We start from the raw sequence: 144,179 nt of genomic DNA, 5'->3' as shown, positions 1-144,179 counted from the left end.
CCTGACCTCAGATGCAACCTGATTAAGTAAAAAGTAAACCTGCAGCTCAGATAAAGAAGATAAATGTGTTTCAGATTACTAATAATTGAAATCCCCCGCCACCCTTCTATTTTGGTGCCATAATTGGCTGAGTTTTCACTCTTGTTCAGCACGCATTTCCATAACTGATTTCCTAGAAGTGGAAGGGGCTTTGTCCGGCTCGTATTCCTAAATGAGAAGCATACGGTGCTGCGATTTCACAGCTGTAACGCGGCATCAAATTAGCCCCTTCAGATCAGCGTCTAATCTAACCCCAGCCTGGAAAAAGGATCTGAGCCATCCAGTCTCAGAAAGAAGGCTGCCAAATCCCACATGCTGCTCAGCGCTGGTGCCGTGACAACACTTTAGTAAGCTGTAAGCTCTTCTCCTGATTTAAGACAACCTGAAATATAACACTAATTCCCTTGATGAAAGGAATGGTATTTCTATAAATGTGACACACGTAACACAAGCTGCAGGAGAGAAGAGGATTGTGTGTGTGGAGGGGAGTGGAGATGGGGATTTGCTTTCCATCTAATGCACATATTTGCTGAAGTGGCTGCAGAGATGTCTTTTGAGCCGACCTCACTTTTCAGAAAATGGAAAAAAAAAAAAAAAGATTTAAATTTGATATCCCCTCCCAGTTTTTCTCAATATGTTTGAACTTGGGGCTCATAAGAGGGTATTGGACTTCACAAAAGCGAACTGTTGATACCCCAGGGATCAATACACCCTGGCCGCTCAATTCATTAGAGCCGTACAGTGATTAATTAAGTTGTCCTAACCGTCAGAAGCTGAAAAACGGCAAGGGAAGCTGAAAGGGTGCAAGAGGAAGAGGGGCAGAGAAATCGCCTGTGTTTCAACACTGATGGCGTGGTTTCTGAAATGTGAAGCGTTTGAGCTTTTCAAACATTTGCCCCCCTGTCGGTGCCATCCTCGGAGCTGGAGCTGTTCATTAGAGAATGAGGAGGAAGCTGGATACCACAGTGTGAAATAGGGAGCGATGCTAATCCTGACAGGTTAGTCATTAGGAAGCCCTGAGAGAGGCGAGGAGGGAAGAGACCGAACGAAGGGGAGGAAGATGAGAGAGGATGTTATGTGGTTGGATTCAAGGTCAAGCTGAGTAACATTTGACCCAGACAACTTGTTTCCTTCCCTTTCACACCGAGGCTGCTTTTCTTTATTTGATCCACGTTGTGCCGATTTCAAAAAGCCCTAAATGTGGGAGACAGAGTATTGACACAGACGGATAAAAATCTCCAGATGCTGCCATTGCTTCTGCACCCAGTAATTGGTCATCTATACAGAAAGGCATGCACAGATGACCAAATAACAGAGGTTGTAAAGGATTTGTGTTATCATTTGTGTGTCTATCATACATGCCCAATCCCTTTTTATCTGTCAGGCTCTTTTCACTTCCAACCTGTTGACTTTCAGGCTTGTCCAAATGAGCTCTGGTGTTCCCTTTGTAGGTTCAGTCCATCTGCTCATAAGGATCAGAAAACTTTCTGATTGGACCACAACCAGCTGCTGCTATGACCCGGTTCAAACAGCAAGATTTTAAAACAATCAAAAGAGCTCCATAATGCCAGAGACAAACTGGACAGGTGTAAAGGCACACAGGTTGGATGTGAAAAGGAGCTTACATTAGAGACCTTACAAGTGTCGATAAAAAACTGAATATAGCAGTTTAAGTTGTGTGTGGTGTGTAGCCGCACACCAAAGACAACAAACCATATACACAATCAGAAATATTCCCAGATCAAATGAGAAATCTTGCAAAACCTCTCAAGGCCAAACACAGCTTCATAGCAAAAAACAACAAAAAACAACTCTGACAAGGAGGATGTGGATTCCTCTTGTAATGTACGGAGGGTTTCTGTCACCTTGCTTCTGATTGGCTAGACGTCACATCCAACAGGCTGCTTGCTTGTTTGTCCCTGGGGCACACCACACATGCTGCAATACCAGGCTAAGACAACCCAACATGTTGAATATTTCAGATTTGTGATCGGAGGGTCCCTACGTCCTTTGAAGATCTGAACACTCGTAACATGGCATGCTTGGCAGGATTGTTTGATACGATTATCTTTAGAGTTCTTATGAAAATCATAGGCGTCCTTAAGATGGTCTGAAGGGGAGAATCAGAGAAAACCAGGCCTACACCAACACCACCTGACAATGACAAGGCTCACAAATATTTTAAATTTTCCCAGTGAATTTTAGTAAAATTTGAACTGGGACTTCACGTAGACCCATATGGGAACACTATAGGTTGATAACTCCAGCTGGTGCTTTCTGCAACTTTCTGTGCTTGTTTTGGAGGACGTATTTCACATTACTGTCCCCGGTACCTTGAGATTTTAGAAAATAACTTCAAATAAAGTGCATTATTATTATTATTATTATTATTATTATTATTATTATTATTATTATTATCATCATCATTATTATTAACTAAATTGATTATCTTTGTTGAATGTAGCAAAATTCATATCTAAACATATGGCTTTGCCTCATCTGAGCTTTCTGAAAGCTTTGATTCCTGGCTGAGGCCATTCTGCTTTGAGTTTACCTTTGGTGTCCCATCACTTCTGTGATTTATTGCCTCCAGAACTAAATTAATCAAAGCAGTGAACCACCTCAGTATTTCAGAGTCTTCATACAGCATATTAAAGTACAGCATTCCAGAAAAAAACTCCACTCTTATATATTGGTGGGATTTTGTTTTGATGCTGTATATTCCATGTTTTGGTCCAGAGTGAAGCACATGGACCAGGCTGAAAGTCATCCTGAGAATATCGTGTCAATTAGATAAATGTGTAATTTATTTTTACTGCACTTCTGTGTTTTTTGTACTCACTTACTTCAAGTCATGACTTTGACCAGAAATAACAGCCGGTTAAGTATCTTTCTGAGGATCAAATGAACTGAATTACAGGTCAAAGCACCTTAAATTCTCCCTGTCATCAGATCTACTTTGCTTTAATTTTACAAGAAAATCTCCGAAATACTCCTCACCGCACATCTTCCAGAACATGTGCTCCTTTCATGTTAGCACAAAGATGCAACAGTCAGTGCTAACACATTACAGTGAAGCTGAAGGGATTCAAATTATAGGCCCTTTGAAGTCTTCCAGTGTAAATTGGACAAAATTACAACTAGCGCGGGTGGCTGTCACAGACGCTGATGTCTACATAATTACAGTGTGCTGCCCTCGTTGGCAGGGAAAAGAAAGCTCTGATGAATCCATCTTGATTGCCACTATTTAGCACCATCGTCCTGAATGGGTGCATGCGATGGTGAAGGGTTTGTACTCGTAAAGTGTATATTACTTTCTTTTTGCATGAGTCATTACTTCATATTCATCCCACCCTCCATAGAGGCTCATGTCTTTGTCAGAGTGTCAGCTGAGTGTCGCCCCTTTGCAGCGGCTGCTGAAACGTTTGTACTTGTTCAGTTAGTCCAGTTTCATTACGTCAGTGTGAGTCAATGAAACTTAGATGATGGAACAAAACAGTCAAAACAAGACAATAGACTGGAACCCAAAACTGATCACTTCTCTCATTTTGTCAGTTTTATTTTTTATTTATTTTGCAGTCAACACACAAAACTCGCTAATTTGCATAAGAAGAAAAAAAAAGTAGTTTTTTTTTCTAACACAAGACACATAACCCATACTTGGTCTCAAAAGTTAGTTTGATTAGTTTTATTATATATTTCAACTGATGCATTCAAATCCATATTGTCTGGTATTTGGAATTCAAAGCCCATATTTTAATATTTAACAGCGCTTGAATGAAGAAAGGAGTGCTTCTTTGGAAAAAAGTCTAATCCACCAGTGGGATGCGGAAGCCTGTGGAATCCAGTCTTCCCCTCCTCTGAGGCCCTGGGGTCCCATTTTAGATAATCAGTATTTCACAAATGGGACTTTTTTTTTTTTTTTTTTTTTTTTTTTTGCCTCTGTGGAAATAGCTCCTCAGATGATGGCTCCACAATAAGGCAGGATGGAGCTTTCTGTACTGGGAGAATGCTTTAAATAATAAAAGCACACTGGGCTCATGAATAGAGTATTATAGCGATGTGAATGAAAGTTTTTTTCTCTCTCAGCTTTTTGACTTTGCTTCCTATGCTGACTGAAAAGAGAAAAAAAAATAACACTTTGTCCACTGTCCAACTTTTCCACAGAAAATGCAAAAAGACTGCGGGGCAACGCCACATAACTATTGTACAGCTGGTTTATTGAAGTTAACAGCTTATATATGTGCATAAAATATTGAGTCACATTTAACGAAAGGCACTTTTCTAACTTAAAACATCTAAGAGCTATCCGTGTGAACACTTAACTGCTCTTCCTTTTTGTTGTACGCAAACGTGGTTAATTGTGAGTTTGAATAATTTTAAGTGCTGACAATTTTTGTTTTTAAAATGGCAAACATATTTATTTTTGTTGTAAAGTTAGATCCCTTCAAGATGAAGCTGTGTAGAGATGTATAAATATATTCAACCAATATCAAAAGCAAACGAGAGGAAATGAGCTTTTAAATACATGATTAGTACAACTGCCTACATGTTGTAAAATCCATGCTTACATTAGTTTACAATAATCTAACATTCCCCTAAGCATAAACCTTAAACTCAACCAGTCAGTCCTGCCAAGTGTAACCAGGTTCAGATCTAAAAAAAGAAACTTTGCCATAGAAGATCGACAGTGGAGGACATTTTTTAGGCAACTTTGACCTTTTTCTACAGCTCAATCAGTCAAGTATAGCTCAAATATGACAGCAAAAAGAATTATATCATTCAGACTGTCATATCTTGTACAGTGGCTACCAAGCTTTTCAGCTTCCAGCCCATAACGAGTGAATAATTACAAGCTCTAACATGGCTGGACAATTAAAACGTTGCTGAAAAGCTAAATAAACATAATGTCAACCAGGGCTCTCCAACCATGGACCTTGAAATCATCTATCCAACATGGTATAGCTGTTTCCCTGCTCTAATACACCTGATTCAGTGGTAGAATAGAATAGAATAGACTTTATAAATCCACATTAGTGAAATTCACTTGTTACAGCAGCACATACATTAAAGGAAAATAAATTACAAGTAAACAAACAAAGACAGTAAGCAAATATTGTAACCTTCAACTACTAAAAACAATGAATAAAAAGAAAAATTTTGTTTCCAGAACTATGCAGCAAAAGGGACACATATATTCTAATGTACATCCAGAATTGCACAAGTTTTGAACACATCATAAGTAAGCAAATTTTATTTGTAAAGCACTCATCACAGACATAGAATCACAAAGTCCTTCACATAGATCAAAACATCAAGTCATCCTGAATACAGCATTGATGTTATTGTGTAACAGGATTATGCCAGTACCAGTTAAATAGAGTTGTACACTTTTACTGCAGAGGGGATGAATGACCACCGATAGTGTTCTGTTTTACACTTGGATGTCTCATTCTTCCACTGAAGGAGTTGTCTATGGCCTTCACAGTGGAATGCAGTGGGTGGGAGGGATTTTCCAAGATGGAGGTCATCTTCGCCACAAGTATCAATGTGCATCATGTACTGTCTGGTGTTAAAGTAAAAGTTAGAGTCCCATTAGTTGTCATACTGGTGTGTGAAATTTGTTCTCCGCATTTGACCCATCCCTGGGTCAAATGAGTAGTGAGCTGCAGACATAGCCACGCATGGGAACCATTTGGTGGTTTAACCCCCCCAATCAAGCCCCTTAATGCTGAGTGTCAAGCGAGGAGGCATTGGGTCCCATTTTAAAAGTCTTTGGTCTGACCCAGCCATGGTTTTGAACCCATGATCTCCCAGTCTCAGGGCAGATACTCATATCACTTGGCCACTGAGTTGATATACGGAAATAATTCAGTTTTCATTACACCATTCCAAGCTGCAATCATACCCTTTCAAGAGCCTGATTGTTGTGTCTGTTAAGAGAAGCACCTCTGCTTATCAAGCATGTGAGTGTGTATGTGTGAGACGCTGGCCAGAACTCTGACAGATGGACCAGTGTTTAAAGCACGTCCCATAAGCCTGCGGCCATCTCCTGCGACCAGATGAGGAATCCGCGGCGTCACATCTCCATCCCCCTAGTTCACGCATCACCACCTGGCACTCTGACAGCTGCTGCTGCCCATCGCAGCTCATCAAATCCAGTTGCCACGGCCCTTGACACCTTCCCCCATTTCTCCACTCAAAGTGCCAAAAACCTCAACTAGTGAATGTTTGATTTCTATTTATTCATGTGGTGTTTCTGCTCCCCTCCACCCCCATTGGCTCTTGAATACCTTTCAAAATATACAGTATATCTAAAACTCAGAGCAGGCTGCTTGTGTACAAGAGCTGTCAGGAGGCTGTCATGTTAGTCTGCTCTGCCTGGCATAGGCGCCCTCTTATAAATTCATGAGGTTGAAGTGGGAAAACCTCTGTAAATGTGTGTGTTTCTGTCTGTGTGTACATGTTTGCCTTTGATTATGCATTTGCATGTCAGTGGAACCACTTTGATGGCAATCTGCAGAAAAATAACAGCAAAAGAATTATTGGCAATAATGGAGAATCATTTTGCAAGTTTGTATTATTTTTTTGATTATGCACATCTCTCTGGCACTGAAATGTGTGCATAATATAAATGTTTTTGATATTTGATGCATGATATTCACAGACTTCACAGAGTTTTTCTGCTCTTTCAAAATATGTTTTGTTTAATTTAAAAATTCTTGTCTAGTCAGCTCTCAGCCTGGACTGATTTAACACTGGAGCAGATCTGTACCCTTCCTTAATCAAGCTCTCATCATGTTTCCTGCACTCTGAGAATGATTCAATGTCTGTCAGAGACGAGAACATGGACTGCCTCTCAAGGACTTTCTGTCTAGCAGGTTTTTTTTTTACAACTTTCAGCATCTTAAGACAAAATTATTCTGCAGACACAAAAAAAGGACATTAAGATGTCACTAAAAACTCTGCTTTAATAAACCTCCACTGGTGTGGCACTTGGTGTGGTCAATGATGCTTCAGGAGAAGGTCAAAATGTGCACTTGTAAACTTTTAAATTTTAAACATATTTACACACACAACATAGACTGTTTAAGAGCACATTAATACAGCCAGTCTATTTCAGACAAATAATTTATTCACATTTTGTTTCTCTGTAGCATTCTTGTATAGTTTGCACATTCACACAAAGAGGATGATGGGGAAGGATAAAAAGTAGGGATGTGTATTGGTGAAATTCTGGCGATACGATACGTATCACGATATATTGCGATACATTCAGCCAGACGATATTAAAAAAATGGTTTTGAATTTCTTGTAGGAAAATTCAATAAACAGTCCAAAATGATAATTAACATGTTTAACATGAGGTATCTGAACCATAATAGAGGGATTTACATTTCAATGGTGGAAACAAAGCCCATTGCACACTGCTGCCAACTAGTGGTCAGCATTTGAATTGCACCTAAAGAAAAGAAAATACACAAATGTTTCCTTGTAAATTCTTCCAAAATTTCGATACACGATTTTTGAATATCGATATAATGTCGCTGGAAAAAATATCACGATGTATTGCCACATCAATATTTTCTTACATCCCTGGTAAAACAGTAGAACTCTTCAAATAGATTTTTTTCCTGCAGCACAGTTGAAGCAAAGTTACAAACAGTTCACAAAAACTGCATGAAGGTGAATATTTTCTAAATTAGGAATGTCCAATAATGAACCTACCATTAATGTTGGGTGATATTGATACTGAAATTATCAGTATCAGTTTTTAATCTTCTAATGACACCATGCACATGTACATCAAACTCTTCAGCTAATTCTCTCACTTAAAATATCAAACTGTGAGAGATCTGAAGAACAGTTTATGAGATATGCTTGTTTGTTTGTTCTGCATAGCTGGCCTAATTACATTAAAATAGTTGTCATATGTTGCACATATAATGTTCAAAGACCAAGTTCACTCATTTTTTTCAACAAATTTGCATTGGTCTCTAGTATAAATTAACATGTGAGTCGATCTCTGTGGGAGAAAAGCTCAGGCCCTCCTGTTTCAGGAACTAGAAGTGAGTCAGAGGAGAGGTGAGCAGAACATGGCAGAATTTAGTCTTTTATCCGGATATTCAGACATCTCATCCCTAATTGGATAACAGCAATTCAACTCTAGCACTGACTCCATTTGATTTTCAATGTTTTATTTCCACAAATAACTCAAGCCTGAAGGAGTTCTGCTGTGTTGTGGAGTTGCTAATGCTAATGGTTAGCTTTTACTAGACGAGACATACCCTGCTCTCTCCTGGACGCTAAACAAACAACAGCCTTCCATGCTGTGAGCCGAGGTGGGTGAGTCCACGAATGCAAATTTTCAGTATGATGTAGAACTCACTGGCTTCCTAATCTGAGGATTTCAATGTCTACATCCTGTTGGTGGCTAATACAGGAAATAGGGATAAAAAGACTATTTTTCACATTCAACCTTCATGAGGAAGGATTGTCCTTGATAGATTTAAACATTTTGCAAAATAAATAAATAAATAAAACATCAATTAAAATGTAGTTTATTCTCACAACAAAAACTGTGGTAATGCTTTATTTTACAGTCCTCTAATTACTAAGTACTTACATGGTAATTACATAGAAAGTTAAAGTGTATTATTGTTTCTGAGTTCTTAAACCGTTATTACCATGTAACACAGGTTCAATTTAGTTTTTATTTTTTATTAATCATTCCCAGTAAATACTGCTTTACACAATAATTACACTTTACTACATTTATACACTTTAATCACACAATAATACACTTTAACTTACCATGCAATTACCATGTAGCTACTTAGTAATTAGGAGACTGTAAAAGGAAGCGTTACCAAACTGTATTACCAATTTTGTTGAAAAACATTAAACTTTTAAGGAAATGAATGAAAACAAATTGGTTTACAAAACTGTTGAAAACAATTAACCTTATCAGACTTATTAATCCCTTAAAATGTCAGAACTATAAAAAAAACAAACTAAAAATACAGAACAACTGAGAGCGAACAAGTAGTTTATTTTTATCTGAAGTTGTGCATTTGTGTACATCATTTATTTGTTGCTATAGTTACAAATCAGTCCATTTTCATAACTAAATTTCATTGTATTCAAAAAATTATAGTATTGCATATTAATAAACTAAAACATTCAGATCTTTGGTTTTTCACCCATTTCGTTCATCCTCCCTCATTATTCTTTTGTCCTTCTTCTCACCTTTCATCCTGACCCTCTCAGTTCGGCGTTTGCTCAGCTAATAAGCATAGCATTCCAGCTGAAAACATTTTTTCTCTCAATTTACGGCTCACCACGGCAGCTTAACAAATTAGAATGTTTATTTATGGCCATCAATATTTAATTGAGTTTACTCTAATCTCGCATTAGCTGGTTCAGAAGTCTCTGCATGGCTGTTTAAATATTAAAATTAATTGGAGTGGAGATACTGTAAAGAGGCTTGACTTAATTGTTCTGGGAAAACAGGTAGCTTCTAAAGCATTGGCATGTAGAAGGCACTGCGTACACACCCATTCAAATACACACAGCCAGTGCTTTTGGCAGGTAATTTCTTTTAGATTTTCTGTTGAATGCACAAACAATATTCTTAGTTCACGGTTGTGTGAAATGTTTACCAAGTAGCTTCAACAAGCTGTAGCAAAAGTTAACAGGATTAGTGAGATGGGTCTGATAGTCAAACTTAATTCTAATTACTGAGTATTTTAAAGAGCGGGTCAAGTGAGCCTCGGAGTCCTTCTCCACCCACGTATCAATTTTAAAAAATGCAAAATTAGTAGGCGTTGCCTGGAGGACCGAGAGGGCGGAGCCGCGGCAGTGACGTAGACGAAGGCTAACTAGATGAAGCTATCCCTTTACTCTGAGCAGAAGTGGAGGACGTTTCTCCCCCTCCTTACCCAGACACTCGAGAAGAAAGGGACCAAGTCTGTTTGGAGGAGACAAGCGGACCTGAGCCTTATTGTTTTGAGTTGCTTGAAACTCCCAGAACCGACCCAACAGAACCACCTCTGAATGGTAAGTAGCCGTTAGCCATAGCATTGGATTAGCTGCAGTGTTTGGCTCCACGGCCCTAAAAAGCTAGTATTCAGCATGTTTTAGAGGTTTATCTGCTTCAGCACACCTGATTTTAATCAGCAACAAATAGCTGAGCTGCTTAACAGCTAATCTAACCTGTTAAAGCAGGAAAATCCACTGAAACATGTTGGATAGCAGCTCTCCGGTAGCCCTGGGCTCAAGCTACAGTCTGCTGCATATAAAGTTATGAAAATACCCCATGAGAAAATTATTCTGTAATGTGTTCAGCTCACTAAAACTGCCCTGATTTATTTATTTACTGATAACAGCTGCTCTCTTGGTTCTAGGTCCTCCGGTGTCTGCAGCTGGTCTCTGGTGTCGTCAGGATCAGGAGCTTCGGAAGAATGTGCCTTTCAATGACTCTTTCCCCCTTATTTGTTATATTAATTAAATAAATCTCAATTTATATATTTCCTGTTTTTGTTCATGTCCATAAATACTTAAACATGCTTGAAATTAAAACGAGCTTTTAATAGTGAGGTGCTAGTTTAATTCATCACAATAGAGCTAGTTAAGCATGCAACAAAAATGTGATAATCAATGTAATTTATAAATATCCATTAAAATATCAAAACTGGAATCTAAATGAGATATTTGGCAGCACAAAAAACTTGTCAAACACAATATTTATTATAATAATTGTAGGCAGACAGGAGACAGAGCTGATGGAGGTTCTCAGTCATCGAAGGATGGCTGAAGGCTTTCCAGGAACAGGAGATGCGGTGTTGTCTCTTCTCTCTCTATTCTGCCAGATGAGCTGATAGGTTACAGGTGTGTGAGGACATCCTCATGCTGTCATAACCAGATGACAGAGTTATCAGGTGATCAGCCAGGCTAATGATGAGATGAAGAAAGAAAACAAATCCAGGACAGTGTACAATAATATGTGGTGTTGCTCACCTTATGTGCTCTTATAGAATATTAACGTGTGCCTGCCTCATGGTGTAGAGTCCATATTTTGCTGAGTGTCCTGCAATAATGCAGGTTATTAGTTAATTTACTTTTGATAGCAAAAACAAAATATTTAATGTAAAAGTTATTTTCCAGGTGAATCAGCTCACACGTCACCACCAAGTGTCACGGGGGCCAGAATCAGTAGCCTCCGTCATGATGTAATCACATACTTATTTAATTGTTAATATCTTAAAAATTCTGAAATGTTTTAATTTTTTTTTTACCTTGAACAGTTCACTGAGCTTGCACTGTCACTGAGGTGGAAGCTGGAATCAACAGCAGACACCTTACATCTTGGTCTTTTCAGGGGGTGTGGATGCTCTGGGACCTTCTGGAAGATGAATTTTCATCATGGTCCCTGTGTCACCAGACACACTGCGGCTGTGAACTCCATTCTGGCTGGCTATGTAAAAACAAAGAAGCAGCACATTTATAAATGTTTAAAAGAACATAAAATCACGTGTAACAATAATCTGTAAAACAAATTAAAACTAGAAGGTAATAATAAAATGTTTACATAGAAGATTATTAAAAATAATTCACCTTTGCTACAGGTAAGGCCTTACGTCAGCCTGGACAAGTGCATTCTTGCAGCTAAATCAGTCTGACAGCCAATGTCTTGGGTAGATTTAGCCTGAAAAAAATATATAAGCACATTGTTGTTGGGAGTTTATAAAGTCAGATAATATACAAAAGAAACTGTCCTATATAGGCACTTTATAACATTCCTAGTGTGTGATCGTTGTTATAACGTAAAAGTCAGTCACACATGGTGTGGAGAGCCTGAAATGTGACCTCCTGAACATAATTCCTTACAGAACCGGGTCACAAGCTGGATTTCACGCTGTAATGCTGTCTGTCAACTAGTGCTGCGTCAGTTAGAGCCACTGTTGCAGAATTGCCGACTGACTAGCTAAAGGAAGTGAACCACGTCTCTCAGACTTTGCATTTAGGTAGGAAATTGTCTTTAGAAGATGTTAAAACGTTTATTTAGCTTACTCACCTCAGACTGGAGCCCACCGTGGTGGGGGAGCAGAGTCGGTGGGCTGCATCTAAATCGCGGAAGAGCCACGGTGGGCACAGCCTCCCTCTTCAAACGGAGGCGTGCAGAATCGCGGGTAAAATGCCCACAGAGTCACCGCAACCATACTACACTACACCTACTCACCAATACTAAGACGATATGGAGCACTAAACCCGAACTACTTTCCCAATTACACTAACAGCCAAACACTAACTAAACTACAATATCCAACAGCCAAGCTAATGCTAAATAAGTATTTATAACACTAAAAGATATGCTAAAGACTAGGATATGCTAATGCTATATGCTAATGCTGAACTACCGCTGACCTCCTATGCTCGCTTGCAAATCCAACTCCCACTCGCCACAGGGCGTGGCCGAGACGCTCGATGCTTTTATAACTTTGGCACGGAGCTGCTACGTAGTACTCTACTGGTTTACGTAGTATTTTACTCTTTAGCCATTGGCTAAAATTTATTCAAAATGACTCAAATTCTATGTTTTCAGCTGAAGGTGGCGCATTACTGTGGTTTTTAGACAGAATTTTTAATTTTTACAGAAAATGCGCCAAAATGCTAAAATAAAGAATGCACACATTTAAAACACTATTAGACACTCATTTATACAGTTCATCAGCAAAAAAAAGTTAATTTAGACGTTACTTGCTCTTTAAGGTGATGCTGCTGGAGGACAACAGTGCACTACATCAGATCTAATTACAAAATGCATCATTTTTTAAATAAATATGCAGAAATAGGTGAATATATTAAAAAGGCGTTAAAGAGTGTTGTGTCAAGTTTAAACAAATATGTTGTGAGTCGATATCTGTAAGAACAAAAGCTCTGTTTCAGAAACTAGAAGTGAGCCAGAGCAGAGCGAAGCAGAAGATCTCTGGCTAACAGATGCACAACTCTACCAGTGACTCAGTTTGATTTGCAACAGGTTTTTTTTTTTTACCCTAATAGGCATCCGTTGGTAAGGTCTCACTCCAACACAAAATACTGCTTGCTTGCAATGATTTAGGTATCTACTGCCCCCTATCGCCAGGAAAAATACACACTGTCACTTTGAACCAAAAACAGCCTTTCCTGTTGTGATCCAAGATGGATTATTTCAGTTTCATGTTGAGTTGACTTGCTTTTCCAATCCGAGAGTGTCACCATCTATTTCCTATCGGCGGCTAATGCAGGAAATGGGGTAGAGAACTCAGTGAACTTCCTCTTTATGGTTTGTCTCCATTTTTCATAAAATATCTTTTAGCAAAATTATTTTCCTTTTTTATTCTTTTTCAGCATTGAAATCATATTTTTCCTAATTAGCCTATTTAAAGTTTTCTGCTATGAAACTGTAAATTGGTAGAACTCTGGAAAAATATTTATGACACGAGAACTTGATGCAGCACCTGGAAACACTGAGATGCATCTGTTTGCTGCCTTAAAGTCTCTGGATGATGTCATCACACAATTTGCATAATCATCCACATGTATCTAATTGTAATGGATAATGTAGAAGAGTGGACTAACAACATGCAAAAAACAAAAATATTAATACAAAGTGCAACAGAGAACTGCAAACAAATTTTATTCTGTCAATTTTAGTTGAAAGTTGTTTTCTTTTTTCAGTATACCCAGGGAAGTAGAAGTGCATCAACAAATAATATTTGTCTCTGACGAACTTGAATAAAGACTTGTTGAATCGTAGTAGGGTGAAAGCATTCCAAACTGCATCCTATTGTAAGAATACAGGTGAAGCACGGTGGCGGCAGTTTAATGGTTTGAATCATAAACAGTTTGTTGATATTGACATGAAAAGCCAGTGGAATAAACTCTGTTCAAATACGCAACAGTTCATTTTAATATCCCTCAAACAAATCCAGTCTGTTGTTAGTTGGGTGAAAATACAGAATGTAAAGCAAACTTTTACATTTAAATACTGAAAAACTGAAACCTTGAAAACTGAGACCTCTTTTGGGATGTTTCTTCTTTTTGTTTACCTGTTTCAAAATTGCACTCTGCACTGGCTCCAGGTGAATTAGTTTTGATTTTATTCAATATGCTGATAGAATTCAGTGTGACTAAGTTCAGTTTATATTTATTTTGATATGATTAAGTTCGGTTTGGCTGTCTGAAGTATGAAAACAGGTCTTGAAAGCAACAGAGTGCCTGTGTTAAGGCCTCAGGTTATGCTGCTGAGGTGATTTAAATAACACTGTCTCTCATTTCATTAATACTCCCTCCCATCCACCCTTCTCTCTCTCTCTCTCTCTCTCTCTCTCTCTCTCTCTCTCTCTCTCTCTCTCTCTCTCTCTCTCTCTCTCTCTCTCTCTCTCTCTCTCTCTCTCTCTCTCTCTCTCTCTCTCTCTCTCTCTCTCTCTCTCTCTCTCTCTCTCTCTCTCTCTCTCTCTCTCTCTCTCTCTCTCTCTCTCTCTCTCTCTCTCTCTCTCTCTCTCTCTCAGGGCCTCGGGGCATACGGCTACAGGAGCGACTGAATGAAATTCTGTTTTTCAAAATGAGCTGCATACTCAGAAGCGATGGTAATCTCAGATGTAGAAATTGGAAAAGTCAGCACCGCAAATGCATCTCCTGCTTTATTCCTTCAGACAAACACAGAATATTGATTCTCATTTTGAGCTGGTCATATTTTATGCATTTAATTTTAAGATCTGTGTACAACGCTCAGACACCCGTTGGTTATTTTTTGTGGAAAAGACTTTTGGCTGTAAATTAACATTAATAATTATTCGTGAAGATGCACTCATACAGTTGATGGATCTGCAGAAATGAGGGTGTGGCTCTGGTCATTTACTGGTCTGTTTGCATTCCAACCCATCACATATGTTAAGTTGAAACTATCATCCTCCATAGGGTGGCACGACTCCTTTTTAGAGACTACGGGAGGAAGAGCAGCATTGAGGGAAGTTCATGGAAGAGCTGCAGTTCCTCTGCATCAGAAAGAGTAGAATTTCTGCAAGTGACTTACCTCTGGAGGTAGGCACGTCCCACTGGGAGGAGATTCTAGAACTTACCAGATGGAATTGAAGGAGGGAAGGAGAACTGACTCTGGGAGAGTGAGCGATTTTCACAAGTTATTTTTGCCCAGTTGCATGTCTTTAAAGGGCAAGTCTTGGATCTCTTGGGCCAGGTCAAGACTCAAATCTATAAGCTGCATGTCCATTTCAAGTCCCAATTCTTTGAGAGGAAGACCCAAGTCAAGTCTCAAGACATTGAGGAACTGGTCCAAATAAAATCTCAAGGCTGTGAGACTCAATTCCAGCTCATGTCATGAGTCTAACTTCTGTTTGGGATTCAAACTCAGATTCATGTCCTCATCTCTGGGGAGAGGAATGTATGGGTTTCCCTATTGGATCCATTACCTCAGCAACCTGACCATGGACGGATGCATGCTCTGTTTCTATTTTCAATATAAAAGAATCAGGAAGGATGCTTTGTTTTATTTTCCCAGACAACATACAGACTTCATTCTTTTCCACAAACCAACCCTGTCAGCTGAGATGTTTTTTTCCCCTTTTCTTCAAAGGAGCCACATAATCTTCTGACCAAGTAGAACTCACGCAGACGGACAGCACCGGCAGTACAAACCTGCTGCATTGACTGTGTCTCTGATGGAACAAGTGTACACATGAATGACAAATAGACAAAAAAATAAAATAAAATGATAAAAACTGGGAAGAGTGAAGCAAAAGGAAACTCTCTGGCAATGTTTCTATAAAGCCCCATGACTAACAGTCACTCTTCTACAGCTGACAGGGAGATGTCAAATGTTGGAAACATCAAGAAGAGTGACACTTCCTTAAAAGGGCTCTCACTGCTACATAAACAGCAGGAAATTAATCAGAGTGAAAAAGGGATGGATGGATGGATGGATGGATGGATGGATGGGTGGATGGGTGAATGGATAGATGGACAAATGGACAGACGGATGGACGGGCAGGCAGGTGGATGCTTGTATGGACTGATGATAGACAAATAGATGCATGGACGAATGGATGGATGGATGGATTGACCGAGGGTCAGACGAATAGAGGGGTTTGGCAGGTGGATGTATGTATGGATGGATGTATGGATGTATGGATGGATGGATGGATGGATGGATGTATGGATGGACTGATGATGAACAAATGGGTGGATGGAGATATAGATGAACGGGCAGACAGGTAGATAGACCGATGGATGGATGGAAGGGTGGGTGGGCAGGTGGATGCATGGATGAATGGATCATGGGCAGATGGGTGGATGAATGGACAGATGGATGGATGGACTAATGATGGACAAATGGATGGATAGATCATGGACAAATCGATGAATGGATGATGGACAAAAATGGATGGCTGGACTGATGACTGACAAATTGACCGAGGGTCAGATGGATGGATGGATGGATGGATGGATGGATGGATGTGCGTTTGTCCCCTGGAGGACTCAGCCTGGTCCAGAACCATCTGAAGAACTCTATTTTTAGAGTGCCTCCAGCTGTTTCTCATGTATCCTCCATGGCTCGAACATCTGCGGAGCCTCCAAACTGGCACCTCTCTGAGACTTTAAACCATGCTGACACCCTTAATCTGCCACATCTAAATGTTACGCCGTTATTCTCCAGGGCCCTGTGATAAAAACTTCTCCGCTTTGTTCCGCTTTGAAAAAATGTTGACAGCTTCCCTTTGAAAAAAATCATCAGATTTAGTGAAAAAAAATGACGGCACCATTTAATCTCTGAGCTCAGACGATTAAAAACAGAATCAACAGAATGCTCTCCTCATATTTTCACATTTGTAATGATGAAGTTCAGGTGGTGACGAAGATGACTTCTTCTGGAAATGAACCCTTCATTTGAATTCCACACATCAATTCGATGCTGCAGTGAATAGAAACCAATAAAAAGGCCCTCCGGCTGCTGCTGGAGTACGGTAACGACGTGAGACACAAGTATATATCACATTAGCCTCGTAATTTACCTGTTTTCCATTTGCTTTTCAGACGTCACACCCGAATTTTACGTAGAAATTTTTAAATAATGTGCAATTTCAGTGCGGATTACCACCCCTGAACCTGTTTGTGAGCTTTGAGCGTAAACAAAAAAGATATTTGTGTTGATAAATGTTAAAAAGAAAAAAAGAGGAGTCCATTTCATTGCTACAAACAGACAGAATGATTATAGAGCTTCTCAACAAACAGATTTTAGCAGCAAATGATGAGGAAACGGGGATAATCTGAGAGGAATAGAAGATAAGAAGAAAGTATGTTTAGACGAATGGGAAAAGGTGATGAAGGGGCGTGTGTGTGGGATCATTAAGGGGTCTGACGGCCTAAATTAGATAGAACATCGCTGCAAAGGCCGAAGGATTTTAATAAGACTCTTAATGTTTCCTGCCTTAAGACGCAGCGATCAGCATAATCCCTGTTTAAACAAGAGATAATGAATCTTCTCTGTTAGACAGACAGAAGCATGATGCCGGTGGAGGGAGAGAGAATTACACAAATTATTGAATTCAGATTAGGAGAGGCCTGGTTTGAAGAAAAGCTACGACATCAATGAAAAGTTTCCCAACAAGACTGAGTGGGGAGGTGTGAGTCTTTGGAGTTTTCATCACTTTTTCAGGGTTTATCTCTTTTTTTTTGGAATGTAAACGATTCATACATGTGTGGCCTTGGCGTTCAGTCGTCCAGTCGCTATTTGCGCTGAAGTTTGCTTATCTACGCAAGTGTTTCAATGTAGATTTCCCTCTCAAGTTTCTTCAAAGACGGCCGAAGCAGGAGTGTGGAATAACACATTTAATTAAACTCTTTTATGTTGGCTGTTTATCTGCACTGGCAGGACGGCATCTCGTACAGTTTTCAGAGACCTTGGCAACACTTTTGATCATGCGCCGCTCATTAAATGCAAATATTTTGTGCCTTCTTGAAACTGTGCGCCGCTGAGGTCCTTGCAAAGCCAGACTTGTACTTCTGAAAGCTCCACGTCTGTAGGCTTGTGTTATTACTGAGCAGCCTCGTCGCAACGGAAGATAAAGTTCAAGCTGGTATTCCTGTGGGGTGCAGTTAATTTGCTCAGGCAAATATAGGAGGGAATCATGCAGAAACACAAAACATGCCTTAGTTGACATTTTTATGTGCAATTTGCTAATCTAAAGAAGGTTTATGCAATGTAAGCTTTACGTAGAAGAGTTTCTGTGGTAATGCCAAGATGTGATGAGAATCAGCTCCTCTAAATCCGAGCCCATGGTCTTGAGTCAGAAATGGGTAGAAATCCTTCTGCAGATCAGGGATGAGGTCCTGCCTCAAGTGGAGGAGTTAGGTATCTCTGGGTCTTGTTCACGAGTGAGGGACAGAGGGAGCGGGAGATCGACAGGCTGATTGGTGCTGCGTCTGCAGTGATGTGGGCGTTGTACCGATCTGTCGTGGTGAAGAGAGAGCTGAGCCGGAAAGTGAAGATCTTGATCTACGTTCCTACCCTCACCTATGGTCAAGAGCTTTGGGTAGTGACCATGTTGACTGTTTTGATTTGTTGCTTCCATTTGTGTTTTTAATTGAATGACCTGGAATCGGGTTGTGGGCGGAGCTACACACCTGTGAAAAATAAAAGGACTGCTCATTCACAGAAAAAAAATTGCAGGCCAATCGCAAATACGACTGTGTCTATTTGTCCTCCGATGCCGGTTTCCAACTCATATTCAGCATGGCTGCGCCAACAGACCATAATAATGAAATCGCCTGGGCTCTCCAGGAGGGGCTCGGAGTAGATCTGCTGCTTCACCACATAAAGAGGAGCCTGTTGTAGTGGTTCTTGGATCTGTTTAGGATGCCTCCTGGACACCTCTCTGGTGAGGTTTTCTGGCACATCCAACCGGGAGAAGACCCAGGACATGCTGGAGGGACTATGTTTCTCGACTGGCCAGGGAACTCCATAAGATTCCCCCAGAGGAGCTGGCCCACGTGGCTGGGGAGAAAAGGGATGGATGGATTGACTTTCACCATTAGAACTTCTGGGCCATTTTACTGGACCTTCACAGCATGTGCGTGTCTCCATTTCACTGAGTCATTTTGAAAGGACTTCTTTCCAGGCTACTTCAGGGACCCATCGAGTACCTTAACTGGGGTACGTACTCAGAAATGGCCCGGTACAGTCGCTGTGCAGGAATTGTGTTTAAATCATGCTGATTGGTCATAACTCAATGGGAAATGACGTTGGCTGCATTTTTAAAACTTGGAGCTGGCAGTGAAGCGAAATGGAAGGAAAACAAGCAGCACTGATGCTGCTTTAAAATAGCTGTTTTTTAAACTTCCAACACTGGAAAATGCTGATGAATTTGATAAAAATTGATGGATTGACAATTTTTGACTCTTATTGCTAAATCTGTTTTATAACTGTCATGTTTTATTGCTGCACTTTAGTTTATTGTTCAGCACTTTAGTCAACTGTGGTTGTTATTAATTGTGCTATATAGATTAAATTGATCTGATTTGATTTAGAAACCACCGTGGTGTTGCTACAGAATGTTTACACAAGCTCAGATCTACTGCTGACCTATCAAGACTTCTCAAATGTAATCAAGTGAGGTGTTTGTGCAGTGCAAAGAGGATCCGGGTCAAAGTATAACCTGCTAATCAGCTCTGGCATTAAAACACAGAACTACACATAATAGATTTGAGAGTGTCTTCTATTCTTGAGGTGCACCATAGAAGTTAAAAAAAATATGTGAGAGCGAAGAACGAGGGAGCTGCTGCACCGACCAGCATGTTACAGATAGAAAAAAAAATCTGGATTGGCAGATATGAGCAAAGTGTGAGACAGACAGAGATGCAGACTGTGATAAGAGCAGACATGTACAAGCCTCTGTGTGGCCTCGGTCTCCACAGAGAACATGAGCCAGACTTAATGTACCTACAACAGTCAGGAGGCTGGTAGAGGAGCAGGAGCAAATGTCCTGAGTCACTCCAGGCACTCAGGATCATAAAACAGCATCCTGTGGTCGGGGAAAAAAACCTGCACTACTTTAATACATTTGTTCCAAGAATGGAACGGCATCAAAACACTATGTAGTTTTTATTAAGAGCAGAGTGTAGCAGCAACTACTTCAGCCGCCTGTGGAACAAATGTAGCTGTCAGCTTCAATTAGAGACGATCCTCTTGGATCAGAGGTTCTTGGTTGGCCTGGGGAAGGGCTAAAGGATGGAGGAGAAGAGTTGAAACGAATGGCAGCAGCTGAAGGGGGGGGGCAAGAGACCAGAGGGTGATGCGAGAAGGTCAGGTGACTAGATTTGGGTGAGTGAACATTTCAGGAGAAACGGTCGGTTCTTTATTACGAAGCAAAACTGAGAAGCTGAAAGTAGTCATCCTCACATCGTAGACGGGCTTTTGTAAACCCGGATATTGTTACTGTAAAGTGCCTAAGATGACTTCTGATTTGGCGATTATATATATATATATATATATATATATATATATATATATATATATATATATATATATATAGATCACAGAATTGTATTGAATTTTTGTTGCAGGCAGTGACGGCTGTGTATGTCCACAAACTAATGCCGACATTGGAGAATTCACAAATCTCCAGCGTGGTCGAAGGTTTTAGAAAGCCAGACCATAAGAAAACATCTTTAGTCACTGGGATACCCGGCTGTGTGTGTACAGGGCCGTGTACAGGGTTCACAGTTTACACCTTCAGTTGCTTTTGCTTTTTATCAATCAGCATGTCCAACTAAAAGGCTCAGACATGCTGTATGTGCTACAGTGACCAAAACTACCATAATGGCTGCCCTTCAGCTGGTCCTGCTTAAGGAATTAGATTAGGGCTGAAACGAATCATCAAATGATTCGAATGGTTCGATTAATTAAATTCATTAAATTCCCCGATTCATTTTTTTACTGATTCGAAGCTTGGTTAAATGTGCGCTCCACAGTCTGAACACATTTTACTGGAGCACTACGTGGTGATCTAGGTGCTGTGGAGAAAAATAGAGAAACCAGCAAAGACAGAAACCATTATAAAAGGCAGAAACGGTCCAAAGTTTGAGATCAAGAGTTAAACTATGATCAGAATTGCTAATGCTAAGCTAGCGGGTAGCATTCTCACGAGCAAGTGTGTTTAAGAAAAAACGTGATGGTTGTGAACGACTAAACTCCACAAGTGGAATTAAAATCCCGCCATCCTGTTTATTTGTGGATCTCTACAGCGGTGTGGGGCAGAGCCGCTGTTGCTACGAGTCTGGTCCCCCGCAGGGCTGTGGCAAGCCGTTGTAGCATATAATTCACTAACACTTTATATGTCAATACAATTTAGATTAGATTATGTGGATTAGATTATGGAGCAGCGGCTCCACTCCGAGTCCCTCCCAGATGTCTGAGTTCCTTACCCTATCCCTAAGGCTGAACCCGGCCACCCTGCAAAGGAAAATAATTTCGGTCACTTGTATCCATGAACACGTTCTTTCGGTCAGTTAGATTTTCTTGCAGTTGTATTTAAAAAAAATTAATTTCATTTTACCCTCATTTTGGATTTTCAAGTTTGGTCACCAAACCCTGTAAAAAGGTTGTTTGACATGTCGAAGTCAAAAATCCTGTGACATGAGTTCAAGGCCCTGATGGACACACTTCAAATGTTTTTAAAATGCTATTTAATTCTGTGAGCGATGTATGATGATGATGATGATGATGATGGTGGTGGTGGTGGTCTGCATTCAAGCCAGAATGTTTGTGATATTTATTCTAATGCTAATCTGACAGGACAGATTAATCCCAGACAAGAAAAAAAAAATACATTTTTGCACCAGCTGCAACCTCGTATTGATTACAGACACATGCAGGAAGTACAAATCAAGGAACAATGGATTCATTTGTTTCACTGAAGACACACACACACATGCACAAAAAGTAAAATAAGCACCATATCCATGTGACTTACTATAATAAACTGAAAAAGGTAATTGCCGTGTGTGTGTTGATGGTCTCAAGGCAGGAAGTTCGTTAGCACCTCACCCCTCAGTGTATGGTAGCTTGGCATGCTGGGAGCTCAGCCTGGGCGGAAACACACCCAGTACGGAGGCACATCTCCTACATGCAACACAAACACACTCATCAGTCTGAAAACAAATAACCCCAGAACAACTTTCGCCCGCTGTTTCCGCTGCACGTCTACCTACATTATTAACGCTCGCTGTCTCATTAAATGTGGTTCCACACCCGCGTACAACCTGCAGATGATTCAATTCTAACAGCTTCTTTTACATAATTATCAGGAGAGTGAAAGTGATTTCTAAATGATTCAAACCAACACTCCTCGCTGCCACTGTCACAAAAATCTCTGTGGAACTCCTTCAAGCGGAAGTTTTATTTCCTGACTGCTGAAAATGGATTTTTGGTAAATTTAAACTGTCAGAATTTATGTCCACAGCTGAGTCAGAGCGCCACAATAATGCAGTTTCAGAAAGATGTACTCAGTTGGAATTAGGTAGAAACGTGTGTGTGTGTGTGTGTGTGTGTGTGTGTGTGTGTGTGTGTGTGTGTGTGTGTGTGTGTGTGTGTGTGTGTGAGTGTGAGTGTGAGTGTGAGTGTGAGAGAGAGGAGAGAGAGAGAGAGAGAGAGAGAGAGAGAGAGAGAGAGAGAGAGAGAGAGAGAGAGAGAGAGAGAGAGAGAGAGAGAGAGAGAGAGAGAGAGAGGCCAGAGTGCAGCGAGACACAGGTGTGTTAAATCGGGTCAGCGTTTTCATTTCCCAAGGTGAACACACTCGCACACACACACACACAATATGCATGCATGCATGCACATATCAACACACCTTCCTGATAAATAGGCTTAGGAGATATTTTTGCACAAGACAAATATTTCTAATCTGAATCAGAGAGAAGGAGGGGAAGAGGTGGCAGCTCCTTGGCTGTTTGTGTTGATGTACGAGCAATGTTTACACACAGACGCCATGTCCAGGGTTCAAACTGCAGGAGGGCCGAGTCAGAGAAAGGTCAACTCCCATCAAAGAGGCCCGAGCTTCCATCGGAGCGAGCTAACTTTTGGCTATGCGTCTGTTTTCATGGTGACCGCACTTCCTGATGTTTACCTTCGCATGACTGAACTCTATCATGAAAGCAGCTCTGTGACAGCAGCGACAACAATGGAGGAGAGCAGCAGGAATGTACAGTACACTGAAGCTGAACAAAAAGTTACAGGGACAAAGAAATATGCGCTGGAAGAGGTTTTAAAGCAGCGTGGAGCTGACTGTGTGCTGCCAGACAAGCATGAACCTGCTCTTTAAAAGCTGGCACATAAATTAGCTTTGGAGATTATTTTGAATATGAGAAGCAGCACAGACAATGTGATGGAGAATGTACGGCTGCAGCTGATGATGTGCTTACAAAACAGGCACTAATAGGCTGCTAGAAACAAACATGGAGGCAAATTAGCTGAATTTATAATGGTAATCAGTTTTTTTCTTCACTAGATGGTTTCACGTGTGCCGATTGTATCCTTGTTAAACTGTACAGGAATTAAAAGATACTCTTCTGTTTTTCTTTCATATAATTGTAAGAACATTTACCTGAACAGGACTGACTCAGGTGGACAAATCAACCACCCGCCACGTGTTTAAAACCAAACTCCAGTCACCTGTCCGTGAAAGAAAAAGTCTAAAAACACGAAATTTTCTCGCAAGGCCTTCATATGTCAGTGTAAGCAGAAAGCAGGGAGCCGGTTGTACTGAATCAGCACTGTAAAAAAAAAAACACTACATGAGCCCAGAGGTGGACGTAAAATATGTAACACTTTAAAAAAGCAGCCATAGCAGAAACCACATATGTGTAAAAGTCATCACAAAACAAATACTGCAGCCTGTCAGAGCGGGACGGGGAGATTTCTTCCTGGTAAGGATCAGCACTGTGATACCAGGCAGTCACTTTTTGGTACTTCACCCCCTTTCTGATCCTTTTTAGTCAATAACATAAAAATTAAAAACTCATAAGTGTGTTTCTGGCACAATGTTGTAAATCATGACTTCCTGAATCACCCATGTTTGGGTAAATAGCTTGTACATCCCGCAAGTCTGATGAGCTAATGGCTACTCTAAACCAGCCAAGACATAAAGCTCCAAAATTGTCGTTGTACTGTTCTTTCAAAGATGCAACCATTGAATTCAGACAGTTGGTTGTGTAACTGGCTACAGACTTATATAGTGCTTTCTGTAGGCACTCATATGTCTTCCATTATTCACACACTCACACAAATACACACCGCTTGTGATGGCAAGCTAAAACGTAGCTACAGTTGCCCTGGGGCAATCTGACAAGCTAATGTGCAGAACACAGATGTGCCAACCCGAACACTCCTTCCCTATAAATATACTCACTGGCCAATTGATTGGGTAAACCTATCCGACTGCTCGTTAACGCAAATTACCGATCAGCCAATCACAGGGTGGCAACTCAATGCATTTAGGCACGTAGACACGGTCAAGACGATACGCTGCAGTTCAAACCGAGCTTCAGAACGGAGAAGAAAGGTGGTTTAAGTGACTTTGAACGTGGCATGGTTGTTGGTGCCAGATGAGCTGGTCTGAGTATTTCAGAAACCGCTGATCTTCTGGAATTGTCACGCACAACCGTCTCTAGGGTTTTACAGAGAATGGTTTGAAAAATGGAAAACATCCAGAGAGCGGCAGTTCTGTGGGAGAAAACGCCTTGTTGATGCCAGAGGTCCGAGGAGAATGGCCAGACTGGTTTGAGCTGATAGAAAGGCAACAGTATGTCATATAACCACTCGTTAGAACCGGGCTATGCAGAAGAGCATCTCTGAACACACAACACATCAAACCTTGAGGCAGATGGGCTCCAGCAGCTGAAGACCACACTGGGTGCAACGCCTGTTTGTTTAGAACAGGAAACTGAGGCTACAGTTTGCGCAGACTCACCAAAACTGGACAATAGAATATTGGAAAAATGTTGCAGGATGAGTCTCAATTTCTGCTAAAAAAATCCGGATGGTAGGGTCAAAATTTAGCTTCAACAACATGAACGCATGGATCCCTCCTGCCTTGTATCAAGGGTTCAGGCTGCTGGTGGTGGTGTAATGGTGTGGGGGACATGTCTTGGCACACGTTGGGCCCCTTAGTACTAAGTGATCATTGTTGCATCGTCACAGCCTACCTGAGTATTGTTGCAGACTATGTCCATCCCTTTGTGACCACAGTGTACCCATCGTCTGGTGGGTACTTACAGCAGAATAATGCACCATGTCATTAAGCTCTAACCATCTCAGATTGGTTTCTTGAACATAACAGTGAGTTCACTGTACTCAAATGGCCTCCACAGTTAGCAGATCTCAATCCAATAGAGCACCTTTGGGGTGTGACGGAACAAGAGATTCGCATCATGGATCTGCAGCCGGCTAATCTGCAGCAACTGTGTCAATATGGACCAAAATCTCTAATGAATGTTTCCAGTACCTTGTTGAATCGATGCCACAGAGGATTAGGGCAGTTCTGAAGACAAAAAGGGGTCCAACCCGGTACTACCAAGGTGTACCCAATAAAGTGGCAGGACAGTAACAGGCCCTGAACACCAGAACAACAGAGGCCAAGATCTACCACACCAGACAAGACCCAAGGTGCAGGCTATGTATAGAGGCCCCTGAGACAATCCACTACATAACTGAGGGGTGTAAGATGCTGGCAGGAAAAGCAGACATGGAACGCCACAACCAAGTGGCTGGCATCATGTAAAGGAACATCTGTGCAGAATATGGACTGGAAGCCCCAAGGTCAAAGTGGAAAACACCCCCTAAGGTGGTTGAGAACAAGAGAGCCAAGCTCCTGTGGGACTTCTATGGCAACATCAGGAAAAAGGAACACAAGAGAAGTACCAGGGCCTTAAAGAAGAACTTGAGAAAGCCTGGAGAGTGAAAACATCGGTGGTGTCCGTGGTCATCGGGGTACTCGGGGCGGTAACCCCCTAACTGGAGGACTGGCTAAAGCAGATCCCAGGAGAAACATCAAACATCTCAGTCCAGATAAGTGCAGTTCTAGGAATAGCTAAGATACTGCAGAACCCTCAAGCTCCCAGGCCTCTGGTAGAGAACCCGAGCTTGAAAGGATGAGACCGCCCGCAGAGGGTGAGATGGGGATTTATTTATATATATAGGTAAGGAAGGTACCAGCCCGTCCTTTAGGCAATATAAGCAAATGCTAAGGGCGCCATCCATCTAGGGGGCGCCACAAACAGAAGAAAAAAAAGTGACACTCCACTATTTGTATCACAACTTGATATTAATGTGTTTTAATATTAAAAGATTCAGTCCCACATCAATGTACCTTTGTATCAAAGTCTATTAAGTAACACAGTATTATCAATAATAATTGTGATAAATGATACATAACTGTCCTATGTACTGGAAGTCTGAGGTGTACAGGGTGAAAAGGAATGGTGAGAGTACAGTCCCCTGCGGTGCTCCAGTGTTACTGATCACCTGGTTTGATGTGCAGTTCTTCAGCCTCACAAACTGTGGTCTGTTTGTCAGGTAGTCTTTAATCCAGGTGATAGTTGAGGCCCCCACCTGTGTCTTCTGGAGTTTCTGGAAAGTACATCAGGCTGAATTGTGTTAAATGCACTGGAGAAATCAAAGAACATGACCCTCACAGTGCTGTCTGCTTTGTCCAGATGACAGTGGGTTGGTTGAAGCAGCTGGATGATGGCATCTTCAACTCCAACTCCATGGTGATAAACAAACTGCAGCAGGTCCTGATATGTCCTAGTTTGCTTATTCAGGTGGACCAACAGGAGTCTCTCCAAGACCTTCATGATGTGGGATGTCAGGGCAACCGGTCTGTAGTTGTCATTGACTGATGGGCGAGTTTTCTTTGGAACTGGAAAAAGGCAGGATGTCTTCCACAGGACTGGAACCCTCTCCTGGGCCAGGCTGAGGTTGAAGAGGTGCTGCAGAATCCCACAGAGCTGCTCTGCACAGGCCTTCAGTACTCTGGAGCTGGCACCATCTGGACCTGCAGCCTTGTTCCTGTTCAGTCTCTCCAGCTGCCTCTTCACCTGACTTCTAGAGACAGATAGGTGGGAGGGGGAGGTAAATGGGGCAGCAGCATCTCCTGGTTGAAGACAGATTTATAGAACCAGAAGAGTCCATGACTGCGTTAGAGGACAAAAGAGCTGGCGTGTGACAGGAAAATGTTGGATCAGAGTAGGATGGGATGTCTGATTGGCTGGGGACAGGCGAGGAGGATGCTGGGTTTGTTCCTGAACTGAACCTATTGAAGAACTTGTTCAGTTCTACAGGTAAGATAGTGTTTAATTACGACGTTTACATGAACAAGTTTGAGGGTTAGACAAAGATTGTATTAAGGGCCAGTTGTCTTTTTATGAATGAGTTTTAATGTCTAGAATATGCCCTTTGCTCAAACTGTGCAAACAATGAGATTTTATTCCCAAGCATGTAGCTGCTTCTGTTCAGTTGTTTTTACATTAAACACACATCTACTAACGCCTAATTTCAACGTCCGGTGCAGGTATTCCCGTCAACGCAACCTGCTATTTTCTGCCTTAAAACCACGTAAATGTGAATTGACATGGAAGTAGTGTCAGTGTCACAGTTTGTTGTTGTGGAGCACGGAACAGGATGGGGAGGGTTTTGCAGTCATCGGAGACAGAACTGACACAGGAAATCACACACCTGTTAGACATTTTCTGTCAGCATTCAGTGACACAGCAGGCGTGCAGTATTCTCACACCTGTCTGGATCACTCAACACAGAACCAAAGTAGCTGTAAAAAAAAAGCACTGCAGAGGAAGACTCATCACTTTTTAGAGCAGGAACAGCAAGATGAATGGTTTGATTTTGCTGCATCGGTGTGTGTGTGTGTGTGTAGGTGAACTTTCTTCTTTTAGCGGTCATGAAGACATTTGAGCCAAGAGATTATGTGACACATCTGCCACCAAGTCAAAACGTTATTTTATTTCTAGGAGAGACAGATTTTCTTTGGAGGCAAAGAAATCATCTCTAATCTTTGATGATGAATTTCACAACCAGTCAGGAACAACTCAGACTGATTCCTCACAGAGAAAAACTCACTCCTGACACAAAGTAAATAAAAGTGATGCTTCTCTCCATCACTGCTCCCAACTTATGACATCCAGTTGCTTCAATATGTCACTTGGCACCTGTGTCCAAAATACTACGGAGTTCCATTTATCTATCAGCTTGAAACCTGCAACGACCACCTTCTGAAACAATTCGCCACACACACACACACTGCACCAGAAACAGCTGCACTCTGATGAATGCCTCGTATTCTTTTCACAGGAAGAAGGTTCATCTGTCACCACTGCTGCAACCCTTCCATCCTCCAAATTCAAAACACACACGCGCACTAACCCCTCTTCTCTTTCTCCGATTATCCTCCCAGCTGGTCTCTGAGACAAATGCTCCTTTGATGCATCTTTCCCGAGGGCCGGTGCCACCATCAGCACCCTCCTCCCCCGCTCTTCCACTTCTCCCCACTCCCCACTTCCTGCATGACATTAAAGTGACTTCTAGCTGCCGCCACCCCCCCCACACCCCCCCCCCCCCATGAAGCATTTTCCCCACTGACCTATTCAGAGACAGCTCCGTTCTCCAGCGAAAGGATGAGGAGAGATGGGGAGAGGAAGAAACGCTGTTGTTCCTGCAGAGTTGCCAGTCTGAGCTGGAATGATTGGTTGGAAACTCTTTTGTTTTTGCAACTTGATCGAATGAAAGGGAATCTACATGTGAACAGAAGACGTACTGGTTTTACACAACCATTGAAGCTGAGCTCTCTGGCTTTTGTGTAGAAATGCAGGGCCCCAAGCAGATTTATTGGGGGGGGGGGGCATTCCCTCCCCGGTGGCCACTGAGTGTCACCACTGCAGAAACTCATTAAAAGTTGTGCATTGAGACATTTAAAATTCCAGAGCTTTAGAAATGCACCAAATCAAACTAAAGTTTACAGAAGTTGTTTTCTGAAACCTCTGATTCAGAAGGTGTGGGAAAGTTTAGTCGCTTCGGTCCTACTGGTTTAAAGTGGAATTACAACTGGCATAAACAGCCCTTCTGCAGTCTGCAGTAGCACCAACAAGGCAAAGCACACACGTGCCAACTAATGTCATCAAATAAATGGATCCCCAGTTAGACTAAAAAATATTACTTACAAGTCCAGCAGCAACAAAGCCAGGTCACCATCGGTCCGTCATTTTGCACCCCCCCCCCGTATTTGCTCCAATGATTGTAGGCTGTGTGGATTTTCACTCTGGTTTTAGCCATTTGCTTATATTTTAAAGACATTGCTCTCCAATTTTTACTCCAGGCTCCATGAAGCCATAAAAAATACATTAAAAAACATTCTTCTGCTGCTTTTTATTGGTGGTCTGCAAACTGAAAAAGTAGCTGCTAGGCCTTTATATGAGCTACCGGCAGAGTAAACAGCTATTTCCTTAGAGCAGGTGGAGGCCTCCCACTGGTGTTCCTACCCATACCGCAAACCGGTTAAGCGCAGTTTCTGGCCAGCAGAGGGCAACAGAGTGCTCCCCAAAGTGAAGTTGGCCTTCGTTTGCTTCAAGAATCACTGAAACCAGTTTGAAAGTAAGATTCATGTTTTACTATGTAATGATTAGTGTTGATTTAAGGTGTACAGACATACCTTGTCATTCTGATGATGGGCTCCTGGTTTTGCTCGTTTATTTAAATGATACCCGCATTTTCTCTGTTCTTGTGTCAGTTTGTTCCTTTGTTTTTACAAGAATTACAAGCTGCCATCTGCTTTTGACAGGAAGCCGTTTTAGGTAACGAACCGTGATGTTTCGTCACAATTATGGATGTCAAATTGGTGCTTTAACAGGGATTTTACTCCATTGTTTAAAAGCCACCAACCTCAGTGACGTCTGAACAGAAACAACTACCAGGAGAGCAGAAAACGTGAAATATTAAAGAGTGACACGTGTTTTACTACAAACTAGGGAGACATTTGTCATGAATCGCGGCTAAAAAGTCAACTGTTAGTTTTTTACATTTCTCATTCAGTGAGGTGACTCATAGACCCAGTCGTAATATGTCGATGAAATCAATGCAAATCATCGCCTCATGGTCCAAGATCCTGCACTCATTTCCTGTGTTCCAGCAGAGCCATGACATCCCATTTTAATCACCCATTATACGAATCTGTGTTCATGCTTTTAAATCCATTTCTGACTGCTGTTTGCATAATATTTAATGACTGATGTATATGCACGCTCATCGGTGCGCATGTTTAAACAGCATGCGCCTCATCCAGCTTTTAGTGAGCGGCTGACCTTTGTGATGAGCTCCCCGTTTGCAGCAATGAGATGACACATCCAAGTCTCGTCAGGCTTGATCAAAAGAGATCCGAGTGGCATCGCGGGTGGGTTTCAAACAGATGTGTTCATTTTCAACTTAGTGCAACAACTCTAAAGGTTCATGCATCAGTCGCTCCTAAAACTGCCAGAAAAAGCTTGGTCTCACTTGTTTTCTCCATTGATTCCAGTTTTATTTCTTGTAAATGTGGCCCACTTACCTTGAAATTCCCCAAAGTCCCTGAACATCCACAAAAACGACGTTGGCGATAAAGAAACAATTACCAGTCCAGGCAGAGCAGTCAGAAGGAAGCTTGAAAACATGGTTCTTTATTGCACACTTGACATATTTTTTCTTCTTTTTTTTTTGGCGTGAGCAACAACACGTTTAACATATGATTCAAATTCCTACTTCTATAAAAACAAGGCAACACAAAAGAAAAGGCTTCTTCCAATAAAAACAACTCCACAAAAACAAATCTTACACATACTAGTGCAACACTAAATGAATGAAAAACTTACAGTTTATAGTCCATCGTAGTATAGTTTCTGGAAAAACGTAATAGTTTTACCTGGATCTTCATCACAGTCATAAACAACAAAACAATAAAACAAATAAGGGCTAAGGTTTTCTCACTGCGTTTAAACCGTTTAACCACCTGAGCGCTGCATCATCGAGACAAATACGGGTTGGGTTAACCTGCAGCCCGACTCAAAGGAGGAATGTTTGTTAAGCGGAAGGAAAATAAACCGACAGGGTGAAAAGCCAGTTAGTAGCATGAATATTCAGAATGCCCTGTGAAAAATTTGGCAAACACAGAACTCTGCCAGAGATGGCAGCAGTATGCAAACAGCTGTTTTAATGCATACTGTGGTCCAGTTAGAGGTTAAAAAATAAAGGAAAATATCAGTAGATCAAACAAAAATGGTGGAAAATGTTTTCCAGTTTAGAAGAATATGTACATAACCCTGAAATGGCCTTTAGTGTTTATTAGGAATTTTAAAAAGTAAAAAAATAAGTTATTTCCCAATTTCATAGAAAAAAGGCACTTTTAAACATGCAGATGTCATGTTTTAGGCAGTTTTATTGTTTATTGTGCTTTATGAGACAAGTTTGTGCCTCTATAAAAACCCTTTTTGTCCAAAACACAAGAAAGTTAACACAAGAAAGTTTAAAACGTTGACCATTACTGGACGGATTTGAGTAGAACTTGATTATTAGTGTTCAAATGAGCCAACGGGAACACTAAAGGCTCAAAAACAAAAACTTTTTTCCTCTCTGTAATCCAATCTCTCAGCAAAAAGCAGGTGTCGAGGAAACACAAAACACCCGACTTTAGATCAAAGACTGAAACTGAAATGTTAACTGTAGCTAGAAAAGTGATTACATAACTTCAGAGAGAAGAGAGATGTGAGGTTTGAAGTTTTGTTGTTTTTGTGCTTGCTGAGACATTAAAGCAACAGCAACACTTAAGGCCAACTTGTTTTTGCGCTACAGATGTAAAAAATTAACGTGGAAAGAAAAATAAACTCTTGGTAAGTTAGAGTAAAAATAAGGATTAATATAGTTAATCTTTTTGTTGTGTGTCAGTGTCAATATCGCGTATTAGTGGAAAGAGAAGAGAAGCTGAATGAACCCAGGGATGAGTGCACCCACAGGAGAATGAAAAAGCAGCAATGGCTCCGCTTCAGAAAAAAGACAAAAAGTAAATAAAATCCCCAAAAAGAAAAAGTCGCGGCGAACTGAAAGAACACTTACACAAAAAACGCTGTTTTGATCCCAAAGCACTTCACATTGGCGTGGTGCACTGGTGTGTGTCTAAGCGTTATAGATGCTCCCAAATAGTCCAGTGTTCAGTTTCGTCAATAAGATGAATGCTGAGAAATATCTGCCAGGCAGCAGCTGGTGTAAAACTGTTACGCTGCTGTCCCAGTGTAACGGGCAAAAGACGCGATAAAAGGGCAGTGATTAATTTTCCCCGAGTGTCACTTGTAAATAACTCCCTTTTTAAAACAATGTATGCTGATGGGATGTTCTGCTGTACACATTCACAGTAAAAATTAATCCTTTTGAGATGACTAATGGGAAATATTTATGCACAGATTGAGATTAGCGCTGCTCTAATGGCAGGAGACAGCCTGTTTGGGTTTTATGTGTAGGGACCGGGGAGTTCTCGACTTAGAGGTTAACCCATGTGCACACCCACATACACATCGCACTTTTCACCAGGGTGTGTTGTTTTCAAGAAAGAACCGTTGACCCAGAAGTGTAACCAGTGACCTCTAGAAGAGTGCAGCTTACATCCCCTCCCCCACTTGCTGCTGTCTCACAAGGTTCAGTGACACAAAAGGACAAGACAACTATCAGAGTTGTCTCTAGGAGAGGCGACGACACACAGCAGCAGCATTGGCGAACGGGTCGAGTACGAAGAGGGTCAGCACAAAGTGTCAGAGCTGGAGTGAAGGGGGTGGAGGGGACGCTCAACTCGTGCAGTTTCCAGTTAGGCTGTGTGTGCTAGTGTCTCGTTTTCTTAGGCTCGTGTCTTACTGGGTTGCAACTGTTGGCGATAGATTGGAGACAGAATTGGGAGAAAATGTGCACATTTTCAAGTGCAATCACACTTAACACATTTGCGTATTTCTAAACTACAAACCAAGAAGTATCTTGTTTGTTGCACACAGGAAGTCTGATTCTCACAGACTCTTACAAGTTGTCCAACAGTCTCTGACTTACGGAAACTAATCTGAACAATTCCATGATCACTGGCGATCATTCGAGGATCAGAACCAGATGTTCCAACATTCAAGGCCTTGCAACTCACAACACATTAAGAACCCTTGCAAACATTCTTGGGAATCTCGTGAATGGGGTTCTTAATTTGTCTTCAACAACCTAGTGAGATACAAGTTTGACGCATGTATACATTCATGCAAGTAAAGCCTGCATCGACTTTAAAATGCCTTGAAATATTTAAGAAGAATCTTGGTTCTCTTGAGTGCAACTGCAGGGTTGTGTTTGATGCATTTATGACAAATTTCGAATTCTCTGAGGGTCTCAAACTGTTTTTCAATTTAGTTTCTGCAATTAAGAAAGTGCAAAATATACGAGGTTAATTTAGCAAGGGTTGGGAATCTATAAAGCTGATTTGTGTCTGGAGACCAAATTAAGTAAATCGAGCATTCTGGATGCAACTAAATTAAAGCATCTGTAGTTTCAACTCAAGTAAATGTGTCTAAATACCATAGTGTGATTCCAACCATTTGTCTGTGCATTTTCTTGCAATTTAGTGTCTCCAACTAGTCTCTTTAAGTTGGAGCCCAGCGAGATACTGGTAAATGTGCTCGTCAGTCAGTGGAAGTTGTGGCCATACACTGGTTTTAATTGTGTTAGTCCGTGAACCAGACCAAGGTAATACATTCATGAAACTGGTTAAAAACACAAGACAAAATATCAGCAAGTTAGTAAAATTCTTACTAAGAATGTTTTATTAAAATAAATGCCAAGGGGTTAATAAGAAAAATAACAGCATACACCATGAAAACTAAACGCAAGCATGTAAAAATACTTATGACAAGAAAACTAATAAAGTAGCTAATGAGTTAAACAAGCTGGGAATCGGCAAGAAAACAAAATATAACAGGGAAAAAGGCGACACTCCCCACAAGAGACAGTTTGAGATGTAAGAGGCAAGGGGGGAGGGGGAAAGGGCTGTTCAGAGGGGGAGTTGCAGTAGGTTTAAAAATAAACAATAAAAGAAAGATAAAACTCAGAAACATGATTAATATACATATAAAATGAGATTAGAAAAATACATTATAAACCTGTAACAATGGCTGTTAATTACATTATCATACATGTAGTAGGCAGGCCAGAGAGAATACGGTAGGTATAGATTCCACCTTTCACCTGATGGACTAATCCAGCCTTTCACAATGACACAGCATGTTGTAACATTGCAGAGGGAATTTTTCTTAATACTGTCAAATGCTGAATTGCCATCTCTTGCTCCACTTTAATATTGCATTACAATTTAAAATAACACTGAAAAAAAATCATTGACCTTTTGGTGTAACAGCTTGATGAAAGAGCTATGAATAGAAAAATCAACTGCCGTGGGTTCTATTGGATTTGGGAATTTGCCGATTCATTCTAGTTTCACCTTCGAGCAGCAACCTGTCAGCTGTTTCAATAACTGAAAACTATTAGCCTGAAACAGACCTACTTCATAATCCAAGGCTTCATTTGTCCATTAGACATATCATCACTGAACTGATCGTTTGTTGTCTAGTCGACATGGAGACATAGGGATGTTTTCAGTTTGCAGTTGTTGAAACAAACCACCAAATGGGGTAGAACGCCCCCCCCCCCCGACTTTTTCTATCCAATCTCCTAAATATGTATTTTTCTCAGCTCATGATCAAAAACATGTTCTGGCACAATACTTGGTTGCTAATGGCAGTTCAATTTGTTCGAAGGGATTTAGGTACAGTCACCAAAAATCAAGACAATATTTCATTTCATCATTAAAACCTAAATTATTATAATAATAAAAAAAGAAACAACAAAACCTGCTAATTCAGCAGAGTAAAGGGTTATCAGGTAAAAGAAAACAAAAGAATTAAAATCATTTCAGGAAGACAAAACCATGGCACATATTTTAGCTGGTCGAAACGACTGCTATTCTTTTTGCATAGAATAACTTGGGTAACGCTACGCGGCGGCGCCAGCTACCCAGCTCGATTCATCAGAGCGTGTAACACTAGCCATTCCTCTCTGCGCCATCTCGGTGGGTGCTGGATATTTTTTAAACACAACTGGAAAACTACTAGAAAACAGAAGTTGATAAGGCACTTGGACTTGATCCTTTTAGGCATCTGTCTCGCTCTGATCTCACCAGCTTTCCAAGGGTTATGAGTCTTTTGGTCTTCCTTTCCAAATCTTTTGAAGGTAACAGCACTTTTCCCCACCCACTCCGTTTGCCTGTTTTCTCCTACACTGTCGGAAACTTTTTTCTTTAATTTTTCTTATTTTTTTTTATTTTATAACTGCAAGTATCAAAAGCTAAAATAGCCAAAAATAGATTTTTGATTTATGTTTTAATCTCCAGCACCCTGTAAAATTATCTTACTTTTTTGTTCTGTATTTTCATATGCAATGACAGATATCTACATTTTTATATATTTATATTTATAAGACGTATGTATAAAGCAATTTGAACAGGCAGGCATGGCTTTCACATCCTATATTTTCTTGAGAGTTGAACAAAGGACTGTGGGCTCAGAAGCTAGACTACAATCAGAGGGAGGTGTGACACATTGTGGATGCACTTTTTGAATTTTTGTTTGGCATGTATTAGATTCTATTAGTAAAATAAGAAAAATTGCCTATGCAGGAAGGCTCGGATTATGCCAACCTCAAACCAAGAAATACATTAAAAGAAAGTTCTTCCAAAATTTGTAAATGAATTAAAAAAATGCAATAAAATAAAATCTTGGCTGATGAAAAAACTCAATAAACAAAATTTTTAATTTGCAGAACTTTAGTGTCCTTTCCCAGCAATGTAAGAATGAAGCTGGAATTAAGAAGCATGAAAATTTAGTGTTAATATCCTGTGTTAACCTCATGGAAGAAAATAATGTAGCAATAAGGGGTCAACGAAAATCTAGCTGACTGGGCGTCTGTTCCAGCTGAAGGCAGGCACCAAAAGTTCACACCCTTCCCAAGTCTAAAATCACAAAGAGAGCCCTCTGCGAGACAGATGCATAATTGCAGATATATATACCTCACTGGAAAACCCTTTGGCTAAAAACGCACGCAATACTTTTATTTTTAATCTTTGTGATCACAGCTCGGCTAACTCATTGAGATGTTCTTCTAAATACATCAGGCACTGGATAGTAGATGTAGTGTGGACGGGGGCGTAGCAATGGCCAGTCGCTAATAAGCACTACCGCTGTGTCCCCGAAGCCTCAGCACACCCTACTTTCATTGTAGTATTTTTTGAAACACACACACACACACACACACACACACACACACACACACACACACACACACACACACACACACACACACACACACACACACACACACACACACACACACACACACGCACGCACGCACGCACGGACCCATCAGCCCAAAACAATGACCCTCCCATCTTGTTTCCTGTACTTTTTCATCTCTGCCTTTAACACTAGACGATGTTCTGACTTTTAGAGATAACCACCTGCTTTTTTTAGCCCCTTAAGATAATTTGTTACACATGAACAAAAAAGTGAAAAAAACAAAAAACAAAAACAAAACTAAAAAGCAAAACATAAAAATCGAGACAGAAGGGAAAAAAAACAGCAACATATAAATCATAAAAAGCTCCTTCTGCTATCATTTCAGCCATGCTTTTCGTAAAACAGACAGAAAGCCGTTTAGAGGGGCACACCCAGAATGTGTCAGCTCATAATTACATATGTAGAGCTCAACTCAAATACATGTGAAAAATGACAGAAATCAAACAAGTTAATGTAAGTGGACGTTCCCTTCCCTTCCCGTTCTTTTTCTCTCACATGGGTGGGTGTTTGAGGAGGGCGGGAGCAGCCGGGTGCTCCTACAGGTCATGTTTACGTTTGGGGGTGGCGGGTGGTTGAGGATGATTAATCTTATGGTTACCACGCTGAAAACCAAATGGTTTGCGTCGCGTTGTTGAACGTCGACCAAAGCAAGTGATGTCACCAATCAGAGCAGTCAAACGAACACGGGTGGGCGGGGCTTTATTGCTATATAATTCAGTGCAGATTTCTGAGTAACACAAACACATCCACCCAGTATATGATTCATGAAGAAAAAGAAAGAGAAAGAATGGGAACTGAACTAATGAACAGAGGAAAAAAATGAATAATACACAACTTAAGTTATTTTTGTTGACGTTGTGTTTCAGTGAAGATTCTGCGTTGGTTTGTTTTTTTTATCTTTTTGTCAGAACGTGTTAGGGTAACTGTACGGGCAGGCGCCTCTCTCTGTCACTTGCGTCCGAGAGGCTAGCAAAAGGCAATTACCAGTTAACTGATCAGCAGGCAGGCTTGGGGCGGCTCGTCATTGGGTGAAGAGTTCAGAGGTCAGAAGGTCATGTGTTAGTTGCCGGTGGCGGCTAGGTGGTTAGAAACAAAAACAAAACAAACAGAAAAAAAAGATAGAAAGGATATTAGTGTCAGCAGGAAGAGACTGGAATGACATCATTTTAACAATAAAATGAACATGATACCCCCCCCCCCCTACTCTCAGCAAAATCATGACGTAATGATGTCATGATCCAAAATGCTAAGCCACACCCTAATCTGGCTTTGTTAAAGCACCCACTGCCCCCCCCCCCCCCCCCCCCCCAAAAAAGCAGAATGAGGTGAACAAGTCTAGTTTTAGTGTTTTTACGTTCCAGTGTGATTAGTGGTAAAGTCCAGTAACTAGTTGTGTGTCTAGTGTTCATCGTGGAATGAACAGATGAATCAATGCCTTCTGATTCTCTCTTTATTTAACAGTATAGTTTTATAGAATATAAATATACACAAAACCATAAATACATTTGATATAAAATGTTGAAATATAAAATGACAGTACCTCATGTACAACTGAAATATCCAAAAATGTTTTTAGCTTTATTTCAATAAATTTGCATAACACTGCTAACGTCTATGCGCGTCTACTTTCTCTACAAAAATAAAATTCCCACATAAGTCTGAATTTCCTCATTGAAATGATGTCTAGTAGCGGCGAAGCTACTCGTCTCCTATGGCGCGGCTAAGCTTTGTCTTTGCTCCTTAAGACCCGAGGAAATAAATCATGTATGGGAACCGGTTTGCTCCACTTTAGGCTCTAATTTCACATCAGAGGAATGTCGTCCTACACCTTCACCTGTCCTGGTTTCACAGCTGCATGAACCAAAACCTTTTGTCTTTTTTTTTTGCCTGAGCTGGAGTAACACAAGTCTGCACAAACTGAACATGTAAACAAAATGTGCACACCAGACTCAACCATTTAGCTGGTGAGTTGGTGTTTAGGGGTGGAAAGGTGGTGGAGGGGAAAGGAAAACAAAAGAATTACACGATACACATAATATACAAATCCCCGACTAAGGCAGTGAGGCACAGTAATGTCAGAAATGCATCAGTCAACAGGAGAGTGTAGCTAAGAGACTAAACTGACCTCTGTCAGCGGTCACAATCCTTTGGTAAGGATGGACCCGCGTGTCATGCCGTCTCACTTTAGTAGCCATTGCACCTAGATCGTAACAGGTCCACAAGGTTAGAAACCGTTCACTTTGAGGAAAGGAAAAACAGTCATTTCTTCTTCTTTTTACAGAAATATCATTCACATTTGAACCATTATGACTGGTAATGCTTAGATTATACAATACACAGAACTTATTACAGAATATTATACATATACACAACACATATGTCTGTTTTTACATGTACAAAAGCTTAGTAGAAAAAAAATAATACATCCCTTTGAGGATTTGCTTTAAAAAGCAGAACTTAGGTACTAAAACTCCACAGTGCTTAAACGGGGACTCTGAAAAGAGGGCAGCTAAAGGTACGGACTCTTGTGTCGGTCTAGAAAAATAATGTGAATCTTCCTGTGGGATCCCAAAAGGAGCAGAGAGAAATGTGTCTCTTTATTTTGAAAGATGGGGAAATCCAATATAGCTCTGATGGTAATTGAATAGTGGCAGACACCACCTGCCTCTCCCTCTTCATTTTCTCGTTGCCACTTCCAGCGTTTCTCTCCAGGTCAATCTGCTGGCCGACGGCGCGGGCTGTCATTCCCCGCCTATATTTGTCACAACTGATTTGTTCCTGCTGCAGCTGTTGACACGGCCTCATAAACCTGACACGACTCGGGTGTCACCGAGCGCTCAAGTATTAAGGAAAAGTTCAAGATTAGGAAAACCAAGTTAAGTCCTCCAAGAGAAACCGGGCTAGATAAATGCAGCAGATTTAGTTTTTGCTTTATTAAGAGCAAGTTTGGAGTAATGTCTGTCCTCGCAGGCAGGCAGGAGGGAACCCGCATACAGCAGCGCGTGCAGCCGGGCCAAATCTACGGGAGTGCGTGAGCGCGTTTCACAGGGCTGTGTGTTCTGCTGAAGGCACCGATCGATAGTGTGAGTAAATAACATGCACTAAGCTGGTGTAACCCTGCAAGTTAAAGAGAGAAAAGCCGGTCAGCTGTCCCGGCTGTTCCACACGTCTCCCAGAGGCGCCTCAGACACACAGGTCAGCTAAAATCACACCGGTGTCTGCCGCTGCCACGACAACACGTTAAAGACGACGCGTCAAACACAAAGCCCGACAGCAGCGGCTAAAGCCTCCCTTTGTCTCCGAGCAGCTTTATTTTGTTAGCTACATATGCTGCACACGTCAGAATGCTTAACACATGTATCTTTGGTAGCAGATGCATTGAGCTTTAAGCACCATTGAGGAAAAAAATATATCTAAGAGTTAACCTGACGCAGAAACGAGACGTAACACTGGGGACGCCTAACAAAGAGCTCAAGTTCAACAGGGGTGAAGCTACGACGACGGAGAGAAAGGACAACGGAGAAAATGAGGGGAAAATTGGAGGAATTTAATGAACATCCCATGTGGGAGTGAGGAGAGGGTTGATCTGCAGGCATCAAGACCTGCCTGCAGAGAACGGCAGAGAAATAATTTCAAAAGCTGCAGAAATCCGAGGGGATCTGCCTCCAGACTGAATATGCCTCCAGGCCAGTGCATGAAAAGGTTAGAGAGCAGGCTGCATGTATGAAAGAGTGTTTCTGCCAGTGTGCCACGGTTCACACCGAGGCAAATTCTCCTATAAATCCTGCAGAGAAGAGGCGATGTAAACCTGAGCATGTTTGTTTGGCTGGAGTAACTAAAACAGAGCAGTAACCTCGGCTGAGAGTACAGTTCCCCAGCCAAAACCCTCATCAGATATTTTTGTCCCCTTTGCCTGTTTTCTATCTCGTCCATATGAGCCACACCGCTGGTAACCCCATCACAAAGAGCTTCACCAGCACATCCACCCCGTCAATTTGTCTGATTTATCTTCAGGTGGACACAATATATTTACCTTTCAACATGTCCTGACTGTGGCTCAAGGAAGCTGCATCCAGCACCCCAGCTCCGGGGTAAAACAAGCTGCCCTCCTGTCCAGGTTGGCTAAAGGTGGCCGCTGTACCTGCTGCACCCAAGCTCCCCCAGGCTCTCTTACCTAGAACCCCACTGTGCTCGATGGGGTACTCCAGCAGCGAGGTGGGTGCCAAGGCATAGGGGTAGTCATAAGGGGTGGTGTAGATGAGCCCGGCGTCTGGTGTGGAAGGCACCAATGTGGGAGTGCCATTGGGCAGCATGGCAGCCATCTGAGTAGGCCGGATGATGTTCATGATGGGAGCTCCGGCTGGCGTTGGAGGCCGGAGAGCTTGGGGAGGCAACACCTGACCTGCGGGGGCCGCTATGAGGCGCGGACCCTGCGCAGCCGCTGCTGCCGCTGCAAGAGAGAACGCAAGGGGGGCTGCCATAAGCAAGAGCAAAGGACAGGTGTAGAGAGAAAGAGAGATGGCCAGAAAAGTGTAGTGTAGTTTATCGTTATCACAGTTGAACGTTGGAGGGTGGAAATACAAAACAGGAGAAAGGAAAGGGGGTGAACAGGAGGATAAGGGAGGACAAGAGAAGAGAGGAGAGGAGCAAAAGGGAGAATTAGTCCATGCAATGATCACAATGGTGAACCACAAAAGCGACAGTTGGCTGCAAAAGTCAAAATCAATACAACAGAACAAAATCATAACCCCTTACACCCAAAAACACAAAATCAAACAAATATAGCGCCATCCCAATGCATCTGAAGCACACCGATCACCACAGCAGCAACACGTTTGTCTAAAGGAAAAGGCACAACACAGTAAACAACAAACACCCCAACAGAAACACAGCTGCTGACTGTGTGTGTGTGTGTGTGTGTGTGCATGTGGAGGAAGTTCTCACAAATCCAAACAACCAAAGTTTGACCCCTTTTGGATGAAGTAAAACACGAGTAACTTCAGGTTAATAATTTATATCAACGCTGATCCTTCACACAGTCAGCAGCCGGGTCACGTTGGACGTGAAAACAAACATTTTCCAGGACATTGTGCATCAGCAGCAGCTATGAGCTGTGTCACAACAGCAGAAAGCGGGTAGGCTAGCTCATAAACACAACCGCTCGTCTAAACGATCAAACAAACACAGAAACTGATCATTTAAATCTTTCATTCTGTGTATTTGAACCCAAGCACACAGAATGATTCATATTTCAGGCTCATATTTGAATATGTTTTCATTTGAATCAGACAGAGCATGCACAGGTCAAGCGTAGAGTGTGTGATCTGGTGTCTGACATGCAGGGTGAGGCGGGTGAGAGGCAGCAATGTGCTTAAAGATTAGAACGAGGTGGTGTTGATGGGCGGCAGAGGGAGTGATGGATGGATGTGGAGGAGAGAAGCTCAGAATGGAAAAGAAGTGGTCCTCCGTAACTGAACCTGAGCTGTTGAGTGTCCCCTGGTGGTCACAGTTAACATGATGTCAAACCTAACTGTAAACCTAATGAGGTTAAACTGTTAGTTCACGAGAAACAGATACTCCTTCTGCTATGTTTAATGTGCGCAGTGAAGAGATTAGTCATGTAAAACAAAAGCTGTGTGTGTATGTGTGTGTGTGTTGCAGTCAACCTACGGGCTTTGATGTTGTTGTCTCTATACGTCCCGTTGAGAATAGCTAGCTCCATTAGCTGCATCTTCTTCAAGTTGTCTTCTCCTTCCGCCTGAAAGGAAAAAGATCAAACATGTCATCACACATGTTAAGCAGGTTAAAGTCACCTTCTCATGTCGGTGAGATCGCCTAGCCACACCTCAGGGGGTGAAAACGCCACGCTGGGACGGCTATGTCGCTCCTAGAAGACAACTGCATCTCCACTAGACGGGTTGGATTGGATTCAGGGAAATAAAGATGAGCTAAAGTGCTGTTGTCATTCCAGAGTGCCTTGTTGTTACTAAAATGCTGACGAAGACATTAAGTGTGAGAATGCATATTCATAATCCATACCAGAATGATAATTACTGTAATTTTCTTTGCTCCCTTGTGCGCAATCAAATTGGCAATAACCGCCCTGGCTAATGTCAGTCCTGTCAATTAATGTTTGGATAAATAAATACAAAAGCAGCAGCCACCGTCATTATCGCCAAATTAGGGGACTGAAATTATTCACGGAAAGCAATTAAGATAGCGCCCCTCCTCCTGCTCGTACCCATCCATTCCTCCCCCCTTCCCTTTCAGCTTCCTACTTCCACCTCCAAACTCCATTTCCCCTTGAGCCACCCAACACTCAATAACCATGACAACAAAAAGGCCCTGTGATATTCCCAGGTAGCACATCATATTTAAGCCGGGTTGTTTGTGAATTATTTCCAGAGTGAAGGGTGGGAAGACGAGTGCATGAAGTCTTGCTGATCTCAGGTCAACCTTAAGTGAACTATTGATTTTACGCCTTTTGCTGCAATAAGTTAAAGCTCTTGTGCGTTTTTTTGTGTGTGTGTGTGTTTTTTGTGCTGAGTATTTCTGCTCACAAATCCAAAGGTTATGCACTCGGTTCCAAACATGTTGTGTTTATATGAACAAGACAGAAGCGGGAACAGAAATCGGCCTTTCTCACCAACCCAACCGTCTGTGTCTCCATTCAGAGGACGATCCGGAAATAATGGATGCAGAGGTGGGGGAGAAAAGAAAGAGAAAATGAGGGCTCAAAGCTAAGCTGTCCCTTGAGATTCCTCTTCCAGAAAGAGAGAGAGAGCGAGAGAGAGAGAGTCACCCTTGACTAAATATAAAGCTATGTCTTCAGATTAGTCACTTTTTTCAGGTGTGTGTGTGAGTGAGAGAGAGAGAGAGAGAAAGAGAGGAGAGAGAGAGAGAGAGATTAATTCAGCTAGTAACATGTATTTTCTACCAGGACTTTGCTTCATGTGAACTAATTGAGACTAAACTTGGCAAAAATCTAAAAGATCAAAGGTGTGTTTTGCAAACAATACAACAACAAACATGACTTCTGGTATTTTAATAAAATCAGAACGATAAAGTTTATCTACAACTTAAGATCCATCCCTGATCTATAAATGAGTTTATTGGCGTTCCACTTATCTGTAATAATAACGTTCTAGAACACATTAGGAAGTGTTCATTAACGTTTCTGCATAATTGTGAATTGTTTTCACACCAGCCTTCATAGATTGATTTAAAACTCTGCTTCGACTTACTAATGACTTTTAAAGTCTGAATACTCTCGTATTTGTTCTGCAGGTTATCGCTCTAAAAATGGTGCCAGTGCTGCTTCAAAAGTGGGCCAGGCCAACCGAGAATTTATAGTTTCCAAATTCTGAACAAGACTGTATTTTTTTTTTTTTACTTCCATAGGTAATACGTCCCCCCCCCCCCCCAATTAAAGTTCATCTGGCATATTAATCTTTGTCATTTTCACTGCATGAGACACTGAAGAAATAATTCAGTTGGTTCTAAAGTGTTTGGCTGGAAGAATTCATGAATGTTTTTATCGAACGATAATCAGAAAATGTGTCTCTTAAAGGGACTCTAAGGAAGTTCGAAGTTTTTCTGCTCGCGATCGCCACTCAGGCCTAACGTGTAACTGCAGCTTCAAAAGTAAGCTTGTGCATGAGGTGCGCATGCTGTACGTGCACACTCCTCAACAAAAATAACAGCTGAGACGGCCCCGTGTGGGTGTGTGGGTGTGTGTGTGTGTGGGGGGGGGGGGGACAGAAGAACACAGCAAATTAATAAAAATAATGTGCCTCTGTCTCTGCAGCTGCACTTTCTCGTCGGCCAGCCGAACGTGCAGTGTGTGTCCGTCCCGGAGGACAGAGTACAGGAGAACGTGCAGCTAATTAATTAAATAATTTGGTTCTGTACCTTTCTCTTCAGCACAGCCGACAAAGGTTTATGATGGGTCAGTCCTCCTGCATGCTCAATCATTCCCTTCCCTTGCTTGAAAAATTGTTCCAAAATGAAAGTTGAACCCACATCTTTTTTATCTGTGAATTTAACCCTTTGATGCATAATGGTCACTACAGTGGACAGGTACTCAAAATTGTTATGTATTTGTTTTTGTTATTAAGCACATGCTGTTGAAGACTTTATTGCATTTGAGCCCCTCCATTTGGACTTCAGTAAGCCAAGCCAACATATTTCATGTTCTGAATGCACGCTGTCCACTGAGGTGGACATGTAATAAATTATTTGTAAATTATAAAATTTTACAAAAAATATTTGTTGAAATTTGTTTCATTCACACCTAAAGATGAATGAAAAAAATTGTTAAAAAAATCATGGTTGAAGATTTAATAATTCATGCATCAAAGGGTTAATGCCGTTCGGCGAGTCTCAAATAATAATTTGGGCATCTTATTACTGTAAAAAAAATATCATTAATGTAAAAAATAAACTCCAAATAACAAATTATGTTCACACCAGGAATCAAACCCAGGTCTTCTGCATGAAAGTCAGACATCTTACTAGGTGAGCTAAAGCGCCAGTGACACTGAATCTATCTGTAACTTTTATATCCTTGATGACAGCTCAAACAACATCAATCCAAAGAATGGTTAAGAGCGAAAATGGCTATTTTGTTGCTGATTTGCAAGAAATATCTAAAAGAAAGTTCTACAGAAAGTAGCTAAGGGTCCTCAGAAATGTAGCTAGGTTCATCACTAGGCGTTAAGAACAGCGACAAAGTCACTGAGTTGGCACTACCTCTCTCTCTGCTGCTAAAGCTACGGATAGCAAACGCTACGGGCTATGCCTGAGCGTGAACGAGCATGAAGCAGCCTGCTCGACCCGAGCAGCTCTCTTTTTCTGTGATTTTACAGAAAAACAGGCAATCACAGTAAAAATGCCAGGGCTCATTCTACAGGACCAGGGCATTGCAGGAGAATGTATGAAGAAGAAATGTATTAATTCTATACAAGTTTTGGCTGTCAAACTTCCTTAGAGTCCCTTTAAAGTAACACCAAACAATTTTTTTAAACATTAAACTAGAACTTTGACACTGATCTCCGTGATTGTTGGGTTAGAAACTTGACCAGTTTTATTTTTGACACCACTTTGCAGCCCACTGCTAACCAAAATCCACACTTGACAATTTTGTGAAGCAGGTAGGAATTCTAGGGGGCGCTCGTTGCCTCCTTTATGGCTCTTAGCTGTTTCCAGTTTGCCGATTGTCAATATAAAGTACAAGAAGAAGAAAATAAGAAGTTTGTGTTTTCTGTTGGCATCACAGCAAAGCCTGGAAGTAAAAGTAAGAGATAAATGCCTTTAGAGGCAAAGCAAAGAGCTAAAACCAGAGGGAACATCTGCGCGGTCTACGCTGGTTTCAGGGAGCTAAAGGAGGTTACAAAAATCACGGACTAATGGTGACCTGGCTTTGTTGCTACAGTGCTTGTAAGTAAAAATATTTTGTGGATCTTCTTAATTTGTGGTTTATTTTAGTTTTACTCGGCTTACGCTGTTAGTTTTAGCTTGATGTTAACGCTAGCTACAGCAGGGTTGTTTACTACAATTGTAATTCCACTTACAAACAGTAGGGGAGAGGAGTAAGAAACTGCTCACTGTTACTTTAAACAGACCGCCAGGTTTGTGAGTGTCGGGTAATCTGACAATATAGCAAAATCGTTTAAAGATTTAAACATTTAGAGGTTGGTTTGAAAAGAGGGTTTGGCCCTGAGGTTGACAGCAGACCCGTCCAGCAGCCTCACGGCACTGAACAGGACAAAGCAGGAAGAGAAAACAAATAGATGTACAGACTTCAGGAGTTGCTAAGCCGCAGGTTGCAGATCAGGACAAATGATGCTGGATGAATGTTAGAGCTGCTTGTGTGTGTTTAAGCGAGTGGTATTACAACAGATCTGTGGGGTTGTGGGGGTTTAATAGGCACAAGGGAAAAGGGTACCACTATTCATCCCACTCTGCATAGGCGGCTTGCTGCCTGTTGAGAGTGGACAGGCACAAAATAGAGGGCAGAGATATGCTGCTGCTAAGATGGTGTGCAGAGTGTGTGTGTGTGTGTGTGTGTGTGTGCGTGCATGCATGCGTGTGTGTGTGTGTATCCTCAGGTGGGCGACAGTGGCACAGGAGTTAAGCGCTCGCCCCGTAATCGGAAGGTTGCAGGTTCAATCCCCGCTCAGTCTGTCGCGGTCGTTGTGTCCTTGGGCAAGACACTTAACCCACCTTGCCTGCTGGTGGTGGTCGGAGGGACCGTTGGCGCCAGTGCTCGGCAGCCTCGCCTCTGTCAGTGCGCCCCAGGGCAGCTGTGGCTACATTGTAGCTCATCCCTACCAGTGTGTGAATGTGTGTGTGAATGGGCGAATGACTGATTGTGTTGTAAAGCACCTTGGGGGGTTCCAGGACTCTAGAAGGCGCTATATCAAATACAGGCCATTTGCCATTTCTCAGTGGAGGACAGATGATGTAGCTCCATCTTCTCACTAACACAGTTAGTTACCTAAAGCCACTAAACCCCAACAGATCTGTTGGTTGACAACGAAAACAAAATAATTCCAAGATGAAATTACACCTTTTTTTACATTTCCATCTCTAGAAAACAGTTTTAGCTAACAACATTAGCACCATAATTTTGGCTACACAACATAGATGAATGTAAACAGAAGTTTGAGATCAGAGGAAACTAAAATGATGGTGCTGATAACGCCGTAGAGACACAAGCTGCTCCTAGCTTAAATAGATGAGGAACAGCGCCAGAGAGCAGTTAAATGTTTAATGTTGCCTTGCTCAGAGTCGTCACAATTAACAGAGTCCTCAGTCAGCATGAACATCCCATAGTAAAATATTCACTCAGGGGAGAATGTCACTAAGACTGTGAGGATGCTGCAAGTGTGTTTATAATGATCCAACTACTGGAACACCCCAGAGACGGGAAGCTGCTGGATTAGAGAGAGAGGGAAGTTTTCTCTTATCCCCCAACATTCACACACACACGCGCGTGTGTGTGTGTGTGTGTGTGTGTGTGTGTGTGTGTGTGTGTGTGTGTGTGTGTGTGTGTGTGTGTGTGTGTGTGTGTGTGTGTGTGTGTGTGTGTGTGTGAGAGAGAGAGACAAACATCCACACACACGCTGCTGTCCATCAGTGAAAAAGTCACTCAATAAAGCTGCTCTATCCACCAGAATCTGATTCAATCAATGAGGCCTATTTGTGAAATCAGCAGAGCAGTAAAAGCTATCAGCAACAAGCAAGACACAGGGACGAGGGGTGAGGGAGGAAACCAGGGGAGATGAGTGTGATGAGCTAAAGCAGGTGAGCCATGTCCCACTGGCTACCTGACAAGCCTGTGATGATGTCACCTGATGCATGTGAAATCAGCCATGCTTCCTTCTTTAGTGCCTCTTCTGACCCAGACTTGTGACCACGCTCTCCCTCTTAATTGGACATCTATGCAGCTCAGCTCGGCTCACAAGGATGAAGTAAAGAAATACATAAAAAGTGGGAAATAAATAAACTAATTCAGAAGAAGAGGCCAGGCAAATACAAAAGGAAGTGTGACGAAAGAATAAAGGGAAAGCTGGAGAGTATCAGACGAGAAAAGACAGACAGAGTAGTGAAAGCCAATTTGTTTGTTCCCCAGTGGGCTGACACTGGCTAAGGCCCGCTTTCCTCACCTCACTGCCAGTCATCACACACACACACACGCACGCACGCACGCACATCTTAGGCCTTAGCATGGCCAGGGTCGGTCTCTCCAAACTACTCCAATTACCTCAGCAGTAAACACAGCCTGCCCTGGCTGCCACCTGGGATCCAGTGAGGCTGCTTGTGTGGAGCTGAGAATGAGGCAGAAGGGGAGAGATTCAGCAGAGTAGTGTGGAGGAGGTGAGGCTAGGCGCCTGAGGGAGGGAGGAGTAGATGACTTCATGTAAAAGAGGTGGAACTGGTGGTGCAATTGCTCCCCTCCCCATCGTTCACTCCCTTTTGGCTCTTTCCCAAAATTCAACATCTGGAGGGAAATGATTACTCTTGCCAAGCTGCCGAGATGACTCAACGGATGCCCAGTCCAGAAACGGAGGGTTTACAAAAAAGGAAGGAATGAGTGCTTGTTGCAAACTCCTAAACATGTCCACATGAAATAAATAATGTACAAGTTTAATCAATCCAAGCAACTAAAGCAAACTTGGAACCTCGATTCCAGAAGAAATAAAAACACATGTGAACTAACTTGATTCAGACGAGGCCCTAAATCAAACAAGAATTTGGAAATCAAATGGGTACAAGTGGCTAAGCACACACCCGTTTCTTTTTTTTTAAACATTACACAGGAACTAAAACAAACAAACACTGAAAAACACGTGGAGATGCAACAAATGTTATACAAACGTGTCAGTAATCCTGCTCCTTTTCATAAATAGTACATCCAAACCCTTTAAGTCCTCTCTCAAAAACACTTCTGCTTTCAAAAACAACTTTCTCCTGCGATGCTCTTGAACGCATTAGCAGAGAAAATCAGGCCTCAACTAGATTTTTGCCAACGACTAACAATACAGTCTCCTAAAACTCACCTCCCTCATCATCTTCTGCAAAGCCCATTTACTCTTCCTTTGCCTCCCTTACTTCCAGACAGCTGTGTTAGCTGTGTGCCATTAGTCATGCAAAACCTACAACACACTAGCTCACTGGCATAAACGTGAACCTGACTCCAGTCAGATTATTACAAACGTATCATGGCTGCTCCGCCCCATTACTGCCAGTCATCCAGCTTATGGAGGTACAGTAGAGCAGCAGATTAGGAGTAAGGAGAGACGTGTTCTCTTAATACTTTCATTTCTGCCCCATAGCCAAACTCACAGGTGTTAAGGCCTCAGATGGAAAGTGGTGGCTCTTCAGTTTGGAACAGCACTCAGTTGTTTAGTATGGAAGGCAAAACACTGCAGAAAAATATTAATTTAATTGGTAGAGCACTGTTCTCTCCCACAACCTCCCTGGGGTCATTAAATATGGGTAATGTATGGGTGACAGACACCGCCTTTGCTCCGAAACTGGCAATATATCCTAAATCTATGGGGTTTCTGCAGCATTTTATTGTGCTGGAGAAGAGAGAAGTGGGCAGCCTTGGTGCTGTGTGCTAGCTCCATCAATATCTGCTGACAGACTTCAGACTCAGTACCACTGCTGAGGACAAAAAATAAATAAAAATGTGTTTTTGTATCAGCTGCCTGAACTCTTTAAAATTCAAAGAATGGAAAAGCCGTTCCTCTTTTCCACAAAAACTCAGAAAAGGAACAGGTTATCTTACATTCATCCAACTAAGCTGCTATTCCAATAGAGTATTAAAAGCAGATTAAAATCTATGAATAACCTAGAAATCTTGGGTAAATTATGATCAGATTACGTTACTCATGCCCTCTTCTTTCAAAAGCACCATTTTCCAATCTAAAAATTAAATTCCCCATCTTTATTTAAGTCCCTTCAACATTTCTAATTTCCACTCAACTTCTACTATTTCAATCTTTTTATTCCTTTTCTTTTACCGCGCTGCTCTCTCTCCCTCCCTCCCCCAACCTTTTCTTTATTCCTCATTCCGCCACACTGGCAGACGCTGTATTGTTCTGTTGCTGCGATCCTTTAATGCCATCCAATCGAGCAGGGAATATCTTAAAGGGATTTGGCCAGGGATGATTTGGGAGGTTTAAACGCTGCTGGGGGATTTGCATCAGATTCAGAGATCCTGACTCAGAGCTGATGACTGAAGCCTTCTTTTAAAACAGAGATTTGAGAATCTCCTATGAGGTGTGAATTCAAACCTTTTTAGTGCATTGTGCATGTGTGGAAACCGGGATCTATTTCTGAAACGGTGTACGTTCTGAGCTTTAATGGCTCCATTCAACCTGACAAAGTGAAAATTGTCAAAATAACCATCACATTTTCTAAATGTTTCCTTATTTAAAACCTCACATTAGGGGTCCGCTCTGGGAGTTTAGGTCTTCCTCTAACGGGAGAACTTCACAACTATTGCTAATGTCTAGATGGCTGACGAGTAGAGATGTGAAGCAGCTAATAAGACAAAGTCGTGTTTCTCCTCTATTTAGAAAGCAGGTAATATGGATCCCTTTTGTACATAACCAATGAATAAAGGCTGAAGCTGGACATCAATGCCATCAAACACTATGTGAATGAGAAATCAGGAAGAAAATGTGAATAAAAATTTAAATAGAGGCAAGCTTACACACTCGACACACCATAAATAAGGCAAAGAAATCCATCAGTCCAGAGCCGGCTGGTGAGACTAAGAGTTTGAAACAACTTGAGCGATGGTTGACAAAATGAGGCATCACAGGCTGCAGACGCTGTGTTTGATGGGCAGCCTTTGGGCGCTGTGAATGCTGAGCTCCACACAATCCTATTTTACTGCCTAAACACTGGGACACACTGTCGCTGCAGAAGGAAAGATGAAAGAACTGTGTGAGTGTGTGTGTGTGTTCCCACGTTACAGATGTTGAAGCTTAGCCACAGAATGGACCCTCTGGAAGTTCAGAGGGGTCTGCATACGCGAGACAAAGGAACAAAAATAGCAGAGAGATGAGGAGTCCAAGGTTCGGTCAGCTCTGAGACTTTAGAAATCTATAGTTGTAACTGAGTCTCCGGTAATCAACCCACAGGAGTACGCACACTTCTGCATTTCCTTGCTTCTCTCAGTAAAGGGATTAAGGGAACCTTCAAAGAGAAGGAAAGATTGGCCAGGGGCCTGCAGGGTCCCTCTCCTCACCACTGGAGGACAAGGGCAGATTAAAACTGTCCTGGCCGCTAAGTCTGCCTTGTTACCGGTCCTCTTTCCCTGTATAGTGCATTAGGGCACGGCAATCTCCCCCGAAGGAGCAAAACACAAGCAGGTGGATTAAGAAGTGGCTATTTTACAATTATGTGAGGAGATCTGAGTGGTTAGGGACTGGGGCGTGTGTGTCTGGACTGAAATTAAAAAGGATAGCACCTGAAGGCAAGGCAATTTTGCGCATGGTGCAGAGGGCCTGTGTACATAGACTGCACCTTCACTGGGGATTGCAGCCAAGTTAAAACTGGAATGAATGACACTGACATAGCAGCAGCAACTGCCCTATTGTGATGTGAATTAATAGAAAAGATTAGCAACAGGATTAGTGCAAAAAGTACACAAGAGAATATGTTAGAGAGAACTTCTAACTGTAGCACAATGGGGTTGAGGATGGGCTTTTAAACAAGCATGTAACACATTAATAATATTTCACTCGTGTTTACATGGAATTTCTTAGTAAAATCTATAATTTGCATGATGGTACATGTACATGCTGCTAAGCTGGATTTTTATTTTTTACACTGCACTCTCTTTCCCAGTGGGTCCTGATGAAAAAAACTAAGGTTGTTGAAGGTGGCTTTATCCTTACCACACAGGTGGGGAAGGAGATCAAACATGCTGTTCGACTCTAATGTTACTGCAATCTGAATCTTCCCCCTGCCTTGATTTTTCACAATTTCCTGTGACCGGCTTTGTGAGGGGATAGACAATGGGGGGCACGGCGGATTTCAAAGTCACACAACTTCATTTTTTGTTCTCAAGTCACCGTGAGCAGGCTAACAGCTTCCTGTAAGAATGCCCTGAGGTAGATGAGCACATAAAAGAATGTCCATATCATCCATCTACAGTTGTTTTTAAAACACTGACCTGTTTCTTTTGTTTGGTCTTCTAGAAGTGTGTTAAACACATGTACAAACAACCGATCTACAGTGGTTTGAAAATGTCTGATCTCAACCTGTCAGAGAGAAAACCAGCTATTTTCTGGTAGCCGATTAGGATTCTTCACACCAAATTCAAAGCCTGGTTCATTTGCAAAGAATATAGCACTTTATGTATGTCATGGTCTGAGGTGAGCTCATCCTCTAATCTGCGTCGGCATTCATTCCAGGTGAGCGGTGTCTGAATGGGACCAGCTGCAGCAGATCCATCATCAGCCACTGCTGGCTTAAAAGGAGGAGGAAGACCACTAAGCAACGCCGGTTGATTACTTCACACGGCTATATCCAGTTGGAAACTCTACTGCCACTCAGTCGCTAGTAAAACTCTAGTCTAGTTATATTAATTTAGATTTTTCTACTTGACGCGGCCCCTTGTTTTTCCCAGATCCAGCTCGACCACACCCCTTCAGCCAAGCTCCTGGACCTCTCTTCAGCCTGCATCTTCCTTCCCTCAGTCCCGTTCATCTAGGGTTGTCACGATACTAAAATTTCAAACTCGATTCGATACTTGAAAAAAAACTCGGTGCTAGATTTTGATACTATTTAAAAACACCCATTTATCGAACAAGTTTATTCAAAAAATAACATTCCTCAATTTATATTACAAAAATTAAATGTTAAGAATTAAGTGTATTAAGTGCTTAAACCTTTCAAGTATCAGCATTTTTTTAAATGTGCATACAAAAACTGGTGAAAGTTAACACTTTAAATCATGAATTGTCTCACTATATATACACTATTTGCAGAGTGATGTTTTGCTGCTTAAACTCTGTTTAAGGTGCATTTTTGTCATAAGATGTAATGCCATATGTTTTGTTCTGTACTTTTGAACAACTCTGTTGGTCAATAAAGGGAGAAAACGAATTTCTCCACAGTAGGACAAAGGTACATCTACCGGTAATCTTAATAAAAACAGACTGGCGCACGGCAGTGACGTCATTAAAAGCGCCGGTTAGATTAGCCGCAGCTAGTCTGTTTACGCCTAGAAATCCCAGACCAGACCCGCTCCAAACGAACAGGGGAATCACGTTAATGATTCCTAACAAAACCTTTCGACATGAAGATGTTTTGGTGCAGATAATGTCTTATTTCGAGGCTGCACATGGGTGCCCGTCCGCACCCGTTATATGGATATACGCTGACGGCGATTCGGCGATGGATCTACGGTAAATACCCCGGGGAATCCAAGTAGCACCAAAGTTGTCAGCGTGAGTAAACAAACGTACTGCATGCTAGAAATTAAGTCCGGGTTGCAATAAACAGGAGTTTCCTTTAAGCACATAAGCGTGAATATACAACTACGTGTCGGACTTGGTATGCTAATTAAGTTGGGCTGTGAAGCGCCTCCCAAATTCGCTGTTTATGTTTTTGTTTATTTATTTGGCAGACAAAACTTGGATCGGAGACAACTCGCGTGGGAAATTGCTATGTAGCCATGCGGCGTCTTCTTCTGTTTGTCTGGGAGGCGGAAGCTGCTTTACGGCATCTGGCTGTCGTGCGTGTCGGTGTACTTGAAGAAGGCTGTGTATAATAGTCCATAATATCGATACCACAGGGATGGAATATCTCATTTAGATACCACTTTTAGTATCGATTTATATCTGGGTATCGATTTTTTTGACAACACTACGTTCATCGCCGCTCATCCACGCCCCTCTGGAACCCTTACCTCGACCCCACTGGACACTTGGATCCTGCCTCCTCAGATCCAACAGACCTCCTTATGAACCATCTACCCAGCAGCACAGTAAGACCTCCACTCCTCCTCCACCTTCAAACCACCAGACCTTCTACTAATCCAACTCTACTTGCAGGTCCAGTTCTCCCCCACATAGAGCTATGTGGTTTAAACCCATACCCTTAACAATGGAAAGCAAACTATTACAAAGATCAATCTGAGTGGAACTAAAATGTTTTATACATCTAAGGACATCCTGTCCTTTGTTCTCCAAGGATATCAGAGATACAGGGTTCATGCTGTTCCACATGAGCCCAGTTATAGGATGACAATGTTCTTGGGCTGATCACTACAAGGGTTGTCAGGTGCATATGGGGAAAACTCTACTCCAGTGTGGAGTGTAAAATCTGCTAAGAAACAGCAAAGTACCTCAATGTAATGTCTTCAGAGTAGTCAATAAATCTGACTATTATTGAGAAAATGTAGTGAACAGGCGAAAAGTGAACTACATCTCAAATATTTTAGTATTTTTACTCAAATACTCTCCATACTTACCTCATCCAAAGCAAAGGTGAACAATTGGCATTGATGAAATGCCATGGAGAAAAGCAATCCACACTGAGATGAACTCAAATAATTAAATATTTTATTTAAATTGTCTGTGAGTCTCTTAACTGTGTGCTGCTATAGATCATCATTATTGTGATAAATACCTAAACACAACCATGTCCATACTTAAACACTAGTGCTATGGGTTTGGTTTCTATGTGAATTCTGAGTGGTAGTGATTTAAGAGGTGGCCATGATCGGGCAGGTTGTTCCCTATGGGATTATTGTTTTTTTTAGGGTCAGAACCACCTGTCTGCCCCTCAGGAGAGCCACAAAGCTCAAGATGAGAAGGAAATGGCCAGATGGAGATGAAGAGGGGAGGAACGGCAGGGGAGGAAGCCTTTGGGGCGAGAGCAGAGCAGGCCGGGTCTCTAGGCACACGAGACAGAAGCTCACTTGTAATTGAACGTCATACAGGAATAAAAGCGCAGATGGAAAAAAGGATTTAGATGAGTTCCTGCCACACCAGATACTCAAGTGAAATACAGATATCTTTTATAAAGTATCTATATTTTGTATTTTCTTTTGGCTGAGACTGGTTTAGTAGAAGCAGACATCTCAAGTCACTTGAAAGGTTTTTAACGTGTGTGGTGAACAGGATGAGGTCACCTTAAGGCCACTACAGATGGAGTAAATACAATAGAGTGGCGAATGCCTCATCCCTTCATTCACCCACACAGGGAATGAACAGGGAACTGTGGGAGAGAGAAACACATACGAAATGTAACAACAACAAAAGCAGACAAGAATGAAATATGGAGAAAGTTGAGTAGTGAGAAAACAATGGAGAAGTGAGAAAAAGAATGAAATGCCTTTACTTGGCCTCTTTCTGAGTTACTAACGGAATGGAAAAAGAAAAACTTCATTTGTACTTTTTAGTGAATAAGAGAAAAATGTTGTGTTGAGGGCCGATACCTAATTTGTTAGATTCTGATTTAATTCAAAGTGGTTTGAATGAAGACAACTGGACTTCTTTGGTTTTCACTTCTTCTCCAGAGCTTCGTCAATTCCAACTGGAATATGGGATGGTCAAGCTTATAAACTGTCTAATGGGACTTACAAGCAGAAACTACTTATGAATACCCCTCCTCCCTACCTTCTGAGGAGCCATTTGAGTTGTTAGGCTCTATTGTGGGAATCGTTCTGCTCATTAAGCAACAATAGACAGCGACATGTCATAAGCCTGACCCTCCCATATTCCAGTCAGAATTGACAAAGCTCCTTGGATGAGACACGGAACGTCTTCGAAGAAACCAAAGTACTCCAGCTGCCTTCATTGGAACCCCTTTGGATTACCATGACCTGGGTGACTGAGAACCTTCATCAGCATTCTGATTTAACTCAAAAGTTTTGTTATTTTAGTTCTTTTTATTCCTTGATTTATTCCAATATTCACAAATCAAATGGTAACCAGCTGTGAAGTCAAATCTCTCTCTCACCTGCTATCCTGCTTACAAAGCATCAGCATGAGCTTGTTAGGTAGTTATCTTCTGTATCATAAATGAGTCAGGATTGAAAATGAATGAGTATCCATGAAAGGAAAGGACAAGAGCAACAACAGCGACAATGCAAGAAACTAGCCCAGTAATGTAGTCTTCCTGTATCAAGTAGAGGTCACCAAGTCAGGAAAGTCAATTAAAAAGATGATTAACATTCATGTGGGAGATGTGATGTCTGTGCGCAGGTGGGGCGGGCTTCACATTGTCTATCACTCTTAAGCACACGCACGCACGCACGCGCGCGCGCACGCACACACACACACGCACACGCACACGCACACGCACACGCACACACACACGCACACACACACACACACACACACACACACACACACACACACACACACATATATATCTAATAGGAGCAGTGAATGGTACAGTCCAGCCTGTTGTAACTGGTGTCCTGGGAGGTGGAGATCAGGATGTTAATATGATCCAGCCCAGCTCCTTCATTAGCCTGATGAAGGTAGTAAGAGTCTACAGGGACGGAGAGGCTGTCAGGCTGACTAAACCAACAACCTACAATCTGCCTCAAGGTCCTTGAGCATACATAAGCTAGCCAGTATCCTAGGAGGACCGCTCTGTCATTCATTACACAAACACAAAGATAAACATTAAATTCAACAAGCAGATATTATTTCATATTAAGTGTTTGTCATTACTTTTACAGTACGTGCTTACAGCAATCATTGCAGCTTGCTGCAAGCCTGGTGCAGTGGTTTGTTTTTATTACACCTTTTTTTGTAAATCAAAGACGCACAGTCTGCAGTGTGATGTGACCATAAACTTCAGACTTTACAAGTATTCCTACAACCGTTTTAACACACAAATCACTCATCTCTTGAGCCAATCAGTACGACTCGGTGACAAATGTACGCTCCTGATCGTGACGCCGGATACCGTGCATGACTGAGAACGCAAGGAGGGGAGGTAGATTAAGAGTAAATCAGATGAGAATGGTGGTGATAGGTAGGCCTAATAGACAATAAACATCATTAATTGGAGAGGCACACATGGATGGGTACAGCCAGATGGTGTTTTGTACTCATTTGTCATACGCTGCTGACGGAGAGAGAAAGGAGGGAACAAGAGCTAGAAAGAGAAGAACAAAAACGAAGTGTTTACTGATTGCAAAGTCAGTACACTGCAGCCTAGAACAGACTTCCACTGTTTAAATCAATTCTGCATCATCTTCCCCCCCTGTCTCCCCAGACGGAGTGATTCTGATGCTGCTGCCATTGTGCACTCTGCCAAGCCGGAAGCATGCTAGTGAGTACAGACACAACACCCCATAGATAGCCAAGCTTGGCATCTATTAAGGTCCATCTGTCTGCCTTTGACAAAAACACTATCCACTTCATCTTGTCTCTCAAAGGTGGTCCAAGGCAGAGAGGAGGAACAATAAAAAGAAGATGGGAGGAGGAGACTCAGGGGAACAAGAAAGAGGAGAAGACAAACTAGTGATCCAAACGGTGGAGTGCTCTACCGTACGTCAAATCAACACTTTATTTGTACTAAATAATAAAGGTAAAAAGTGAACTCGAAAAGAAGTATTGAAAAAGATGGAAGTAGATTATGTTGGGGGCACCAGACTCATAGGGCAGGACTGGGCTTTCCACAAATAGAGATGATTGCTCCAGGCCACTGTCTGCCTGAGCTGCTAGCATGCTCACTTTGATCTCAGCAATGACAGGTTCATTCAGGAAGGGGGGGGTGCACTTGGCGCCCCATGACCAAAGTGCCCCTGCTCTTTCTGTGAGTGTTCTCCTTTCTAAACCTTTCCAGCTTTTAGACGCTCTATGTGGGAGTCGGCATGAGTGAAAGTGTTGAGAGCAAAAGCTGTCAACTACTCCTGGTAATACAGTTTGGGCGCCTTAAAGCAAACACATCAGTGCTCTGTAATAAATCACAAGCTGAGCTGTTAAACATAACCACCATTATCTACCTGACATCCCAACAAGAGCCATTAAGTCTTTATTGAAGATTTCAGCCACAGCTCTAAATCCAAACGCCAGCTTTCCTCTTTATAAGCCACTTGGATCCGCGGCAACCCTTTCTTGTTGACAGACTAATATTTATCATACAGCAAAATTTATGTTTGCTAAACATTTAGACAAAACTTAGCAGAAGATCATTAAAGAACACACAGAGGACTTGATGTGTGTGTGTGTGTTTACACAACTCAGCCGCAGCCAGTTCCAATAGAATTCTGGTAGATGAGGATTTCTGTGGTGAAGGTCTTCCATCAATCACAGGACAATCTCTGTCCAAAGGCCAATTATTATTTTGCTCTCCAGCACTTGAAGGGACAAGGGAGAAGAAGTGGAATGGGGTATTGAGGATTTATGCATACGCTGCTGCACTCTAAGTGGAGGTTACCTAAAGTGCAGTGAAGCTCTGCTGCTAGCTCGTTTTGAGGGCCTTAACGAAGGACTCAGGGGAAGAGTGGAACATTTTAGTAGAGTGTGTGTGTGTGCGTGTGTGTGTGTGTGTGTGTGTGTGTGTGTGTGTAGAGTTAAATTTTTTTTGGGGGGGGGGGGGGGGGGTGTATTTTTATGTGTGCGTCTGTGTTAGTATGTGTGTACTGGGGCAGGATCAGCTGAATAAATCCACACTTGAAAGAGCAGCTCAATCAAGCTCTCCCACCCATCTCCCTCTTCCTCCCGCTCTCTCACCTCAAAATGTTTCACAGATCCCAGTTCACGTAGAGTTGAAGAGTTCACACAACCAGTGAGCAAAAGAGCAACACCGGGGATGAAAGGGAATGAGTTTGTTTACACATCTTTTTAATCAAAATGCCAAACTGAAGATGTTTTAACCCACAGTTTGAGTTTTAGTTTAAAAAAAAAAAGATGAGTCTTGGTTTTCAGATATATTTTCAGAAACAACAACAAAAAAACTCCAATTTTGCTTCATCTCTGCAGTTAGGTCCTCTTACAAGAAAAAAAAAACACCTTTTATATGGAAATGCATTAAGAAGGCACACACACACACACACACCCAATTTGGTTCCTGTGCAGTTTAATAAAGGCAATTTTTGCTGTCAAACATGAATAAAATTACCTTCATTAGAATAAAGTGTACCCAGCTATTCCATACTTTAATATAAATTGGGTTTAGCACGATAAAAGTCATCACTGGCAGATAATAAAACATACGCATATGACATGTATGGATGCACGTTCACGTAACGACAGGAAAAATGTTAATGTGAAGTTAATTCACCAACAAAACGCTGAGGAGTTTTGTCATGCTGACATTAATCATCACTTCCCCTGATATTTCTACTCAGCGTGGTTAAGGTGAGTGAGAGGCAACAGCACGGAGCGCCGAGTCAAAGTAGGCTTTTTTATTCTTATTAACAGATAATATGCACCGAAATATAAATAACCAGTATAAACTGACAATTTGTCTTTGCAGGATAACACTGGGTCATTTAAAAAGAAAAATTTAGTTAAGTCATTATAATTCTTCACAAATAAACAGTCAATTAACTAATATTAGAAGTTACACGTGCAATAAGTTACAACTAAACTGTGTTTTTTTTAGCTAATGTCTGAACCAAGCTGTAGACACCAGGTCAGGAATTAGAGTACGTCCCATGTTCTTGACATCTTCTCAGAATTGGAGGTGAGAAAAACTTTTGTTTTTAAATTTATTTAAGTAGAAGTAAACTTGAGAGAGATGTCTCAAGTGTCTGTCTAACTGCTTTTATGGCTTGAAAAAATAACAGAGCTTCGTTTTTACCCCATCCAGGCGTTCAGGTAATGAACCGGTGCAACGTCTTTGATGTTCTTGTAGGACGCAACATGCACAGAGACTTCTAGAAAAGAGAAGATGCTATTTTTGTGTCACTTTCCTCAGATGAGATTTAGCTGTAAGGAGAGCCGTCACCGACTTGAAAGGGATTTTTCTGTGCGTGTTGGCATGTGTGCGAACAGTGACTCATTCTAAATGACTGTTCAAAACGCAGTTGTGCTTCTAGACATCCCAACGTCCCGAGTTATCGTGTGTTTGTGTTCATGCGCATCATCGATCTCTTTAAGTGCCGAGGATATTTTAAATATTCCTGCAGTGAGAAACCAAAGTGCTTGAAGAAAAAAACAAGTAATATTAAACTAAACAAACATTATTCTGAATGTTGTCCACATTATTGAACTCATTTAGGGACATAGTGAGACAGGTCCGAGCGTTTGAACGGCTTTAGGACCATGGTCGTATCATCTGTTGGACACGGGGTAGCAGCTTTAACCTTGCCTGCTTGGCCTGGTTCCATGTCTATGTACCACTAAAGCCCGGCAGATCATCACCTGATGCCAAACCAGAGGCTTCAGCTGCTCGTTCCACCTGCTCCCTACTGTTAAAGCACGGATACCAACTCCATGCCAACAAAACAATCAGCAGCTCTCACCAGTGACACAGCGTATAAGGAAGTGTGACCAGAGGGGTAGCGGAGATGAAATGTGGCGGTCACAGGAGGTGTGTGAAGCTAGCTCCAGCTTTCCACTCAACTGGAGGTACAGCCAACCTGTTCCCTTCATCTATAAATGGAAGTAAGCAGGATGCTAACAGAGGGGTGAAGGTGGAGTGCCATATGTGGCTCCATTTGAATATAACGATAAAGCAGCTTCATCTTGTCCGTTTTTTGCAACACTGCTGCTGCCACTGTGTGTGTGTGTGTTATGTGACGTTTACATGAGTGAGTGTGTGTGTGTTTTGTGTACTCACGGCTGGTACAAGGAGCTTCCTGACTTCCTCCACCGCTCTCCTCATCTTGATCTCAGCTCTGTTCTGTGTGTCTTCCACAGTGATTAGGACGTGTAAGTCTTCATTTAGGTGTTCCCAGTTAGGTTTCCCTCTGTTCTGCTCCTCCTGGACAGAAATAGGAAAGAGTGAAAAAGACTGTGAGTGAATGTGACAGCACGGGTGTGCCAGAGCACTAGTGCAGTAACACCGCGTATCAGAGAGCGGATGCAGGAGACGAGCATACACAGAGGATGAAGAGGTGCCTTGAAAAGAAGCAGGAGAACAGGACCGACCCATTAGTCGGCTATTTAGCTTTAACTTTGAAAGGACACCCTTCTTTAATAGATCCCTTGCTTCATGAAGACAAAGATGACAGCTAGCCCTGCAGCAATTAATATCAGAGAAAGATGAATGGATGCAGGGATCAGAGAGACAGACGTTTTAACCCACACTGATGTAACTAGTTGGACTGAAATCATAACGCATGTATGTTTTCTGACATAAAGAAGCTGCTGATCAGACACATTTATGTGAACAGTACCTGCAATAGGGTTGTCACTAGGGCTGCAACTAACAATTATTTTCATAATCGATTAATCTGTCGATTATTTTTTCGATTAATCAGTTTGTTATTGTTTAGCTATTTAACCTATACAAGTGATGAATACATTTCAGTTAAGAAAAAGAAAAACATAAGAGAATTGTGCAGTTGACTGCAATCTATTTTATTGCACATGAACACAGTCAGCAGTGTAAAATGAGCTAAACAGTGCAAAATATCAGTCCAGAATAATTTTTTAGCATCAAAATATAAGAGGTAAATTCCATAAAAAATTATGTAGAATCTGAATAGAGTTTGTAAGTGGTATGCATTGCTGGGGGGTGAGTGTCTTGTTCCCCATGTAGTTGTCCATCGTTGCAAAGATGAAATATTGTAACTTCACAGGAAAGAAACTGCTGTGAGCCGACTCTGAAGCTTTTGAGGTTGTATTAGGGCTGCACAATACATCGCAAATGTCTCATCATTGCAATATCGCCATGGACAATACGCATTTAGCAAAGAACAGGAAAAAAATGCAATGAGTGGTCAGCTCAAATGTTTGCTACACACATTTTATCAATCATTATCCATTTGGCCAATCAGGTGGGTTCTTATAGGTTAGATGCCCGGCCCTTCAGCGAACGGCACTAAGTTTGGGTCACTAGCGTCGTTCTGCTCTTTCTGCTGATTCTGCCTTTCCCAGGATTCACTGATTGCCTTTTCTTGTTCATTTTCTTTTTCCATTTATTCACACCTTTGGATTTCAATTTTTGCTTTCCCATTTTTCATGACGATTTTTTGTAACTTTTAAATATCTTGTTCTTAAGTTAAGTATTTGTTTATTTATTGCAAGTCCTATCGTCATCATACTATTAATCACTGTTATTGCGCATTGCAGGTATTCCTAAAATCGTGCAGCCCTAGGTTGTATCACCTCTCACTATTCAACTACAAAACCCTGCAAGTTGAAAGGAGACGGTTTCCAGCTGAACTGAGGTCTAAGCCGAGTCATCCAATGTGGGAAACCATATAGATGCTCAAACAGCAATTATAAATATCAGAGGGGCAAAAAAAGCAAACTTTATTAAACTTCATTCCTTTGGTGTGAGAAGATGTCAGATCGTCTTGGTGTTTATATATAAAATTTAGAAACCGCAGATGAAAAAAAAAAATAAAATAAAACTGCTTATTTGAGGTTGGTGAGCGCCTGTGAAGATTAATTACCAACAATACATTGTGGTGCTCTGCAGGGGTCCTCCTGACATGATTTCACTTCAGCCTACAAGAACTGCAAAGTGAAGGGAGTGCACACACAGACACAGTTATGAGTCTGTGCCTGGTGCCACCCACCAGCTTTATACTCCACAGAGAGCTGTTGCCATGGCGCTGCTCTTTACCACACACAGACGTAAGTTCAAAATTCTACTCTCGTTTTCCCCTTTTCTGCATGTGGGTGGGGCGGTGGGGGATGGTGGTTGGGGCTAGTTTAGGCTGTGAGGCCATTATTTCACCATGGCTGTTTGCTCATGGCCCATCAGGGACACTTGGTGACTGGAAGGTGAATCAGAGAGAGAACTGACAGACACGTAGACGCTGTATACAAGAGCATGGTTTTATTTGTAAATGGAAACATGCCTGGTGCACACATGTGCATGACTACTGTCTAACTTTAAAGTCAGTTGAATGTTTGTAGGTTCAAGGACACTGACTCATTGTGGATTTAGTGAAGTAAAGCCAGGAATGCAATTCAGTCACAAATACGCCGATGCAGATCCACACACCTCACCACCACGACTGCTTGTGCACAAGGTCAGTGTGTGCCCTCGGAAAGAAAGTGACAGCATGACAAACAGGATGAAGGCCTGAGAGAGGGGGAGGTTAGAAGGGGTAAGAAGGGAAACAGGGGGGAGTACGGGGAAGGCCTTTGATGGAAATGTCTACAACGGCCCAAAACAAATGCCATGACTAAGCACTTTGCGGAGAGGAATGGATTTGTGCAACAAGAAAAAAAACTGGTTATGAGTTATGCGGTCGGACACCTTTTGAATGAAACACACCTGTCAGCTGAGAGTTCTGCTCCCTCAGCTTAAGCTAAACTAACTCTGAGCTCTCACTTTTTACAAGCCAACTAAAACAGGACAAGAGTTCTGAATTAAAACTGCACAGAGTTACATTTGAGCATCGGCATCGTAATGTGTGTTTGTGTGTCCAAGATAGTCACGCTGGGGGAAGGAAACGGACTATGATGGGGTGGGTTTTATCACAATACCCTAGGGATAGGGATGGGTACCGAATTCGGTACTTTTTAAGGTACCAACCGAATTCCATAGTACCGACCGAGCACCGATTCACGTCATTTCAAACGGTGCCTCGTTTCGGTACCCGTCCATCCTAACGAGAACTTGCCAAGACAGCAGCGCATGCGCAGGAGCGTTTTGTCGTCGCTTGCTGTGAACCAGTTGTAAACAGAGCAGCATGATAGAAAGGACGCACGCTAAAGCTTGGGTCCACTTCACTAAATGTGATGGGTAACTGCGTGATGAAACCAGCGACAACTATCTAAGTGAGACATCCTCATCTTAATCTGCTCCGGTAGGTAAATATAATTAGCTTGATATATTAGCTTCCGTTTTGCTAATGGTGCGTTCGCTTTCTCCTCGGAACTCCGAATTTCCGACTAGAACAACATGAACGCGCTCTAAAGTTTGGCTTCACTTTACTAAATGTGACGGGTGAAGACGAAACCAGTGACGATCTAAGTGTGAGTCATCGTTTTAATCTGCTCCAGCAGCTAAATAAACTGTTTAAGATATCGTTAGCTTGATATGTTAGCTTCCATTGCCACCATTGTTATCAGCTAATGGTGCGTTCGCTTTCTCCTCGGAAATTCTAACTTCCCAATAGGAAAAATCAAATGAAAAAGGACGGCAAAAGGAATGAAGATACACAGTAAGTTTAGTTCACAGTAAAGATGTTTGCTTCAGTTTAATTATCAGCTTATAAAACTACAAGGGTGATGTTAAAATACAAACAGTTGTATGTTATTTATCGTGATATTTATCAAATATGGTTATATATTGAGAAAAATATATATTTAATTATAAAAGAGAATTAAAATAATAAACACTAAAAAGTATCGAAAATTGGTACCGTTAAGTACCGGTATCGATTCGTAGGTACCGGGAATTAGTACCGGATCGATTCAAATGTCAAAGGTACCCATCCCTACCTAGGGGTGTACATAGTTAACAGGTTAACTGCTGTTAATGTTGTAACCGGGTAAAATAGTTTTGCCCGGTTAACTGACAGCTGAGCCCACATACTTCTGCTGTGCATGGGTGTAATTATTTTTTTTGCCACCAGAGGGCATGAGAACGCCACTACCAAAACCACAGAAGAAGAGCCCATCGCATGATCAAATATATTTACTTAAAAATTAAGCAGTTAGAAAAATGCACAGCGTGGGAGCATTTTATATTTGGTTTACGGTTACCCGAGTATTAACCATTTAATAGCTTTAATAACCGGTTAAACAAATTTTGTAAAACGTGCAACCCTACAATACGTAATCCAAAATGGTGGTACTCCAGCAAAGAGGGTAACCCTTCAGTTAAGATGTAGAACAAAATCTTACAAATCAAGGTTGGTGTGTTAGTAGTTTGAAGCTAATATAAGCATGCCAATGTAAGTTTTGGTAAAAACTTTGTAAGAATGAGACGAATGAGGGAAATTTTGATTGTTGTCATTGGTATATTATGTTGGATTTTCAGCTTAAGACTTGTTGCAATCCAACTATTTTACTGGAGGACATTAATCGGACCCTCTTGGATGCTTCTGATTTAATCTTCGGGGACTGCTTTCCTGCACATTTTAGATGTTTCCAGGCTTCCACACACTTGACTTAAATTTAAAGACAATTCTGGAGCACTTGACATCCTGAGGATTAGAGATGGATGATTTACCCAAAAATTTACTTATACCAAAATTATGTTGCCCAATGGTTGATCAAGGATTTCTGTGGTAACAGGCTTCTCCTCTACCAAATACACCACCGCCATTGCTCCCTCTGCCAGCCACTGTACAGGTAGTTATCATCCATTTATTATTATCGAGGTGAATGGCTCAATAAATTATGATTTGAGGTCATAACCCCCAGCACTATTCAACTATTTAAATAAAGTATGCTGAAGTAATTTTACACTCACAGCTTCAATTATTTGCATGTAGCTTCAACAAGATTATATCCTATGAAGTGCTAATGTAAACGCTGTTGTTAACCGTGCTGCCTTGTCTCTTTGCTCCTGCAATTGGAAAACACTGCCAAATAATGTTAATATAGACGTGGCTCAAGACCAGCAAACCTAACTGCAGAGCTGAATGGATGTGAAAAGTAAAAAAAATGACTAGGAAAGTGGTAGAAAACAGAGAAATAAAATCACTTAAATTAAATAACTCTTATTAGTACTCTCATTATTCCATGAGTCTATTCTTTAAATAATAATAATAATAATAATAATAATAATAATAATAAAACTGCTTAAGAAGGTATATATTATAATCTCTATGGTCTAAAAGGCCAAAGAGGACAGAAAGCTGTGATGAACAGTTCACAAGTGTCACGACTTTTAGCTCCGACTGGAAAAATGATACGGCAGCTCATCTCAACAGAAGATATTATACAGGAAAATTCCAATAATCCTGACTCCAGTGGTGGCTAGACCTTCAGCCATATGTCACCCATGTGTCCTGAATCATCACATTCAATTTTTGTCATCTGCAGACAGTAACCTGAAATGTACCTGAGAATAAAACCTGGGCTGAGTTTTCAGAACCAAGCGTTTGGTGGAAATAGGTCAAGAGACGACAAATAAAAAATGTCAGCTTAAAATTCTAAATAAAATGAATTGGTCTGCAGCATTGCCAAGAGGCTAATAAAATGTAGCATTCTGACTGCAAATGTCACATATTCCTTTCTAGGCAGTGAAATGTAGCTGTGCTGTGACAACATGTATTGAATGGCCAATTCTGTTCTGTCAGTGGCTGTGCTGATACAACAGCTTTAGCTATTATGTGTTGGAACAATCAGCAGAAAACCAAAAGCAAATGAAAGTTCATTTGATAGAGTGTTTCTTAACAGCGGGCCTGAAAGCACTTTCAAAGTGGCTCTAAATAAAGCAGATGTCTTTGGTGCTAACTGTAATCTCACTGTGAAGGAGACTAAATAGAATTAGGGAATTGTTTTTTTTTTTTTTTTGCGTAGGGGGAATGGGAATCCCCCACTCTACATGTGCAGTGGTCGATAAAATTTGCAGTAATTTAATTCTGGTTGTTCTCGATGTTGTTTCGCATTAATCGACGGACTTAACAAAAAAAGAGCCTAAAGCTAACACTACACATGAAAACACAACGATTTGACAGAAAACCACCCCTAAGGATCCCTTTGAGAGTTGAAAAATAATGATTACAAGAATTCAAAATCTTTTTAAAAGCCCTTAAATAATGAAGCCTACCTGACCAATGGTCTTGTTAAGTGTTCATATGAGCGGATTAGTCAAAACAAATCACAAAAACAGGTAGGTAGTGGAAAAAATACCTCCAAGAATTTCAGCAGTGAGTGTGGTTTTAATTTTTACTTTTTCCGTTGCTTCTACCCTCCTCTCCCTTCACCATTCTTTCTTTTTTATTGTTTTTTTTTAATTTTACCCTGCTTCTCTGTCTACCTCCCTCTCTCCCACTGCATAGCTCCAGTGAGCCGGCTCCCTGTCAGGCGGCGCGGCCCAAGGGAGAGTAACCAGCTGAATTATTGAGAGCATAAAAATGCTGCCGCTAATGGATCCTGAATAAACACACAGGCTTAGCTGCTGCCGTGGCATCCTCTGCCGCCACAGGGCATCACGCTGAAAATACTGAGGTTGAGGATGCAGTGACTGGAAGCTACTGCTGCAGCTTTCTTTGTGGCTGAGCCACAACCATAACACACGTGGTCTATTCAGAAGCTGCAACATCAACAGTAGCTTTACCTTTACAAATCCACACTCGGTTACCTTATGGCCCTGGTTTTATTTCATCCCAAAACACCAAAGAGGGAAACCTCCCCGTACCTTTGTGTAATAATTTCAGTGTGGTCCGTGTTTGCCAGATTAGTAAATGGACAAAATATCTGGCAAATCCCATTGCAGCCCTAGTATTAGAAATAAAACATGAACACTTCAGGATAGTGATAGATTATGGGTATTATCAAGAATGTATGTGATAAACTGAAGACAAGATCAGAAATGTGTGTAGGAGTAGGACTTTACTACTTTTGGATCAATCTGTCTTTTTAGAGGAAACCAAAATATCTTCAAATTATTTTGCAGTAATAAACACTTGAATGGCACTGAGAGGAGAAATAAATTAAATTACTCATAAAGGAAACAAGAAAGTGCTGTCTGTCCACATTGATTTTATTTATTTCGACACCGTTTTAATTTAGTGTTTCAGTCTGGTTTTCATGATGCATCATAAACCCTGTTGGAAAGAGTGTGTCTGTCATTCCAGAGCTACTCTGACTCATTTAAATGCTTTGTTCTTTAGCACCCCTGTCTGGCAAACTGGAGCAACTAGAAGTCAAAAGGAAGACGAGAAGACTGAGGAGGAAATGGAAGTTTCTAAATGACCAGTTTAAAAGAAAGCTGGCATAAACACCACACATTTTAAAATTGTAAAGCTGCACCTTTTAAGGAGATTATTAACATTGTTACAAGATAAACGCAGGGTTCTTAAATTTTTCTTTTCCCACTGACAAATTCAAGCACTTTTCAAGGTAATTTTTTTTTACTTTTCAAGCATCATATCAGGTGCCATAAGAGGTAGAGTACCAAAATTTTGCACCAAAAAGGATTTTTCTTGCTGTTTTTTTTCTGTACCCTGCTCTACTACAGTCTTGATTTCATAACTAATTATCACAAAAGGACCCGCTGGATCCCAGACCCAAAGCAGGGCTCTTACACACACGACTAGCATAAAAGCTACATAGTTAAAGTAGGTCTGCTCCATAGCGAAGACAGAGGACACTGCCGGTTCAGCAGTTGGTTTCTATATTGGGAGGAGTCTAATGCTCACGCACCGGTGTTACGGAAAGGAGCTGCCCCACTGAGAGAAGCAGCAACCGCGTTTATTAAAGTTACTGAAATTCAAGCATTTTCAAGCACCCGTATGAACTTTGTAGAATGAATAGCAGTTCAATAGAAAGTAATCAAACTGGATTTTAATATATTGTGAATCTGTTTTTAATGACATGGACTTCCTGAAGTCAAACCACTACATTCTTGTTAAATTTGTCCTGCAAAATTCAAACTGCATGTGTACTGAGTTTATTATTTTAACTGTGTATACATATTAAAAATAAAATTATCCAACCCAACTTCGGAAGCATGAGAAATAGTTCTGCACTTCCAGTGTTTACCTAGGAGAACCATTAGATGTCAAAATGCAGCTACTTGGCTTCAGCTAAGTGTTTCTGGAGACTCAGAGGAATGTTTCAGCATGACCATGCTACATTTCACATCATTGTGACATTCACACCGACATTTAAATATTGAGAGAATGGGGTCCAGCTTGATTTTCTGGTAAAAATCAACATTCGGTCCAAAACTCCAGGCTGACGAGCTTACCTTCTTCTTGTCTCTCATGGAGCTCTTGCCTCGCACCATGATTTTGCATCCTGTCTCTGCTTCCAACTGTTTGGCGGTGAGTCCCCGGGGACCGAGAATTCTTCCCACAAAGTTATACTGCAGACACAGACAGGAAAATAAGCCAATGACTATATTGGAAAATACAAAGCCTGACAGACTTTTTCCTTTGCACTGAGACTGGACCAAAGTCGACAAAGACCCAATAAAATGTGTTTTTATTCATCCTAAACATACACACACAGAAACGTCACAATGATACGGTTTGAACTGAGCTAGCCATAAACTTTGTCTGGTTTTAGACAAATCTTTTGATTTCAGCTAATTTCTGTGTTTCTAAGATGATCCTATCCTGATTTTACCAGTTTGAGTAAAGGTTACAACCGTCTCGAATCAAATGTAGAATTTAAAATTGGAAGGAATGATTTTAAGGCATTTTTAATTATAATCTAAACATCTTTCACCACCCCAGCTTTTTAATGGTAGGAAAAGACGTTCACCAACATTATTTTCTTCATACAAAAACAAGTTTTTGATTGAACAGTGAATGTGTGAAAGTAATCCAGCGCTGTTTACAACTAAAACTGAAACAGAGGAGCACGAGTACAAAAAAAGACAGATGTGTTATTACCGTGTCTACTGAGTCTAGTGGATGTAAAACCATGAAATACACAAAACTATACAAAAAATAAAAATCCTAAACTGACATGTAAGCATTTGTATTTACAGGTTTTATTTATTCCAAAGCACAACCATTAGTCTTTAAGGTAATTACTAAAAGTGGTGACACCACTGCATCAAATTCTGTTGCTCTCTAATTCCATGGCAGCAAAATCCAAAAGGCCACCAGAGAAGTCACATTTAGTTAGAGAACGATTACACGTTGGTGTACTCCCCTGAAACAATTTAAACAAACAAGAGAGAACAATCAGACCTCAGGGCGGTTTTATTTTTGCCCGTGTCAGCGGGGCTGCTTGCATCCCCAGCTCATCTCTACTAAGAAAGACTCCCCATGTGGCTGGAAGGACGCTGGCGTCCCTACAGATGATCATAACAAGCAGCTACACAGGCTTGAAGCGTGTTTCTGTCACAAGGCAACTGTCCGTTCGATTAACTCCAATCAGAAGAACTAGTGCGGGGGGTAGGTTCTCGCCAACAGAAGGATGTTAGGTCACCCGTCTTCGGAGGTCAGCCACCAGGGATGGACCTGCTGCTGGCTCGTAGGTAAACACACATAAGCACCACCTCGGGGTGCGCAGAGCTGAGAGCTGTCTGGCTACATCATCGTACCCAAGCAAACCAGGGTGAACCCCTTTGCTGTGAGCTTTCCAATGGTTACACAACTCACACACATCTGCTAACCTGTAAAGCTGAAGCGACAAAAGGAGTTATGGAGCCTATGTTGGTAGCAATTTTTACTACAATAATTTTGCATTTAATATGATTAGGATTTCTACAAGCTTGATAAGTGACAATGTCATCCATACAGATTGGGTTATATGTATTTAACAACCTAGAGGGGATTAAATAACTGTTGATGTCCACTCTGAGGAAACAACTGAACGAAAATCCCCAAAACGTTGCAAAAACCATTCCGTTGTTTTCCTCTTTTATGATTACTGATGATTTTAATTGTATAAATAAGGAAAAAAATTGGTGATAAATTAATTGTAAATGAGTAGGTGACACAATGGGGGAGAGGTAGAAGGACAAAATAGCAAAAGGAAACATCAGGAAACTCGTCATTAAGAACATCTATAAGTAAAAAGTGCCAACACATTTTCCCTGAGTGGTTTTGAATCACTACAGAAATCTACTCAACTCTCAAACTTATGGAAAGTCGATTCTGCATGGAGACAGCGGCTGAGAGGACTGAGCCTTGACTTCAGGTCACAGGGGGTAGGGCCTTAAAAGTGCTTACTTCAACCTACCAACATTTCAAACAATGTTGATTGTCACATATTATTTTATTTACTTTTAGTTTTTAACGTTATAAATAAATAAATAAATAAACAAACAAACAAAACTAAAATAAAATAGACTTTTTCCCCTCCCAGAACTCTTATAGTGGAAACACAGCTACTGTACAAACGAGGGCCAGGTTTATCAGAGGGCCACGGGGCCTGCCAGGTACTTCCCTTAGTAGACGAATAGGAATAGGATAGATGTCTTTCTGCCTGCTGTGGCCGCAGCAAGATTCATATTTATTATAATTATAAGTCAGCATAAAAAATGTCTCGGAATTTGTAGTTTAAAAGTTCTGGCAGTCTTTGTGTTTTTGCATTGCACATTTATTTCTTCTGTTCGCTGGCAGCCGAGGCTTCAAGTGTCTGGGACCTTTGGTGGCAAAATGTTCTTCACTCTTCCATTTCAGTCTCATTTCATCTGTTTTCCCAAAGTTTTTCACACAAGAATACAGTGTTTTCAAACATAATTTATGTGCCAACTCAAAATGTTACACACACACACACACACACACACACACACACACACACACACACACACACACACACACACACACACACAAGCATGCAAACAAAGACCCCTTCAGGACAAAGGCTTGCACTGACATTAAAGGGTCTTTGTTTAACCACAGTTATCGCTACTCCACAGGCGGGTTGTGAGCATCTATGTCTCTGCTACTGTGTGTTTGTGAGGGTATGTGTATATTAAACACAAAGTATGGACTGAACCCTTGTAGACACCCGTGGCACCCGAAGCAGATTCTTGTGAGTTTGAGAGCACGGAAATCTGTTTTGTGTGTGTGAACGGCAGAGACGACAACAGTTCCACCAATAATGCTCACAGAAGCAGAACAATTGTGCCTTTGACAACCTTTGTTTGTGGTGGTGGGGAGACAGGAAATGAGATCATGCTGAGGGCTCTGGCTGTGTGCGCCCAAGGATTATCAAAGAGCGGGCCAAGATTGGGAGGAGAATACCAATCACGTATTAGCTGTCTGGGCTTATGAAAATAAGACATTTTTCATTCAGTACGATGCATCAAAGACTTTTGGAACCTGGCTATACCCGTTACCATCATCTTGCTCCCAGTCACCACTTCTCCCAGTCTTCCCAGGTAAATTGGAAGATACTAACCCTTTAGAACAGAACACCTTTTCCTAAACGAATGTGAATTTTCATTTGACTAATAGCTTAAAAAAGTTAGCATTCATTAAAGTGTAATTCTACACTCTTTCCACACGTTCTCATTTCTGTATTCGTTCATTACTCCTAGATACTGAGCCGACTTTCCTTTTCTCAATGGCTGGCTCTTGTCTTGGAATGGATGTCATGGGGCTTGTGTGATGAGGGAAGGAACATTAGGATTCCAGAAGTGACATTTCTACATCAAAGCCTTGTGGACTTTAAAACTCTCTATTCAGCATATCCAACATTTAGTGCCTAATCCATAGCTCCATTTGTCAATTCAGTTTGAGTTCATTTTAAGGTTGTAGGGAGAGAGAAAATGCGGAAGAGAGAGAATGCAGCAACAGAGTGTAAAGACTGATGTTGGCTGTGAGTATGGAAGATGTAATAAAACTATGAGGAGATAAAAACTTTTACACACACACAATAAAAAAGGAAAACAAAAGTTTCAGGTTTTTAAACAACATTGGGTCTCAAATTCTCCCAAAAACCAAGTAGGATAGATCTTAGCAGAAAATGAATGTTTTTAATTATTCCAAATAATCAATAGAGTATCTTCCTTTATCATCTGATAACTATACCCCCCATGTGGGGTCTGTTAGTTTCCTTATAGCTCGGTTCCACTGAGGGGTCCAGGACGAGTCGTGGTTTGGTCTGTCCTGATTGTAAAACCGGTCCATACAACCAACCTGGACGGCATCCTTCATGGTACTTTTATGGGTCCCTTGTGTTGACATTGAAACAGTACCACTAGGGCAGAGCGGTAGCGGCTCAACTGAACGGTCCACCGATTAGGAGACAGAAATACGTCACTACTTGCGAAAAGCCAAACAAGAGTTGTGTTGTTTGTATTATCATTAGTTGTACACTGATGTGAGAAAACGCCAGCAAGTAGCTTCAAACCTCCAAACATTCCTCGCCATCGTTGGCAATAGCCACACTCAGGACGAGCCAGACGGATCGATAAGGAATGAAAACCTTTTTAAAGACGTTTCTCAGCACATGGCAGCTGAAGGATTCGAATGGACGTCGGAACAGTTTTGGGCCAAGCTGAAGAAATTAAAAACATGGGTGCGATGCTAAGATACACATTTAGGTTTTACCTTGCCTGCCAAGTTAAGAGTTCAAACTGCGATTGAAACGCTCTCCTGAAAGTGCAGACCCACACTGGTCCATAACGGCCAACGATGACCCGCCCCTACCTGTGCCAAACCCCCGCAATGAAACTGATGAGTTTATAATTCTGCTATCTGTCATGCAACCAGACTACTAATTGTTGTCTTATTATGTGAATTATAACTGTAAATGCCTTTAAATATAATATTCAACTAGAATATCTTCAGTTCATGAAATTACTGTCAGCAGCTATTGCTGACTAATGTTATCAAAATCCTCTGGTCCATCACTTTAAAGAGAGGTGTGGCGGCACGAGGCCAGGGCTGGTAATGACTTTAGGGGGTCAGGAGGATATCAGGAGCTGGCATGAGAAGTGATGACACCATCATGGGAAAATGTTAATGACTTTCTCTGTGCAAGGAACTGGCTGCTTTTCCTGGACAAATTCACTGCAGGGAAAAAGAGGAGGGCCAGGATACTCTGTCTATGCAAACCACACGAGGCTTTTTGTCTCCAAAAAATCAAGTCTTGCATTAGTCAACATGTCGCAATTCTGCTAAACTTTCTGTTCATTACAGAACCAAATAAAGCCAACCTTTCACACACACACGCATTACTGTTATTTTATCGTAGTCTAAAGCCTAAAACAAGTAAGTTACAAAATATGAATGTAAAATCTAGTACGCCAACAACACATTTTAATGGCGCTAATGCCACTTTCATTCCTTTCTACAACACATGAGCTAAAACAGGGTTCCTACAGGTATCACCAGTTAAATTCAAGACCTTTTCAAGAGCACTCGTACAAAATTAATAACTTTTACACAGCCCTAACGGCAAAATAAATAAATACCTTGAACGGTTCATTTAATTATCTTTATTATAATTTGCCAACACAGCAGCAGAGTGGTTTGAGCCTTCACAGAAAGGGTACCTAAGTAACACAAAACACATGTTTAAAATATAACAGCGTCAGTAGAGCTAAGTACCAAATATTTCTTGATACTATTACTTTAACGATACCTGGTTTTTGATAGCGGTACCTTAACAATGTTTTTGTTGAAATCTATTTTTGTTAATTTTAAGAGAGGATAACAAGCTACTTAAAGGTTTTGCTCTTATTGTTTATATTATTTTATTATACGTCCTTTATATCGTTTTCTAAGCGTGTGTGTGTGTGTGTGTGTGTGTGTGTGTGTCTGTCTGTCTGTCTGTCTTTGTCTACATGATCTGTCTTCTCGATCCCCAGTGAGTCGTGGAGGATGGCTGCTTATACTGAGCCAGGATTCTCTGGAGGTTTCTTCCTGTTAAAAGGGAGTTTTCCTCTCCACTGTCGCTGCATGCTTGCTTAGTATGAGGATTGCTGTATAGTCACTGACACTAGTCAGTGACTTGATGCAATTTGCTGGGTTCCTTATATAGGAAACATTATTTCTGATTGGCTTAATGAACTGTGAATTGGAATGTTTATTATGTGAAGAGCCTTGAGACGACTCTTGTCGTGATTTGGCGCTATATAAATAAACTTGAATTGAATTGAAAAACAGAGCAAAGCTATAGTAAAGGCACAAAATTGAAATATTTGTATAAAAATAGCCTTCATTAATGCTTCACTTCATGTCAGTAATAGCAGAAATAACCCTGCTGAACCACTCATATTCTAAATAATGTATTTTTGTGTACATTTTTATTTAGAACAAGTTTCTGTCATGTTTCTCTAAATATTTGTTCTAACCTGCAATATGCTGTTTAAGGACCTTGGAAGAAGCCTAATAACTCAAAATATATACTTCCAAGAGAATAAAACTTTAATTTGAGACTTCTGAATTTACAGATAACAATAGTTCTAGGAAGGAAAGTTTTTTGTTTTCGAGCTGGTGAGAAGAGCTTACACAACCCTGTCGACCTGTTTATCAACTGACCTGCTCACAACTCAACTGAGCATTGGACTTCTGTCAAAGGTAATAGTGCAGGACATGCCACGTGTCCTATCAGATGGCTGAAGGTCAACAGAAATGACATGCTGTGCTGCCCGTCAGCTGCCCATCGAAGTGCATGTGTATGCACTTGTTTGGAAAGGAGCAAAGCTATAGATGCTGTTTAATTGAAAGCTGAAGTTATCTGATATCCTGGGACTCGGCTGTCAGTCATGACCGAGTCACCACGGTGACGCTTCGTGGCATCCAGCACCACTGACAACTTCAGGAAATGGCTGACTCTTATGAGGGATACGATGGGTTGACAGACAGAGCGGTACAGCTGCCACCAAGCTCATAAACACATTAGCAGAGTGATGTGAGGCACATAAACCAGAGGAGGGACACAATTAAGGAAATTTCAGTAGAGGTGTGTTGGCAAGGCACGTTTTGGTAGAATCAACAGACTGAATTCTGGCATCAGGATAATCTCATTTTCTTAAGGAGATAGCTGGAAAGAGCACATGTAGCTGATCATACAGGAAAAGGCCCAGGTGAGTAGGTGTGCCTTTGGTTTATCAATATGTTGGCAAAGGAAATATAGAAGGAAGGCAAATATCTGTAGTACAAACAAACGTATGAAGCTGTAAAGACATCACAACTCTGGCTAAACAGTATTCATCTGCATCAGTAATAAAACCATACAGGTACTGCTGCTCAGGTGCTTTATTGTGGCGTTGTTTTGTCACTTTAGATCACACATGCAGCTGCTTGTGTCTCCTGTTTTGTGGCCTTTTGTTGCCTTGTGTCGCCACAATTATTACTGCAATGACATTTTTCATGCAACAAATAGTCATATCAGCAACTTTTGAACATTTCAGAATAAATGTTTTTGGGAAATCAGCTGGACTTTCTGTAGCAGTAGCCAAAACGCATTTTCCTCGCTCTCTTCCTTTATCTGCTTATTCTTCTCTCTGTTCTCTCTGATCCTACATCATCTCCTTCACATGTAACTGGGTAGACCTTTTTCCTGTATACATAAACTGGAGATAAACACAAGTGTTTCTCTGCTCAGGCTCCTCTTAAATCACAGAGCATAAGTTCAATACTTAAGGAAGTGAGCCAAACACAGCAATTTTATCATCTGCTGTCTGCTATTTACATCAATGAAACCTCAAGTTTCACTCACACCGCACTTGAAATAACTAAGAGCAGGCATACGAGCCAGGTAAAACAAAGCATTTCCATTTAGAAGTCATCCAGGTTGCGTTACACAATTCTGATCAATTGATGTTTGCTTCCCTCAAATGAACTTTTCAGGCACACAAACTCAGTTTCAGGAGAAGAACTCATTTCATTTTGTCCCGATGCAGACGTCTCCTTCTACTTGGCATTTACTATTTTCTCTGCTGACTTAATGATCCTACTTTATGAATGCGGGTACTAGAAAAAAAAAAGGCAACAATAACAAAACCGTGCATCTCTAAGGTCATCCAACTGTCAGTTTACCTAACGTAGTACCCTTATGACATGCTGTCAACATAATAGCACTGCTGCTTTGTACAAAGCAGCAAAGCACAGCAAGAAAAGGAACCACAAGGCCATTTGGGGTTGTCACACTTTACGCCGGACATGTGAGAATGTTTACATTGAAAAGAATTCTTTTTTTTAAAGATGAGGGGGAAAAGGGTAAGACCAACGGTTTATTCCAACAAGGACGAGAGCACAATTGAATGACTTGGTAACAAAGTTGAAACAAAACCAATAAAAACAGAAGACATTTAAAAAAGGTTTCATTACTTGTCACATTAAAGCATGTGTAACTCATCTACTTACGTCTGGGTACTCTTTGATAGGCACAAACAGTTTCTCCTGCAGATGAACGATGGGTCCGATGGGTTCGGGCAGCTCCAGCGGGTGTCTGTCCACAAGGCCATTCACTGTGTCGCTGTACATATCTTTACGAACTCTGTTGATCTCTGAAACACAAACAGATATAAAACATTAACAAGGAAAGAGACACTTGTCATTGCATTTAATGGAGGATAGATCACTCTAGTACTGATTCTGATTTATGAGCAACAACAACTTAATGTAGCATATAAACTTTTAGAACCAGCTACATTTGATGTAAATCTGTTGTTCCACTACAGATTAGTAAAAAAAACACCAACACCGAGTGTCTTTGGAGCCCATGAGAGTAGCGATACGTGAACACAACTATTTGCCTTTAAAACACAGAATCCGTGTTTGTGTGCCAGTCACTTTAGGTGCTACTGGTTATTTTTAAGCTGCTGCTTTTATGACCACAGTTTTTTCTCTTCAGTGGCTGTTTTCTGGCACAGCTAGTACGGGTTGCTCAAAATAAAAGCAGACACCAAGAATTGCCCAAAATAATATAAATATAACCTTCAGCTCCAAATCACGATGTGGATGAAAATAAAACACCCTGGTCACTGACAAACACCCCAACAGCAACCGCAAAGTATTTTATATGCATGACCACCTGTACATTTTACTTATAACCACTTGTGAAGCCCTCGCAGTTTCACAATAGAAAAATGTTCTGCAGCTGCAACCAAAAACAGCAACAACTCATGCTAGCAAATAGGGATGTGAATCTCACAGCAACTCTCGATTTGATTGGATTCCGATTCTCGGGGTGTCGATTCGATTCAGAATCGATTCTCGATTTAAATCGATTCACAAATAATATTACAAAGAGTGTCAGTTCCAGGATTAACTACTTTGTTGTGCAATTTAATTAAAGCTATGGGAATTTTTATATTTTACTTTTAACTGGTCATGATATAAAAAAAAAGCTAATTTACAAGGTAAAATAAAGTGATTCTAAAACTGTAAACAGAAAATCTTTTGACTAAAAGGCACCATTTATTTTTGCTTACCTTGTAAAATTTAATAAATCTTTGGTTATCTAACAGTAGCTTTGAAAGTAATACAGTCAAATACTTTCTAAGTATCTGTGGAAACAAGTTTAACATTTGAGTCCTCAACCTGTTTAAAAAAAGTGCCTCAGATTTCTTACAAAAGAAAATGTTTTCTCATTTATCAATAACTTCAAATAAACACGAGTAATCCTGAGTACTCACTAATCAACTTAGAAAATAAATATGAGAATATCTCAAATTTCTGAGTATGGAAAAAAATTACATTCTAGTCCCCACTTATCAGCAGATTCAAAAATAAATTATCCCGATTTATAGGACCACAAAAGTAAACGGAGTACAAACTCTCCTAACAAAGCCCAAAATAAACACACAAAAGTGCATCTCAAACCTGTAACAGGCCAAACATTTGAGTTCCTGGAATCGATTCTGAACCTTTGTGAACTGATTCTGAATCTTTATAAATAAGAATCCCGATTCAGACTTGAATCGATTTTTTTCAGCACCTCTACTAGCAAACCTGTTGGAAAAAGACTGCAGTTGTTACGTTTAATTCAGGTTATACTAGGGATGCAATGGTATGCGGTAAAATACCGGATCGTTCGGTACGCCCTGCACAGGACAATCCGCCCTCCTATCCCGCGGGACTTCAGTACTCCCATTGATTTTGCGCTGCTCTTTTATTTCATGCTTGGCACCATGTGCGTTTGCTGGTCCAGGTAGATGAAGGCCCACCCCCAAGATAATGTCCAATCACAATTGTGCATCCGTGTCCTCACTCACAAACTCTTACTACCGTTAGGCAGCTGGTTGCGAACAAAGAGACATGAGGAAATGGCGAGCAGCAGTGGAGTTGAAAGGAAAGAGTTTGAAGAGGCACCAGGCTCTTTTAAATCATCAGTTTGGAATTATTTAAGATTTGGGGTTGAGTACAACGATGAAGGAGTAAAAACAATCAACAGAAGTTACACAGTCTGTAAACAATGTCTGGCACATGTTTCATACTCCAGTGGAAACACGAGCAACATGTTAAAACATATCCAGCGAAGGCATCCAGACATAAAGCTTCCTGAACACAGGTCAGTCGAGCAACCCGCCGCACAGGCACCAGCAGTAAAACAGCGGTCTATCGAGAATGCTTTTGCTCAAACCTACCGGGCTTTTTCAGAGAAACATAAAAAATTTACTGATGCACTGGGAGTGTTTATCGCGAAAGATCTGCGACCTTTTTCTGTAGTCGAGGATGTGGGTTTTCAACATTTAATGAAGACGCTCGACTGCCGTTATTCTGTGCCCAGTCGCACACATTTTAGTCAGGTCGTCATCCCTGGTCTTTACGACAAAACACGCAGTGCCATCAAGAGTGATTTGGCTAAGGCAGAAAGCCTCGCACTGACCACTGATAGTTGGACTTCTCGGGCAACACAGAGCTACATGACTGTGACGGCTCAATACATGCTGGACTAGGAGATGAAAAGCGCCGTGCTGCAGACTCGCCCCCTCTATGAAAGCCACACAAGTGCGCATTTAGCAGAAGAGTTAAAAAAATGCAGTCACCGAGTGGAAGCTGGAGCGGCCAAACAAAACTATACTCGTCGCCACAGATAATGCTCCAAACATTGTTAATGCAGTTAATGAAACTGTTGAGCTGGGACCCCAGATTAGCTGTTTTGCTCACACTGTGAATCTCGCTGCAAAGAGGGCTGTGTCAATCAACGGTGTGTCCCCGCCTCCTTGGGAAAGTGAGGAAAGTTGTCACCTTTTTTCACCGCAACACCATAGCCAACCAAGCACTTGCTGTGAAACAGCAAATGCTAAACTTACCAAAGCACAAGTTAATTCATGATGTGATAACCCGGTGGAACACATCACATGGCAAGTTGTCACGATATGTTGAACAGCAGCCTGCTATCTACTCTGCATTAACAATGGACAGCAATCTGAAGAGCCACGTCAAGGGCATTGCAATGTTAACTGATGATGAGCAAAAAATGGCAGAACAACTAATTGAAGTTCTCAAACCTCTAAAAACTGTGACAACACTCATGAGCAGTGAAACAACCCCTACAATTTCAATGATCCCCCCACTGAAAGAAATGATTCTCAAGTGCATGGCCCCTGGAGGTGAAGACAGTGCAGGTATCAAAGAGGCAAAAGAGGCCATCGCATAGGACCTGGATAAAAGGTACACTGACCCTGACCTTCAGAAGTACCTCCAAAAAGCCACAGCCCTGGATCCCAGGTTTAAATCCCTGCCCTCACATGATGAAGCCTCCCTTGACAGACTACAGAAATCTTGCCACAGAAATTCTGGAGTATGATGTTGATCATATTTCCTGTGAATCCATGGCTGAATTTATATTTTATTTTTTGTTAAAAATTTATATAGAGGTTTTAACATTTCATACTTGTACAGATCTGTCTATGATCAAACAGCAATTTAGCTTTTCTCTGTTGTGGCAATTACACTGAGTTCACAGGAGCAAAATATAAACATTAACAGCTGTTATTCTATATATTAAAAAATTGTCATTGTTTTTTCAGAGACAACTGGAGCCGGAGACGATGCCGCCCACAGAGAGACAAGAGTCAGCCTCTCCCCCTCGAAAGGAGGCCGCAATGGCAGAGCTATTTGGGGAGGTTTTTTAAAAAACAAGATCAGGTCAAAACTCTTGCCCAAGTATTCGAGGATGAAGTTGCTTCATACAGGTTGGCAGACTCCATTGGCGTTGATGACGATACTTTCAGGTGGTGGAAGACCAATGAGCATAAGTTCCCTCATGTAGCAAAAGTGGCAAAACGGCTCCTCTGTGTCCCAGGGACTTCAGTTCCTAGTGAGAGAATCTTCTCCACTGCTGGGGACATTGTTAGTGCAAACCGGTCTCGCCTTGCACCAGACAGTGTTAATAGACTCATCTTCTTGCACAAAAATCTCTCAATAGTGGATGAGTAAATATTGCACTTTTTATGCTGAATGCAGGGTTATTTACTAAATTATTTAGCTCTGCTTTTTTATTCTAAGCACAAGCTAATTTATTTTTGTTAAAGGTAAACCAAACTTTTTCGTTCACATTGTTGTCGAGGATGGGAATTGTTTATTTAGTGTGTTTGTTTTACATTGCGTATATTTTAAAATTTCAATTCACTACTGATACTTGAAGAAGAGGTTGTATTATTTTGTGTTCAGTACAGACTAACGAGGGTTCATTTATTCCATACTGTGACGTTACAGCACAAGCTAACTCCTGTTTGTTAAAACGCAAAATGCACTTTTATTTTTGCATTGCTTACCTCATGTATCACGTATCATGGTTGGGAACCATTTGAATATTTTCAAGTGTCTTTGTTAACATTTTGTAATTTTTTTTTTAAATATATTTTGTATTGCATACAAGTGATAATTGAAAGAGGGTGTTAGTGTTCAATGCAGAGAATGTTAACTTATTTCATATACTGATGTTCTTCCAATTGTGACATTCGGTTTTCGCTCTGAAGAAAAATAAAATGCATGTTTTGGAATAAAATCAGTCTCTTTCTGCACAAACATGTACCGAACCGTCCCGTGGATCGTGGCCTAAGTACCGAGGTACGGACCGTACCGTGGGCTACCTGTACCGTTGCACCCCTAGGTTATACATATGCTATTAAAGCTGACATTACTGAAGCAGAAAGGGTAAAAAAAATAAATAAAAAAAACGAGACATCACTGATTATAGAACAGATAGATGAAAATGGAGGGTCTTTAGAGGCCTCGGGGATCTGGGTGAAGTGGGGGCAGGTGTTAGCTACTATTTCTAATGTTCCTGACACTTATCCCATGAAGGAAGTTCTAAATTAAGCCGTAGCCAACTATAGCGCAGAGTAAAACATGCATGACCTTTAAAAGACCACTGTAAAACCTGAAGGAAGGTCAAACTCAAAGGTTTTAAGTTTATTTTCTAGTACATGACCATTACTAGGCTATTATGAATTTTGTTGAGGAGTCAAATTGTTGAACTAGCTAATTTTATCACTGAGGGGTAGGTCATGGATAAATGTCTATAAATGGCTTTGTGGGCAAACACCTGTTTTACGCTGCATCAAGTCTCTTCACTTGTTTGTACAGTGCCAGAGCATTTCTTCATGAGCGAAGGGCTACGAGGGAAAAAGATACTCCCATTCGGACTAAAAGATGAATTCCACCTTGTTCTATCTAACCCAGATTGCATCAGCTGTAAACCACATCGTAACCGGACAACATGTCGGTGGGACAATGAAAAGACAGTTAGGGGAGGGTGTGTGTTAACACAATCTACAGAATCCATCAGAACAATCTGAATTAAAGAATATAACAGAGTTGGAGAATCTAAAAGTGTAACAACAAAAAAGTTCATATACTGCAGCTCAAATCCTAAAAGTTAATTAGTAAAACGTAGTGTGTTATTTGCCATGACCAGTGCATACCAGAGTATTTCCAGTTCAGATAAAAGGAGAAAACAAAGACTTATTCACATTTAACAATGCAAACCAACAAGCAAAAGCAGCATTTTCCTGCCATCTAATTTTTATTTCGTCTCGCTGAAATGCCACATTAACATAAGGGGGCAGAGCTGGGCCTTCAGTGAAGATGTACGGCATTTGACAACCTCTAATTTCAGCGTGGAAACTCTTTTCAGAACCTCTGCGCTTACCTAAAAATTACCCCCTGCCTTACATGGCCAAGAAAATCATTTATCTATCTGTCCACCCCAGTAGAAAGGCTGATGAGAGCGAGTGTGTGAGTGTGTGAGTGAGCTACTAATAAGAATGGGTATAGAAGAGTGTTACTATCACAGACATAAATGAAAGGGGAAAAAGATGAACAACAAGAGTAATAGGAGGGAAGGTCATCAAATGAGGGCTTCTCTTAAACAATGCCATTAGATGACAAAAAAAACTACAAACTCTGTCTCTAGGCGTAGTGCCAGTGCGTAATCTTTAACCTTTCTTCTACAGAAAACCATGTCTGTCAGAGGTATTTGTACAGCTTACACACACATACACTCACATGGAAAGAGATCTCTCTAAGAAAAGGAAAAAAATAAGAAAATTAACCCTCAGATGTATTACGGGTTGAGAGGGAGGTTGGTTGAATGAGATGAAAAAAAGAGAAGTGCATAAAGAGCAAATGTACACCTCTTGACTCACACTGCTCTTTTCTGTCTCAATCCAAGTCTCATTTTGCCATTACTGTTTCTCACCGTTTCTCCTCTTCTCAAAATGTGTGGAGAAAAAGAAAATGTTCAGGCAGATCCTGCATAAGTTTCTGCCCCATGTCGTAGCCAACTAAAGAAGTTTGAGGTCAGATGGATAGATAATAAAGCTGGGGTACCTAGCTTATACAGTCAATAAGTTTTCATAGCTTATATTTCCTTTAAGTCCCTCCCCCTAACCTCTACAACTAAACAAATCCTTGACGGGAGCCAAGAGCGTTGACCAATACAGCTGTATATCGACAAGAGGGAGCTGTCAATCAAAAAGAATATGCCCTAGTTCCCAGCATGCACAGTGGAGTAATGCACAATCAGCTTAGCACAACAACCTAGCATGAATGCTAACTGACTTGCATTGATCAGCTAACAGTGGGAGGATGGAATGGAACAAAAAGGGATTCATCTTTTATACATTGGAGCTAAGTGATTAGCATAGCGTTCAACCTTATTGGACTATTGTTTTAGCCTGTTGTAGCGTTAGCAGGAGTGTGCTAGCATCATGAGTGACAGATCCCTGCCAGTTTTATGTTTTTTTTTAATCGAACTCAGCAGATTTGATTAAAACGAGTGATTAGCAGCTCCTACAGTCCGATGAGGGTGGGAGATTATTTAGAAGTTAGAATCAAGTTTCTAAGCAGGAACATACCAAAAACATGCAGCCACAGCATCCGTTTGTCAGAGCTACCATGCTATTTGTGTGTAGTATGAACTGTGACTTTCAGCAACTTCCAGAAGGCAAGGGTGTAGGCATTAAAATTCTATATCTTTCCCTTCTCCCTTTGATGACGACATGCTACGGTGCATGGTGGCGCAGTTGTTAGCACTGTTGCCTCGCAGCAAGAAGGTTACAGTTTCGAAACTCGGCTGTGGCCTTTCTGTGTGGAGTTGCATGTTCTCCGGGTACTCCGGTTTCCCCTACAGATCACAACATGCCCTACCAAGTTAAAAATTGTACGTCGCTTTGGATAAAAGCGTCTGCCAAAAAAATAAACATAAATAAACACAAATAAAAGCTACGGACCACAGCTTTTACTTTAAGTTCCATCTTCAAAAAAATCATCGTGGAGACCAAAGAAAAACAGAACTCAGGAGTTAAATTTAAAACAATGAACGAGCCCATATGGAGAAAGCGTCATCAGGTTCAAGACAGGTGAACATCATTCAATGAGACCTGCTCTATAACAAAATGGGAACAAGTCCGTTAAGAGGCCTAAAATAGACTGGCTCCATAAATGCTTTGCCCTCACTATCTGGCTCACAGTCAAACCTCTGACCACGCAATGCACCTCAGAGAGAGAGAGAAAGAGTGGAAAAAACAAAAGTGCAGAGCAAAAGAAGTGTAATGACCAAGTAATCGATGTGATCAGCTTTGCCAGAGAAAAGCAGCTTTGGATGGCATTATGATGCCGGGTATTAAGCTGATAAAATCTGGCACCTTAAACAGATGGAGACTAACACCAATTAATCTCAAACACAAAACGATCAAATGTTCTTGTCTGCAGAGTCTGAAGGCTTCTTTCTAGTGTTTGGGGTGGTTTAAGATACAAAAAGAAAACATGTAAATCGATCCATCTTTTTTTACCCAAACATGATGCATGCAAGCTAAATTCATAATTTAAATAGGTCAGATGGTCTACAAAGTTGGGATAAAGATAGAAGTAATGTGACGAAAGCTGAAAACCTACAGCAATAATATATGCACCTAAATGTGCCAGTGCTCAATGAAACAAGGCTTGGGGGAGAAACAAGCCTTTTCACTTTAAAGCTGTGCACTTTAGCAATCACAAAGAAGGGTAACTCTTTGCAAGTGAAAGGATTTAGGTGTTTAATGCATTTCTGGCCTTTATTCACAGCACAGACAATTTCATCCAAGATGACACTCCACCTCAACAGTTTAGGGGTTTGACAGGAAGAGCATGTGAAAAACAGAGAGTTATTTTAAAGCATAAAGCAAAAGTATAGTGTGCATGGGTAGGGAGGTGGAGGGAGGAGACTGAAGCAAGAAAATGACTGCATTTCTGGGTTTTATCAACAACTCGCAGCTTGTCTTCCCCCTCCCTATCTTTGTGAGTTTCATTTTTTTTATAAAAGTTTCTTTGTGATTACATCGTATTTCTACTTCCAGATCTTTGATGTAAAAGTAAGCAGCAGCTGCACAATCCTTTGATATTCCTGCATCACCCATTGCCGTGCCTTTAATGTTGTGCTGTACCATCAGCACAGTGAAGAACAGTTTGTCCTTCTCTCTTAAACTCTAAATATCTCGCCTGAACCCTGGGTTCCGGGCTCGGCCGGCTTGGGGGTGGGAGGCTGCGGGCGGGCCTGCGGGCTTGCTGCTAAAATCTCCCAGGACTCTGCCGGCTGCTGGTTGTGACCCCCCGGGGCAATGCTCTGTGCCTCTCGAGAGGGGGCTGGGGCTTTTCTGGTTAGTTTCCCTGGGGTCCCTGTGCTCAAGGGCAACTCCTGGATCTCTGGGACTTGGAGCCTCCTCCATCTCCAACACATCTTTGGGGGGGTAGATCTGTGGTCCCTCACACTCTCTATTGGACGCTCCTATAGAGAAACCTTACATAAGCAAGCCCGTGTACGCACACAGGTGCTCACATAAGTATGGACTTGGGCATTTTCAACACACGTCTTAAGGCTGTGGTTGGCACTAAATGCACTGATTTATTAGCGTGATTGTTCAGTAAAACAATGTTGATTTTATATTTCCTCATCAGGTTGACGCAGTGATAGGTTGCTCTAGTTGTATTGCTGTGTGTCCCCCTTTTTTCTGAGTTTGTTTTTCTCTTTCTGCAGGTCTAGAAGCAGACTCGTTCATCATTGTTTATTTTTGTGGAAATTACAACTGAATATCACAATTTCTACATGGAGAAAGCATTAATGACATGTCAAAATAAAGAAAGTATTTTTGGCTTTTCTTCCAAATGATTTACAATTTACTCTCAGATATTAGGCACTTGACCACATTATCAAAGCTTAATGGCAACAGGATCAAGATACAGTCAGACAAACAGCAAAAAAATGGTAAAGAGCTGTTTTTAGTGAACAAACTTTGTTTTGTTCAACAAAGTAACAAATATGCTGCTGTGTCACATTTTTACTATGCAGAAACATGGCAGCTGCGGTAGAGTACTGGGGCCTAGCATGCAAAAGGGTCCAAATGAACCTTTCCGCAATAGCCACAATTAAAATATATAGCAATAGAGAAAACCACCAAACTACTCCCAAGGTTTTGAGCAGGTAAATTCACCATATTTCATAGCTATAAAATTTGACACAATTTCCATGATTTATTCATTTAATTTTTTTCACAGCAGTACAAACACCAGAAAATAACTTTGTAGTACCTCAATAATTTCTACTTAGCTCAGTTTACAATTAATGTGACCAACAAAGAAACGGGTGAGGTTCTGGCAAAAAACTTAGAATGTGGATGTTGTCACTCATCCTCTGAGAATAGTTGTGGGATGAACAAAACACACGTCCAAAAGCAAAACTACTTGTGATTGGTCCCAGGACAGATTTAGCAATGCAACTGACTTATGACTGCGTGTATTAAAAAAAGCCATAAATTGTGTTGATTTTCTAATTTTGGGACTTTAAGTGCAGTGAAGAGCACATGTAGGTGTAAAGGTAAATGGTCATGGTAGTTAAAAATGAGTTAATGAGGTTAACAATAAACCTATAATTATGGACATTAACTATAACAGTAAGGAATGTGGAATGAGCAGCAGGAACATGATCCAAGCCATATGGACGAACCTCAAACAGAAACAGGCCGTCACTTTGTAAGCCAAAACCAAATGACAGCCAAGCTGAATTATTGATACAAAGTCTGTTATTTTTATTTAAAAATCAAATTAATATAATTTTAATAATAAATGTTTGTTTGCTTTTAAAAAGGTGAATTGCAGTGAGACTGAAACTACTACCCCAAAACTTTATTTTTGTTTATTTCATGGTACTGTGATTAGTGCAAGTGTGTTTGTGATTAAAGCATACTGAAAAAACATTTATAACATTAACAAAATCCTTCCACATTCTTTCTTAATGTTTTCTGTACAATTTAAAATACATTTTACTCTTCAGGGAACACCAGATCAATGTGTGAACAGGCTGTCTGAAGCTGAGGGGTTGTAAAATGAGACGACGGCACCGTTTTTTGAGCTAAAATGAGACATTTTGTTTCACAGATGGTCTACACCAGTCTGGAGCATCAGGTCTACGAGTACAAAGGCCACAATCCACAATGTTTTTGAACTTTAATTGTGCCTGAGCCAGGTCAGAAAAATAAGTAATGAAATACTAGGGCTGGGGGTAAACGATTATTTTTAAAACAATTATTCTGACAATTATTTTATCGAATAGTCGACTATTCTAATGACTATTTAGACAATTAATCTAATGATTATTTTCTATGGCACAGTTAATAAAAACCAAAAAAAAATCTCTAATAAATTCCTCAAAACATTTGATAAACTGGTACTGTAAGAGAATAAACACTACAGGCCTTCCATTTTGTATAACACTGCTTTTATTGTTTTGCGGTTGGTTATGTTCTGGTGACATGTAGAACTTGGGAGTGCAGGCTGCTGCCTGAGAGGTGGTTGGAGACGGAGTGTCTCCATGCTGCTTTGCTTTGTTTGGTCACTTATGTGCGTGAGGCGAGTGGTGTTACGACTCTTCCTGGGGAGTTTGGCTCGTGTGCAAAAAGGAAGGGATAATAACATGGGATTTAAAAGTTAAAATGATGATCAGGTTTATTTACAACTACAAAAAACATAAATCTTTCCATCCACAGGTTGGGAATAATAAAACTAATTCTGCCTGTGGGGAATTAAAACAAAAGTACAACAGAAGTATTATTTGACTAATCAAATGTAGCCCTCCTGATATGCGGCCAATCAGATGGGTCCGTTCACGTAATACGCCAGCCCCCTACGTAGAACCAGGATGGGTGGAACGCAACACCCGAACTGAGTTAGCGGCGCCGTTCCCTTGTTCGTCATGCTAGCTCAGAGCAACGAACGCACTTTGTGCTGAGGTTTCTGGAATCAGCACTAGGGTTGTCACGGTAACCGGTGTAGCGGTAAACCCCGGTAAAAAAGTTGACAATAATAATAACCGTTTTGCTTTTTAAAAACTATATTATCTCGGTGGGTTTACCGTGGCTGCGGTGTAGGCGCGGTGACCCTTACCAGCCACCGTATCATCTGCTGAAGTTGCCGGCGGCACATGCGCACTTTGTTGTTTACAACCAAAACTTTCTTGAAGCTAAAGCTGAAATAATGGCCAAAGGAGGAGACGGCAGCACTCAAGAGGACATTTTTTATCCCTCAAAGAAGACAAAGTGGAAAGTACGGGCATTTTTTGGATATTTGAAGAATGCTGAGGGACAGTTAATAGAAGACGGCTATCCTGTTTGCAGCACGTGCAGAAAAAGTGTCTGTGAAAGGCAGCAACGCTTCAAATATCATGACACATCTGCGTGACCATCATCCACAACTCTACAGTCAACGCAAGGCAAGCCAACGTTAGCGTTTTAGCTAAAATGCGTGATCCGAGGATTTGGGTTGAGGGAGAATGCAACGAGTCGCTATATAAAGCAGCCGCAGCGCCGCTACCTGCATATAAACCGTGTCGCGACACCCCCATGTTGAAATGACGCTATGCATTACGGGGCTCCCAGGGGCAGATAAGAGTTGGTCTCTCTCCGAGAATAATTATGAATTTAACAATGATTACTGCCTAGTGACATTTTCCCACATCTGCAAAGCTCACTGGAAGGACACAAACCGAGGACAATATTTTCCTGATATAGGGTTTATTACTCAAGTAAGGGTAAAAAAGTATCTGATTAGAAGGCTAGAGTACTGAGTATCATCTGATCCAATATTTTTAAAATGATGACAGCAAACAGACAAAAAATAAGAAGTTATGGGCAAGTATTGGTATTTTAAAGACTAAAGGGAAAAATGTAAACAAATAAACAACATAATTACAAAATAACACATTTTAGGCAAAATTTAGACACAAATTGAGGACAATATTTCCTGACATACATGGTTTATTTAATTGTGTGAAAATGTAGCGCGCTTAAAAAAAAATACAGCGATAATACCGAAAACCGTGGAAATTTTTGTCACAATAACTGTGAGGTTAGATGTTCACACCGTGACAACCCTAATCAGCGCTGCTTTCAAACGTGAATGTGAGTCTGCTCGGTGTAGTTAAGCAGCTGATATTAACCGGGCTGACTCCGACACGTGCCGGTGAACCAACCCACCTACCTCCATGTCACTAGTGTTCCACCGGGTGGTGATGTTAGCCCCAGGCTCCGGTTAGCTTCTAGCTACAAGGCTACAGCACTCTTCTCCCAGTCCCACCCTGCTAAAGACGGCCTGGAAAAGTTCCCCCTCACATCAAAGTGATTTTTCATTCATGAGCTTTTATAACCTTGTTAATCAGGATAGTTGATTTGCTGCTGCACATAAACCGTCAGTCAGAAGCTCTGCTAGCCGGTTGTCTTAGAGGAGCTAGTTCAATTTGTTAGCTTGTTATCAGAATCATAGTTGCAGTTTCATCATCTGAGCTGCTTTTTAAGATGTAGGTAAACTTGTTCAATTTGGGGTTAAAAACAAACGTTTTCACATATTTTCCATGTAGTTTTTTTTGCCAGTTCCTCTTCTGAAAGGTAGACAATTGTTTGTCTCTTTCCCTCAGAAAATCTTAATATTCTCCAAGTTTGGCCCAGCACAGTTTACTTCCCAATTACAGCAACAGCCTTATATCATAACCACATAAGTGGGGAAAATGTTCAGAAGCAATGAGAGAATTTGCTGTTGCATTTAAGTGATGTTAACTATTATTTAACATTTAAACTTATTTTGATTTTTTTTTATTCAAAAAACCCTGGTAAGGGATGTTTTTCTGTATTTGGAGCATCAGAAAAAGTTTTATGGTGGAGGTGATGTTTTAAAGTCACTGAGAAACTGCATGCATGCAGTTTGTTGTTTTGCTGCAAATACAGGAGCAGGTGCAGCTGCAGATTTTTTCAATAAAAATGTTATGTTGTAATGGAATTCATGCATTACTTTTTGTTTGCTTTGAACCCAGAGCAGACGTCAAATCATGCCAGACGACATCAACACTGCATACTTTAGTATTTGTTCATTTATCGTGAGTAATATCGATATCGCAATATTAAGCACTGTTATCGAATATCGCAGGTTTTGCTAATATCGTGCAGCCCTAGTAGAAAGTTTGGTTAATGTGTGCATTTATACTCCCAGACCGCTACCTTTACAAAATCAGACCATTCTGCTCTCTAATCATCAATAATGAGCCGCAGCTGGCTGACGACACAACCACAGATAGGCTACCTTCAGCTTTGTGTCACAAACATGTGTGTGTATATATATATATATATATATATATATATATATATATACACACATACATACATATAGAACCAAACACCGAACTGCTAACCAAACATTAAAACACCCACACACACCAGCTAATGAGCCAGTGTGCGTTTGTAGTCAAGTCTCCCCTGAGAGAGTGAACCCACAGAAATAACACTGCACATGCAAGGAAGAGGAAAAGTGCCTCCGAGAAAAATCTGCTAAACAAATAGAGCAGGAAAACAAGAAGGAAACAGTGCTACACCGCTAGCTAGCCTTACTGGCCGCAGGTTCAGATTAGGTTTACTGACAAAAGAAAGAGACTCAAATATTATTATTCATATGCCAGTAAATGTTTTAATCAGGTCTTTTATCCCAAAACAATAAAGACAGCACCATCCTTCTCAAGCAGTAATATGTTAGAAGTTAAGAGTACAGTGCCTCTTCTTTTTTGGTTGAAGTCCTGAAACCATGTATGCTAAAATGGGAACATGTAGGTGTGGTGAAGGCAGAGAACAGCAATCAGTTAAGCCATTTATCATAATCGGTAACAAATGCAATGTTTTCTGGGGCTGCCAGCGTGACTGCTAGCAGGAAGAGGAAAAAGGTGCCAGGCTGAATGTGGCTCTCTGTGGCTGCTGGCAGTAATGGGGACAATGTGCTATAAAAAAAAGTGTTCGAGCATCTTAGTTTGGCAATTAAAAAAAGCAAACAGAGGATGCAGAGAAGGAGAAAAGGAAAGAATTGTAGACTCTGGATGTGTTTAGATTCATCACTCATGTAATGCAAACATGAATGCAGCTGATTAGAGCCAAATTAATTCTGCTGAATGACCACAATCAGGCATGTTCAGTCATAACAGAACACCATCAGTGACAGGAAAAAGATGTTTTACACCCTCATGAAAGAACATCTTGTAGAACTGAAACAAACAGATGTCAATAACAACTTAACTAAAGTCGTTTCCTCCTGCAAGCTGCACTTTGTATGAGATTAGGAAATTGCCTTTATATACTTCCTGGACCACTTCATTCTTAGTTAAGTGTGGTGGGCTCCAAACAGGAAACTCCATCTGATTCTGCGTAAAACATTTCAGGTTCTTGAGCTAAAATATATTTTGAAAAATTTAATTCCAAACTCTGGTAGAAGATCGGAGTTTGGGATTAGCATGCACTCAGGCCCAGAGATTAATAATTAACCTTTCAGGATTTAACTTTTTACCCCCACACCAAAATGTAGCTTATAATGTTAGTTCTTTAAAACTTTATCTATTCAACTAGAATGAGACAACCAGGAGTTGTGACTCATCTGCCACATGTGAATCTAAAGCTTTTAAATCAACCATTAAACTAAAAGTAGAGTAATTTTTCTTAACAAATACTTTAAAATCCTATCGCATTCTCAAAAGCTTCCCAACCCCTGACAAAAAAGTTAAATAAGTGCTCCAGTTGGTATCTGGAGAGCTATTAGGACCTCAGTCTAAAATTAGAATAAGGGATCATCTCTCTGTCTTTGATGGTGTGGAACTGCGTTATGGGCTGTCATTTGGTCCTGGTGGGGGGTGGGGGCAAGCTGGCATCTCAATGAGCCATGAAAGTACCAGTTTTGTGCACTCTGGAGTCTGCTACAGTGACGTGACACTGACTCATCCTTAATGGTTGACTTTTAATGGTGGCCCTGAAAGGCCAAAGTTTATTACTTTCTGCGTTGGGGGGATTTTGAGGGGTGCTTCTGAACTTGTGCATGTACGTTCACCAGTTCGCACATGAGGAAGGCATCCCAAGGTGAGTCAGCAAGATGAAAGCTAGTTCTTTCACACGCAGGCAGGCAGTTTGCTTTTAAGAAGCACAAAGAAGTGTAGTCATCAACAGAGGGCCAAGAGCTCTTTCTCTGAGAATTTTCATAATGTTGCTAATTATGCTGCATCTGAGGAAAAAAGTAGATTCTCCTCCTATTTTTGCTTCAGTTTGTAAAGTAACTCAATTTGCTACCTCAGCTGAAACATTCAACCTAATGCACACGACGGCAGACTCCTAAAATACCACACAAAGGCAGGCTATTTTACTGCCGGTTTTACCGTCTAAGAGGGAGCCATATGTAGCGTTAAATTGGAAGCCAAAGCAATTGTCATTTAACAGCCTGGCTTTAACAGAGAAACCTCATGAGCTGAAAACTGCTTTGAGAGGGTATAGGTTTTAAAAATAATAAAGAAAGGAAACAGCCTGTCAATTAAGCTTTAGAGTCCACAATATCAAACCGGTATTTGAAAGGCTCAACGTATACAGCAAGTGATGCTCTGCTACAACAGGAACTGGTAAACCTGGGCGGCCAATGAGCCAAAACAACAGAAATCATGAAGTAAGCATATATCAGCCAGTAAGTCAGGCACAACCCACCTAGTACACACACACACACACACACACACACACCTGGGGTTCCAAGTTAAAAAAAAAAGGTGCAGGATGCGTGCTTTGAGCTCAATGAGATCTGAGACTATAAGATAAGAAATGTTAAGAATAACAGGATGTATAAGTCAGGAAGCTGTTATGTCTGACTACGAGTTGTGGATCTAAGCAGTCCTTGACCCCATTTTTTCATAGTTTCCTGGGAACTTTTGTCACCGTAAAGACATACCCCTTTTCCTCTGAAGAAATAATATTTTGAACCAGTATTAGAGGGAAGCTGAGTCTCAATCATGGAGTAAAAAAAAAAAAAAAAACTAAAAGTGCTTACATTGTTCTTTGCTGCTCTTTTCAAGTATGTGTACACAAGTATTTTCTTGGTCATGCAACAATGGCAGGAAAGGTCCAGCTGTCCGAAGAGGAAACAAAACAGCAGAAGAGGATGGAAAGAAAGGCTCTGTGAGTCAATGTGAGTAGAGGAGATAACATGTAGTCTTCCTGTATCCACTCCTGTCACTAAGGAGACCCGCGTCCACACAAACACTAGAAAACCATTCCTCATACTCCCTACATCAGTTTGAACTTTCTGTCTCCAAGTCATCTGCACTTTGTGATCCAGCTTCTAGATTTGCCAAAAACTCTACATGCTCCTAAAAATAACCTGAATAAAGAGGGGGGAAAAACGACGGTTATTAAAAATAGGTGTAGAGTTGGACAAGGTTACACTGGACTAGGGCCCGACCGATATATCGGCCGGCCGATATTATCGGCTGATATAGGGGTCATTAACACTACCGGCTATCGGCCAAAAAGACGGCCGACATGGCCGATATTGTGCTACCTATCCAGCAGATGGTGCCAGCTTTATGAACTCATGTTGTATGGCTCCACTCCTCGGGGGGTGGAGCCACCGTCACAGCACACATGTAGCAGAGCAGCAGAATCAATTCAGTCAAGCAGAGACGACGGTGATGAGGATGTAGGAGGTAAGTCTTCAGTTTTAAGCATATTTGTTGTGTCAGTGGTAAGTTGAACGGTAAAATAAGCAATGACAAAAGTATGTTTCCCCTCAACATGTTTCCTAAGTTTATAGTGTGCCTCGTGGCCTCGTATTGAAAAGTTAACCTGAAAAAATAAGAAAACTGCCGCAGCATTATGGGCTCGACACACGGGAGGCGACAAACGACTGCGATCAGCGAAATTTGTCGCCGTCGCTTTTATTACCTGACACACGGGAGCGACCCGCGACAGCAGCAAAGCCGTCTACACGTTCTGTTCCATGGCAAAATCGAAACTTCCGTTGTTTTGTTTGGCTGTGTCAGGTTGGAGGGAATTAAGGTTATTTAAGCGGTTCAGAGTTAAAAAAAAAAAAAAAAGCGATAGATATGATGTTTCACAAGGTGCTGCTAGAGTTATGTGAAATCTTACTTGTGATTTTACTATATAAAACATAATGATAATCAACTTCTCCTTCATGTTTGCTCGGTGTGCGGAGCATCCTGTCCGCTCATTGGTCAGTGAATGAAACCTCCGTTCATTGGTCCTCGTCCGAGCAACAGCGATGAAAAGTTGAAAACGTTTCAACTTTCTGGGATCGCGTCGCTGGGTCGCCTGTGCACGACACGTGCACAAAATTTCACATGCACATTTTTCGCGTTTCGCTTGGTAGGAGGGAGACCAGCGATTATCGCTTTGTCACGCATGTCTCATTGAAAATGAATGGAGGAGAGGCGATGTCGCTCCCGTGTGTCGAGCCCATTACGCTCTATGCAGAGCTCACGCTGCTTCCCCTTTAGTCATGCAGGGCAGTAAGTAAGTAACATTGGCCTTTTTCTGGTAGACATTCTGGAATATTCTCAGACAATTTCCTCCGCTCTTCAGCAGTCTTTTCAAACTCACGCGGTTCACCCACGGCTCGCGAAAAAAATAGTGCAGACGCCGAAACGATCGCTGCACGGCACGGGCTGGAGCGACAGCGCGCAGCGCTTCAGTGGCCCATGGGGCCTATAGAATAGGATAACAAGGGCGATGAATAATGGCGGCCCCCGTTTCGCGGCGCTTCGGCGGCACACAACTGTTGTCGCAGCTGAGGACGGGCCGGGGGGGGTGGCAACAAAGCAATGATACGCTGTGCAGGGAGTCCCCCCCCTCCTCTCCCTAGCTGGGAGAGGAGTAGGGGTGGTAATACGAGAAAATAAGCATCCCTCTACACAATAGAATAAATCTATTGTATTTTTTCAGCCTTATATTTTACATAAGGCTTATATATTGCCACATACTAGTCATTTAACGTATCTTATTTTTATTTTCCTAATACTGTCGGCTTTGGGAAGGATCAAAACACAAAAGTGTAAAACTCAAAAGTATGTTAATGCCAAAAATCAGGTAGCTAGGACCCTGAAACCAGCAGAGTACGACTTAAAGTGAACCGTATGCACTGAGGAGTGAGAGATGACAGAGGACTAGTTATGAGGAGGAGCTGTGAGTGGGAGCAGAGGACAGCAGGGGAACATAGGAGGAACTATAAATGAAAATATTTTTAAAGAAGAAAGAATCCTAAAAGGGAAAGAAGAATAACTAGAAAAAAAAAACTAAAAAAAAAACTTGAATACTAAATGAGCAATAAACCTTAACAGCTGGGGAACCAAACAAAAACGGAGCCATTGGTTTTGAGCCACAATGTCTGATATTTATTTACATGATAATTTTTAAACTTTTAAATATAAACATGCCATATTTAATGTATTTTACTTTGTCTTGGTATCAACAGATATATAACTGTACTTTTATGCTGATTATTTTATTACAGATGGAAAAAGAGGGTCGTAGTAAGGTGTAGGCCTACTTCACTAAAGATCCATCTGGTGATGTCATCTGCAGCATCTGCTCATCTCCAGTAGTAGTTTGTGTGTTCTGTTGTTTTTGAGATTGCAAAATAAATCTTATTTGCATTACATGGAAACCCTAGTGAGTTACTGAGACAGTTCTTTGGTGTATAATATAGAAATAAGTTAGCCTCAAAAAGGCAGAGAATGAAGGGTTTAATCTTAAGAACATTTGTATTTATTTCTTTTTTCGTGAGGGAGATTTATCGGCCATTATATCGGCTATCGGCCTTTGTTAAAAGTTTCATATCGGTATCGTCCCAAAAAAAGCATATCGGTCGGGCCCTACACTGGACTATTGTTTCCATCAACTGAAAGCTACCAAAAAGCAACAGAATCAGAATAATGAGGAACACCATCTCCATGTAAACCTGTAGTAAACCCTTACATCATCTGTGAAGGCTGATTTTAGCGGGAAACAGATGGTAGCAGCAGAAGCTACAGTAAAGACACTTTCAGCCAGATTAAGCAGGAGCACATTATTTACTGTATATTTGGAAGGTATAAGAAAGGCAGAAAGAGGCTCAACCACATTATTTTCCCTCAGTCATAAAACCAGGAAGAGGACGCCAGTGTCACAAAGAATGTTTGTTGTTCTTTGTTTTTTACATCAGGTCTCTTGATCTGTCTACAGATTTAAAATAATAGCTCAACAACGACCGAAGGCAACACAAGTAAATAAGATATTATGGCTTAAAAAACAAAAGGTTGAAAACACCAAGTTCAGAAGTGCATTAAAATCTAATAAAGCAGCAAGACAAAACGTGAAGCTTCAGCAGAGTCTGTATCATAAGAACATATGGTTGCATATCTCTTCTTTTCAATATTTATCTTCCTCGTAGCTCTCGTTGAGTCAGTGTTTTTAATTATAAAAATTAGAGGACATCTTTACCAGCCAGCTGTTGTATACGTTATTTAGCCAGAAAAACAAAGGAAGTCTTGTTCGTGTATTTCTGAATGTGGGTAAACTTTGTACTTGTGCTTTATCCTCACAGAAGACTACAGGAGTAAGGGTTAGGAAGGCAGCAGACAAACAGGTTACACCACAGAGTGTGTGTGCATGTCTACTTGTCAGACTGCTTCATTCCTCATCATGGGGCCTGCTGGGGCTTGTAGCTACCATCTTAAGTTCCCATCCAACATCCAGCCGCTGTTGTCCCCGGGTGTGACAACGTGCGCACACACGCGCACACACACACACACACACACACACACACACCACAGCTGTTGTGTCTTTGCCAGCTAGTCATTGTCCCACAATCCACAACACAAGAGGCCATTTGTGTCTGGTACAAATTGAACATTTAAGAAATATGTTAAATATGTAAACACAATCTCTACCAGAACATTAGTTCTGGGCCGAGAATCAAAACTGTGCAAAAGTTCGGCAGTCACCAGTCACACAAACCTTTTCTGTGAAGAAAAAAACAAGTATGGTACATTTGAAAGATATTGAGAAACTAGCAGCATCTGATGCACTTCCTGATGCTAAGATTGCTCATTGTGAGGGCATGAAGTGAATAAAAGGAAGTGAAGAGTGCCCGGATGTCCTTCCTCCCATCTGCAGAACAAAGACCCGTTTATCGACCCCACTTGTTTAGTCTGCTTGTCTGGACTTTACCTGACTGCCAGGTCAGGTTAAATTTATCTAAAGTTAAATAAAACATTTTGAAAGTGGGAAACAACAACAAAGTTAAAATGTTATACTAGAAAAAAGGAGGAGATTAAAGGATCATTTAAGGGACTAAAAGGCAAGAAGTATTTTTGCTGAATCAGCTGTCATTAGCCAACCTTTCACTCTGCTTAAACATTGATCTGTGTCAAAGCACATGGGTGTGGGGGCTAAACAAATCTTCAAGTGCATATGCATGTATACAATTACTACCAGCATGAGCAGACATGTTGTCCCGACCATCCGATGTTAAAGTCTGGCAGTGAGTGAGTAGAGCCACGCAGATGTTATGATCGTGAGCTCCGTTAGTGAGAGCTGGGCTGATGCAAACCGACAGACCACGTTGCACAGCTTTAATGTCACCACTGGTCCTCACATGAAAGGGGCAATGTAGCCCCAAGGCTGGGTTTTTGCTGCACACTTGCAATCATGCAGAAGGACACTGCAAAGGAGAGAACAATTGGAACCGGACAGCTTGTAAAAAAAATAAATAAATAAACAATAGGGGGCAGGAGATGAAAGGAGAACAGCATAACAGATGAGACAAGAGGGTAATGTTGGCTGAAGTGACACGGTGCTAAAATAAATACTGTAGGTGAAAAGACAAAGCCAGGAAGAATGAGTCCATCCCAAGGGAGACGCTGCACTTTCTCTCTGCTGGGAAAAAAACAACAATGGAGGATTTCTCATATTGATCAAGGGATTATCAATTCTGAAGGCAAAACACAGATGAGCAGGATGCACCTGCGTGTTTAAGATATAACGGGAGGGAAAACAAAGGAAAGTGTCTGTCCAGGATACAGAGCGTAGGATTTTAGTTGGTGATGAGAGAGGAGCAGCAGCAAAAAAACCATTGAAAGTGTCAGCTACTCAATAAAAATAAGTCTGAAGAAAAAACTCCTACAACAGACTAAACTTGGACCAGACACTGTTGGAAAGCCAAGGAAGGACAAGAGGAAAGGGAGGCTAAGACAAAGATTACAGAGGACAGTCTGAGACAAGTCTATTTCCTAGCAGACTATTCTTCACCTGAAGGTGTCAACATCAGCTGGCAACTTGGTCATGCCCACACCTGTCTACCTCTTGCTGTCCACCTCTAATTACAATCTTCTTTTTCCCTAAGGGTCACTCATATTCAAACATTACTATTACATTTGGAAGCATTGGGTAATGTGTACGTACGTAAAAAAAATCATTTAAAGTCGACGTCAATTGCTTTGTCACCAAAGTTTTTGAGAAAAATGAATCAGCACAGAATAATCATTAAAATCTCATAAGAAAATAAATCCACGAAAAGGCAACAGTTCAACGGGTAGAAGCTATTTATTAAATCATTAGCCATGGTGCTTTGTTTACCTTTACTCTAAAGTCATTTTTTCACCTTTAGATGAAATAGAAGCTTCCTTCTTATCTATAGCTGCAACACTCATTTCTAGATAAACCAGGTGGGTTGGATTGTTTTACCTAAACGTTACCTTCACTGTGAAACTAAGGCTGCTGTTTTGTGTAATATTCAAGGCTATGTCTGTGCTAGGTATGAAACTTTCCTCCTTCTGAGTTCCTGCATAACTATTTTTAATAACTTTTACATAAAAAGGAACTAAAGATAATATAAGGCTACATTTTTGCCCTTTTTGAACTCATGCTAATTGTTTTCTGCTCAGTCAACCCTCCCTGAGGCCTCTGCTCACCCAGGAAAACCTCCTTGACCAGCATGTTGCTAAATGTGTGCTACAAACTACATATTAGTCATTGCTACAATTCAAAGCTCAAATCCAGAAATCACATTCACGACGACATCGACAAATAAAATAGTTGACTAATAATTCAATAGTCGATGTGTCGTTTCATTTATAAACATTTTTTTAATCTCGCCTGCTGAGACCCATTCGGCGGTTGCTTCCTGCCTTTTTGCTTAGCCGCCACTTTAGCTCCGAGGCGCATGCGCAGTAGTGGCCATCCAGATCAGCACGTCATGGCGAAGAACTAAGGGTTGCCTCTGTAAGTTTATCTCTTGTTAGCTGCTAACATCAACAGAGAGCTACTTGTATGTACAGCTGTAGCAAAACCAGCAGTGGCTATTTTAATACCTTTATAACACGTTTGTATGTCACATATTTTTGCTCTAATTCAGCGTTTCCCTTACACAGGCGTAGTTTTATTGGGTTTTTTTTTTCTCCGCCGTTTCCCGAAGAAGCTGCGGGAACTACTCTGTTGTTGCTTGTGATCACAGCCGGCAGGCAGCAAGGAGGAGGAGGCAGGGCAGGGTGGTTACAGCTAGGGATGAGCCAGATACTCATTTCAGACTAGTATTCGGTACGGATTAAGCATTTTTGACAAATATGAGCATGAAACGAGTACAACTTGTAAATATCTGTAATCGTGCTGAAGGAAAATCCTCATTGGGTAACTTGACGGTCTTCACGCTCTGTGATTGGCCAGTCACATAGAGCGCCCGCCCCTCCCTATACACAAAACTGCAGCTGGGAGCTCAGTCTGTCGGGCCCATCCACGCACACACACAGTAACGGATCTCTCTGTGACTGCTTCACTGTTGCTCACGTTTCTTCAGTACTCCCTAGGTTTTCTTCAGCCGCCTCTTTTTCGGTCTAATATTTAAAGTTACTTTTTCGTAACGTACGTGGTGCATTTGACAAGACAGAGCTGAAAACGGCTTGTGCATGTGTCGGTCACTGCCTCTGCTCCGGTCGGTTTTTTTTTTTTTTCTTTTTTTTAACTCTCTCTCCCTCTCTCTCTCTCTCACACACACACACCTCAATCAACATTGTTTTGTTTAACTGTGGGTGGGAAAAATGCCAACAACGTTAGGAAAAAATCAGTTTAATCAAATTAAAATAAAATGGCTCTAGTATTTCATATTTCCTAGTTCCTACTGCATGAGTTCAGATGCATTAATTCATGCACTTAAATATTAATGTTCTAATTTTACTGAAAAACTTGTTCTGTAATAGTTCCTTTACTACTGTGTTAAAAAATATTTAATCTCAGTTCTGACGCCGCTCTGTAAATAGTTTTCAAATAAACAATACACATAGAAACTTCTGATCAGTCCATATCAATTTCAGATTTAAAATAATGTATTGATGTAAACCACACCCACTAATTTCCAAATAATAAATAAGAGGTGCAGTCATCTGTGTATCTCCTTTGATCCACATTAGTGATATTTTCAGCACCAGTACAATGAAGCAAAGAAACAGATTCCTGAGTTTGTTAGTAATTTTATTTATTAGGTTCATCTGACCTGTTCTATTTTTCTCTGAAATGAGATCAAATCAGTGCTTCTATGGGTTGTCTCCGCTCTGCACTAGAAAAATTTTCTTTATTATAATGTTCACTGTAATGAATCTTGATGTTCTTAACAAATAAATTAAATCAAAGATATTGGTCAACAATGCCAAATATGTAAATTTGTGTTTCAGTCATTTTTATACTGGCTTAAAAATACTTCATTAAGTCTACTAAGCAGGGGTGTAGAACGTTTTTAATAGGTCCAGCCCAGTAATGATCATGGACCAAAATAAAGGGGGGCAGAAGGAGATGTTTTTCCAGATGCCAAGAAAAATTAAATGCCAAATCCCCCTGCAAAGTGTGTCACTGAGTTTAAAACAAAAAGTGCTACGTTTAAAAATAGACAGACACGCACAGACTGTTTTTTTTTCTCGTCGCACTGTACAGTCCTGCTCTGATATGGAAGAGCGTGGGGGAAAATCAGGACGTCAATAGCACCAACCACAGATATGTACCAACTAGCGAGAAAAGCAACTTTTGATCTTTGTCTGCAGCGGTTTTAGTGCTTTTCGGTGGACTGATCTGATACAGCGCCTGTGTAGTGGCGCAACGCTGCAACTGCAGTTAAAATAACATCCATATAGCTGGGGGCAGCACAAAATTAGCTGGAGGCGGCCGCCACGCAAATTTGAATGCAGGAAAAACCCTGAATTACAAACGCTAATGATTTATTTGATCCCGCCACATTGCGGTGTTACTACAAGTGCTCCTTTTCAATGAACGAGTTTGTTATGTGCACACCTTAGCAAGCCAACATCCTGACCGAGGCCATGGTGAACATGTTGGTCACGAGACTCTTGTCCATGGTCAGCGATCAAGGTTTCAAAGAGATGATCACGCTGCTCAACCCAGGATACCACGACAACGACCTACCAGGCCCCATTTCACCACCACAACATGAAATAACCTTTAGTGTGTGTGTGTGTGTGTGTGTGTGTGTTTCACCACCACAACATGAAATAACATTTTGTGTGTGTGTGTGTGTGTGTGTGTGTGTGTGTGTGTGTGTGTGTGCGTGCGTGTGTGTTCTTGTACATACTACATACTGTGGACCATTTTCCCTGCAATGTGAGGACATTTTTCAAAGTGATGACTTTTTTTTTTTGGTCCTCACTTGTTTTAGAAGCTTACCAGAAGTTTACTATACCAGTTGGAGGTAGCCCTAGACAAGATCCAAATTTTGTGCCTCGATGTCGTCAACATCTGGAAGGAAAATGGTACCTGAACACAACACAAACATGAAACTCCCAAAAAGGACTTCACTTGTATAGGAGAACTTTGCTGTGCAAAATGTGTGTGGCTAAAATGGCATAAAAATAATTGTGCTCAGAATTTAACAGGCATTAGTTTAATAAGATGAACAGTTTAGTGAACATCTGTTAAGTATTTGAACTAGACTTAAAAATACAGACTTCACTAAGACTGAAAGCTCAGATGCAGATTTAATTGTGATTTAAACACGCTGAATTAGTTAAAACACAGACGTGGGCTCATCTCAGCAGATGGAAGGACCACTGAGTTGTATTGAGATGAATAGGAGCCTGATTAACGTATTTATGATCGACTGATCCTTATCATTTTAAAGAGTGTAAGCATCACAAGGTTAAGTATCTCATGACAATGCACTGAATGCATTCATGACTAAATTCCACAACAAAAGCTGTAATTCAACTAAACAGAAAAGTGCAGGCACACCAGTTTTCCTATTCCATACATTATCCCACCACATTTCAGGAAGTACATGAGTACTTAAAGATAGAAAATAAAACTTCTTGTACTTAAAGATAGAAAATAAAACTTCTTGTCTACTAGTGATCCAACCAAAGTAATTACCTGAGTGTTAAATACAACATACAGAAAAGAAATGCAAAGTCGTGGTCAGCTTATTTACGTTTCTGTGAGCTTGCAGGCTCGACATGGTGAGTGCTCCATTAAGGCACAAAAAGCCATTGTGTAACATTTGCTGTGGGGACACAGAGGGTTAGACTGTAGAGCTGAGGAGGGGTCAGTGACCTCATTCATAACTAACCAGGTGACCTCATTCACAGCACACAGGAATTCTATGCTCTGTGTCACATGGACCAGTCTTGGGCTGCATGTTTTTAGCTTGCAGTCAGCGCAATCAATCAACAGAGCAGGGACGAGGGTCATGCTTGCCAGCCTTTTAGTCAACACATTCTTTCCTGCTGGTTATCTGTCCATTTCGATGTCAGTTCTTCGGGTTTAACGGCATGAAACAGAGACTCTTTGTCTCGCAATCAAAGCCTAATCACTCTAAACTATCTATTGTTTCCCAACCACAGAACAGATAAGGACAGATGTACGAAGAATCAAAAATGATCCGTCTTGAGTAAAAACAGAAACAGTCCTGGAGCCAAGCAGGTTTGTCGTGCTGCGCAGAAATCTGATTCCTTTCATGTGATGCTACAGCTGGATTTGTTTCACGTGTGCATGAAGTATGCTAAGGAAGCCGTGTTTTACATTAGAGCACAAGACTACAGGGCAAAGAGCCAGAGTACAATACAACTGTGCAGCACATGGAACTGGTGCCAAGCTACACAAGCCACCATTGTCTGATCGCAACGATTGTAAAAACACGAGAGAACGTTTAAATAAAGATGAACATAAATTCTTCACTTTTGGATTTTAATGCAAATATAAAAAGTCTAATATAAAAACAGATAGCACATCAACTTAAAATACCTGGCAGGGGTCTATTTTGCCTCGCCCCCCAAAATGCTTAGATACGTCCCTGGGCATGGGACGGAGTTTTGAAGATGATCTGAATTGTATCAAATATATAAATACTACATGCTGATAAATTATTGCTTTATACAGGCACAAACGTGTAGTGGGTTAAATCTACCTACATTTTATTTTTTAAGAACTTTGTCTTGTTTTCTTGGTTTTTATTTTCCTATCTTCCTGTCCTGTCTGTCTCTGATCTTCCTGCATCTCCCAGTCCTCCAGAAAAACTCCTGCCTGCTTCTTTCTTTTTCACCTCACAAGTAACTTTTTAACTAGCAGATCAAATTGATCTATTGACCGCAAAAAAAGCAAAGTGTGCGCTGCTCGGCTGCGCCAGTGACGAGCGCAGCAGCGCGAGCGCGTCCACACATCATGCTCAAATACAGACAGAACTTACCAGAGAGAAAATGAACGGACACGAACGACTGTGTGTTAATTATATATTTTTTGGTGACGCCACTTAGAAACAGAAAATTTTACTGTTGCAGTGTGCAGAATGCAGCTCATGAATAATCAGCGGTCTTTCTGCCGCTCTCTGCATCTCTGCTTAAAATAATCCCCACTACTCTGAGTCCATATAAATAATATAATATAGGTAAAAACTGGATCTCTTTAGTGCTCCTTCTGGGTGTGTAAGTTAAGGGCATCAGGGGAGCTGGACAACCTTTAAAGGGAATTTACGGAGTTTTGAATTTTTATGACCGCGATTGCCCCCTCAGGCCAAAAGTGTAACGGCAGCTTCAATAGTAGGCTCGTGCACGAGGCGCGCATGCTGTACGTGCACCCTCCTTAACGAAAATAACAGCTGAGACAGTCCTGTGTGTGTGTGTGTGTGTGCATGTGGCCCGCAGGACAGAGGACAGGAGAACGCGCAGCTAATTAATTAATTTGGTTCTGTACCTTTCTCTTCAGCACAGCCGACAAAGGTTTATGATGGGTCAGTCCTCCTGCATGCTCAGATCATGCCCATCCCTTGCTTGAAAAATTGTTCCAAAATGAAAGTTGAACCCACATCTTTTTTATCTGTGAATTGAATGCCGTTTGGCGAGTCTCAAATAAAAATTTGGGCATCTTACTACTAAGCTACGGATAGCAAATGCTACGGGCTATGCCTGAGCGTGAACGCGCATGAAGCAGCCTGCTCGACCCGAGCATTTCTTTTTCTGTGATTTTACAGAAAAACAGGCAATCACAGTAAAAATGCCAGGGCTTATTCTACAGAACCAGGGCATTGCAGGAGAATGTATGAAGAAGAAATTTATTATTTCTATACATGTTTTGGCTGTCAAACTTCCATAATGCCCCTTTAAGGAGAACCAAGTTGCTCTCCTGTAATTAGAACCCAGTATCCAGTCCGGATCGGGAAGTAAAGCCCGAGTCCCCATCAGTCTGAAGCCACGTGATCGGGGCAGATTTCCATTCATGTGATCGGATCGGGACATCCCCAAAACGAAGCCTCGGGGCAGAAAATTTCACTCGAGGCCTTTACATAAAAAGACAGATTACATCTACCTCCATCCGAGATCAAAAGACCAAATTAATCTGGTAAAACATCAAGAGGTGTGTTTGCTGGTTTCAATGAGGCATGAATATAATTACTTCAGATTCTACTTTTCTCAGAGAAACACAAACACATCTGTTACAAGAAGAGAAAAACAACAGAAATCCTTGTCTTAAATTGTGCCAACCTTTTTGAAAAAAAAAAAAAAAAATGGAACATTTTAGCAAACTGATTCTAAACAGTTAGCCATCATATTTAATCATGAAACAGAAAAGGCATCTTAAGTTGTTTAGTTTCAAATAGAAAACTGTTTCACAGTAATGTAGCTACTTGGGAATATGAATGTAGCATTAGTAAACTTTTAGTTTTGTTATAATCAAGATTTAAAAATTAAGTGGCTTAAAAAAGAAAAATACCTGGAAACAACATATCTTTTTATATATTTGGGATTTTTAAGGCTAGAACTCTTCACTGTGTGACTCTTCAGTTAAGCAGAGCTAAAGCGCACCGTGAGTGTATGTGTGGAAAACAAACACCAGGCTGGAGGTTAAGTGCTCTGACTGTGCTCCTGGTAAAATTCCTGAGCTGGCTGCCTCCTAAAGAAGAGGGGGCGAGCTGGAGCAGAAGAGAGACCATTCAACGTTATTTCAGCCTCTGTGGCATAAAAACAGAGAAACGATGATAAATACCGAGTAGTATTCTTCAGAAAGTTCACTGGTGGACACTGAAGCCGTTCAGAAGTAAAACAGGGACATGATGAGAAATCCGACTGGGAGAACTATTCCGAACATTTAAAGAATGTAAAAGGGTGCGCCCTAACTTCTGACTGGAACACATTGTGTATGTGATCCTTACGCACAGAACTGTGTTAATGGAGATATGTGTTGAATGATGATTTATGATGTAATCCGAGTAACTCAAAGAGATTTTCAGAGACAGAACAGTATCTGTAAAAAATAAGAAAGCAAGCTTCTCGTGTCACCACAGCAGGAAAACAGCTCCCCTCCCTCTCCATGTCTGTCAGAGGGAAAAACAAACCACCGACTCGCCTTCTCCTTGGTGCTTTCCCGTCTGAAAAAGGCAAAACTTCCAGTAGATGTTTCTTTTTTTGTGGTTTCAGACAAAGTGTGAATAAAAGACTAAAACTCTGACAACTGGAGCTCCAGTAAAAAATAAAACTTCATTTAAAGAAAAGTCTGAGTCAAGAAGCTTTTGTAATAAATTGCAACATCCTCTTTTGCTTCTTCCTCTTGTGCCACGACTCAGTTTACCACAAAACAACTGTAAATACTTTCAGAAATAATCCCATTTTTGTTCATTACAAGGTAATTTCTGTGTTTCTAATGCTGGAGGGGGGGGGGGAGATAAAACAAACCCCTGCAATGTGCTGTCTTACAGGCAGCAGTATATACGGGAAGACACTCCGTCTTGGCGACAGTCAGATAGCCAGGCAGGCCGTTAGAGCAGGGCGTAAAGACAGGAGGCCAGGCAGAGGCGGCGGTGATAAGGGGCCCCAGCACTCGTGGGATTGAAGCCTTAGATAAGCTCCAGGAGCTGTCGGTGGATGACTTTATCGTGCATCCTAGATAGGAGTGGCATTGCTTGGGTTAGAGCCAGGCAAGAGAAGGAAATGGTGTCCAAAGTTGGAGTCAGAACAGACTAGAACTCCTGCAGATGCTGTGGTGGAGCTACAGGCTAGAAACAACATGAAGAACAGCCATGACAGGAAGAAAGCCAAGGCAAGGCAATCCTGCGTCCCGTGGAAAGCTTCCCACCTCCTCATGTCAGGCTCGCACCTCCACCTAATGTATTATCAACGAGGAGAGTCTGTAAGAGGAACCACATGAGCGCATGGTGGTGGCAGACAACGAAAGACAACACAAAGTCTCCAGTTGTGTCTCCTCACTGGTGACTGAAGCTCAGTAAACCAGCTTATTGAATGGCTCTTAGTTAATTAAATCTCAGCTTATAAGTGCTGCTTTGGGAGAGGGTGTGAGGAGAAATGAAAAGGGGTAAGGGCAGAACAGGTTTCTTCTTGCAACAGTCCTGGCCTAACACCTCCAATCCTCCTTTTCTGTCCGTCTTCATCCGTGTTCTCTTTAGGCTTTAAGTGGTATCTTTCTCTGTGCTTGATCTCGTTAGCTGTTAAATGAATGGAAAGTCAAAGGTTGCTGGAGGTCTTAATCCATACAGAGGGGTTCAAAAGGTCAGAAAGGAAAAGAGGTGCCATGGCAATCTGATGTCAGGTGCGTGTAAAGATATAAAAGGGGAAAACTTAACAATGATTGACAGAAAAAAGGGGCAGCAGGTAGAAAACAGACTTCCAATGTTCTGCAGTTCATCACAACCTGTTCTCTAAACAGCTGTTCCCAAAGGACCAGTTCTCTACAAAGCCACCACGATGCACAGGAGACAGTTTGTCCTCCTAATGCAGACAGCTCTATCAGGAACATCCTGTCGAAATCATGACAGAGAGACACGCAGGCAGGATGCAAATGTGTGCAATGATGTAGCTGAGGAACATTACAGTGGACATAGGGTTTAGTCCTACAGGGCTGTGTGAAACAACAGCCCACTAAACTGAACTCAAAATCAGGCTTGCTGGTAAAACTTGGTACATTAAGGTTTCTCCTTAAAATCACAAAGTTTCAGAAATGTCCTTTTGTCTGGTGCAATGTATGAAAGCTGGACCACCAGATAGAGGTTTTTGTTTCGGAAGCTACCATCTGAACCTGATTGCTTTTCCACCCACAGGTGTTGGACATCTGTGCTGAGCAACTACCATCCTGCTTCAAACATCACCAGATTCTGCACAGCGTGTGGGTCTGCACTCAGTGTTTCTAAACTAAAGTATCAGAATTAAGTTAGCAATAAAGTCACTACTCCAACATTTAGTCTTAACACACTCATAACAAGCGGAAAAGAAAAGGGAAACTTTGAAGAGCAATCTGAATAATGTAAACCCCAAATACAAGTGTAGTCTCTCTCTGGAACACCCCAGAACACTGTTCTACACTTGATGTTATATGGTTTGTCTCCATCTGCCAAGTAAAAAAATCCATTTGAAGCAGCTTGTTGGCAGGCAGATCGTAAAAAGAAATAAATTTTAAAAACTGCAGAGCAGGTGTCAGCTAACAGACGAACAACTGCAACGCACGGGGATTTCAGAAGAGGCCTGCCAGTCGCTCAGCTTGACCTTGAGGGACACTGTAACTTATCGAGAAAGTAAGATGGACGGTTGTGAACACATGCTAGCGGAGCAGGGTGGGAGCACTGGACGCACACAAGGGTGGTATCAATTTTCTTCCGCTGTGGAAACAGCTGTGTAGACATGTGAAAAATGTTGGGTGTGTGAGGGAGATGTGCAGCTGCTGTGAGATGGACAAAGTGCAAGCGTTCACACCACGGTTCTCTCCGAGCTAACGGACGCATTAAAAGGTTTTCTATCGGTTTAGCAAATTTTAAACGTAAAACGGACATGCTTTCAGTATGCAGCAAGTTTAACGCAACAGGAAGAAGCTGAACTTTCTATTGTGTCTAGCACTTTTTATTTAAATATTAACCCTCCCTCCCTTGATTCTGTTAAAGCCATCAAAGGCATTTTCAGTATCATCTGCTTTATCTGCTGATGTTACAAGTCAACTGCCATCAATGAGAAACCTGACCAGGAAGTGCACCAAGGGCAAAATAACACATGTTAACCAAAATAACCTGTCAGACCCAATATAATCCACTTAACAAAATCACAAGATGAGATTTCTCTCCGAGCCGCCACCGTGGCTAACGGGAGTTAGTGGAGACCACTTACAGTAACACTTAAATCTAGACGCACACCTCATGACACACTTTAAAGGTAGTATTTTAAGCAGGAATGCCATTTTCTTATTTTTAAACTGAAGACAGAGCAACCAAACCTCATCTGCACTGAGATGGCCATCATCTCACATGAACGTCATTTTTGGCAGCAGGGTAAAGTTTGGACGGGCGCTGTGGAAACGCTTGTAAACCTCAGACATGTGTGGCTTTAGAGAAGTGAGACTGGGCGCTCCAAAACAGAAAAGGGTGTGGTGGCTGGGGTTCTGCAACATACTTTCTGAACCCTGAAAAACAAAGTACTACCAATTTGAAGTTTTTTTAATCACAGATAGTGTTTTGATCTTCTGAAGTTTGTAATTTATTACAAAACCTATGGTGACCTTTCTGTTGCAAAACGTTTTACAACCAAAAATGCTTTTTGGGTAGAACAGGCATATTTATCCAATATTTTCTGAGCGTGGTAAACTTTTTCAAGCTTTTATGGGATTAGATACGTTTGCATGTATAAAAAAAAACCTTCACACCCAGATTTCTCAGGATAAACAACTAACAAATGCGTATTAAGGACTAGGTTTCAGACCTCTACGTGCCTAAATCAGATTTTAAAAGGTGGTATTTTTCCAGAGGATGGAAACAGTAAGTCACTAAAGTCGGATAGTGTTGGGTTTGCTGGAGGAAGAAGATGGTAACGCTATCCTTATTATGGTTTCATTTTATTTAAAAATAATAATAAACATGTGCCTTGTATTAATAGATTAAAAACAGCCTGGAAATCTTCCCTCAGACCGGTTTAACAACTACTCACTAAAGATCCAACCGAAACCTCAGAGTGTGCGTGTTGACTGGTGCGATCGCCAAGTCTTTCTGTGATTTGTGCTGCGTTAAATCGTTGCTTAATATTCGTAATAATCGTCTTGTCCCGGTCGGTCCTCTGTAACCAACGTGGGGACGGTGTGGCTGGGGGCTGTGGCGCTCTCTAGTGTCCCTAGCTCACTATCATGAACCATAGGTCCCTCACTCGCATCAGCTTATTAAATGATACTATCAACAGAAACGTCACTTATTTAAGATGGAGAATAAGAGGAGGAAGAAAGGAAAACAGGTGACCGGGTGTATCTAGACGAGGCGACGCGATTTACGGCCGAATTTTTTAGGCTGAACGAGGTGAAAAAATAAATAAAAACACGACGCATGCCTTGGGGAGGGGGTGGAATTTAATCGAAGAGAAGGTTTAAGTAAAGGCACCCGTTTAAGCAGCTAAAACACGACGGAGCTGCGTTTAACGAAAAAGTTTATCTCCATGAACTCCCCCTCGCTCCCTCCCTTCGCTGGCCATTGTTTGGGCAACAAGCAGCCACATTCCACCGCGCTGTTCCGCTCGGCCGCTGGGTAACAACTCTCACAGCCCCGGGTGAACACAACCACAGCCATAAAAACAAAAGATTAAGACGCCATTACACAAAGACAAACGTGGAGCAAAAGCCTGGGAAGACTTTCTAAAAAAACACGTCGCCAAATTAACGCCACTGTTCGGTAGCTCAAGAGTTCAGCGACACAGACGCCCAGGCTCGTTAGCTTCAAATGTGGCTAACTCGAGCTAAACTGCCGTGGAACATGTGGAAACAGGCCCTGCCTGACAAGACTAAGACTTTAATAGCTTCGTTTCACATTTCAAACGTTGTTTCTGAACACTTGGGTCAACATTAACACGTCGTTCTGCCTTTTACGAAAGCGAGTCAGAAAGTTTGCGCTTGGCCAAACTCCGTGGAACTCTCGTTATGGTCATGAAACACTAAAACTGTTCCAGTGGTTTAAAAATTGGTGGGATAGGTTATTAGTAAGAAGTTTAATAACCGTGCCATGCGTGATAATACTGGGATTCCTGCTACAGCAGTTGTGGGTAGATGTTCTGCAGCAGAAGCCGTACCAAGAATCGGACAGCACCGTGGTCACGCTTCCCTGCCTACCCCCTCTTATCCGAACGCAACTTACCTTCATCCAGAAGCCGTTCCAAGTGTGTGAAGATCCCGCAGAGGTTTGGCAAACTGGTCATAAGCTTCTTTTCGTTTAATAATTGCATCAAATAGTCGGGACTCGGCCTCGGTCGCTCCTTCACTTCGACCTCTCCGACCATCATCTTTGCGGCGAGAGCGGAGAACAAACCACCGTGAAAACACAAAATCCTCTTTGAAGGCAACAACAAAAAGAAAAAAATAAACTTGCTGCTCCAATCCCTCGCTTCCCTTCTCCTTGAGAGCAGAGTACGCCGCAAGCCCCTCTTAAATTTAGGTGTGTTTGGTTCTTGTTATTTAAGTGGAGAGGGAGCAAAAAGAAAACCGTTACGTCCCTTCCACTGACTCGTGCGCGGTACTCTCCTTTACCCCGTGTGCGCTCGGGGACGTTCACTTCCACCACTGGGCGCGAGAGAGTGTTCTTCCCGAAAGGGTTCATCCTTCTCAAAGCTCATTGGCCAATCGTTCTTTCGGGAACAATTTTAACACCAATCAGAGCGTACAGTCGAAGCAAACGGGGCGGAGCGGCGCGGTTAGTGAAATGACGGACAGGAGCTTTGACCAATCACGTAAAACGTTCAGGAATTCACACAAAGCCCCCTAAAGTGTAGTCAACATAAAATAGCAAAAATGCTTTCTTTCTCCCTCCTGTCATTTAGAGACAGAAGCACATTTCTAAACGTGTCCAATAAGCACTATTTTAATGGCTCAGTGAGACATGAGGTCATTAGTCCTTAATTGGAAATGTATATCTAAGAAATAACACATAAAGAGAGAGCAAAGAGAAGGAAAACGACAAGAGGCAGATGTAAAAACAGCAACATGAGAAATTAGATTTAGAAACATCCCTATTCAATGGGGACTGTAGAGTCCTAAAAATGTATATTAGCCATTTATTAAACATTCTTAAGAAGATGTTGAACCTCTAATCAATTATGTATTTTTCTAAATTTATAAACACAACTTTTTCCAAAGATTTGTGTCTTTTTTTTTAGTTGTGCAAGAGTTTAGGGCATTCTCCATGTTGCCAATCCAGTAACAAAGCAACATTCCAGTGGCTACATGAAAGCATTTAAATTGTTCCCTTCCCTTGTATCTTTTTTTATTTAGAACATTTTGGTGTGTTTTTATGTTTTATGAAGTCTCTAATTCTCATTCAAACTAGTGCAATGATTTGGGCAGTCAAAGATAATCAATCATACATGGGTTGAATAATTTATGTGCACCTTCTGCTTGTGTCTTCCGACTGTGTGTGACAGATATTGACTCTTCCCTTTCATGGAATTTTCCATGAATTTTGGGTGGATTGTGTCTTTCATGTGCAAAACTCACATCGTGGCATTGAAGTGTGTCTTTAAAAAGAAAGAAACGTGAGGGTGATGCAGTCTATTTCCTACAAGATAACCATTGCTACGCAAAACTCATCCTCCTTGTTATCTGTCTTGGGACCATTGATCAATCCTCCAGCAATCAATGCAGTCTATTCATTGTCGTGTCCTTGGAAGGACCACTGTAGATATCATTTTTAGATTAGCATATGTGATCAATATCACACAAGCAGCCCAGCCCCCCTGTAGTTATTTGCATCATGCTAGTAGCATGTTCTGATTTAACCACCTGTTGGATGAGAGGCACTGGGGTAAATCTGAGCCCTGACCTTGGTCTACTCTCAGTTTGTCCTCTAAGACCTTTGTAAGAGTTGTGCCCGCACGAATACTCAAACAAATCTCACATTTTAACTGCTTTAGGACATTCGGTATCTCATACTACTGTTCTGTTGGTGTTATCACCATGGTAATAAACGTCCATTATTGAAGAAGGGTCAATCCAGAGGTAACCCTGGAGGTATCTTTCCAGAATGAGCTGGTTCATCTTCAAGTTCAAGGTTTCAGGCTTAAAGCGACACGTTCCGTGTGGTGATATGTCAAATGACAGCATAATACTTGATTCAGCCTCAGATAGCAGCAGATTTTATTAGACGAGCAGGAGGTAAATCAGATGTCCCCAATGTATACTTTGGGATGTTGCCTCTCTGACCTCCAGTCAGCGTTTATCTAAACCTGCTAAATTTAAGACATAAGAAGCTCAGATGAAGTAAAAAAATAAAACAAATGCAACTGTTAATCTGTGCAGTCTGATTAAAACAAAGTACCACTTGGTTATTAAGCAAGATCCTAGGATCGTTTACCCCCAAGGCAGGCAGTTTATCCTCTAAAAGTTCAGGCTTTCAATTTTGTTCAATTTGTTGTAGCTTTCCTATTTAAAATAAAATAATAAAAATTTGCTGTTTGACTGTCAAAAAAAAGACAATGGCTAAATCTTCTCATAATGATGAGTCATTTGCGCTCCCAAAAATTACAGACGCATAAAATTTGTCCTGTCGTCCAAATGGTCCGAGGTATCGGCATGCTATCTTAAAGCTGGATGATAAAACATCCCTTCAAGTCAAACTCCAATAAGTGATTTTGGTGGATAAGACAGACACAGAGGGATGGAGAAACCCAGGTTAACACGTGACTCGGAGATAACTAAACTGTTCACGCTACTGACATTGTGTTTCTCTCTTTTTTTTCAGTCTTTGACTGTAAGCGATGGGAAAGTCACACTTCTCTTGCATCAAAAAGAATCTGGCATTTATTTCCAGCTTTGAAAAAGGGTTTAGTTCTTATCACAAATGGTGCACATGGTAATTTGTACCTTGCCTAGTGCATTTTCTTCTGAGATGGGCTGTGTGTGTGTGTTCGTGTGTGTGTGTGTGTGTGTGTGTGTGTTAGGATTTGTGTTAAAAGAAGAAACAGAGTTAGAGATGTGGAAAAAGACAGGCAATGCATACCTAAGTGTGTGTGCGCACACTTTCTGCTTGTGTCTTCTGACAGCCTGCGAGTAAACAGACACAATATTAATCCTCCTCTTTTTCTCTCTCTGCCCTTGTGTTTTAGTCATTTTTAATAACACGGTTCCCATTCAACAATTAATCCAATTAACAAGGATTCAGATAACTAATGAACATGCTCGTTTGAGGAGATGCTGTTAGAGCAGTCACAATGAGCTCAGAGAGCGCCTTGGGTTTTCAGCTCAAAGTATGCTGATGGAGACAATGGGGCCCCTCGGCAGGGGCCCCGTAGATTGTTGGGGCTAGCCCCCAGCCGCAGGATGTGAGAGGGAGCTGCCAGCTAGGTGGATGCAGGGCTGACTCTGATAAAGCCTGTGGCTCTGAAGCAGGCAAACAGAGACCCACAGGCTCCGAAAACGCTCATACATACAAACAAGAACATATTTCCCTTTTTTTTCAGTTGCAAGTTCTGGGACTGTTGGAGGAAAAGTGCAGACAGAATCTGGGTCATTTACATCTTGAGGAAGCTGCGACTGCAGCACAACAGAAATAAATGTCCTTCCAGAAAGCATATAAACAGAATATAGAAAGAAACGTGTGCCCATTACTCATTTGAACTTGTATCACAAGCACAACTTGACAAATGTTCAATTCCCGCTGGTGTATTTGTGTTCGTGTGTTGTCCTGCTCATGTTTATGCGCATATTGACCTATAGATATTTGTATTTGTCAATGACTGCAAGTTATTTATTAATCTCCGGCTCATTTGACGTAAAATTTAGATTCCAAGCATAAAAAGGCAATCAATTAAAATAGTACAGGAAAGACAAATTAGCAATTCTTGGATTTATTTTATTGTTCTTAAAGATCAACTTATTTAGAACCATTTATTCTTGCATTGAACTGTGTGCACTCAGATCCTTTCAACGCCATCCAGCCATCTCTAGTGCAGCAGAAGATGAGGGGTACAGGTGTGGACAAATATCGGACTGCATGGACCATCAACTATCTCAACAGGCCACAGTATGAGAGGCTGTGCAACTGCACATCTGAGGTGGTTGTGTGGAATACTGGAGCTCCGCAGGGTACAATGCTCTTACCCTTTCTTATCACCTACACTTTGCTCTTCACCTACAACACCAGCAGCTGTCACCTGTAGTTGGCTCCGTTATCTTTTCTGCTGTGGTGCAGGCAGCTCTGACCGAGACAGCAAGAGACTGAGCACGCTAGTTACACAAAAGCTAGCACGGTTCTGGGCTGCCAACTAGATTCAGTTGAGGAGATGTTTTAAAGAAGGATGCTGGTGAAGATGACGTCCATCTTGGAAAATTTTTCCCACTCTTTGCATTCCACTGTTGAGGCCATGGACAGCTACTTCAATAGCATCAATGTTATATTTGTCATGTTGTGGGCAAGCCGTTTAACCCAGGACATGAAGAACCACACGCAAATACCAGGCAAGTAAAATAAAATTATTTATTAAATGAGGATAAGGGAAACTAAAGGCGCTGCTCCACAAAACAGGAAGGAACCGGAATCTAAAACGAGAGAATAAACAATCTAGCCTGGCAAGCCAGACTAAATAAATGTATTATTTAGTCTGGCCACACTCCATTGACAGCTCTCGGTTGTGGGGCGGGTTCTACCGTTGTCTTTCAAATGATCTCCACATTCCACTGGACAATGAATGTGACATACTCTTGTTTCACTCTGTTGCATCATCCCACCCACCAGGCATATAGAGTGCCCTGATTGGCCCACAAAGTGGATAAAGCTCTGTGATTTGTTCACTAAGCAGATAGAGCACTATGATTGGCCCACCATTATGGACCAATCACAGCTTTTTATGTGTTTGAAACCCCTCTAGAGAGCTGTGATTGGCTAGCCAGAGTCCTGGTAGGAGCTGTGAAGGTTCCAATGGAGCATGCCTAGACTTTGCAAAGCAAGAATTTGGTCTAGTTCACTAGGCTATAAACAATCGTGAATATGTGCCAGAACCAGAGAACCAAAAGAATTAATCTTATTTGGGGAAAATAGTTCTTACGGTCATAGACCAGGTCTTAACAGTGGTGAACTGGGTGAAGTCCAGTAGAGGGGAGGTGACAGGAACGATGGTTGAGGTGGAGATAGCCAGGAGATGGTAGTATGAGTCCAGGGTGTAGGTTGGCAGGCAGGCGGGCAGTGGAGAGTAGAGGCCAGAGGATCCTGAATGGTGGGACGTGGAATACATCTCCAGGCGGCGTGGTTAAAGATGCAAGGTGAGATAACTAGAGACAAAAACACACAGGATTTCACAGGACAAGTTCGCAGGAATTCAGGAAATATACTGGGCTGGAAGCTAAGCTTGGTGAGAGTATCGACCGGCGTTAGAGTTGTGTCACACCGCCCCTTAAATCCCCTGGCCCTCTGATTAGTGCGATCAGGATCAGCTGGAGCTCGTTGCCACGCCCACCTGTAAACAGAAAACTGGAGGCTGCCCGGTCTCCTCGGCATGTTAAAAGCAGACCGTGACAATATTCAGTATGTGTTCAATACTTGTGCAATACCAAATGTACATTAGTCTGTCTGTGTCCCTTATGCTGCCTTGCTTTGGAAACACAAGTTTCCTTTTTATTCCTCGTTTTTTTGTGGTTGAAGGTTACAGCAATAGCTTTCTGCCTTTGTGTGTTTACCTGTAGCCTTGTTTTTGTTTTTCATTTTCACTAAGTGTATGTGCTGTAGCAAGTGGATTTCCCCACTGTGGGATTACTAAAGTCTTTTATTCTATTCTCACATATGTTTGACTTTCCAGCAAAAACATCTAGATCAGGCAACTGTTCAGGTATTTGATACCTTCGTGCCGACTGGAATGCAGGGTAGCAAAGGTCATGAAAGATAAAAAAAAAAAACATGTTTTTAAATGATCAAACTTAGAGTGGAAATATTTGTGAGCATATTTCCACACATCTAGCATCTTTGTTGTCGCAAAATTTTAGACATAAATCTAAATAAATAAACATATATATATATATATATATATATATATATATATATATATATATACCCTTTTCATTCAGAAAAGGGTAGAATGCCTTCTCCGGGTCAGTGATGCGGGCATTGTACCGGTCTGTCGTGGTGAAGAGAGAGCTGAGTCAGAAGGCGAAGCTCTCGATTTACCGGTCGATCTACGTTCCTACCCTCACCTATGGTCGTGAGCTTTGGGTAGTGACCGAAAGAACGAGATAGCGGATACAAGCGACTGAAATGAGTTTTCTTTGCAGAGGGTCTGGCTCTCCCTTAGAGATAGGGTGAGAAGCTCGGTCATCCGGGAGGGGCTCGGAGTAGATTCGCTTCTCCTAAACATCGAGAGGAGCCAGTTGAGGTGGCTCGGGCATCTGGCCAGGATGCCTCCTGGACGCCTCCCTGGCGAGGTTTTCCGGGCACGTCCAACCGGGAGGAGGCCTAAAGGTAGACCCAGGACACGTTGGAGGGACTATGTCTCTCAGCTGGCCAGGGAATGCCTTGGGATTCCCCCGGAGGAGCTGGCCCAAGTGGCTGGGGAGAGGGAAGTCTGGGCCTCTTGACTTAGGCTATTGCCCCCGTGACCCGATGAATGGACATATATATATTATAAAGAGAATGTTTGCATGTAGAAAGCAAAAAGAAAGGAAAAAACCAGCTGACATTGATTGAAACTAAACATATAATCAATATAAACTGAACATCAGTGCTTTCAATGAGATTTGTACAAAGAAGAAACTAACGTTAGAAGAAATAACCCATCTGAGTCACATCCTTTTTAAACATCTGCAGCTGACATTTTTGCTGCCGTGCCATCAAACTAAATACAAGTTGCTTCCCTCTGGCTGTGACACTAAACATAACATGTTTCAGAATTATTTTTTCAATTCATTCACACACCTTTTCTCTTTCTGTGAACTGCACGACTGTGTCTTGAATTGAATAATGCAGCATGTGGTTGTATAATGATATTTAAATGATTGTTGAACCTGAAAAGAAGCTGCAATCTCAGCTCAGTGTGAGAAACTTTGTGGGAATGACGTCCTGAACAATTTCTGAGGTAACAAACCTTTAGTTGGTAGGATTCTGACATGTGCTTTGTGTTACAAGGGTCGGAGATCAACAGCCGGGTTGGTTGTCCAAACCTAACCAACCATCAAGCAAAAATAAAAGAAACAAACAAGAGAAAATATGCATTTCTCACAGAACAACCACCTCTATTAAACCTGATGAACACAGTTTTTTATGATAGCCTCACAAATATGTTAAGACACTCATCCAATATTTGCCCCCTTAGATGTTTCTTCTATTCTTGCTTCTTTGTCACACTAAAATGTTTCATATTAGCAAACAAATTTTAACGTCAGACATTGAAATGGAAGTTGAAAACTAAATCAATGGGGGGGGGGGGGGGGGGGTAGGATCCTTGTTCTGCTGCGCAGCTTATATGTGTTTGGTAATAAAACCAATGGCCTTCAGCATTTACTAGCAGAGATCAATTTTCACAGCAAACAATTCAGGTCTTGAAGCACCAAAGCAGCCCCAGACCATCTCAACACCACCACCATGTTTGATTGGTGGTATGATGTTCTAAAATGCACCGTTCATTTTATATCAAATGCTACATGTTTGTCTCATCAAATTGCCTATGAACCATCAATATGATTTTTGGCCTTTGTGTGTGTTTAGCACCTTCCTCAATCACATCAAGTCATGAACTCCATGAACTTTAACATGAATCTCTACCAATTGTGGCCTGCCATGTTTTAGATGTTGTCCTGGGTTTCATATTTTTTGTTGTTCTCGACTTTCCCTAGAAGAGGGCGTGATGGTTTTCTTTTTGAGATCTTTTAGTCCACTTCATGTTGTCAGACAGGCCAATGCCTGGTTTATACTTCTCCATCTGCTGAGGTGCAGAGACACGCAGTGCCATTACCAGACGACACAACGGATCTTTGTCAGGTACGCAAGGACGGAGTAAAGCCTAACGTAACAGAGATTGCATGTCTGTGATTGGTTGGTCCAACAGCAGCATGGAATGTTCATTCACTGATGCCACTGTCTCCTTCGCTCCTATTGAATTCTTTGTAACATCCGTTTTTGTTCATCGAGATCAAGCAGTTCCAGCTCATTGGAAACATACTCTCTGTCAGCCGTTGCTCCTTGGGTGGATTAATTTTTACAAGCTGAAGTAAATAAACTTGTCGACCAGAGACATCACTGCAATGGTTGGACCCTCACAAAAGGTCTACACTCCCGGCTGTCCTGGCGGAAAAGTATAAAAGGAAGGCGTCGATGCATGTGTGTTATGGTGCGTTCAATTCAAACTCAGAACTGGGAATGATTTTAACAGCATTCTTGATACTTTCGTCTGAGAAGTCGGGAATCCAATATGGTGACGCCCTTGAAAACTGTTGTTTTGTGAGCTCTCTACGAACACAGATGACTGCTGAATGCAAACGCAGTTCATGTGTAGCTTAGAGTTACATGTTACATTGATTTTAAATGTACTCTTTTAAGTATGTCTTGTTAAATAAACACATTTCAACCAAAACTTGCTGTTGTCAATATGGAGAGCTGCTATATTGGATGTCGAGGTCAGGGTTTTAAAATGTTTCAGACTTTCCGACAGTGAGGTCCGACTTTGTGGGGCGTTTCAGTTGATTTTTCCTACTTGGATGTCTGGATTTCCAAATTACGAGGACAAATCAAAAGCACCATTACTACAAACTCTCTGATGGAGAAGTATAAACTAGGCATAAGCCTACAAGTCTGGCAGTAATTCGGCCTGACTGTGGCAAGTGGAACTAAACTCAGCTTTCTAAATGATCTTAAAGAGCAAGTCACCCCTTACAAGAAGCGAACTCCACTCCCACTTCATGTTTGAACAATGCAACAAATGCTGTTGCCTAGCAGACCGAGAGGGTGGAGCCACTAACAAATACACACACTCACGACAATGTGACATCATAATGTACCAGTTTACATCATAGCATACCTCTTAGCCAATAGCGGTGGCAGATTTAAATTCAAATGCAGTGAAGAATTTTTACCTGACAATGGCACAACACTGACAGTTTCAGGCAGAAAATTTAAATTTTAACTAAAATGCACTAAAGTGCTAAACTATTGACTACACGTGTCTGCAGCACGATTAGACACGCATTTATATAGTTTATCAGAAAAAAATGGTTGATTTGGGGGTGACTTGCTCTTTAATCACAATGAATTCTTGATTTGACACAGGAAGGTTGCTTCATCACATTGGTCAGGTGGGTTTGGATTGCTTTGACCACTTAGTAATGGACAACCGAGCAGAAAAGTTTGTTACTTTTATTGGTGTTTCCCCCCTTGCAAATAAAAAGAAAAGAGAGGTGGTGTTTCCAGCGTTCCAGTATCTCTGTCCCCTCTTAGCTCTTTACTAGCCATGTTGGTAAAGGTCACCTTGGGTGTTGTATTGTAGTGGGTCCAGTGATTTGGCAGTCTGGTGATGGAAATACCGGTCCTGATCCAGACAGAAGACAGAGGGACAACGAGGATGACAGCTGGAGACACTTATGGAGGGCTGATGGGAAAAACTAACCGCTAGACTCCTACCTTTAACCTGCTAATTATCAGGCAGTTGGATGAACCTAAAAATCACACCATACAGCAAGAGCCACTTACAAACAAGTCTGGTGGAGATCACAGCAGCGTCCTTAAAGCATGAAGAAGTGGCGCCAACACTACATTTGTCCCCGAGAATTGGTAACAGTGTGGCTCCTTCCTGCTCCCACTGAAGGAGCCCGCATTTGTTTGCGTGCTTGTTCGCCTGTTTTCAAGTGCCTGCCAGCCCGTAGCGGGGGGAAAGGAATGAGTGTTTTTGAGCGATAAGACCTGAAGGAGAGGAAGAGGAGAACGATGAACAGGAAAAGTGGGAGAAGGAAGAGTGATGGTGGAAGAGGCAGCAGATTTTCATTGATCATATCTGCTCTGGGGAAAACATCGATTTTGAGGTTCTGGATCTCCTGATGGACACGGAGTCAAGAGCTAGAAACAAGAAATCATGCGTAAACCCAAACGTTAAGTTTCAATATTAGAGTTTTGCTCATTTAAAAAATATTAGAGATGCTTGTGAAGAAAAAACAAAGAAATGAAAAAAAAAGCCCGATCGTAAACCTCCATTGTGCTCTCCTCTCTCGCACATGCTCAGTTGCACTGTGAACGAGCATGGAATCTGCCAGACAGACACGAGGAAGACCAATCATTCCCTAGGGGGGCATTTATTTCTGTTGCACATCACAATCCCCTCGTTGCTGGTTCTAACAATCTGCCCTTTGAGACTGTAACACCAGACTAAGAGAGAGAGATGGGAGAACAAGAGGAAGAAATAGCAGAGGGAAAATGAAAAAAGGAAGTGAGAGATAAAGGGAAAGATGACTGAAGAGTTATCAAATGCTACAACCTGCACCCCACAAAGCCGGTTGTGATCGAGCGTGACCCACATGGATGAAGTTTTTTTGATTTTCCATACAGGGAGATGTCACACGTAAACTAGGGCACTCACATTGGGCTTGTTTGTTCAGATAAGGGAGTGTGGCGATGTCATTAGGTGACAGTTGTTGGCTCCATTCTCTAGTTTTCACCTGTGAGGAGGAAAGGTCTTGTGCTCTCTGCAGCCATAGTTGATCCTTTTGGATGAATGTAGACGGCCTTCTCCATCAGGCGACACAACTTCCCACTCTCCTCCATCCATCCAACTAAAAGTGGCCCCACACAGCTTCTCCTCTTCTTCGTCCTCGTTTCTCTCGATGCTACATTCATTTTACACCACTGTTCTTCCTCCAAGCTCAGGTGCAACTCATTTTCCTGTCTTTCCCTTTATTCAGCACGTTTTCTCGCTCAAACATACACCAAAAACAGCTTAATGTTGCTTTTTCTCTCCACTCTAATTGTTTTTTCCTTTTCGCATCCATCTTAGCCTTTTCTCTGCTTTCCTCTGTTCTTTTCCCCCCTCGTCAACAGAAAGCCATCAGCATGTTTGTGTAGCCTTTGTTGCGCAGCAGTAGAAAAGCCTTTGTTGGCCTGCCATCACAGTGATGTGGTGAAACGGAGATGCACAAGGACAAACTAGATCTCCGTGAAGCTGGCTTTAAGAAAACTGTAGTCCATTTTGACACATCATCTAAAGGGAGTGGAGTGTGTGTGTGGGGGTGTCACTGCTTATCTGCAATCCAGAAAACCGCTACTGTGTGTTCTTGGTGTTGATTTTTGTGGCTGTATGAATTCTGTGCATTGATGCTTACAGTGTTTTGCACAGTGAAACGACTCGAATTTGTTTCTGCAGGGCAGCAGCAGCTGTTGTAAGAGGCGGAGCTAGCTTGGATAATAATAGCCCCAGAGCTGACTGAGTGCCCACGGGCCCCTCGTCCTCTAGGGTTGACCACTGAGGTCCAGTTGCAATGGAGAGTGAGGATCAGGCCAGGTTCTGGATCAGAGACCCTTTAGGGATGAAGGCAGGTGTATGGGAATGTCACACACTTGTTTGTTAATGCTGGGGTCACAACACCGCCAAAGGAACCTGTGGAAAACATGCAAAGGGCTCATGACGTTCTTGGAACAGAGCATGATATGATGCTTTTTGAGATCGTTTACCATAACAAATATCTGCATTCTAACAGTTTTGTTTTTGTGCATTTATTCATTGAGAGGTACAATAAAAGTTGGAATGGATGAATCAAAAGATTATTTTGTTTATTTTAAAGGAGCATATAGTAAGAATGTCATCCGGTGGTCAAATATGGGTACTGCGGTCCATAGTTCAAAACCAAAAAAAGTGCCTTTCTCCCCCACCGTTAATACGTTTTTAGAACTATTTGTCTCTAATTAATTGTTAGCATTGTTAGCTCAATGTTAGCTCAACATTAGCCACTAGCCTTCTTTTCCTGACATTAGAGTAAAACATAAAAATGCCATGGCTTCCTAGGGGTACAAGAAATAAGTTATGGGCCACTTCTTTCCCTGGCTTCAATACTTTCAACAACCATGGAGGTTTTTGTCAGCTAGTGTCGAATAAAAATGCCGACACAGACTCTGCAACGCCATGGGCTGACAGATTGTAAACAGAGACTAAGTGCCTCTTTAGCTTTATTAAAAGGAGAAAAAGTGACCTTCACCCAGCTGGATGAGAAGGACATATGTTTCAATTTAACCTTCTTTCCAACATGATTAGACTGTTTTGGGAATATTTCACTGTAAAATTCTTATTGTACCTTTAAGCATCTTCACTATATTTATGGACAATTACACAAGAAAACAACTAACAAAAATGTAGACAAAGAAAATTAGGTAAACATAAAAAGCCTAAACAAAAATAAATCTGTAAAGTGAGAAAATTTTTCATAGCACATGGTATTAATTCATGGTTAGAAACAGATGAATCATCACTGTAACTGCTTTGCTTGATTTGGAAACTCTTCATTGGCTCTTCTGTACAAAAAACAACGAGGCAAAACAATAAATTTCTCGATAAGATTGATGAGTACAAGATCATCAGCTCTACATCCTCTCTGGCATGTCCTTTTACAAGAAAGAAAGAAAAATCTAGAGCAAAAAAGAGGAAAATTTTCAAAAAATGCTTTGGAAATCTCCTCAATGAAACATAATAACGTGTCTTTATCTATGACAGATAATATCTGCTGTGGGGAAGCAGAGGAGGATGTTACACCCTGCACTCCATGACCACAGGAAACACACAGAATGGGTTGCAATTTATTTCCTCGTGTACACCAGAGGTACCTGCAAATGATCAATACGTTATTATGACTGAAGGGGGGAAAAGGTCAGAATATTATGATTAGGATCATCTCAGCTCTGCTATAGATTTGTTGTTGAGGCTTTTGTTGTGGTGTTGAGGCAAGATAAGGGAGTAATTCAAGCAATGCCACACTTGGTCTTTTCTGGCCTGTAGGCTCAAGGCAGCCATGCAGCAACACTTCTGATACACATGACGGCTGTCGGCTGCCTTCGTTTCCATTCATTTCCCAGGTCATTTTGCTAGTTATGTAAGAAATTACAGCTTGTTGTTGTTGTTTACCATCACTGTTTGTGTGACCACTTACATTGTAATGTTGTAGGGACATAAATCTGTTTATGTAGCCACTCTGTGGAGATCGGTCACCCGTTTAAAGGCATACAAAATAAATAATCTCAGTTGTTTCACTGAAAAATCTTAAGATTACTATTTATTTTCTCTGTAAGTGTTTTTCTCCCCAGAAGAAGCTACAACGACGTTCTGCTGAGCTGTGGTGGCCTCATGGAGGGGGCCATCGACTAGCACACTGCTGCTAACCACTAAAATATTTTCCCTCTCCTGATAATAACTTTTTGCTTTCCTTGACATTGGATGTGCTAATACTAGTTTATCCGTTTAATTATAGATCCACTAGGATAAATACAATAAAGTTTATCTTTCACCAAATAGAATATTTACTAAGACATCACTATATAACTATAGACACATTACTTGTCTTTGTGTGTGCGTGCGTGTGTGCGTGCGCGTGTGCGTGCATGTGTGTGTGCGTGCATGTGGGTGTGTGTGTGTGTGTGTGTGTGTGTGTGTGTGCGTGCGCGTGTGCGTGCATGTGTGTGTGCGTGCATGTGTGTGTGTGTGTGTGTGTGTGTGTGTGTGTGTGTGTGTGTGTGTGTGTGTGTGTGTGTGTGTGTGTGTGTGTGTGTGTGTGTGTCTGCTCTGTCTTCTCGATCCCCAGTGAGTCGTGGAGGATGGCTGCTTATACTGAGCCAGGATTCTCTGGAGGTTTCTTCCTGTTAAAAGGGAGTTTTCCTCTCCACTGTCGCTTTAGGCTTGCTTAGTATGAGGATTGCTGTGAAGTCTCTGACACTTGTCAGTGACTTGATGCAATTTGCTGGGTTCCTTATTTAGGAAACATTATTTCTGATTGGCTTGATGAATTGACCTGAATTGGAATCTTTATTATGTGAAGTGCCTTGAGATGACTTTGGCGCTATATAAATAAACTTGAATTGAATTGAATTGAGAAAAAATATTTTAAATTAGCTAACTGATAGCATTAGCAACTCCACCACAAGGCAGAACTCCTACAGACTTGTGTTATCTATAGAGATAAAACATTAACATAGCAAAGCAGAGTCAGCGGCAGAGTCATGTTGTTGTTAGCCAATCAGAGGCAAGATGTCCAAATATCAGGAAATAAGACTCCAAATCCTGCCGTGTTCTTCCACTCTCTCCTCCAGCTGACTTCTTCATCCTCAGGCGCACTGGATCTTTTTTTTCCACAGAGCACAGCTTACAGGGCACTCAGACCGCTGCTAATGTATTAAAATTAGGGACGGGACTTTAACGCGTTAATTATGATTAATTAATTAGAAAAAAATAACGCATAAAAAAATTAACGCATTTAATCGCAGCTTGCATTCCAAGCACGGCGGAACCTTTGTCATTGCACGACTTCCTCGTAGACTGAATATCACTGACGCACACAACAATGCACAGCTCTAATGGCTACTAAAACGGAATAAAAACAGAAAGAATTTGCCTTCTTGGACTGATGCAGGATTTAGGAAACACGTCCGCCTCTTTTCTTAACTTGGAAAAAAAAACTTCCAGACAACAACGGAGTCCATGTCACGGACATTTTTCAGAGATCGTCTCTGCTGCGGCTGCCCGGTGGCAACGGGAACTTTACAAAAGTTGCGGTAAGCTATATTTTTAACATTTACGTAACATCTGTGCAGCGCTGAAAGCACCAGGCAGAATAATTCTGTGCCCTAACAGTAGTTTATGAAAGTAGTCAGACAAACGAGAGGCACCTGGCTGCCGCTGGGAGAACGCTCCGTGTTCTCACGACTCTGTAAACAATCACAAACAACGTGTCTTAAAGTTGAAAACAGAAGTTTAAGTTAAAACAGAAACACTCTGAAAATTTTCTGATGATTTTCTAAACAATTCTGTCGGGGAATTATATCTTTCTGAGACGAGTCACTGTCTAAACATCACATGCTTTACTATCATTAAGCAGCGAGGTGTGTTGAAGCTGTCACCAGCTAAGGGGCGGATGCTTAAGTGGATCAGGGGCAATGAGGAACGAGAAAGTTGTGATCAGGCTGGAGATCACACCAGATTTGCTGCAGCAGGCGTGAATCTGCGGGTCTGCAGCATCCCCTGCTTAACGTGACATCAGGACTTCCCATGTAAGGAAGGTCTGCTCACCTGTTCGTCAGATCATTATTTCCTTGCCATGATCTTTTATCTTCCCATCAACCTCCAGTCATCCAACTGGAAAAAGTTGGTGTTCCTGATCATTCTCAGAATATGTCACGCCTGCTCTGGTGTTAAAAGTTAGTACATTTAAGTCCTAGATCATATTTGTGCCTGTTCTACTGTCATTTTGAAGGATTATTATTTATGTGTTTTTACTACATTATGAGTAGAAATGCTAATAAAAACTCCCAATTATACAAACAAGTGAAACTGGAAAAATTAGAATCTGGTGCAAAGTCAAATTTATTTCAGTCTTTCAACTAGACAGAGAGACTATTTAAAGGTTCAGGAACCCTTTGCAGGTGTTTTCTATTTGTAATTATAAATTTTAGTTGATTTGGGTTTTGTTTCATATCACACAGTGACATTTGAATAATTAAAATGCATTTTTTATTAAAAGCTTTAGTTTACAGTAATAACCATGTCTAATGTTTGATTCTCTGTCTCATAATTTTAATTAAAAGTTTTACTTTGAGAGCACATTTTCCTGAACGATTAAAATGCGATTAATTGAGATTAATTAATTACAAAGCCTGTAATTAATTAGATTAAAATTTTTAATCAAGTCCCAGCCCTAATTTAAATATGAGTATCGTTGACCTTTAACGTGAAGAAACCTAATTTTAGCCTTGAGGGGGTTAAATCAAACGTATCTTCGCCCCTCTTCTAGAGATGAACAGATGGAACTTGCCTTCAAAAACAATAAAAAAAAATTAAGTCTAACAATACTGTTTTCCATGTTTCACTTAGTGCTTTTTGTCTGTCTCTAAGCTCCCTTTCCTCTGCTAGCCTGTGGCTCGGTAAAATTGGACAGGTGAAGCGGGACAGCGGGGCGTCATTGATACAGTTCGACAGAACTGCAGGCTGTTCAGAGTTCGATCTGCTCATTAGCCGTGAACAGGGGTGAAACTTCGAACCCCCTGTAAAGGTTGCTCCACCGCCAATTCTCTCTCTCTCTCTCTCTCTCTCTCTCTCTCTCTCTCTCTCTCTCTCTCTCTCTCTCTCTCTCTCTCTCTCTCTCTCTCTCTCTCTCTCTCTCTCTCTCTCTCTCTCTCTCTCTCTCTCTCTCACCTTCTTTGTTTTTGTTTTCACACACAGCCACAGTAGTTAATGTGAAATATGCCTTTTTTGTCTTCCACGAGACCTGGTCTTCACTCTTTCACAGATCAAGCAGCAGGCAGAGCTCGCCTGGGCCGTGTCGAACACCTCTTCAGTAGCGTTCCTTTCAGGATGTGCTGAGGTTGAAATATGAGCATTATGAACCTGTCTTCTGGGTGAGAACAGATTTCTACTGCAGCTTGTAAAGTTGCTTTTGCTGGAGACATGACTTACGCTAGGAGACAGTGCAAGTGTCCTTGTGAATTTCAGAAATCAATTACCCCGCGCTTCCCCTCTGGACCGCGGGGTTGTGCATGCACGTGCGTCAGTGTGTGGGAAATATAGCTGCTGAATCCTCCATGAAAGCGTTTGGACTTTGATAGTTTAAGAGGAGAAAGTAGCTTCAGCGAGGACATCTAGTGAGTTACTGACACACAAACAAAGAGTACAACTCTGTTGTCTTTGCTGCGTGAACACTAACAAGTAAGGACATACTGTAGGGTCTGTGAGCTCGATGCATGTTAACTAAACGTGTGTGTGTGTGTGTGTGTGTGTGTGTGTGTGTGTGTGTGTGTGTGTGTGTGTCTAGAGGAATGCTGTCAGTCGTCATTCCTGAGTGTCTTCCCCGGTGTGTTCAGACAGTCTAAGTTCTGAGCCTCCAGTTGGGTTTGTGACAGAATGAGTACAGTAGAACAACACAATACAAAACATCAACGCAACGGCTGCATCAGTGGGGAGTTTTTATAGCTCTCTAAAAAACTTTAGGAAATCTTTGCACCAAAAGAATTCTGATAAACAATACAAAAAGTAAATGTTTCTCAAATTAATGGTGGATGAGGAATTGCAATGATGTCCTTATGTTTTAAAGGCACACTTTTCAGTTTTGCTTGCTTTTAGCACCCCCTAGTGTCCGTTATTAATTCACTGTGGTTAAACAAAAATTGAAACTTATCTCCTCGCTATGAGTTTGTCTTTTCAACACCTTAAGCTAAATGCTGGAACGTCTCCTCTGCTTTTATTAGTGTCTACAGGAACGATTCATTACTAGATCAAACAAATTAGCTGAGTTTACAATCTAAAACATGCAGAAAATGTGCCGGAAGCCGACTCCAGCTCCACCATGTAAGCTCCACTCCACTCTACTCCATAGATCCCTCCACCAGCAGGGAATGGCCTGCCAACTCTGAAGTTGCAAGTGCGATATTCTGGCCACAGGGAGTGGTGGGATCAGTTACACTGGTAACACTTCCTTTTACAGTCCCCTAATTACTAAGTACTTACATGGTAATTACATAGTAAGTTAAAATGTATTATTGTTTCAGAATTCTTAAAGAGCTAGTCACTCCAAATCACCATTTTTTTGCTGATAAACTATATAAATGAGTGTCCAATTGGGCTGTAGACAAATGTAGTCCATAATTCGGTACTTTAGTGCATCTTAGTTAAAATTTAAATATTCTGCCTAAAACTGTCAGCGATGCACCATTGTCAGGCAAAATCTCAGCACTGTATTTGAATTTAAATCTGCCATCGCTATTGGCTAAGAGGTAATCTATGATGTTAGATGGTACATTATGATGTCACAATGTCGTGAGTGTGTGTATGTGTTAGAGGTTCTGCCCTCTCGGTCTGCTAGGCAACAGCATTTGTTGCATTTTTCAAACAGGAAGTGGGAGTTACGTGAGAATCTGGCAGGGGTTGACTTGCTCTTTAAATAGTTATCACCATGTAACAGGTTCAATTCCAGTTTTTATTTTATTAATCATTCTCAGTAAATACTGCTTTACACAATAGTTACACTTTTTGTTTTACAATTATACACTTTAATTACACAATAATACACTTTAACTTACTATGTAATTACCATGTAAGTACTTAGTAATTAGGGGACTGTAAAAGGAAGCGTTACTGTTACATTTCATTAAATGGGCCATTTTAGCGCATACTGGCTCAGGAAAATTATTTATGAAAAAGTTGCACAGTATGCCTTTAATTACAATTATAACATTCATGTTTTTAAGAACAGGCTCAAAACTCACCTTTTTAGCTTAGCTTTTAACTGATCACTTTTATTGTCCACTACTCATTTAGTATTTTATTTATTTTATCCTATATGTTTTATTTAATCAGAGTTTTAACCCTCTGATGCATGAATTATGAGATCTTCAACCATGATTTTTAAACAATTTGTTTCATTCATCTTTAGGTGTGAATGAAACAAATTTCAACAAATATTTTTTGTAACATTTTGTTAATTTACAAATACTTTATTACATGTCCATCTCAGTGGACAGCGTGCATTCTGAACATGAAATATGGTGGCTTGACTTACTGAAGTCCAAATGGAGGCGCTCACATACAATAAAGTCTACAACAGCTGTGCTTAATAGCAAAAATAAAGAAATAACAATTTTGAGTACCTGTCCACTGTAGTGACCATTATGCATCAAAGGGTTAATATCTTATAGAGAATCACCGTTTAGCTTAGCTTTATTTTTGTGACAGATTTATTCATTGAATTTATTTTATCTTTATACGTTCTATCAAAATTTTACTATCTTGTATTTTAACCTTACTTTATCCTTTTCCAGTGTTTCCTCTGTGGGAGCCCTCTGCCCTAGGGGCGGTGGTCAGCTGTGGCGGCTTCGGTGCTATCCGAGTGTGCCTGGGTGGAGGTGGGGGTCTCTGCCCTCCCTGGGCGCCCTGTGTCGGTGCCTCGGCTGCTGCTGTGGATCTGCTGCCGTCGGGGCAGATGGCTCCCCTGATGGCGTTTCCTTAACTTAGCTTGTCTGGCTCATCTGAATTCAGCCCAGTGTGTTCCAGTTATTATCTTATGTCCTTAAGCGCATTTGTGTGTGTGCACGTGTGTGAGACGATGAGTGTAATGAGGGGTATTATTGTCATATTGCTTTTATATTTATGGGGAGAGAGGGAATGTGGGTATGTGGGGTCATTTTGATTTTTAAAGCACTTTGAGTTGCATTTATTGAATGAATTGTGCTGTATAAATAAAGTTTGATTTGATTTGATTTGATTATAATTTCAGAGGTGGGACAGAGGTGTGGAAATGAGTTATGGAGTACTTTAGTAACACTGAATCTAAATGCCCACCAGTATTTTGAATTCTACCAATTATGTATGTGATACAAGTTATGAAGCTTTGCTGTAAACAGTTAAAAAGCAGGGAGAAGTTTTGTACTATTTACTCCTGTTGGGAGTTTTTGCTTTGTTTTCTATTCCAATTTGTGTTAAAAACTAATCAAACCAAATCAGAAATAGCTTTAAGATGTTTAGTGTTTAAATTTAAATTCTTCAGTGAATACATTTTTGTCTGATATTCTGAATTAAAAAATATTATTAATAAAAACATTTCAGCTAAACTATTGGTTGCCTACGATTCAGCTATTAATGTTGTATCATTTACAGAGCTCTAAAAAGGTATTTTCCTCTTTTGTAAAGGAAGAACCCCGTTAGCAACATTGTGGGTGTATTTTTAGGATCATCATGTTTGAATGTTTGTCGTGGCTTTCATTACCTGCTAGACAAAATTTTCAGTGGTTCCTTTTTAATTTTTGAATGTAAACATTTTGACTTTCCATGTTAAGACTTATTTGGTGCCATTCAGGCTAGATGAAAAACCTGATTTATTTTGTTGTTCCTTGTTTCAAATAGGAAATTGAGAAATGTGCTTTTTGTATCAATGCTCTGTTAGACTGGTGCAATCTCCCTTTTCATATTCACACAAATGTTTCTTTTGGATAAATTTGTAACACTCTATGTGCATTTTTAGAATATTTATTCCTTTTTTTTAAAAGGTGTGAAACACTCATGCATTCAAAACATTTACAGTGGTCTAGTAGGAATTAATGCCTTGTAAGTCATACTCTGGGGAAAAAAAGCTCCAGTGCACTTGTTTCAGGAAGTAGACGATTGCCACACCAGAGGAGAGCTTCAGACGATAGGAGTGGGAGTGTCATTGCCTGATATTTGAACATCTCACCTCAAATTGGAAAACAGGAAGGTGACTCCACTACTCACTGTTTGCTCCGCGAGGTTCATCATCCCACGAGTCAAACATGGTGGTGGAAGTGTGATGGTGTGGGGCTGATTTGCTGCATCAGAACCTGAATGGCTTTCTGTTTCTGATAGAACCCAATTCTGCTATCTACTGGAAAATCCTGATCTTTGACCTTAAACAGACAATTCATGCTAAATTACAAAATTACTCATTACCAGTTTTTGCAAGTGTTTCATTGATTTTGCCTCCAAAAATTACTTTTTGGATGTTGGGGACTTCTACAAAGGACCAAAATAGCTAAAGTGTTAGAATATCATATGAGGCATGTGTTGGTGTGCAGGATGAAAACAGTGCACCATGAAAGTGTCCTGAATGTATTGTATTTCTGCATTTATTAAATTTTTTTTCTAATTTTTCTTACAGCTGCAACATATTTAAAAACAATCTTTTTCACTGTCTTCGCTTCCCAGCTGGGGTAAAAGTCGCCCCTGTGGTACGGCTCCAGGTAATAATAGAATGTTGCTTTATGACACAAAATTTCTTTGCTTTTCCTTTATTGTTATTTGGAAGAAAATTTCCCCTTTCCCGCTCCAGCTGACATTCATTTTACCCACTTTTACAATGAAGGAATGAACAAACTTTTGAGTTAAGTCTCAAACATCATAGAGGAAATTGACAGAATGCTTTCATGAAACTTCAAAATAAGAGTCACAAATGGTTCATTTTTATTATTTAAACAAACTGACAAGTGAAGAATAAAACTGTTATTTTGCATGTTGATAAAGATTATTCAAACAAATTTATGAAATTAAAATGAAGATGTGACGATGTGAGGGAAGATGACGCTGAGGTGAGGTGAGGTAAGGTCTATTATGAAACTGTCTCTAGGGCTCACTGGACAAAAGGAGAAAGGACACAGACAGGATGAAGAAAACAAAGACTGATGCACAGTCTGGGTCCTAGTAGTCTGAGAGGGGTTGATGTCAGGGCTCAAAGCACCACCTGCAGCCTTGCCGTACGGCTTTACCGCAGACTTGGGTCGGCAAATGCCATCTTTCTGTCTGACTTCAAACTCAGTGGACAGACTGAATCTAATTTACTCCACTGCTGTGGACTGTTGGGACCAAACAGCAGACGAGTTTTAAACCGTTCAGCTGAAAGTTTAATGAGGCATCCTGCAGAGCAGAGAGCGGCGTGGAGGACGTGTGAGTTAGTGACGGCTCTGCTGTTGCACAACACTGCACCGATGCACACGAGGCATGAGCAGTGACCTGGAGTCGTGCTCCACAGGTATGTGCGTGCGCGCGTGCGCACACACACGCACGCACACACACACACACACACACTTAGGGGAAAAGACAGAATGAAAGACAGCCAATTAAATAATCATCTGTTGGATTTTGCTTTCAAATTGTCAATGTGAGCAAGTGTGATCAATCCCAATTTGAATCATTAAAACAATACACCCAAGGCCAGTTATAGCTGCCCCAGGACACACACACACACACACACACACACATACACACAGACTACGCAGTACAACAACAGAAGCCTAGCGCGCTCGGGGAACTTGTTATCAAAAACACATTCCTGAGGTGTTCAGCTTCCTTTCCTTCTTTCTACCAGCACACACACACACACACACACACACACACACACACACACACACACACACACACACACACACACACACACACACACACACACACACACACACACACACACACACACACACACACACACACACACACGGATGGTGACTTGATGGACGTGCAGCAAACTGCCAACCTCATGCCACTGCACTGAGGCCTTTAAACACGTTCACAGGGCACAAACATGTCAAGTTTGCTCAAAAAATAATGATCTTCCAGTTAAAATGGTGCTGGAGACCAAAATTCTGTGAAATGAAAGTGAAAAAGTGAAAGTTCAAGTGTTACCCAGATGCCAAGGATAGAAGAAGAATCGGAGGTGCATGTGATGTGAAGAATTACTAGCAGCAGTAAACGCTGCCCCCCAACCACCTCTTGTATTGCCAATAATTAAACCTGGAGAGAGAAGCTGCAATTAAACCTCATGACCACCTCTTTCTGAGACGCCATCCTTTATTCCTTCTCAATCTTTTCTAATCTCTCTTCTTTCCTGACAAACTCATCCTCCGTCTTTCTTTTTCGACTTGCCGCCCATCCTTGGCCTCCTCATTAAAACACAAAGAGAACCAGTCTCATAAAGTGGACTGCTAAGCAGTAAAATGTCTATGATCTCAGTCTGCCGCACTTGCTTTCTGTTCAGGACTCATTTCACACGAGAGCAACGAGCTCGATGACTAAAACTCATTGCAGCTTTCACAGCATTGGCTTTGTTTAGCAGCTACTCGCTGTTTTCTGTTTTTAAAGACGCAGTTTACATGGAAGAATGTGGCTTTTTAAGGATTGCCTTTGCACCGAACCAAAGTCAAGCTACATTTTTTATCCACAACACAGACATCTGAAGGCAGCTAGTGAGCAAAAACGTTGAAAGGACTCAAATACTGCAATTAAAGAAGAAGAAAATAAAAAGGATGAAAAGCAGGGAGGATTGAGAGCAGAGTGGTTATAAACAATAAAAACTGCGTCTTCTGTCACTCGTGTGACGTAAGAATAAGTGCACTAAGTGGGAATCACAAGCCTGGCGTTGGATTGGTTTAAGTCATACCTTTCTAACTGCACGGTATGTGTAATCATGGGTTCATTCTCATCCAAATAAAACATCTGCCATGTGGGGTTCCACAGGATCCAATATTGGGGCCCTTACTATTTTGTGTGTCCATTCTGCCTTTGGAGAATAACCTAAGCAAGTATGGTATCTCAATCCATTTTTATGCCAATGATTGTCAGCTGTATTTGCCACTGGACAAATCTGATGGTCACCCAAGTCAAAAGCTCAGATTTTTGGCAGAAGTTAAGGTATGGATGACTGAGAACTTCCTGTGTAAAAATAATAAGACTGAGGCCGTACTGTTTGGGCCTAACCGTGTGATTGATGCCTCTAGTTTTGATTGAGGTGAGCTTAAATCCCACTTAAGTACTTTGGTTATCAACCTAAGGTCAAGACTGACAAAGGTTTTTGTTTTATTAGTCATTTAAATGGGATTGAAGAGACATTTTTGTCATCTAAGGCGTTTGTCTAAGATGAAGCCATTTCTCTCTAGACATCTTCATCTTGTGTGGAGTTAGCCAGAGTCGATTGCCTCATCTCCACCTGGCACAGAATTCTGCAGGGAAATTTTTGGAGGGCAAGAGGTAATTTGAACATGTTACCTCGATATTGGCCGTGCTTCACTGGCTGCCTGTTTCATTTAGAATTCCTTTAAAAATTTTTCTAATGGTTTTAAAATCCTTGAATGGTCTAGGTCCAGCCTACCTATCCGATTTGTTGCAGATGTATGTCCACCCAAGTCCTCTCCACTTGGAAAACCTGATGCTGCTTTTGGTCCCCACGTCTTGGCTGAAGACCAGGGAGATGGACCTTTTTCAGTGGTTCAACACTAGATAACTAGGTTATAAAGGATTCTAAAAGGGATGCCAACTCTTAGAAAGTGAAATTGGAAGTGCTGTTTGTGCAAGGTGGTATGTGTAAGTGGTAGCTTGTTACCATGGATACAAAAGCAGCTAAATCTGCCCAAATCTGACTTTTTTTGTCCAGTTTGTCTTATTCCAGGTCACTTTAAAACATGATATTACATCACATGCATTTTTCAAACAGAATCATGTTGCGTTTCATTTGAATTTTACTTTCCTGAAGTGTGACAGATGGAATGAATCTGCTCTGAGGAAAGAGGGAAGCAGCAAAATCACGTTAGGAATGCACAGATGTCTGATATCTGATACTTTCCGATATTATAATTATTAAATAAATTATTTATATATTTACACTTAATTCTGAGATGATTACTATCATGGTCACATGACCAAACACATTCAAGTAAATAAAAATAAACATTGGTTTTTAAAGGAGATATTTTATTACTTTTTTCTTCAGTTCTATGGTCGATACAAAATATGTTTATAATGTTTTTGCACTAATTTGCTCTCACTTGAAGTGTTTTCAGCAGTTTTATTCTTGACAGTATCAGTACCTCAAATGAACAATTTCATGGGCTTTGTCCCTTTAAGAAAAACAAGCATGAGCTGACCACGCCCACTCAGCTGCCATAAGCCGAGAAGCTCTGATATAGGAGGGGCTTGAAGTAGAGCCACTGCTCCTCCAGCAGCAGCTCTCTTGCATATGAGAGGTGGTTTGATGCTAATTTCAAACCGTTTAAAAATTTGTGATATCACAAACAAGGACTTTTTGAAATGGCTTGTTTAAGGCACATAATACTTCAAACCAATCACTGCCAGAAAATGAATGGACAGGGTTGTTTTCACATTTATAAAGTCATTTGAGAACCATATGGCAGCACAAATTGTGCATAGGATGAGTTTTGAATAGTATGTACGTCCCCTTTAATATCAGCCCAGATTTACTTATATAGATACTCACTAAAAAGACCGATACGTTAAAAGATGACAACCATCGGCCGACGCCAATGTTAACGCCATCACATCTTGCATCCCTACATGAAACAAGATCCATCAATTTTACTGTGAACAAATATGCAGTAGAACAAAAAGAATTTGCTTTCTACTCTTTTACTTCAGGATCTCCTCCTTTGATAACCTGAATATTTGACTAATTTTGCCAGTAATTTAGCCTGTAAATGCAATTTTCTGAGTAATGCTTAGTGGCTGCACGCTATAGCCCTTTTGTCTCGCTCTATTATGAAAATTACACTCTACAATGTATGTCCTAGAAACACAATGTGCATCACTTTTCATGGATAGTTCACAGAAATTTTGATCTTTTCATTTTTTAAAACACAGAACTAAGTGCTGTCCTCATTCCTTTATTCAGGAACGTTAGATTTCAGCTCCATACACAGGGCAATTCCTTATTTTTAAGGCATGGCTGACAAGCCGGGTGAGTGTTTGCATGTTGTTGTAGGTTAGAAAGTCCAGTCCGTGGGGAGTTGCCTCCTGTTAGAGTAGAAACGAGCAGCCAAAGCCAGCCCAGAGGGAAACCGTAGCCTATAGTCGAAGAAACATAGTCGAGGAGGAGGCGCGGCTTGGGAACCAGAGAGGCTCAGACCAGTTTATGGAGGCCTGGGGCGGGGTGGAGTGGGTGCGGGGAGCAAGGAGGTCTGGCATGGGGTGAAATGTTGGTCTCAAGTCTTTCAGCTCATCCGAGCCCTTTTCTGTGCTGAGCTGCAGGGAGGCCAGCAGCTTCAAAAGGAAGAGGGCAGAGGAACTTGCAATGATCCTCAATATTTAAAAAGCAGAAAAAGCAGAAGTGTGCTTGAGAAAGGAAGGAAGAGAGGAAGGGAGGGGTGAGGATGTTAAAAGCTGCCTCTGCAAATGTCCTTCAGCAAAATAACTTCAGTTTCAACATTTTTCCCTCTTTCCAACCCCCACCTCTCTTTTTTCCTGCTCTCTACTTTCTGCAATGTGCATTTTGACAGAAACAGAAGAAAAGTCTTTAAAATAATCACAATGAAATCTCACACGTATAGCAGGAATTGTAGGTCAGCTCCTCCTGAGAGGAAGGGTTGACATTTACCAAACAAACGGTTCAGGAATCCACAAACCTGTAAATGAATTGGTGCATTTTTCACTGAAGCAACAGGGCTGAGGCTCTGCGATTCATGCCAAAGCACAGCTGACCACAGCAAACTACACAAAACAGCAGCTGCAATCTGTTTTTTCCACTCCTTCTCCTCCCCCTTCTCTTCATCCTCCAATCCCCAAGGTCCTAAACAACTGTCGTTCCTCATCAAGCTGCAGACGAGCCGTCACAGATGGGAGATGCTCTCAGGGTTCCTCCGAACCGTCTCCATGCCTGTAGACCTCAGTTGCTTTAACAATTCTCATTGGTTGAGGTTTGCATGCCTCGTGCAGGTGACACACACTGGTACACATATTACAGTGGCTTTGGGAGATTTGGCTCCTCATCGCAGAGTTGATTCAACACAACATCAACCCACCCGTCTAATCAACTTATCCCTGATTGTGAGAGTTCCCTGTAGAAGCAGCTCTTTCAGCAAAGGAGAACCAAAATAATTCCAGATATGTTAGTCCTTACTGGAAAAGGGAAATGAAGGAATTTGAAGTCAGCTGGAAACTCAAGTTGCACAACGGTAGATGAGCGTCTGTTGTTTTTCGTTCTTACCACTTCCCTGATTGAACCTCAAGGCATCAACTTTCGGCGCTTTTTGTCAACTTTACACGTATTTACATGACGGGCATTAATTTTTTTTAGTTTTCAGGAATTATTCTCAAATGGAAAAACTAATAATTACTTGACAGGGAATTTCCAGCATCTTGAATTTGCTTCCTCGTTGAGATATTTTGCATTTTTGTTTGTGAAAGCAAGACGCAAGGACAATCAGGAAGAGGAGCTTGGTGTTGTCGCATGCGTGTGTGTGTAAGCGAGGAGTGTGTCGGTTGGAGGAAGGAGGTGACGAGGAGTGGAATGGACTGTTGGAGATAGTCTGGGTTTAACAGCAGGGCTCTAATTAAAAGGACCTCACAGTTGGGCGATAGGCAGAGCTCTCATAAAGCGACTCACACTCTAGCAGAGGGGTGGGAGAAAGCAGGCATGGATGAAAGAGAGAGAGAGAGAGAGAGAGAGAGAGAGAGAGAGAGAGAGAGAGAGAGAGAGAGAGAGAGAGAGAGTGCTCATAACTACATGTGTTTATGACACAAAGAACATGTGTGTGACAGGGTTTTTGTGGGTGAGGGGAGTTGTATAGGAAAAGAGCCAAAGAGCATGTGAAAGCGGCAGAAAATGACAAGTAAATGGGTTAAATCTGGGTGATATAAATGGTTAAACTGTAGTGTTCCATCCATCCATCCATCCATCCATCCATCCATCCATCCATCCATCCATCATCTGCTTATCCAGGGTCAGGTCACAAGGTCAGCAGTAGCAGGGAGGCCCAGACTTCCCTCTGCCCAGCCATTTAGGCCAGCTCCTCAGGGGGAATCCCAAGGCCTTCTCTTGCCAGATGGGCGACATAGTCCCTCCAGCGTGTCCTGGGTCTCCCTTTAGGTCTTTTCCCAGTTGGACGTGCCCAGAAAACCTCACCAGGGAGGCGTCCAGAAGGCATTCTAACCAGATTCCCGAGCCACCTCAACTGGCTCCTCTCGATGTGGAGGAGTAACGAATCTACTCCGAGCCCCTCCCGGATGACTGAGCTTCTCACCTTATCTCTAATGGAGAGCCCAGCCACCCAGCAGAGAAAACTCATTTCAGCTGCTTGTATCCGTGATCTCGTTCTTTTGGTCACTACCCAAAGCTCGTGACCATAGGTGAGGGTAGGAACGTAGCCAGACCGGTAAATCGAGTGTTTCGCCTTCTGACTCAGCTCTCTCTTCACCACGACAGACCGGTACAACACCCCATCACTGCAGACGCAGCACCAATCCGTAAATCTATTTCATGTTCCAGCTTTCCCTCACTCGTGAACAAGACCCCAGGATACTTAAACTCTTCCACTTGAGGCAGGACCTCATCCCTGACCTGGAGAACGCATTCTACCCTTTTCCGACTCAAGACCATGGTCTGGGACTTAGAGAAGCTGATTCTCATCCCAGCTGCTTCACACTCGGCTGCAAACCGCTCCAGCGACAGCTTGAGCTCTGGGTACAATGATGCCAACAGGACCACATCATCTACAAAGATCATAGACCTGATCCTTAGACCACAAAAACACCTGTAGTGTTATGTCATAAACAGTGATGATTTAGAAAATATCTAACATTAATATTAAAGATGTGAAGATATTTATTTTCCAAAAGATAAACATCAGTTTGGCTGGATTAAATAATAATTAAAAGAAGTGTGTGTGTGTGTGTGTGTGTGTGTGTGTGTGTGTGTGTGTGTGTGTGTGTGTGTGTGTGTGTGTGTGTGTGTGTGTGTGATTAAGAAGAATCTTGCTGAAGTGATTAATACTTTAGAAAATGTGATTAGCCGTCACACAGATGAAGCAAAATGAGCAAAAAAAGCAAAAAGTAAGATTAGATAAACACCAAACAGTACAAAAAAGGTGGTGGAATGCTTCTAAATCAATGCAACAACATTTAAAGAGCTGAATCTGACCTTTGGCTCCATGAAAATGTATAAAAAGGTTTAAAAGAGGAAGTGAAGTTGAAGATTCTCAGAACAGATGAATAAAACTGGCTGACTAATGAAACACAAGCTGCTGCTTCTACTGAACTGTTTTGTTTATTTTGAGAGTAAAAGTCTATTTTTTAATTTGTCTTTATAAAATGATTCTGTTGGTGTTTCTGCTGTCAGGTATCTAATATAAAACACTAAAAAATCACCACTAACTACTAAATTTTGCTTCAAATATTAACGTTAAACTAAATATTTAGAGTCACGTCCAAATAAATAAAATTAAATAGTTAGACTCAAACTTCAATATATGCATTTTAAAGTTAAAATTTAAATGCGATTGAAAAATCACTCTAAAACAGAAGTGGTCTGCAAAAAACAGTGAGAGATCTGCTGTATAGTGACACTTGTGAATCCATAGCCAGAGATTATTTATGTTCTTGTCTGGGTTCTACCTGCACATTGATAAGTGACTGGCACAATGGACCCTGGGCTGTTAGATAGAAGATCTTTTCACCTTACTTTTATTTTAGAAGGCTACTGTCATTTTGTGGCATTTAACAAAATATTTCATTTCAATCTGATCATTTAGATGCGATTACCCACTTGTTTTTCCTGAATGACTTTTCCTGAGTAGGGTCACGAGGAGCTGGTGCATAACTCCAGCTGTCACCGGGCAGGAGGCGGGGCTACGGTGGACACCCTGTACAGGTTGGCAGTCGCATTGGTTGAACATACAAGTTCTACACTGTAAAGGTCGAAAATGGGATTTGAACCTGTGACCTTTTTGCTGTAAGGCAACAGTGCTACCAACTGCATCATCTTGCAGCCAGCTAGAAAAGCATTTGAACATGATGCAAAAGTTCCCTTTTTTCAACAATTCAACTTAAAAGGTAAAACTAGATGAAGATATGGACTAATTTCATCAAAGCCAGAAGTTTCAAGCCTTTATTTGTTTTAACTGTGAGGATTATGACTTACAGCTGATGAAAACCCCTCATTCTAAATCTCAGATGGTTAGAATTTAGTAAAAAGGTTCAATATTCTAGACTCGAAAGTGTCACACTCTGATCAGCTACTGAACCCAAAACACCTGAAAAGGGTCTCTCAGTCTAAAGGGCTCGACACACGGGAGGCGACAAACGACCGCGATCAGCGAAATTTGTCGCCGTCGCTTTTATTACCTGACACACGGGAGGCAACCCGCGGCCAGCGGCAACGCCATCTACGCGTTCTGTTCCATGGCGAAATCGAAACTTCCGTTGTTTTGTTTGGCTGTGTCAGGTTGGAGGGAATTAAGGTTATTTAAGCGGTTCAGAGTTAATAAAGTGGTACATATGATGTTTCACAAGGTGCTGTTAGAGTTATCTTCGTCTTCGCCTTCCTCCGCTTATCCGGGTCCGGGTCGCGGGGGCAGCATCCCAACTAGGGAGCTCCAGGCCGTCCTCTCCCCGGCCTTGTCCACCAGCTCCTCCGGCAGGACCCCAAGGCGTTCCCGGACCAGATTGGAGATGTAACCTCTCCAACGTGTCCTGGGTCGACCCGGGGGCCTTCTGCCGGCAGGACATGCCCGAAACACCTCCCCGGGGAGGCATCCAGGAGGCATCCTGACCAGATGCCCAAACCACCTCAACTGGCTCCTTTCGATCCGGAGGAGCAGCGGTTCTACTCCGAGTCCCTCCTGAATGTCCGAGCTCCTCACCCTATCTTTAAGGCTGAGCCCGGCCACCCTACGGAGGAAACTCATTTCGGCCGCTTGTATCCGCGATCTCGTTCTTTCGGTCATTACCCAAAGCTCATGACCATAGGTGAGGATTGGGACGTAGATCGACCGGTAAATCGAGAGCCTGGCCTTCTGGCTCAGCTCCCTCTTCCCCATGACAGATCGGCTCAGCGTCCGCATCACTGCAGACGCCGAACCAATCCGCCTGTTGATCTCCCGATCCCTCTACCCTCACTCGTGAACAAGACCCCGAGATACTTAAACTCCTCCACTTGAGGTAGGACCTCTCCCCCGACCCGGAGGTGGCAAGCCACCCTTTTCCGGTCGAGAACCAGGGTCTCAGATTTGGAGGTGCTGATCCTCATCCCAGCCGCTTCACATTCGGCCGCGAACCTACCCAGCAAGAGCTGAAGGTCAGAGCTGGATGAAGCTAGGAGGACCACATCATCTGCAAAAAGCAGAGACGAGATTCTCCTGCCACCAAACTCGACACACTCCACACCACGGCTGCGTCTAGAAATTCTGTCCATAAAAGTGATGAACAGAACCGGTGACAAAGGGCAGCCCTGGCGGAGTCCAACCCTCACTGGGAACAGGTCCGACTTACTACCGGCTATGCGGACCAAACTCACGCTCCTCTGGTAAAGGGACTGAATGGCCCTTAACAGAAAGCCACCCACCCCATACTCCTGGAGCGTCCCCCACAGGGTGGCCCTGGGGACACGGTCATAAGCCTTCTCCAAATCCACAAAGCACATGTGGATTGGTTGGGCAAACTCCCATGCCCCCTCCATCACCCTTGCAAGGGTATAGAGCTGGTCCACAGTTCCACGGCCAGGACGAAAACCACATTGCTCCTACTCAGTCTGAGATTCAACTATCGATCGGACCCTCCTCTCCAGTACCTTGGCGTAGACCTTTCCAGGGAGGCTGAGGAGTGTGATCCCCCTATAGTTGGAACACACCCTCAGGTCACCCTTCTTAAAGATGGGGACCACCACCCCGGTCTGCCACTCCCTAGGAACTGCCCCCGATGACCACGCAATGTTGTAGAGACGTGTCAACCATGACAGCCCTACAACATCCATAGCCTTGAGGTACCCAGGACGAACCTCATCCGCCCCCGGGGCTCCGCCGCTGTGTAGTTGTTTGACTACCTCAGCAACTTCTGCCCCCGAGATCGGACAGTCCATCCCCAGGCCTCCCAGCTCTGGTTCCTCCTCGGAATGCGCATTGGTGGGATTGAGGAGCTCCTCAAAGTATTCCTTCCACCGTCTGACTATAGCCTCAGTTGACGTCAGCAGCTCCCCATCCCCACTGTAAACAGTGTGAGCGAGTTGCTGCCTTCCTCTCCTGAGGCGCCGGACAGTTTGCCAGAACCTCTTTGGAGCCGATCGATAGTCTTTCTCCATGGCCTCACCAAACTCCTCCCACGCCCGAGATTTTGCCTCGGCAACTGCCACTGCTGCACCCCGCTTGGCTATCCGGTACCTGTCTGCTGCCTCCGGAGACCCACAGACCAGCCACGCCCTGTAGGCCTCCTTCTTCAGCCTGACGGCTCCCCGAACCTCTGGTGTCCACCAGCGGGTACGGGGGTTGCCACCACGACTGGCACCGGCCACCTTACGACCACAGCTAGCAACAGCCGCCTCAACAATCGCAGAGTGGAACAAGGCCCACTCGGACTCAATGTCCCCCACTGCTCTCGGGACGTGGTCAAAGCTCTGCTGGAGGTGGGAGTTGAAGACTGTCTTGACAGGTTCTTCTGCCAGGCGTTCCCAGCAGACCCTCACTATGCGTTTGGGTCTGCCAGGTCTACACGGCATGTTCCCTTGCCATCTGATCCAACTCACCACCAGGTGGTGATCAGTTGACAGCTCCGCCCCTCTCTTCACTCGGGTGTCCAAAACATACGGCCGCAGGTCAGATGATACGACTACAAAATCTATCATCGACCTGTGACCTAGGCTGCCCTGGTACCAAGTGTACCGGTGGGCATCCTTATGTTCGAACATGGTGTTCGTTATGGCCAAACTGCGGCTTGCACAGAAGTCCAATAACAAAACACCGCTCGAGTTCAGATTAGGTGGGCCGTTCCTCCCAATCACACCCCTCCAGGTCAAGCTGTCATTGCCCACGTGAGCATTGAAGTCCCCCAGCAGGACAATGGAGTCCCCTGATGGAGCACTATCTAGCACTCGTCCCAGGGACTCCAAAAAGGGTGGGTACTCTGAACTGATATTTGGCCCATAAGCACAAACAACAGTCAGGACCCGTTCCCCGACCCGAAGGCGCAAGGAAGCTACCCTCTTGTCCCCCGGGGTAAACCCCAACACACAGGCAGAGAGTCTCGGGGCTAACAAAAAGCCAACCCCAGCCCTCCGCCTCTCACCCGGAGCAACTCCAGCAAAGTAGAGTGTCCAACCCCTCTCCAGGTCTCGGGTTCCAGAGCCAATGCAATGTGTCGAGGTGAGTCCGACTATATCTAGCCGGTACCGCTCAACCTCTGCCACAAGCTCCGGCTCCTTCCCCGCCAGCGAGGTGACGTTCCATGTCCCAAAAACTAGTTTTCTTGTCCGGGGATTGGACCGCCAAGGCTCCCGCCTTGGTCTGCCACCCGATTCGCATTGCACCGGACCCTTCATGTTCCTCCTGCGGGTGGTGGGTCCACAGTTGGACGAGCCCATGTATCCGGTTCGGGCTGGGCCCGGCCGGGCCCCATGGGCGAAAGCCCGGCCACCAGGCGCTCGCTCACGGGCCCCAACCCCAGGCCTGGCTCAAGGGTGGGACCCCGGTAACCCTCCGGGCCGGGTACTCCAACTCTTCGTTTTAACCGCCATGAAAGATCCTTCTAACCGTTCTTTGTCTCACCCTTCACCTAAGACCAATTTGTCAT

The 144,179-nt window shown here is 41.7% G+C and overlaps 1 protein-coding gene and 1 long non-coding RNA gene across 4 annotated transcripts; both read right to left on the bottom strand.

Moving 5' to 3' along the window:
* Positions 1 to 5,281: 5,281 nt before the first annotated feature.
* On the bottom strand, positions 5,282 to 20,584 carry LOC129163648 (uncharacterized). Its single transcript, XR_011517201.1, has 4 exons — positions 11,656 to 20,584; positions 11,337 to 11,515; positions 11,095 to 11,128; positions 5,282 to 10,992 (listed from the first exon to the last, which is right to left on the bottom strand). It is a non-coding gene; the product is annotated as an uncharacterized lncRNA (long non-coding RNA).
* Positions 20,585 to 37,320: 16,736 nt separating this feature from the next.
* qkia (QKI, KH domain containing, RNA binding a) lies at positions 37,321 to 111,495 on the bottom strand. Of its 3 annotated transcripts, none has more exons than XM_015969863.3 (8): positions 111,119 to 111,495; positions 77,078 to 77,220; positions 69,043 to 69,159; positions 60,829 to 60,972; positions 42,217 to 42,304; positions 40,580 to 41,020; positions 38,672 to 38,746; positions 37,321 to 37,622 (listed from the first exon to the last, which is right to left on the bottom strand). In XM_015969863.3, exons 1-8 carry the CDS (start codon positions 111,261 to 111,263, stop codon positions 37,606 to 37,608), a joined length of 1,170 nt encoding a protein of 389 aa, XP_015825349.1. In that variant the 5' UTR covers positions 111,264 to 111,495; the 3' UTR covers positions 37,321 to 37,605. The 3 variants fall into 3 exon arrangements, with proteins under 3 accessions (XP_015825349.1, XP_015825352.1, XP_015825350.2); XM_015969866.3 differs by having other exon boundaries at positions 40,721 to 41,020; XM_015969864.3 differs by having other exon boundaries at positions 40,580 to 40,996.
* Positions 111,496 to 144,179: the final 32,684 nt, after the last annotated feature.

This window comes from Nothobranchius furzeri, chromosome 18 (genome assembly GCF_043380555.1).
Source record: "Nothobranchius furzeri strain GRZ-AD chromosome 18, NfurGRZ-RIMD1, whole genome shotgun sequence".
NCBI classification, from domain to species: domain Eukaryota; kingdom Metazoa; phylum Chordata; class Actinopteri; order Cyprinodontiformes; family Nothobranchiidae; genus Nothobranchius; species Nothobranchius furzeri.
Note: the sequence above shows the minus strand (reverse complement) of the source record. Positions and strands in the feature narration are given on the sequence as shown.

Bases quoted from the DNA above. Each gene is read 5' to 3' on its own strand.
- qkia (XM_015969863.3), bottom strand. From the start codon at position 111,263: ATGATGGTCGGAGAGGTCGAAGTGAAGGAGCGACCGAGGCCGAGTCCC. The intron at 77,221-111,118 runs GTAAGTTGCGTT...TTTGTGTTTCAG, and splicing joins GGAACGGCTTCTGGATGAAG to AGATCAACAGAGTTCGTAAA. The intron at 69,160-77,077 runs GTAAGTAGATGA...CTGTGTCTGCAG, and splicing joins CTATCAAAGAGTACCCAGAC to TATAACTTTGTGGGAAGAAT.